At 40.6% G+C, this 122,327-nt stretch overlaps 6 protein-coding genes and 3 long non-coding RNA genes across 20 annotated transcripts; 4 read left to right on the top strand and 5 right to left on the bottom strand.

The window, feature by feature from the left end:
* Positions 1–996: 996 nt before the first annotated feature.
* Positions 997–3,433, bottom strand: LOC148676858 (uncharacterized). The gene is made up of 3 exons (XR_015928791.1): positions 3,128–3,433; positions 1,615–1,684; positions 997–1,292 (listed from the first exon to the last, which is right to left on the bottom strand). It is a non-coding gene; the product is annotated as an uncharacterized LOC148676858 (long non-coding RNA).
* Positions 3,434–4,422: 989 nt separating this feature from the next.
* On the top strand, positions 4,423–17,688 carry samd7 (sterile alpha motif domain containing 7). 6 transcript variants are annotated; one of them, XM_088614489.1, is made up of 11 exons: positions 4,423–4,730; positions 5,854–5,974; positions 7,671–7,818; positions 9,859–9,997; positions 10,792–10,918; positions 11,718–11,842; positions 12,565–12,643; positions 13,194–13,879; positions 14,167–14,288; positions 14,691–14,801; positions 16,901–17,688. In XM_088614489.1, the coding sequence occupies exons 4-11, from the start codon at positions 9,895–9,897 to the stop codon at positions 17,123–17,125; spliced, it is 1,578 nt and encodes a 525-aa protein (XP_088470615.1). In that variant the 5' UTR covers positions 4,423–4,730; positions 5,854–5,974; positions 7,671–7,818; positions 9,859–9,894; the 3' UTR covers positions 17,126–17,688. The 6 variants fall into 6 exon arrangements, with proteins under 6 accessions (XP_088470615.1, XP_088470607.1, XP_088470637.1 ...); XM_088614481.1 differs by lacking the exon at positions 5,854–5,974; XM_088614511.1 differs by lacking the exon at positions 5,854–5,974 and having other exon boundaries at positions 4,425–4,730; positions 10,795–10,918.
* Positions 10,916–12,034, bottom strand: LOC148676857 (uncharacterized). The gene is made up of 3 exons (XR_015928780.1): positions 11,782–12,034; positions 11,144–11,279; positions 10,916–10,988 (listed from the first exon to the last, which is right to left on the bottom strand). It is a non-coding gene; the product is annotated as an uncharacterized LOC148676857 (long non-coding RNA).
* Positions 17,689–19,450: 1,762 nt separating the features above from the next.
* Positions 19,451–32,431, top strand: sec62 (SEC62 homolog, preprotein translocation factor). The gene is made up of 8 exons (XM_088614436.1): positions 19,451–19,545; positions 22,474–22,582; positions 23,458–23,563; positions 24,562–24,763; positions 25,159–25,254; positions 25,997–26,057; positions 27,117–27,236; positions 28,197–32,431. The coding sequence occupies exons 1-8, from the start codon at positions 19,510–19,512 to the stop codon at positions 28,709–28,711; spliced, it is 1,245 nt and encodes a 414-aa protein (XP_088470562.1). The 5' UTR covers positions 19,451–19,509; the 3' UTR covers positions 28,712–32,431.
* Positions 32,432–32,868: 437 nt separating this feature from the next.
* Positions 32,869–46,269, bottom strand: nadkb (NAD kinase b). 2 transcript variants are annotated; one of them, XM_088614416.1, is made up of 12 exons: positions 46,128–46,269; positions 43,943–44,209; positions 42,813–42,896; positions 40,943–41,072; positions 40,279–40,387; positions 38,181–38,266; positions 37,594–37,696; positions 35,901–36,061; positions 35,339–35,438; positions 34,749–34,906; positions 34,407–34,489; positions 32,869–34,290 (listed from the first exon to the last, which is right to left on the bottom strand). In XM_088614416.1, exons 2-12 carry the CDS (start codon positions 44,206–44,208, stop codon positions 34,131–34,133), a joined length of 1,440 nt encoding a protein of 479 aa, XP_088470542.1. In that variant the 5' UTR covers position 44,209; positions 46,128–46,269; the 3' UTR covers positions 32,869–34,130. The 2 variants fall into 2 exon arrangements, with proteins under 2 accessions (XP_088470542.1, XP_088470551.1); XM_088614425.1 differs by having other exon boundaries at positions 43,943–44,255; positions 46,128–46,222.
* LOC148676854 (uncharacterized) lies at positions 39,344–41,221 on the top strand. Its single transcript, XR_015928766.1, has 2 exons — positions 39,344–39,638; positions 40,394–41,221. It is a non-coding gene; the product is annotated as an uncharacterized LOC148676854 (long non-coding RNA).
* A 113-nt stretch (positions 46,270–46,382) lies between the features above and the next one.
* On the top strand, positions 46,383–57,686 carry gpr160 (G protein-coupled receptor 160). Its single transcript, XM_088614450.1, has 3 exons — positions 46,383–46,640; positions 47,096–47,176; positions 55,326–57,686. Exon 3 carries the CDS (start codon positions 55,380–55,382, stop codon positions 56,403–56,405), a length of 1,026 nt encoding a protein of 341 aa, XP_088470576.1. The 5' UTR covers positions 46,383–46,640; positions 47,096–47,176; positions 55,326–55,379; the 3' UTR covers positions 56,406–57,686.
* A 2,030-nt stretch (positions 57,687–59,716) lies between these two features.
* On the bottom strand, positions 59,717–91,173 carry LOC148676851 (ski-like protein). 6 transcript variants are annotated; one of them, XM_088614388.1, is made up of 9 exons: positions 91,042–91,173; positions 89,651–89,778; positions 87,956–89,218; positions 72,772–72,864; positions 72,298–72,383; positions 70,655–70,881; positions 68,038–68,273; positions 67,255–67,485; positions 59,717–65,379 (listed from the first exon to the last, which is right to left on the bottom strand). In XM_088614388.1, the coding sequence occupies exons 3-9, from the start codon at positions 89,063–89,065 to the stop codon at positions 65,155–65,157; spliced, it is 2,208 nt and encodes a 735-aa protein (XP_088470514.1). In that variant the 5' UTR covers positions 89,066–89,218; positions 89,651–89,778; positions 91,042–91,173; the 3' UTR covers positions 59,717–65,154. The 6 variants fall into 6 exon arrangements, with proteins under 6 accessions (XP_088470514.1, XP_088470486.1, XP_088470529.1 ...); XM_088614360.1 differs by lacking the exon at positions 91,042–91,173 and adding an exon at positions 90,880–91,035; XM_088614403.1 differs by lacking the exon at positions 91,042–91,173 and adding an exon at positions 90,880–91,035 and having other exon boundaries at positions 72,772–72,861.
* Positions 91,174–95,595: 4,422 nt separating this feature from the next.
* prkci (protein kinase C, iota) lies at positions 95,596–120,889 on the bottom strand. The gene is made up of 18 exons (XM_088614342.1): positions 120,436–120,889; positions 112,135–112,256; positions 110,409–110,498; positions 107,948–107,998; positions 106,929–107,014; positions 106,287–106,424; positions 105,869–105,923; positions 104,827–104,885; positions 103,796–103,972; positions 103,167–103,264; positions 101,429–101,515; positions 100,946–101,081; positions 100,397–100,484; positions 99,969–100,094; positions 99,628–99,707; positions 99,447–99,536; positions 98,838–98,953; positions 95,596–98,559 (listed from the first exon to the last, which is right to left on the bottom strand). The coding sequence occupies exons 1-18, from the start codon at positions 120,516–120,518 to the stop codon at positions 98,472–98,474; spliced, it is 1,770 nt and encodes a 589-aa protein (XP_088470468.1). The 5' UTR covers positions 120,519–120,889; the 3' UTR covers positions 95,596–98,471.
* Positions 120,890–122,327: the final 1,438 nt, after the last annotated feature.

Below are 122,327 nucleotides of genomic sequence, written 5' to 3'. Positions count from 1 at the left end.
AAAAAAATTGAATTGCTTTCCTGTTTTTTAAGTAAACCGACATAGGTGTAAATCGAATTGGATTTGACACATATCTATGACAATGTCTTGTTTAGTCTAATGTAGCTTTAATTAACGTTCTCTTTCTAGTATATCCTGTAATCGATTAATAGTATATTTCCTGTTCCTTTTCTTTAGCATTTTATTTTTGCTTGTGATATATTTATATTTGTAAATGAAATCATTCACATTCTAATGAATGTATTATTAGTATTACATGACTGTTTTAAACAAATACACGGGGAATGGCAGACGTGTAGTGTCTCTTCATTCAGCTGCAGCAAGTAAAGAATGTATAGAGCTATAGAGGTTAAACCAGCTCTTATCCTTTCTGCCCCATTGTGACACTATAATTCAGAGTACACTCGGAGGACAGAAATCCTTTAGAAAAGATTACACCCTGCAGATGCTTTAATTAGAGGTTTAAATGTCTTAATGCTTTATTGTTAAGTACTATGTTTGCCACTCCGTAAGTTGCACTGAAGAGAGACATCGGCTCATGTACATGGACTCCGAATTTGTCCTTTTAAAAATAATAGCCTTTTTTATTTACTTCGAGTCAATAAAACTTTCACATGCTTGTTTCTGCATCCCCCAAGATATATTTATATAGGAAGCGCTTTTCGTCCAGCCTGACCAGCATTTTTTTGGTTTCAGACATCTAATTAACTCACCATGCAAAAAACCTACTTCGTCATCTTTTAGCCAAGAGGACTTCACCAATTCATATTGAAAACAAGCCAATACTCAGAAAAGTGTAATTACAGAAAATCACAATGTCCAGATAACCATGATCAAACTTCAACTCGATCAAGCCGGGCTTCTAAATATTCAGATGATGGCTATAGAGCCGTTAAAAACGAACTCAGGACTCGGCAAATTGTTTTTGTAACGAGATGAAGTCTGATCACCATTCCTACAACAATGCAATGAAAATATCTACATTTCGGTGTAAGATTGAAAGCTGTTAAAGATCAAAAGCTGATACGTTTAAGCCTTCAGTCCTGGCAAGATCCAATTTGCTTATTCAGCTGTCCAAAGGTTATGTGCTTGTGATTGGGACATTAGGACCCAGGAAGAATCTTTTTACATTGGCGATAGAGTTACCTTAATCCATCTCCCGTCAAAGCGGTTTTTTTTGTGTGTGTGGGCAGCTCAGTAATCAGATCAATGTCGTCGAAGGTCCCGAACTCCGAGGGCGTGACTGGAACAGAACCAGGACGAAACGAAACTGGACCTGTTGCTTCTGACATCTTGACAGAGGGGGGAAGAATTGAAAGCTTTTTCTCTTGCAGCCACACAATGTCTTCGAGCCGGCTGCAATGAAGTTTATTTTGGCGACATTTTTTTTTAAATACGTTTTTTTTTAAATGTTGTACTACTTATGAATGTAGAAATATATATCTTACAACCCAAGAACAGACAGAAGACTGCTGTTTCCTATCTGTCCTAAAATAAACTACTACATAAATATGTTGTCGTTAATTTGTATACCCATATGTTAAAATGTAATACTGCTCGTCATTCGGCCAATGACGTTTTACAATGGCGTTATACAGTAAGATGGTACAGTACCTTGTTACGCTTTGTAATAATTGTCTGGTGTGAAGACCTCCACGAAATCGAATAATAGCCAGTTGGAGCTCTTAGGAAAAAAAACAGGAACGACTTTCTGAACAGTCCATCAATACACGGATATGAATACACTTGCTCTTATTAAAGCGTTCAGAAACGTTACAGGGTTTGGCGATGTACTAACGGCTACCGTGGAAGTGGTGGTCACCAGTCTCATGCGTGGTTCTCCACGGTCCCTATACTTTTTTCAGGACCTTAAACTTGCGTTAACTTTACTCTGATGCGCTGATGAATTTATGGCGTTCAGATCACTTGAACCAACGAGCAGTGTTATACAATCAGCTAGCAATTAAGAAATGTCCCTCGATCTTCTGCATAGCCTTGGAGAGTTTGTGCGTTCTTGAGAATTCGTTTTTTTTTATTGAACTGCCATTATTACTGAACTGAAAAATACGTGATTGTGCAATTTGTCGTTTGTAGCACATCAATTGTACCTTTTTTTGATTGCAACATAATGTTTTGAATGTACTTTTACTGTTATGGTATATAGAAAATATGGTAATAGGCGTAATTACTAAAAAAATTCAAGACTGTGTTTGAAGGCTATGCCCTACGGAAGCGCATTGCAGCCATCAAGGAGAAAAAAAAAACATTTCATGTGTTATCTCGTAATTACGATATAGCATTGTACATTATCTCGTTATGACTATATAGTAAATTATCTCGGAATTGCGAGATAGTACATTATCTTATATTTTGTGTGATAATCACGCGATAGCACAATTACAACACCTACATTATCGTTAGCTTAGTTTTAGTTTTAAGCAGTCTTCCATCGCACACTCGTTCTTGTTTAAGGGTAAGCGTGAGAAGCTTCATGGTTAGAATGATTGTCTTCACATTAGGTACACATTGTAACATTTTATTCTGAATAAACCCCAGTTGAAGGCAGTTCCGTGCATATTCTTCAGCGCCGGACATTGTCCGGAGCACCATCCCCAGAGTCCCAGCTTTCCAAAGTCCCAGAGCTACAGTATCAGTAGCTTCTCGGTGGTGTCATTACACATTGTTAAAGGTTGTTCATAAACTCTAATGATCATTGGTATCTCGTACTAGAAAATTTACTATCTTGTAATTACGAAATAACATACAATGACCTAATTACAAGATAGCATGGAATATTTTTTTTTCCTTGATGGCAGTAAAGCGTTTCTGTCCTATGCAAAACACAGGTATTAATATCAGAAGGAGAAGCAGACTTGTTGAGGACTGGTGGTTCTCTGAGTGCTTCACTTCTTTTAAACTGCCTTTCGATATCACAGGGTTGAATATGTGCTTGAAGCTGAACTGAAAGATCGCCTTTTAGTAAAAGGCCTTTCGAAATCAAAACCATGATACTAGCATATTGTGTCTATGAGATGGGAGCTGCTTTGCTTGTGTATCCAGGGATGAACTGGAACAGCTCCTCAATCCTACTAAATTGTGGGGTTACAGAGGAAGTTTGAGAACTTACCAGGAAGTAGGGAATGTAGAAATGAGGCTCAGTGAGTTGCTGTGTGGTCAGGCAACATTGCTACACCGAGCACAGTGCCTCATATGTCTTTTCTGCAAAAGGAATCACAGCAAAAGGAGAGTTCATATTTCACTGAAAAGAACATCTGTTCATTTCTGAATTTTTAAAAAAAGGCAAAGCAGGTCACTGCCGTCTTCGGAAGATAGTGACACAGATAAGTAACAAAGGGAAATGAAAAAAAACCCCGTGATAGGTCCCATCCGGGCATCCAATCGAGGGGGAGAGCTGTCATCTTCCGTCTGTCCTGCCTCACACCCTCACAGGATAAGCTGCTTTCTGATGATGGTGTGGACGGGTAAATGGTGAAATGGAGACATATTTTTCAAGACAAATTCAATAGGTCCAAACAGGGATTCGTGGTCTAGTTTTATACTTTTACACGAACATTAATATTCATAATTTGATAAATATTGTGTTTGTTTTGAGCATCTTTCTTGTATTGACCTAACTGTTTGGGGGTCCAACGTTTCCACTGTTTTTTTAGTCCAGCTGTTATTTTTTGTTTATAGTGATTGATAATTGGAAAGTAAAACATAAAACTGTACTATCTTCACAAATTTAGCTATTGGTTTGGTCAGATCTCTAGAAGCACCTGTTAAATAAAGAGCCTGGCAGTTATGCTGTAAGAACATACTCATATACAGTCCATTTTTTTCAGGCGGCTGAAAAAAGCAGTTCCACACCACATGCTCAGTCTCTAAATCGGCAAGAACAGGAGCATCTCGCCAAAATCTTGTACACCTGACTATAGACTAATACTCTTTATCCTAGCAGTATTTTTAAAGAACAATTCTATATACTGCTTGGGGTGCTGTAAGTATTTAAGCACAAACTGTCAGATTAGGAAGTCTGAGAAGATGATCCCAGCAACACATTCAGCAGGATTTTTGCAAACTACCAACCGACAGTCTTAGGCCAGGTTCCTAAGCCTCAAAACACCAGAACTGCTTCTGTAAAATGTATCAACAAGAACATCAATAAGTATAAACAAAACCAAGATTGTTTAGGAATACAAAAGCAACTCTCATGGCCTGTTGTGCTGACAATTCTTTTATTATTGAAAGGAAGCGGTGTATTTAGATGTCTTATACAGTCTTAAGTGCTAACAAGAGATTATCAGGGTAAATGTTGGAAGAGGTTTAACCTTCCAGCTTAGGCAGTACTCATGTAATTACATATTCACTGCTGTGCTCACCACGCAGTTGTAGGGGAGATCACAGTGATGTCAGGAAAGGGAGGGCTTAGCTCATGGGATGAAGCATGCTAATGAAGATAAAACGAATCTGTATTTAAAGGTCTGTTTTTGCTAAGGCAGTTTTCTTGGCATGGAAGGCATAGGCGTGGTTTCTAAGCTGTCAGACCAGCACTCCTTGGGCTCCAAAGCGAAAGTGCCTCTCAGTGGTTGAAGTCCTGGTTTGGGTGTTTGTTTTTAAGTCATACGGTTCTTTTTTTTTGCCTTCTTCTCTTTTTCACATTTAGATGTTGTGGGGCAAGCTGAATTCACACCACCTTTATCTTGTTGCTGTTGGCAGGCGCTTTAAGGGTGAGTTGAAACCCTGACTTCAGGCTTGTTTGCATCTTTCCTCCTTTTGCTTTTGTGATGTGGTCTAAGCCTACTACTGCACCTCCTTCTCTAGCTGAGGAGATGTTATCTGTGTAAACGGTGTTGCTCCACAAACAGCAGCATCTCTCAGAGGAGACAATGTGTCAACCTGTCACTTCTGCCTCTTCAATACTATGAGAATGCTGTGGTTGTTTTCTACAATTTAGAGAAAAAAAGTGTGAACCCACTTATTGAAAAGATTTGGAGTGTAAATATATTTATACTTATGTCTATGCATTATATACAGTACATTATATAAAATGGTCTGGGGGCAATGTTTGTCAAAGTTTGAAAGATATGTATCTAAATATTTATTTGAAGAATCTTACGTAATATCCTAGTAATTAGCTGTATGACCCTGGAACTCTGTATGAGCTATTTTAGACTGCAAATATGTCATATGGTGTACTTACAGATAAATATCACTGACCATTTATTTTTTACAAGACGTGTGGTTTGATTGGTGGGGATTCAACATGTTGACTTTATTTGTTTCAACAAGTCTTTTTAAGATTGTTTATTCATTTTTACTATTATCTAAACAAATTGGTCTACCTAGAGATTCACATTCTGCTTAAATCTCTTCATAAACACAGCAGTGCTCCATAGTATAAAATAACCTAGTCATGTAGACTTGCTATTACCACTGTATGTACGGACGTACCCCTAACACAAGTTAGATGGCAGTCTGGCGATCCAGCTTTACAAGTTTAAGCAAGCCTTGATCTTCCTGATACGTGTCACAATGTCAGATGATAAGTAATTCAGAATTAACTGTCAAATTCTCCCTGCTGAATTCTGTTTCAGTATTTTCTGTTGTTTGTTAGAATTTGTGGTTGCTTTGGATTTTAGTGAATCAGTGTTATCTGTCTGAAAGCTTTATGTATTTGAACTACAAAACGGATCATATCACTCAAAATCTTTTATTCTGATGAAAGAATGTGATCTCCTTTAAGTCTGGATAAAGGCAAAAAGGTTTTCGGATGCTTAATAATCTAAATATGTGCCCAGGATTGCCACAATTGGCAGGATTGAAAGGAACTCTTTTAATCTGTATTTTCAGGCTCTTGAAGGTGGTTCTGAGTCAGTAAAGACAGGTCACAAGGAGAGAGACAGACTGTCAGAGACAAAGTAAGAGGAGGGTTAACAAAGAGAGGACAGACACTGCCTTCACCCCGCAACAGGCAAGAACAAAATTATCAACCTCTTATAGTTATGAGAAAAGAGGAGGAAATTAATGGATCAGTTTAGCATTCCAGAACAGCAACTGTACACTCATGGACCATTGAATAGAACACATTTGCTTGATCAGATGCTCAATTTTTTTTCTAATGCAGTTACAGTAGAAATCTTAGACAATGTGATGCACAAACATATTTTAACCACCTTCTACCTTATATATATATGAAAGACTTCCTGGTATTGTTTTCAGTTCTACAGCCAAAGTGTTGGAAAAAGTGAGAACTGCCTGTAGGCTTTTGAAAGCTCTCTGCTTTTGTAGGCATCGTGGGGGTTTTCCTAGTGAGCAGATCTTTAAGGATCTCTTTATGAGTGTTTGACAAGCTTCCCCCTCCCACACACCAAGATATAAGCATCTGTCTGAGCTCCTGCTTGCCGACGAGCAGGGTCGCACTTTTGCAGTGTCTGCTGCTAACCGTCTGTGAGACATGTTTCCATTTACAACCATCTGAAACCAAACTGAAAATCATACTTTATAATTCCTCACACAGAAAGTCTCGGACGTTTTGTCTCATTAAACTGTCTAATTTACCACTAGTGCAATAAAAAAAAATACATTGTGTGATGTGTATGCCACATTTTGACACTCCTTACTAATCTGATTACGGCACAGCTTTATCCAAAGGTGTTTTCAGGACGTCCTGGAGGCTAATGGAGGGGGATAAGATTAGCACTTGGGTGTATTGGTAGGGCTGCTTACAGCCAGGGTTTGCTGAGGGTAAAACTCTAAAGGCTGAGATTAACTCTAACACATCTCTTTAAAGTGCTGTATAGCCAGGATTTAACTAATAGGATCACAGGAGAAGTAGGAGGCTGGATGTGGGGTGAGGGGTTGGCGAGTAACAAGACTGTATATAGGGGCTGACAGATGTTACTGGCAGACTTTTGGAATAACAGGGGATTAAGGTACAGGGATTAGAAGGGTTTGACAAGGAACTATGGGACAGTTGTTAACGTGCAAGCAAGACGCCTGAGATAATTACCCTCCTGGATGAATTCTGCATAATCCACCCGTCCTAGTTCAGGAGCATGCTTGTGATCTCTTTCACCTTTTTTGTCTTAATGGTGGAAAAAAGGTCTGTTTTTATGAGGTGAAGGAGAAAACCAGTAAGGTTATCGTGTACCCAGTGGCATTGCTGGAATTGCTGTCTTTTTTTTTTTCCCGACGGTACATCTTTCAGAAAGTGATAGCAGTCCTACCTCTTGGTACCACTTACAAGACTGCAGTGCAAAGGTGTCCCTGTTTCACCAGCACAGTAAGAACAAGCTCGCTTGAACCTGTCACGTTAGCAAGCCAGCACACAGGATGTGTGCTTTTGCACTTCATACAGTCATATCCCAGACATCATCAGCTTTGAAAGAGCCGCATATACCATCACCAGTAGACCACATTATCTGGGTCCTAAAAGAGAAATTAGCATCACTGTTTATCACACCTACTTGACGTAACCTCCTGTATTCATGCTCACATTAAATTTGTATTTTTGCATGTGCATTTGCAACAAGGTACAGTATTGTTTAAGCAGTCTTTCATATTTTCCACTGAAATACATGGGTAAACCTAACCTGGGACTTTCCGTTTGTGGGCCTTCTGATGTGTGATGCTTCAAGACAGAGACCCTGTGCCTTTTATCTCTTCAGCCTCGGCAAGGAGCCACTGCTTCACCTCACGGGCTCCTCTTCACATCTCCGTCCGCCTTCGGCTGTTACTGAGACAGGAGAGAAGCAGCAGCTCTTCTCAGAGTGGAAGCTCTGGAGGAGGAACCAGATCACGGCCAGGCTCCTGCAGGTATGTGACAGACTCTTTCTGCCTCAGAAGGAGAGACCCCAATAATTATGAGAAATAATTGTTATGTACACCAGCTATCGTTCTGGATGTTGGGCGGCAGAGTGGTTCACATTGCTGCCTAGCAGAGCTGGGGACCGGGGTTCAATTCCAGGGCTGCTGCCTCTGTAACATTTGAGTGCTGTCCCTGTATTTGCATGGGTTTTCTCCCTCAGTCCGAATATATACTGGTAGGTTCATTGGCTTCTGAGAAAATTGGTCCTGGTGCGAGAGTGTGTTTGTATCAGTATGTACCCTGGGGTGGACTGGTGTCCTGTCCAGGTTGTATACTGCCTTGAGCCTGTTGCTTGTTTGGATAGGCTCCAGCTCCCCAGCAACCCTGTATTGCCTAAAGAGGTTAGTCAAATGTAAGGATGGATGATTAAGTGTTGAAGAGCAGACTGGGTGTAGGAATTCCCTTAACCTTTTCGTGTTTGCACCCGTTTCCTTATTGAAGTTAAAATTATTCCTTTGTTGAGTTAAACAGTATATTATTAGCTGCGTATCGACAGATTGGCAGATAAAACAAGTTTTGACAATGGAAGAACATCGTGGTCTTTCTTGACCCTCGACAGATAGATACAGTAAATAGATACACAACGGAGGCCGGAGTTCGGTCTCTTAATGAAAAAAACTGTGATTATGTGTAAACAAAAATGTAAATCGCCTTCTATTGAGCCTTCAATCAAATTCACATTCGGGTATGTGAGACTGAAAAATGAACCTGGGATCGGGTACTTTTTGACCGTTTGATATTTTTACTTTCACATAAAACATAAATCAGTATTCTAGCTAAGGACGAGAATAGGGTAATATCTTGAAAGTTTTAGGGAGACTTTAGCTGAGTTGAAGTTCTTGTGACGTCCATGTAGGGAGCCTTTTCCTGACTGTCATGTGCAACTTTTAGTGACTGAATCTGTAAATTGCTAAAACATTTAGCAGACAGGTAAGGACCTAGCTCAGAAAAAAAAGACAGCCCGTTAGTCTTAAAAACAAACATGTACTGATGGAGTTATTATTGAAATTGCCTAAATGGGCTTTCACAGTAGAATACATTTCTTCTATTTGATAGCGTAGTGCTCTTTCACAGAGCTGTTGGCACATGTCCAGAGCTATCGCAAACAAATGTAGAATAGGCATTTGTATAGGCAGTTAGCCAGCTATGCATTGTAAAGGGTAGTATAAGAATGACAGCAGAACTTTAGTTCAAAACCTTCCAGGAGGTGAAACTAGCAATATGAACAGGTCACACTATAAAGGAGAGGTGGAGTGGGGGGACAATATGTACTGTATAACTGTGAGCTGAAAGGAAGAGATAGATCTTCCTTAATTAGAGAGGCTGGAGATAACACAGTTTTGGGTATCTGAATTCAAGCTGATCAAATGTGGTTTCAATAAAACATTTTGTTGTATGACAGCTATTCTTTTGGGGGACACATAAACGGCAGTTGTCTAGTGGAAAGTGTAGTCTTTGACAGTTAGGTAAGAAAGCCAATAATGTCACACACTTGTAGCGGAGGAAATGGTGAGCCTCCCCCTGGTGGAATTATTGAGCTGTAATCGTCTGTTGAAGCTCCTTCAGGTGTGAAGAGGGCTCACTCGCTGAAAAATGGTGTTTCTTCTTTCTGCTTTTCATTGTGGAATCAACCTTTATGCGATCCTTTGCAGCCAACACACACTGACACATCTCCCCACTTCAGCCTGTATCTATTTAGCTGTATTTCTGTTCAGCACTCATAATTCTACAAATACAAAACCATTTGTTTCTGCTAAATCTATATATATATATGCAAACAACATTCTTTATCTTCCCAAACTACAAAACCACTCGCTTGACACAAATTACTAGAACACTCTTTACACGCCTGTCAGGCCCGCAGAAAACACCGTCGGCATATGTCCAGGCGGGCGACCTGCAACGACGAGAGCTGTGAATTTGGTCTGTGAAGTGATTCAGGTCATGCCGCAGAGCAAGCGGTCAGAGATCTTTGTGTTTGTGTGCAGAGAGACGTTTCTGCGCCCGGGAGAGCCCTGAGTGACATGACCCCCCGAGACCAGCTGAGGAAGATGTCGGCACTGGGAGAACAGGGGCCTCTGGATGAGAAGCACTGGTACCGGCTGGTCAACGGCATGTCTGCTGGGGGTACGAGCCGGCCCTTCGACATTTAATCTGCGGTCAAAGAGAAGCCGAGGCAATTTGGCCATGTACCATAAACTCATTTGTAGCTCTTGTGGACCAGACAAGATCATTATGAGAAAAACTGCCATGCGTATGATTGAGAGCACCACAGGTGCAGCAGCTCTGCCATAATCTTCGATTTGTGGTGATATGTTGTTTATGTACTATACGCATGAGCTCAGACTTTCGATCTTTTATGGAAAGAATAGCTTGGTGGAGTTTTCAGATGGTAAAAATCCCCAAATAGTTAATTTTATCTTAAATGGTGGGGGGGCGGGGGTTACTTGCAGGTTAAGTGCATTGTATCCATGTTATCACTTGGACCTCCTGGGTGTTAATGTGTTGAGTTGGTTTCCTATGTTATTTAGAGTTTCCTGTTTTTTTCATCATATAGTTTAGAATGTTGCTTATAATGGCACTCGTGTGCTTGTTATGACGCCGTGAATTTCTCCCCTCTGTAATATTAGGGGCTGTCCTGTTAAGAATAATTGGGATAGCTGTTATTTATTACCCATATACATATTTTTAACCATTCTTCATTTTAATACAAAAAACATGTCTGTGGGCATAATACACAGCTCAGGGACAGAGTTTCTCTTCACAGCAGAAGATTGGATTGTAACATATAACTTATGAAGGTTTCCTTATTCCCGGATAAAGTGTTCCTGATTTTTTGGGGGTCAGTCTGCACAGAGGAAGGGGTTCCCCATTGAAGGCTCAATCAGCTGCAGGGGCTCAGGGTGCTTCTTGTTTTCCAGCAGAGCTGCGGCAGAGACAAGAGCTGATCATAAGGAACCAGATGGCCATGAACCCCCAGCTGCTGGCCCCTGGCCAGCACAGACTTCAAGGCCTGTCCGCACCCTTTGAGCCCCGGCTCATGGAGAGGTAAACCTGACCCTGAGGCAAAAGCTTCTTTATTTTCTATGATGCAACCATTGGTGCGGTCATGGTGGCACTGAAAAACAAAGACCGACATGCAGCCACAGCTTTGTTACTCTATAAATGCTTTTTTTTTTTCAATTAAAAACAACGCATGTATTCTAGTGTACCCTGTGACCCTGAATTGGAAGAAGCAGTTAGAAAATGGATGGATGGAAAAACAATACAGACCTTCCCTAGGGTGTCAAGCCTTTTGTTCACTGTTTGTGGTTTGAGTCCCAGGCCCTGCAGAATTCGCACGCACAGTGAGCTCTTTTCAAGCCACCTCAGATTCCGTCAGTATGGGCACTCATGTTCAGCGCAAGACCTGGAGGAAATATCAGGTGCTCAGATCAAAATGAGAGCGCCTACTTTTGCACAGCAGTGACAGGAAGCTCTCATGGTGTACCACAAATGCTCTCTACGTTACCTAGAAACCTTTTTTCTAGCCCTCCAAAGCTGCCAATTCAGAATTAACAGAACTATTACCAAATTGTTATTTTCACATCGACTGCACTGTAATCAGATGCATATTTTTATACAAAACAGGAGAGTCTTTTGTTGATACGTAATTTTATTGTAAGAACAGAATCAAGAAATCAGGAAAGTTAGGCCTTTGGGTCCAGTGATGAAAGTTTCTTTATTTTCTAATGAATTGACAAAAGATTATTTTTCATTGTGTGAGAGACATTATGACACATTTAATCGGGTAAATTATTGCTAAGTATGTTTTAAAATACTCTGACAGTTTTCATATGGTCTTCAGGGAACTTGTGCCACCATCTGAAATGGTGCCATCAGAGGCCAGGCAGATACACATGAGTGCTCACCTGGGTCCTCCAATCCCTCAACACTCCAGTGTCCTTCCAGGTCGGCCTTATCCTGGGGCAGGTAAGAGGGATTAAGCAGTCGGAGATGAACGTGTGGATTAGCAAACCAAACTTGAGCAGAAGTGGAAATATCCTCTGTCTATTCCACAGCTTGGCTACATGTACAGTAAAAATATAGCAAAAAAAAACTGTAGCTTCTCCTCGACAGGGCAGCGTCTGAGAAAGAATCATCATAGTTGGAAAATAAAACATTGAACACACAGTCATGTTAGTCATTTAAACATTTACTGCAAAAGAAGTCATGTACTGTAATAATGTCAAGTCCCATGTCGGGCTTCAAGGGTTGATGTGCACTTTACACATGCAAGGGATTGCTTTAGTTAATTCTTGTGGATACAACTTTGTTTCTTTATACCACATATCACTTTTTAATGTTTATTTAATTTATTTTCAAATGTCTTTTTTAAAATAATCATTAAGGAGCAGGTTTTACCTTTTGATGCACTGTATAGCTTATGAACATAAGAAGGTTTGTTGGAGAAAATGCACAGGCAACAAGTGTTGACCAACACTTACATTGCTTTAAATGACTGAAATCAAGACCTTATTCCAAGACATTAAGCAACACCCCTGATACAATTCGATTTTTGTAGTTTAAAAATAATTCGTAGTACAATTGCAGTTTAGCTTTCCGATCAGATTTAGCAGCAGGAGATTCGGTTTATTGTGAACTGCATTACCTGCTCCGCTGCCTGTTAAGATCTCACTGTCACCTTTCCGCAGGGTATGGGTTCCTGCCCACTGAACCCATTGAATCTGTTGCTCGGCGACAGGAGATGATTCATAAACAGAACCTTGCCAGGTATGTGCTAATGCTCATGTACAATAGATACTGTATGTGCACAGCATGGAATCCATCGGTATCACCACATTGTGACAATACTCTCTTCAAGGAGCAACTAATCACTTGATTAGCCACAGCACAATAAAGAGAGGCGCAACACTCATAACCAAAAAGATTTTTTTAAACCCCCAAACACCCCACAATCACTTTCATGAAGATAATGATGAGACATTTTATGAAGTTAAGTCAGCCACATGGATTATTTTGACAATGAAGCAAAGTTGTGAGGTCAGACGGCCAATTTTATGATTATCTGCCTTTAAGAATATTATGCGTTTCTTTATGTCAAGACCTGCGGGGCACTGAAACAAACTGCCCAGTTATGTGCTGAAATTGAGACTATGCCATCGGTCCAGAGCAGAAGCAGGTGGATGACATCTCAGGATCAGTTAACTTCCAGCAATTGAACTATCAAGATGGATCAAATGGTGTCCTCTTGCTTTCTCGTGTTCTCATGTGCTTACATTTTATTCAGAATCCTTGGAACATGTCTGTATTTTTTTTCAAGGATGGAAATGAATGCCATTCTTCACCAGAAAGAGCTGGAGAGTGCCCATCAGAAGGGAATGATGGGAATGGAGGCCCCCTTGATGTATCCTGGGATTCAGGCCAACGCGATGGCATTCCGGAGCAGGCAGCGGCTCCCAGAGGGACATCTCCCCAGTGACGTGTATGTCCACCGCACCACTCTGGAGGACCTGCAGGGCAATGCCCTCCTCATGTCCAGCAGCCCCTACCCTCCCATAAGTACTCTGCACAGAGAGAGGGGGCGGAGGCCAGGAAGGAGAGCGACCAATCACAAGAGTGCAGAGGGGAATGCACTTGGTCCAAAGGGCCAATCAGAAGAGAAGGGTGTCGAACAGAGTCCTGGAGGCTCAGGGGAAGAGAAGGAAGTGGACTGTAAAGGGGAGAATGGGAATGAGAATGCGAACAAGATGGACCAAAGTAAGATGGATGTCGAGCTGTCATCTGGAAGTGGGAAAAATCACAAAGAGTATGAGCAGGTACTGCGAAAGAACTGCAGCAGTCATGACAGCTGTACAGAAAGTAGTAACTGCAACACTGCCTGCAGCACAAGTGACAAAGATCTTCCAAATCCCTGTTCTCTGGACAAATACGTGTATCCCTCAGCCAATCCGCTATCAAACTTGCCCTACGGATTTCCTGTTCCTGGAAATGGACTTTTACCTCCTGGTGAGTTCTGTGCAAATTTAAAAAATCATAATAAAATTGTAAAGATTACAGGTTCCACAAACACTTTCCCTCCTTTGAATACCCTTTATCCTTTTGAGCTGTAAATACTTGTAGGATAATCCTGACAAAAGTCTCCAGTTACCCAATTAATACTTTTGTATCAGAAAACAAAAGACAGTACAGTACCTTCTTTCAGCACATAAAGCACACTGTTCAAATGTAATCTATCCTATAAATGCCCACGTGCCATTCAAGTACTAAATCTCTGATGGGTGCCAATGTCTTAGGGTCTCATGGTGTTTTCCTCAATGGGGAAGAGATGTCCTCCATTGAAGACATAAGGAAGTGGACAGTGGAAGATGTTTACAACTTCATCAATAATATTCCAGGCTGCTCTGAATATGCTCAGGTTAGTTGTTTCTCTCTTTCTTTCGAACTTCTTTCCTGGTAGAACATGTAAGATGTGGATTCTTTATTATTTTTCATATTTAGGAAAACATTTTGTGCCATTTCCTTTTCAGTCAAACGCTATTGCTTACAATCTGGGCTGTGGAATAGATACCACCGATGGCTAAGGGGGCAATTTAACATATTGCACGTGTGCATGGAGAAATGAAATTAACATCACAAAAAGAAGGCAGTTAACAATTTGTTGCCTAAACAGGTCCACTCATTACATTCCAGATTCTGTTGGCAGCTAAAACAACAGAGTGACACCAATATGCATGGGCTACAATTAAGGAACAGAGTGAAATGGAAATTTGTGATACATGCTTTGCGTTGCTAATGACATAATGTTAACTCTCTACAGACGTTCAAAGATCACATTATTGATGGGGAGACCCTACCACTTCTCACAGAAGACCACCTGCTTGACACATTGGGACTGAAACTGGGACCAGCGCTGAAAGTCCGATCTCAGGTAGGATCTCCCTTCAGAAGAATGCCATGCCTTTTCAAAAGCACATGCAGCCCAAGTGCCCAAGCTGCACCAAGCTCCCACCAAACTTGCTATGCTGACAAACGAGTGTTGCGTACCTGGAGACTATGGGGCAGTGATCTGATTGTAAGACGATCCTACACTAGGCGCCCTATTACACACCCTTAAGTCCTTTAGCTCCCTCAGTGACTGATGGGCAACAATGCACTTGAACTGCACCACTGCAGGATATGAGCATAGACTCAAACTGCTGCCTCTGCAACACATTCCAGTACTAGGCTAGAAGACAACAAGACAAAAAAGCTTAACAGATTTGAACGTGTCTGTGTACCAAACCCCTGTAGCCTTGTTACAGTCAGACAGGTATTATATTATGGTTTTAGAGACAATGTAGAGTGATCCAGTTAACCCAAATGATTTTATGTTCACTATTTTTCCCAACCTATTACAATTTGCGGTACTGATGTTACCAAACCAACCAACAACAAACAGGACATTAAGATACTTTCAATAACCAATTTGTAGACAAGTCCACCATAAATAAGCTAAACTTCCTTAGAGCCTTCTTAGAAAATGTTCTTACATTTGTCCCCTTTTACCCTATGTTTGATCAGTCCCAGATACCTGTAATCACTGAAAAGGTTTACAAACTGATTGTTTATTATAGTGGATTGCAGGGGGGACTATATTTTTCCTAAAATCCATAATAATATTATTCTGTTTCAACAACAGTTACCTCCAAAGAGAACTGGTTGCACTTTCAAGTAATCATAGCCCTTGAGCCCATGAAGATATTGTGAGGAGCTTAAAAAGTTGACAAGGGCTTTGTCATTAGCACACTGAATATGTCTACAAGTTTGCTCTCATCATCATTTGTGTCCAAAATATATCGGAAAGGAGACAAGACACAGTGGTATAGGACAATCCAATAGACATATACATCACATTACCACTTTCCCACTTCTAAAAATCTAAAACCCCTCTTTCAACTTACCATTTTATTGGAAATTCTTAAAAGAGTTTTTGCATTAACAAGAGCTGCTGAAAGCAAAGGACAAAAAGGACAAAAGCTCACTAGAAATATCACATAGTTGATCATAGTCACACACATTATCTAGGACTGCACTCTGTCTTGTAAGGATCTTTCGAAACTGCCTGTGGGCCTCTACTGTGCCAATCTTAATAAGCTTCTCAGACTCTGGAAAGGCAAATTTACAGCAGGAATAGGAAACATTTAGGAATCATATTGGCATTATATAAACATGCAAAGGAACAAGTAATAGGTTTATTCCATGCTGAAAAAAAGAAGAAAGAGAACACAACGTTTCGGCCGTGGAGCCTTCTTCAGGTGTGAGCGGTCTCCACGGCCGAAACGTTGAGTTCTCTTTCTTCTTTTTTTCAGCATGGAATAAACCTATTACTTGTTCCTTTGCAGCCTACGCATGCTGACGCAGCTACCCACCTGAACTATTATATAAACATAGCTGTCCTGAAGTGACAGTATTCTCACACTGTGGTGCTCTTCCTGTATTTCCTGGTTAAAGACACACTGTCTTTTTTTTTGTGCTGCTTCATTTTCTTCTTTCCACTTACTGCATAGATCAAAGTTATTCTGAAGACTGCAAAAAAAGGCACACATGCACTTTTGTGAATGTTAATTATCTCTAAGGTTTTAAGCGTATTTGAACGTATTTACTGAGTAACAACACTTCACCGTTTTAGATATACTGTAGGCGCTTGACTGAAAATGGTTTGCTCATACAGTAGAAACACCCAGGGGGATGTCCGTCACACACAGATGTCGCACTCCTTAAGTGAGCAATGATAGACTGGCCGCCAGAGGGCGCCAGAGGGAAACAATCTATATAAAGGAGTGAAGTATTGAACAGGTCTTGCCTAAGAGAAAACAGGAGACAAGTCTTTTACTTTTATGGTTCAACAAATGAAATGGACAATGAAATAACACAGATATGCTTAAGGTGTTTCTAGGCCTATTATTACAAAAACAGCTGACAATAAGATTTTATATTTAACCATAATTTAAAACGATCTTGTGTGCATTTTACCCTTGTTCTCCACAGGTGTCTCGGCGTCTGGGAAGTATGTTTTACATGATGAATCTGCCTCTTGCTGCTACTGCCATGCAGTCAGTCCCAGAGAAAGGGACCGGCGATCAGTCCTCAGACATCAACTCTCCCCTTACCTGCAACACTGTGGAGCTGTTAAGCAGCCCTTGTCCGAGAGAGACTGAGAGCACAAAACCTCCAGAACAAAGTTTAGCCCAGGAAAACACCTGCAATGAATAACGCAATCTGTCCACCCTAAATCATGGTTGGTTGGTTTTTTAACTCACTGCGTTTGGTTTCATTCAAGCTAGTTGGATCTTGCTCTCAATGAAGCAAGAGAAGCTTTTATTTTAAAATGTCCTTTTAAGCAGTGGACCAACATGACACTTATTCTCCACTGCCCATTGTTGTTTTATTAACACTGCACATATCCTGTCTAGCCTTCCCATTTGCATTTTTGGAGATTACAAAATATATTCCTTTGTCAAAATGGCATGATCTTGCCTGGGATATGAGAGAGGGATATCAATAGGAATCCATTCTCCAGCCCAGCCCCGAAGACAAAGAATTATGTCATTAACAAATCTGAAGAAAAATAAGAGCAGAAATACCATGAATAAGCAGCTGCTGTCTTAATTTTAGGTTGCATAGTTTGGTACCTGTATTCTGTTAACATACTTGTTCATGTACATAGGAGCTGCTGAATGATCCAGCAAAGAGTACTTTATTTTTGTAATATGTGATTTTGTTATTCATGTTTGTCACGATAAATAAACTGTACTCATGTGGTCATTTTTTATGCATGTTTCTGTACCTTGATTTGTCATGATTGTAACCCAGAATGCATTTTACAGTATTATTTCTTTTTGAAATAGGTAGCTTTGATTTTGCCAGTGTATCATTAATGTCATTCTACAGATGCCTGGGCTTTACAATTTTCCTTTCAGAATTCTATGCATGTTTTAATAGCTATATCAAGACAAACCCTTTAGGGTAAACACAGCCACTGCAAATGTAGTGAAGAAGTGCCCTTATAGTCACTGAACGACTACAGGATACACATGTGCCACTGTGGTAAACTTGAGAGTATGCACTCACATTGCTTTTAAAAAAAAGTGCACCCTGGTTTTTCACTTTGCTAATAATAACCATGCACTGTTGCCAGATTTGAAAATTCTGCGCTTGTCATGTTAGTATCTTGACACTGGTGAGGTAATTCACCCAATCTTACGTTAGGGGCTAATTGGTTAGAGAATCTCATGCATTCATCTCCTGAAAGAAGACACAATTCAATAGCATAGCTGCGTAGCTCGTTCCATCCTTCTACAAGTCTTTGTGTAAAGAAGAGTCTCCAGTTTTCTGGTTTGTGTAATTGCACTCCCACATGGTTTCCACTTGTGTTCTCTGGTGCGGGATTCACTGCTGATTCTGTGGAAGTCTGCTGGGTTAACGTATTGAGGATTTGGGAAAAAAAAAGGATTGAAAAACACTTTTTGACCTTGAGGTTAGACTTAGAGACAAACCTTCGGGTGCAACAATTCAGGCTGCTCAACCAGGCAGTTGTCTTTGTCAACAGTTGTTTTTAAGGTTGGCTCTGGAACTCAGTAAAAAAGAACCGAAGGACCAGAAATGTGGGAGGCCCATCAGACTGTCATCAATTTGACCTTCACTACATGTCCTTAGATTCATCTACTGATGAGGGCTCCTGTCCGGATCCCAAGTTAAACATGGATTCCCAACCAGAGGGCAAGAAAGAGAAAGTGGAAAGTCTTTGAGAGTGTTTAGGTATGCATTCACCTTAACATACTGACTCAAGGCTTCTTAATTGAGCATATCCATCCATCCACTGCCTAGCCACTTCTTCCAGTTTGGGGTCATGGAGGACCCAGGTTCTACAACAGACGCAAGGCAGGGCATATCCTGGACGGGACACCAGTCCACCAGAGGCATTAGTCCACCGGAGACACACAGACACTCCCACACTCACGCCAAGGGTGAGTCCTCCCAGCAGCCAATTAATCTACCACGATGTCTTTGGACTGTGGGAGGAAACTGGAGCACCAGGAGGAAACCCACATGAACACAGGGAGAACATACAAACTCCCAGCACTGCGTCGCCGTGTCGCACTGATCTGGCATATCATCATTGCAAAACATGATTACATAATGAAATGCTGTCCCCTGGAAGAGAGAGTGGAGGAATGAGACATGGGGGCTCATGATGGTGTCGATTTCCACAAAACATCGGTCGACTTGAACTAACAAAGCAAGGTATAGTTATCTGAAGCATACCCTCTTTATAAGAACATACATATTAAATAAGCACAAATAGAAAACATCCCTCTTGAGATATGTAGATTTGATCAACACCGCTGCTAATTGCAGAATTTCACAAGCACAACTAGAGATCAACAGTTCCACCGCGTCTGCAAATGACTTCAGGCTGACTTGACACACTGCGGGGTGGGAGATGAAATGTTACGCTTTGTTAACGGGGACCTCTGGATGGGCGCCCTCGACCCTTCTTTGGGAAAACCCCGCCGAGTGAAACAGGACCCTCTCCTCTCGCCTCTCGCGGGGTTTCGTTTCCTGTCCACGTCACACCGACACAGGGCTGGAGAAACATGGCGGAGCGCAGGAGGCACAAGAAGCGAATCCAGGTATAAAATATAAAAGACAATTGCAAAAATGGGCCTTGTGTGACACGGAAGGTCCAGGTCATGCCGAAAAATCACGAGTTCCTTTTGAGATGGGGAGCTAAACGTTTCTTTTATTAAAGAGGATGAGCCTGGAGGCGGGGACAGTTAAGGGGTTGATATTTTGCAGGAAGTAGTTTAACAATTAGCTGCCGTTGACGAAAATGCTTGGTTTCTGTTTGAGCAGATGGACGGCTGTACTTTAAAATTTAACCGCCCTAGGCACGATTTCGACCATCTAAAAATATATTACACGTCTGTGCTAAGATCTTTGTTGCTTATTTCATCTGCAAAAAAGAGAAGTGGAGTGCTGGACTACCACTTTGCCGGCGACGAGCGACCAGATGTGTTGGCACTTTTTGGTTTGCAAAACAAATCATAGATGAGCTTGAAAATATTTATCCTAGGTGTCCACTTCCGTTTTGGCGTAAAAGGTGTAGTGTATAATATATCGGATTTGGATCTGAGATCTTTCCTTTTCCCCCCTCCCCTCTCCCGTTCAGTCTGAAAACAGGACAAGAAGAAAACAATTCATTAGGAGAACAGCAGTTGCAATGCAGAAACATCTGGCGGCCCGCGAGGGTTTAGTGTCTGCAGCGCATTGTAAAATGTATCTGTTACAGTAGTATCCTGAAAATGTATCTGAGGGTAAATGCAGTTTGATAACACGTATGCCGTAATAAATGCAGCATACTGTTGACAATAAGCGTGACTACCACTCCAGCTACCATGGATTGCAGTAAATTGTTAAAATGTCCAGAGGGATGAATTTCGCTAGGATTCCATTTCCTGTTTCGGCACGTTTCTTAGTATCGTTATTTGACAGCGTGCTCTTTCTTATTGTGTTCGGTGAGGTCGATCAGTCCAAGGAACTGGAAGGTTTGGGTGGTGAAAAGAGCTGAGATATCTGTGATTAAAGCGTTAGGCAGTTCGTGATGCTGCTGAATATTAGACGCCCAGTTTATGTTTGCAAGCTGTGTTTTCAGCTCAGGACTGTTACTTTAAATTGACATCTGCTGTCTTGCTCTCTTTTTTTCCCCCCTATGGGAACCCTGTTGGTGGTGGAGGTGCCCCTGTAGATGCTAAGGGGCTGGATGTGCTTTGATTAGATCAGTGGTTCCCAGTCCTGCTCCTGGGGGACCACTGGGTCTGGAGGTTTTTGTTCTGGCTGAGCCTAAATCACCAGAACTAATAGGTCTGTAATTGATCTGCTTGCTTGTTTAGACTCTTGCTTGACTTGTTTCAGCATGCTGGCCTGAGTTTCATAAATACTGTGCTTCAGGCTTGTTGTTTCCAACTGTGGCATTCAGATCTATAAGCAGCATCTCCACAGCTTACTTACCCTGCATCCTGACCAAACAGTTCTTAATAGGTGATCACTTTGTGATGAACCGATGATGCACCAAATGTATCCACAATGTGTTTGTTTTCTCTTCTGTGGAGGTCCATTTATTTGCATCTTAGGTAACACACTGGATTGAGAATAGTTCTGCAACTGAGAAATTGGCTCAGGGTTAATACTAATTCCATGTTTGGGTTTAAAAGTTTAAAACACATTTTATATATAACCAAGATTAAAAAAGTGATCATGTATGGTAATTATCTGGCCTGTTACATTGATTTTCATGCCCTGGTTAAACTATTACAGTCATTTAATGATAAACCAAGTAAGTAGTTTAAGATGGCTCTGCGCTATGGCTTTAATTCAAGGATTAAGGAGGATGTTTTGGTAAATGTGTTCTGGAGAAGTGCTGGATGTGCGGTTTTGTTTGGGCTGGTGTGAGATCCTGTACGGAGCAAAGAAGAGCTCGTGTCCTGAGAGCACTGGATGGGTCTCGTCATGCCTGAGCAATTCTGTAAAAAGCTTCTTGAAGCGGTTTGCAACACTGTTGAAAGTAAACATGGGTTGTACGTATTACAAGTATTACCTAGCACGTTTTGTATTAAGAAGTTGCTCAAGGGTGCAATCTGGGAATCTTAACTGAAGTTCTCACCAGGATGTGTTCACTTAACTTTTTTTCCCCAGTCTTTTCCTTTGACAGGGTAAGTAAGGACAGTACAGGTTTAAGGACTGTCTGTGTGATGTGTGTTACATTTCTGATGCCAGACCGTTAATGAGTTAAGTTCTGGTACTGCAGTGTTGTTTTAGTTCTTAGGCGCTATTCTGCATGTTCCTCCAGACAGCCAGTCTGAGACTAGCACACGCAGCACACGGCACACACCCCGCCTGAAGAAGGCTCAAAAGCCGTTTTTTCCTTCTTTTCGCTTCTTTTCAGTGTGGAATTGCCCTCTAGGCTTACTTGTCAGCTTTGCTGTCTGAGAACATGCACTTGCATCGCAAACTTTAAATTTCACTTCCATTAATGGAAGGTGTTCCTCTGATTTGATCTGCTGGTAATGTACGACTTGTGAGCTTCCCGTTTCGTCGCCCCTTGAGAGAGGTTCTTGCTGTGCTTGTTCTTTTCCCCCGATACACAGCAAATCATTCAGACCCTGCACGGAGGCGTCCTTCTTTGATTCCTTTCCAGGGGTATCAGCACTCTACATTAACAGCTTTACAGGACAGAACGTAGCGGAGGGAATCAATTATAACAGAAAGTGAGGATAAAAGAACTATAAAAAGAATCTTCAAATGTTTTTCGAAACACACTTTTGCTTACAGTTCTGCAACTGTAAATCCTAAGGACATTGTTTTGACCCAATTCATTTTAATTGCTCAAATTCTGATGGGTTGTAGTGTAAAAGCATGTTATTTTGCTCCTTGGACAAAGGCTCCCTCGCCAGAGTGAAAGAATGAATGGGTAGTTTTCCTCAGTGAAAGCTGAAAATCTCCACAGGTTGAGCTTTTTGGAAAAGCTTTTTGTCTGACCAAAAAGCTTGTGTCTCCTGCAGGAGGTGGGTGAGCCGACCAAGGAGGAGAAAGCGGTGGCCAAGTATCTCCGGTTCAACTGCCCCACCAAATCCACTAACATGATGGGCCACAGAGTGGAGTACTTCACCGGTATGAGTTCTGTCTCCCACTTCTTACTTCCAATCTGTGCCATAGTGTTCTGCTCCTGAAGTGATCGTTTGACTCTTCATTCAGTTGTCTAATTTTTTGGAGGTCTGTCCTTTGGCAGTGTGCATGCAGTATGCCTTCTCTGTGATTCCCTGCTCTAGTTTCTCCAAGGAGTATTTGCAGGGCTGCCCAAATCAATACCTGACAACTGCCCCTCTGCTGGAGTTTCGAGGAGCGCAAACGAGCATTGCACAAAGCGGGCTTCACCCGGTTGATTTACACCCTCGCAGTATTTTCTCCCACTCCGCTGGAATATAGCACTTCAGGAGGGTTTGAACAGACAGGGTGGCCAGAAACAGACTCACGAGAAAAGGCGACAGATTTCAGTGGATCCATGTTGGAAGATTCAGAGCTGCTAATGACATATCAAGAAAAGGCAGACTCGTTGCATTTGAACTGTAACTTTAGATGTAAAGCTGGTGATGACTTTTTAGTCATATTTAGTTGTTACAGGAAGGTAATAACATGCTAATGGAAAACTGCTGATAACAGTATTAATTATTATAATCTTTTTTTCTTTAAGGAAATTGTAATGATGTAATCAATCTAGCATTCCAGTGCAATTAAAATGTGTATGAACTTTGATTGAATGGGAATGAAAATGAGTAGCAGAATAGATAGTTATTTGGATTTCTGTACATTCGGCTGTGACAATAATGTGTAATAAATGAGAAAATCCATAAAAACCTTTTGACAGCTTAATAAAATGGCTTTTCAATCGGCTGTTTTGCTACTTTGTCTATGCACGATTAATGAATGGAGATGCGTAGACTTACAGTTTCTGTGTGTTCACCCCTTTAATTTCTGTGGAATCCCAGCTTCCAAGGCAGTGGACTGTCTGTTGGATTCCAAATGGGCAAAAGCGAAGAAAGGAGAGGAGGCTTTGTTCACTACCAGAGACTCTGTGGTTGATTACTGCAACAGGTAAAGGTGATACTAGATATTTCTTAACATGGAAAAAGCAAAGTATTTTAAAATGGCCTTGATTCAAAAATAAAATAACATGGCTTTAGGGTTGTTATTCTAGAATATATTAACTGTCCAGTACAGACTAGCAAGGGTTATCGGTTTCCCTCAGTGTTTTGTCTCTGTGTCTGGAGCTGCTTCTGTGTAGGTTTGTTTCCTGGCCTTTCCTTATACAGATGCTGCATTGTTTTAGCGAGACATAGCACTGAGCCATGAGTCTGAATCAGTGTCTGTGCTGAGAGAGTATCCGTGTGGACAGATTGTGCTGAGTTTGTGCGTGGGGAGCAGAAGGCCATCTCCTCTAGTTTTTTTTATTCGTTCTTATATTTGTTTTTGAGAATTATTAACCGCATGGACTATACAGCCGGAGTAAAGTGCTTGAAGACATCCTTCACAAATCTGCCTAACAGTGCTCCAAGAATTATGTTTTTTAAAGGAAGTCATATGAAAGCTAAGACTTTCTTCCCGGTGAAAATACACATGAGTGTAACTTTTTATGAAAAATGTCCCCAGTAGATAGTCTTACTGAGACTAAAAATCTGGTTTCCACGAATGACGTGTTGAAAATACCAGGCTTGCATTTTTATTTCTACTGGACTATGGTTCCAGCCCAGAGGATCTTATTTTAGTGGACAATATTCCAGTGAAGTACAAACTTCATTAACCATTCTAGTATCTAGTATTTTGTTATAATTCAAAAGCACTATGAGAAAAGCCCAGGACTCCAGATCAGCAGCATGTCTGGCTTTTTGTGGGCTGATTCTGTCCACAATGTCCTAAAACTTTCATGTATTTGAATTTAAGCTGTGTGCCGTTTTTGTAGATTTTAAGTATAACGGTTGTATTCATGCTTGTACTTGGGAGTCTTGTGTCTGTGCAGTGAAATTGTGTACTGGTGGGTTGATCGACCCCCAGCCTCTCAGCACAGACACCCAGCTCTGGTCCTCCTCTGTCAGGCTCCTGAAGAAGCAGTTTTTCCACCGAGCCCTGAAAGTGATGAAGAAGAAACCCGAAAAGGAGCTCAAAAAGGAAAAAGAGAAGGAAAAAGAAAAGGAAAAAACCAAGAGTGACAGTGGGAAGGAGGAGGAGAAAAAGAGCAAAAAGGAGAAAGAAAAGAAGAAAGAGACTGAGGCTGCAGACACGAAGAAGGAAAAAACCGTAAGAATTTATTTTCAAAATAAATCTTGTGGGTCAAAGGAAAATACATTTGTCACAGATTCCAAGTCACAGTATAATCACTATTTAGTGTTGTAGATTAATGATCCTTAACTCAAAACTTAAAAAGCTTAAAGTACAAAAAGGAAAAGCAGCGCTACATAGTTCTCTTCTTTGTTTGGGTGTTATCAAGAGACAATATTTCATTTGACTGTCTGCCGTTACTTATTTTTATAAAGCCTCTTTAAATTGCTCTCAGCTGTTTTTTAATCACATTATATTCTACACTTCAGCTATAGTGTACATATTATATACTGTATAATTCTATAGTACACAGTACTATGTAATGACTGTAATATTGTAGTAGACAAGAAGTCTAAACACATGAATCCCTTTAGGATGAAAGTCCAGGAACTCCAAAGAAGAAAAAAGAGACCAAGAAGAAATTCAAGCTGGAGCCACATGAGGACCAGCTGTTTCTAGACGGCAATGAGGTCTGTAGTGGGACATGATGCTATTGTTCAGGGACAAGCAGAGGTGTGTTCCACTTTTAACAGTACAAAGTGAGGGAAGGCAGAGGGCAGAGCAGGCATTGGAGGTGAAGGAGCAGTTAAGGAGAATGAAAGAGTGAGAATGGGTCTGCTGGATGACAAGAGAAGGGCTGAAGAGATTCAATCTGAACAGTGAAATCCATGGAAATGTGCTGGACTTTTAAAACATGTGATGTCACAGGACAGAATGTTCTTGTTTTATGCCTGTACCATTTCATAGTTAGGGCTACACTACATTCTACAGCATTACAGGATGAAAGCTGATTCTTTTTACACCAGGGATTTTGTGACCTTTTTGTGCCACATAATAACTGTTACTCTGTAAGTTACTCTGTCAACCACCAGTGGATGTCAAAGATAGTGCATATCAATGTGTTTGGTTAGCCTGCCGCACATAAGGAAGAGATCGCAGAGCTTTCTGAAGGTGGTTGTGACTTACATATACTTTAAATGAATAGAGTACTAACTCTTGTGAGGTTCCTCTATAATTTGAAGTATGAAACAAAGCATAAAGCACATAGCTGACCAAATAATGGTGAATGTGAATGAAAAGGGCACATTATGTTTTCTAGGTGACTACGGCTTCATGCCACAACACATTTTTATAAATTAAGTTCATGAAGTCCAAATCCTTTTTAAATCTTTTTTTTTTCAGTGGATTACTCCTGAATTTTTCTCTCTATAGGTATATGTGTGGATTTATGACCCAGTTCATTTGAAAACATTTGCCATGGGACTGATATTAGGTGGGTATTGAACTTACCAATTGAGATGCTTAGTGATTAGTGAATGATGAATCAATTTGGGTTGCTCAGGTCAATTTTAATGTTGTGTTCTATGATTAATGGGTCTGAGTTTCCCTGTGGTAAAACCGCCTACTCCATAATAAACTGTTTAAATGGGTTGTTTTCCTATAGGGAATATCAGTGCCCTTGTGTTGGAAATTAAAGGTGGAATTCTTAGTGATTCCTGTAAAATAATTAAATCTTCATTCAAGTACCTTTATCTGTTTTTTTTGGGGTATATTTGATTAGGCAATAGTGGTTTATTTTTAAGTTCTCCTTCCTGTTTAAAATGCTGAGCTGCCCGAGCCCGGCTTTATTCCCTCTTCGATCAGTGCAAAACCTTGTGCAGACGTCACCAGTATCTCCTCTGAGTAGAGCTTCAAAATGTAGAGGCGAATGAGTAATGAAGCTTTTCTTTGTTGAAAGGCAGGGCGCCCCAAAACCCATCCTTGGGATCCCTGTATCTGCAGGTATTCATTCTAGCCCTGTTGCTTAATTAAACCCGAATCATCATTTCGTTGCTTACGTGGAAACCTTCCTGCAGAGTTTCCAGGACTCATGAAATATTCTGGCCTGGCGGGGTGGTGTGAAGAGCAGCGCTGCTGCCTCACGGCTCTTGGGTCCTGGGTTCGAGTCGGAACTGTGGGGTGTTTGCTTGTTCTCTCCGTGTTCATGTGGTTTTCCTGCCATCTTCCAAAGACGTTGACTAGATGAATTGGTATTTCTAAATGTTTCCTGTGTACAAATGAGTGCGTGCCCCGCTATGCACTGATGTCCCATTCAAGACATGGTCCCACTTAATAAGAAGAAAAGTTGCTTACACTTATATAGTGCTTTTACAGGTAATGGGGACTCCCCTCCACCACCACCAATGTGCAGAACTTAGAACCGTATGCTTTCAGGACAGGCTACGGGGTGTCACACTGCAAGCCCCGAGTTCTAGAATTAAGCAGCTCTGTTCTAAGACATACGTGGAAATGGCTTCTGATGGATCTGTCTTGTTTTTGTTCTCTGTGGTAGTGATTGCAGTCATCGCAGCCACCCTGTTCCCTCTCTGGCCAGCTGAAATGCGCGTTGGTGTTTACTATCTGAGTGTTGCAGCAGGATGCTTTGTTGCCAGTATACTCTTACTTGCAGTCGGTAAGCTGTCTCACCTTTTTTCTCCCTCTGTGTAGGCTTAATCTGTACAAAGACACAGTGGTCTTGGAAGTAAGGAACTGAAACAGCAAGGAATATTTGTGAATTGCTCTTTTTGCTGCCTTGTTAACTGTTTAGAAAAGGGATGAATTGATTATCCTGATACAATATGTAAAGTGTACTGGTTTGCTCTCTACCTATAAGGTACATGGAGGAGCATACAGGAAGTGGATTAAAAAATGATAGAAATAGCTGGGGAAATGGAGAACACCAGCTCTGCAAGTGCCTCCACACCACTGTGAATTGTTAATTAAGCAAACTACATCCCAGTGTGCTAAGAATAATGTCTGGATGCATCTGGTTGACTATAATTATGATTAGCATGTCTGCAAGAGGAGACCTCTGTGACTTTGAAAGAGAGCTTATTGTTGTGGCACATTTCACAGGAGCTTATGTGAGCAGCACCTGCTGACATTTCACACAAAACGTTGCCCTAAATGATTTGTGTGTGGAACTGTGATGGAAAGACATCATCAGTAAAGGGCAACATGATGGCCCAATACCCTGATGAGAGACTTTACATTGGAGTTTCATTTCTTTCCCACTCCCTGTAGGTGGTTGCTCATCTCTGTTGCCCTTAAGTTCTCATAACTGTATAGGAGACATCCTGAATAGTAGCTTTTCTTTAAAAATAAATTCCGGAAATCGTGGGAATAGATGTTAGGCACTAAGCAGTACAGAAGGGTCTGTTTTCATCTCCTTGCAGTGCAGGAGTTTCCATCCTGTTGGAACACAACCTATTTAGCAAGTGTGGGTTAGGTGTTGTTTTCATAAACATTCAGGCTTATAACGGAATGAGGCTGCTGTTGGAAGCGAGCCAGCCTGACGTCCTCCACATTAAGAACGTCATGTACAGAGCCCTTGAACTGCGTGGTCATCCTGCTGTGCTTTCTGTCTTCGCAGCGCGGTGCATCCTGTTCCTGATCATCTGGGTGGTGACGGGCGGCCGCCACCACTTCTGGTTCTTGCCCAACCTGACGGCTGACGTCGGCTTCATCGACTCCTTCAGGCCCCTCTACACGCACGAGTACAAGGGGCCGCGCTCGGACTCCAAGAAGGCCGTAGGCGACAAAACGGAGGCGGCGGAGGCGGTGGAGGCGGCGGCGGGGGCGGGGAAGGCCCAGAAATCGGACAGCGAGGAGAAGGAAGGCGAGGCCGACGAGGGGGACGGCAAGGCGGGGGTTGTTAGCACGGCGGTGGAAGGCTCGGGGGCCGAGCGGCAGTCGGACACGGACAGCGACCGGCGGGAGGACGAGGGATCGCAGCACAGCAACGGCAACGACTTCGAGATGATCACCAGGGAGGAGCTGGAGCAGCACACGGAGGAGGAGGAGGAGGAGGAGGAAGAGGAGGGTGAGTACGAGGAAGAGGAGGAGGAGGACGACGACGAAGCCAGGCCTTTACACACAAAAACTTAAACAAAAAAAGGTGCTCTCCACTGGGACTGCGAATTCCGACTCGCAGAAGAGAGAAGCTTTCCTATGTTGGGTGATCTTCCAAATATATTGAAACACGTGGCAGTTTCGGCTGAAAATAAAAACACAAAAAAATAACGAAGATATAAAAGCCTTATTGTGATATTGAATTCCTCCCACTGTCAGACCAGTCACACTATTTGAAGTTTGTGGTTCTCCCGGGGATAATGTTATTTTTTTCCTTTAGTCCTGTTTCTCTGTTGTGCTGGTTTTGTGTTCTTTAAAAAAGTACTTGTTTTAGGAAACTCGTGAACTTATAGCTGTGATACATCAGTATTCAGTTGTCTTGGTTACTTTGTTCATTTAGCCCCCTCAGCTGGGCACATATGCAAACTTTTTCTTTGTGTTTTTCTTTGTGTAGCTGAGCAACCGTAATTGTACACTTATTTTAAAATGTGTCTTCTGTATCTAAAATTTAACCATTCCGAACACCAAAGCAATTGGTTGAATGATGCATAACGGTTGTTCGTGCATTTAGAAACCAACTAAATGCCTGTGTTTAAGTGATGTTTACATTCTGAGACCCTTTAAGAAGAAAGTGTTGTAGTTTCTCTCATCTTCTCTATTTTGAAATTAACCCCAGAAGTGTGTTAAAATCCACAAAATCTTAGTTAACAGGACAAAAGTGGGTGAACTGAGCTGAGGGGGCTGTATGTGGTGTAAGCATAACGTAGATCCACTTTTAAGCAAATTGGCAAATTGTAATTTCCGTGAGCATGCGAGACTTGTTCATTACACAAAGTGACCTGGTAAGTCTATAAGTGTTAAATAAAAAGCACGTGTAAAAATGAGACAGATTTCTGATGTGAATCCCCTGCCCTCTTACCGGTATAGACCCAACTGTGCAAACTTCAGACGCCACTGCCTCATTGAAAAGATTAGCCATCCTACAACAGCCTCATGTACTGAACAGCCAGCAGAAGGCAGAGTCAGTCATGTATGAGTGCATGCTGCATCTCTCATCTGCTGATGTAGTTTGGCTACCTTCAGGAGTTTTAACAGTGGTGCTTAAATAGACAGTGACATTCCATGCAGTTTGGTGAGGCTTATGTGAAGAAACATTTTGGCCGAAGTGAAAAATTCATGAGTGAACTGTTCAGTGTTTCTGGGTGGTCTCCTTGTACCTGTGCCTTATGGTATGGATATAAAAATGGCCCAACTCTAAAAAGCCTGACTCATAGTGACTGTAAATGCAAAAGTCTTTCAAAAATCAGATTAAAGTTATTTACAAAAAAAGTACGGAGACCTAGTTTCCATTTTATATGGCTGAAGAAGGGGCAGCAATGTCAATGTTTGTTGGTCACCAACATTGAAGATCTGAGTTTTTTGTGCATAAGTACATTTAGTTTTTCCATTGCCAATAGATAGGGAGCGTCTGACGTTGGGTATAAATCTGTCTTAGTATAGTCTGGAATTTGGAAACTGTGTTTGGAAAATGTGTGCTGTCCCATTTATACAGGTCACTCTATTGAGAAGTGTGGGTGTAGTTCTTAATCCAAAACAGTCTGGTCCCATGTGTTCAAACATCATTTACTTGAATAAAATGCCTCAATAAATCATTTGGTACTGATGAAGCCCTTTGCAAGAAAGTAGTTTTTTTTTATCTTGCCGGAGGGTAGAATGATCATATTCCAGTTCAACCAGTCAGTAAAGAGCATAGTAAGCTGTTTTAAAAAGCTGAAATGGAAAAAACTCAAGTCTTGACTTATTTACATGTTGAAAATTGGTTCTGCATGGAACAATGTTCTGAATTAAAAGGCAGGATAGTGCCAAACACCAAATGTTATTAAGAATGTGTACTGATTTTAACTAAATGTAAATCAAAATCATTTGATGTACCTTCTGATGCACATTGCTGTCCGCTAAAACAAACATGAAATTTATCATTAACTAGAATAATCTAAACCAGTCTCTGAGAGATCACATACCAGAACAGATATTTCATTGGACATCTGAAATATTTATTCTGCACATTTCCATTTCATTCTTGTTGCACATTTGGGTCTTCATGGCTTAAAAAATCCTCATGTTTTCTCTCCTGTACAGTACTTCAGAATTTGTGATTTAACAGTTTTAAATTGGTGACATTTTAAAAATATACCAGCTAACCCCAAGCAACTGTGGATAACACTTCACAATGCCAGTAGAAAGTTGCCAGTCTGGGAGGCAAAAACTCTAGGGCATCACTGAAAGTTTTATTTTGACAATATTTTGTTCAAAATATCCTTAATATCAATTGGGTGGAAAGTAAAAATGAGCCTGTTCTTGAAACTGCTGACAATTTATAATGATTTACCTGCTCATGTTGCAAATTAATACATTTTTTTAATTAAGGATACTATTTGGAATATCAAAATATACCTTAAAATTAGTAGCATATTTAATACTGGGGTATTTTTAAATGGTATAAGGATTGCCTGTCTAGAATTTTATTGTATTCATTTTTTGTAAATGGTTCTTCAAATGAGCAAAAAATAATCTAAACCAGACTAACCACAAACTATTACTGCAGACTGTAATAGTGTTTAGGTTAGTTTATAATTGAAACAGCTGGTAATTTTTGCAAATGCTGTTAATCTGTTAATGCATTGCTTCCAGAGCAGTTACCATAACTTCATCTTTTTATGACAGTTCAGTCATGGTCACATAGAACACCAAAAAATTCAGGTGTTCAGGTGGCATTTTAAGACCCGTTCCAACAATTTGAAAATATTTGAAAAGTTATATCAAGTTATATTCCTTCGTTTTCTTGTTTACATCATCCTAGTCTTTGGCAGGTTTTTTTTTATTTCCATGGTTTGGTTATTTTGCCCACTCTTAATAACTGCCCTTCTGTTCAGACATGCCAGTCAGTGAAGGTGCATGGTCTGGAACAATTCCAATACTTTTCTGTCATCACGTAACACTGCTGTGTGCCTCTGCGGTCTTCACTTGGGCAATGTGTTTATTGTGAAGAAAACGTCTCCACTAAGGATATTATCCGCCTTTATTGCAAAAAAACATGTACTTTCATGCTGAGAATGAAATGTTTGTCCATGCATCAGTACTTTTTGTGGCTGCTGCTCTAGAAGTACAAAAAAGTTGATTGATTACTTTGCCCGCAAACCGGATATTTGGATGCTTCTCGGCTAGAGGTGAAAAGTATAATGTACTGTTTCCAACATAAGCCTATTGTACTTCAGTATATAAAAAATCCCTTTTCAAGGGTGTAATTTAAAAGCGGACCATACAGTTTGTAGTTACAATAGCACAGAAAGTAGCATTAGTTTTCCATATATTGCTTCTTTTTCTCACCAGACACATGCAATTTTTGTGTTTCATTGTTTCCATTTTGTCTTTCTAAAGGAAAGATTTGCCAGTGTGCCAGTAGCTGTACTGTAGATATTGGCAGAAATACATTTCAAAATCTCAAATTGTATTTGAGTGTTGCACAGTATCAGTATGTTGTATATTGTAGTATATATGCTGCTTCACACATTTCAGAAAGAAGGACTATCCTTTTATCATTTGCGGTTTTAACTTCTTTAACCACTTAGTTGTTCATATTTGGATTGATATAATTTAAAGGATTGTCTTTGCAGTTACTGGAATATAATTTAAATAATTAATGTCTATCTGAAAGTATATCTTATCCTTTTATTGCAATAAAAATATAGAAAGCAATGCTGGTGTTTTTCTTTATAAAATAAAATAGATACAAATAATGGTCTTCACTGCACTATATAGCATTCTTGTAAACCAAAGAATTCTTGCATTTGTTTTGTGCAGGTCCTGCTCTTGCAGGTAAATAGGAAAACACTTGAACTATTTACTGCAAATATTAATTTGTGTTGAGGATGATCCCTTTAAATATGATCAAATGTACAATATAGTCCTGGGACTATGTAAAATTCATGGGAATGCTAACTAGATAACTATTTTAAATATCACCTAATAGGGTGATGTATTCATTTTTGATGTAATTTTCATGTATTCAGCACATTTTCATAGGTGAGCACCCTCTCAAATCATGACATGAGTAAAGCCTAGAAATATAATATTGAACTTGACTGGAAGCTTTAAATTCACAAGGATTAAAAAAAAAATCAGAAAGGCAAGAATAAAGCAAGCATTTTTAATGTTTGGCTGATATACAGTAAGGTAAATCCAAGAATTTATATATATATACACACAATAGTAAACATTCATTTTAGGAATAGTCATTAATAGTTAAAACAGCAATTAATAACAGGCAGCAATGTAACCACTCTCATCAGATGGTGGAAGCTGCACAAGGTTCAGCCTGGGCTGTATGAGAAATTCAATGATTCTGCCAGTGGTGCTGGTGTACTCCAGCAGATGGTGCTCTGCCCTCTGGATGAGAATTTCCAAAACAATACCCTCAATAAAATGACCAGAGGACACTGTACTGTAGACATTCTTCAGATGTGATGCAGAGCTGAGATACTATTGGTCATTATACAGCCCATGGTAGAGATGTTAACCCCAGTGTTCTGTGCTTGTATACACGGGCCATCCTAAAGTAGCCCACTCTTCGTTCAAGTGGTGAAACGATTTCTCACTTCTCTGCCTGATCTGCTGTGGGTGGACAAAGAGGGTCCCCTTTGTGCTACGGGAACCTTTGGGATAAAAAATTCCAAGTGTGAATTTAGCTAAATATAATTAATTTATGTCACTGTTGTACCGGCTTTAACACTGATAGATTTTTTTCTTGAATGGAGTAAAGATTCTTTTTAGCGTACATAGTTTAATTATATTAGGATTTAACGTGCTTCAAAAGTCCTTTAATATTGTATGTAACACATCAAGTCTAAACTCCCTCGTTGAAGTACTGAAACCATCACTTGTGTCTCCTTCGTTAGCCTGAATCTGGTTTAAGTAGATGGAATGTTTGGTCGATCACTCAAAACTCCAGCATTGTCTTGAAGCATTATAGTTATTTGTCCATTTCTGTAGCTGCTGGTTCTTGTATTTATAAATGCGTTGCTGTGAAGAGAGCCTTTTTAAAAAAATGACTTTTTGGGGGGGGCTCTTCGCAGTACAGTACGCCCCACTATGGAGAAACATGGAAAACACAACGTTGGCATCGGTGAATTCCGCATTTCTTGCGGGTTCAGGGTGTGACTGGTGCTTTCTTTCCTTTCCCACTGGAATGGATCTGTTTTGGTTTCGGTAAACACAAGGCTCTCTGAAAGCAGGAGCAGCAATAATAATACTGTGTAAATTCTGCACACTTGGCTACATCTTGCAAGCAGCATATTGGGAAACATCATGAGATGGTAAATGACTTTTGACATACAGTATAGTGACAAACACTCCGTCAATATGGGGCAGACAAAGACGCCCATATCCTCGTACTGTGTCAGTTCTCTGTGTCAGAGGAGTCGGTGACGTCTGTAAGCCTGGTCTGTTTCTTGCGGATGTTCCAGTGCAGGCACTCAGCGAGGCTCTCGAACCAGTCGTACACCAGGTCGTGGCAACAAATGCAAGGGACCGGGTAGCAGGACGTAGTTATTTTAATGCTATAAATACAAAACCAAGTTGGGAATTAAAGAGCTATTCATCCCTTTTCACGGTAAGTGAGATCTAAACTAATGGAAATAACACGTGTAATTTTGTCCTCTGAGAGATACCGTACCTGTCACCATGCTGGATCTCCTGTCTCTTTCTGCCGTCAAAAGAAACCCAGGCTGTGTTCCGGGCATCGGGGGACAGCGTTATCTGAAGAGAAGAAAACAATGACTGTGTTACGGACCAACACATTAACTGACCATGAAATTCCTCTGCTACAGCAGATGGAACAACTCTTCCAAGTAATGCTGAACCCTAGGCTGTGAAACGGATTCACCTGATGACAAGAAAGAGACACCAGGGGGGTTCGAACTGGTTTAATTTACTCGGCATGCCCGCCAGGAAGGTGGCTTCTTTTTTCGTAACGGCCGAACAGACGTTTCGATCGACGGAGCTGACCGTCGCTCACCATGAGCTCCACGCCGGCGGGCACCACGATGGGCCGGAAGGAGAGGGAGTGCGGGCAGATGGGTGTGACCATGATGGCCGGCACGTTGGGATGGATCATGGAAGCGCCGGCGGCCGCGGCGTAGGCCGTGCTACCCGTGGGGGTGGACACGATGACACCTGCACAACAGGGGCACAGAAAAGGCCGTATTGAAAGAATTCCTCATCCACTGTCAGCACAGTCTTTATCCCTGGATCCCTAGAGAGCTGTGGTGAGCACAAGACACAGGGAGCAAGACAGGACTACATTCCAGATGGGCCATTAGTCATACACACCCATACATTCATATCCACACACACACATTCACATACTGTACACACATGCATTCATACCCACATACATACTCACACACACTAATCCCATACTCTCACACAACACATTCACAATCACACACACATACAATCACAAACACATGCATCCTGCCCACACTCATTCCTAACCACATACACAAACGTTCATACTTTCACATACAGTAAAATTATCCCTTTTAAATTTCAACAAACAGCACAAGAAAATAAAATGAAAGTTCTCCACTCTCAGTAGAAACTCACCATCCCCCTGGACTGATGTGATTAACCTGCCATCCAGATATAGATCCACATTGGACAGGTATGAAGAAGGGCCTCTGTCTACAACCACCTCATTCAGCACCTTAGCAAAGCAGAGACACTGTTATAAATGGTACAGCAACACGGTAGTAAGATTCTGTAGAACACTACAGAATACAGGTCACAGCATAATTAAATCTGAACATGTAATGAAGGTCAAAATGGTGTGTCTGCATTTATAATGGACCAGAGGGAAAACTATTTGAATCTTGGGCATTTCCCTGTTTTATGTGGGAACTCCTTATGACATTTACTGTGGTTTCTGAGCTGGGCTAATGTTTTAGGAAATGAAAGCAGAAAAAAGATCATGTGATCAGGTGAACTGCTGAGTCAGAAGAACACTAAAGCAGAGCTCTTGATGTTGGAGAATTATTAAAGATACAAAATTTAAAAAATAACTTTTTTTTTTTTACAAAAGAAGATCCTTTATGGAGAAGAATCCTACGCACTGTAGGTCCTCTGCCTAAGCCCAGCTGGGTGGGACCTCTGCCAAGTGCTTATTCACCTGTAACTGTAGAGTGATTTTCCCAGCCTCACTGTCCATGTGGCTCTGAGGAACCAGCCCGTTCTCCTCCACTCTGTAACACGGCCCCGTCTGCTGCACGCGAGCTATATCTTTCACCACCTTGACCTTTAATCGGCTGCGCAGGATTATAGCTGCATTTCCTACAGAATCGTCACCACAAAGAGATCTACATGACTGTTTTTATCTTGGCTGTCAGGAAGAATGTGTCGCCTGAATGCATGTTGAAATAAATAGGTATATATGAATGACATATGAAATATGAAGGTATATATGAAAAACTGCACACAGCCATGAAAATCATCAGGGATTTCGAGCTCGTGGAGGTCATAGGGGTCAACAAGGTAATATGGGTTTCTATAACTGAGTACTGAGTTAATTTGTCGTTTTTAAGTCTAAGTAAGCTTCCAGCTAGTATTCATAAAACCTGCTGGACTTACAGATATTTTTTAAACTAAGGAATGGGTGAAGACAAAAATCTAGGGTATGGTAAAGCCCTCAAACATCAGTCATTCAGTCACCTATCAACTTATAAAACAAGGGTCCTCACCAGCTGAGTCCCAAGGTTATACAGAACTCCAACAATAAAAACGACAAGTTTAAAATTTTCACTAGGAGAGGAAGAATAAAGATATGTATGATAGTCTAAAAACACTGAGCTGTAAAATGAGTTATGATTCCTGTCATTGCACCTGTAGTAAATGGAATTTCAAAACTGTTCCAGGTGCTTTCTCTGTCATTCCTGAAACTGTCCAGCAGGTGGGAGTATGGAACGCACAACCACACGTAACAGCTAACAATGCTGATTACACAAAGGACGTGTGTAATGTTGTGATGCCTTTCATTTAAAAAACATTGTGAACCATCACTTCAAATCAACTCAAAATCAAATCAAAGTGTATTCATCAAATGCACAACAATACAGCGTGCAGCTGTATTTATATTATACCTGTATTTGTATTTCAATTGTACTTTACAGTAAAAGTATAATTAGAAAGAATGACAAAAACAATTTGAGCTCATAAAAATGAGTAATCTAATCTAGACAATCAGAGAAAGGAAAAACTAAAAAGATGTGTTTTATGATGGCTTGTATGGCTTGTAATAATGGTCAAAGCCTAATTGCACAGGAATGGTCTGATGTAATCAAACAGACCGCGGCTCTGTGGCTAAGGATCTGCGCCTGTGGCCAGAAGGTTGCCGATTCAGCCGGCAGAGGAATCCTACTCTGTTGGGCCCCTGAGCAAGGCCCTTAACCCCAACTGCTCCAAGGGCGCCGTACAATGGCTGACCCTGTGCTTTGGCCCCAAGCTTCTCTCTCTGTCTGTGTGTCTGTGTCTCATGGAGAGCAAGCTGGGGTATGCGAAAAGACGAATTCCCAATGCAAGAAATTCTATAGGGCTAATAAAGTGATGTGTTATGTTATTTAGGGACACTGAATAATCCATGATCACTAGAACTCGTGGTGTGTTATATTATGCCTGCGTGTAATATTACTACTCACACAGACAATGGTAGGAAGCAGGATATTTCAGAATGCAGTTCTTTTACTTTCGTTATGAGCGCACTGACTGAAAACCTGTAATTCCTGCCCAGACCAGTTCAATTTGAATACTTATATCCAAAGATAAGAACTCCTGCTTCACATCACAGACCACAATGCCCCCCGCTGTACCTTCAAAAACCTTGGTGACTTCCGTTTTGTAAGACTCGAATTTGAAGGGTGTGAGGAAGCCGAGAGATCCGAGATGGAAGGCCATGACTGGAGGAACACTGCCCTGTAGAGAGAGCCAGTGTGCGATTTCAACGGTTCTACCGGACAATTCTTAGTTTTGACCACAGAAATGTGTATTGCATCAGTTTGTAGTCATGAGCTGACATTCTGTGCCATTATTTAAAGCTGTTCCCTATTGTCTGTGGGAAGTGAAATTTGCCTCATGCAAACTGCGGAGGTGTTTCGATTTTGAAAAGAGCTAACCTGACATTATGATTAATTACGAAGACAGCATGCTAAACATGTTCCAACATGGTTATTTACTTTAGCAGCCTGGATATAGAAATAACCATACAATACAAATGTTTTCTGTATACCACAGTTTTCATTAGTATGGGTGAAGAATTATTTCCTTTCTTTAACTAAGATGTTCGCTTGTACTGAAAGACTGAGAATGTTTACAGTCATCCTTTTGAATAAACACACCTTTAAAAAGCCAGGTGTGCATACTTATTACCTCTAATGAGATAACGAGGTGGCTGTTGTACCTGAAATAAAGAGGAGGCATACAGCAATGTTCCATCTCCACCAAGACAGATGATCAAGTCTATACAATCTGAAATGTCATCATAGCCTTTAAAAAAACAGAAAAAAATGATATCAAACAGAACTCCATTAAATGCAAAAACGCTCATTAAATGCATTAAAACATTTTTATATCACCACCAGTTTTGAGGACTGTTCCCCATTCCTATATCCGGCCTATTCCCCGAGTGGCAATGCTCTGATTGGATAAGCTTCGATTGATTTGCTTTAATTGTGTATGGCACCTTCGCAAAATCATTATCAACATTAGCATTGTGATGTGTTAGAAGATGAGCCCCCAACAATAATCCTACTGCATAATGTGTTGTCTAAATTAGGTATGAGTGTTTTATTGATTGATCTACAGTCGAATTTTCTATTTGCGATATCGGTATTTTCTTCATTTTTTTTGCGTTACTGGTATTTATGTTTTCCGACCACGTACGCCATTTTTTTCCCCCAGTTCCAAACAAAACATTGCCTCCTCAGGTGTCCGCCGTCCTCCACTACAGTTTCATTGTGCTGTACACGGCTGTTTTTGTGTGCGTTGTGTGTGTTTTTTTAATCGAATATTTTTTAAAAGCCTAACATGGAGAGGAAGAAAGAAAGGAAGACCATTTCCCTCAAGGAAAAAGTATCTGTATTATGTGAGGTGGATCCTCACGTGGGAACGAGGGTTGAATTAGCGATTTCTACATTAAACACTATTGTGAAGAATCGGGCGAGTATAATGAATAACGTGGCGAAGTGTGGACCAATGGCTAAGAAGAGAGAGTATGTGAAGTCAGCGAAGAAGAGAAGCAAAAGTTGGAACCTACATTTTTTTCAGACATTAAGCGCTGTGGAAACGGTAAAAAAAATATTTGTTGCACAATAGTGGTGAAGACAATTGTATTTTCTTTCATTTATAAATGAAGCTTTTATTTTATATTACTTCTCAACTCTCTTACACAAAAGATGTGTAATGTTTAATGTTTTGTGATTGAATATTTGTCTATAATATTACCTTTTCCCGCAATTTGCACTTTTTTGAGAACTTTGAAAAGTGTAAATAAGGGGTGCGACTGTAATTCTCTCACTATAATACAGATATTTACACACCTACGCCCCTTCAGTTAAAAGTAACAAAACTGTACTTAACATAAAATAATTAAGGACCTGAGATGAGCCAATGAGATCAAACTTCTGAAAGCAGAATATTACTCCCAGGTATTTATGAGACCACATTTGCCTATTCTTCACAGCCCAAAGCTGGTATTTCCGCATGGATAATTTACTGCCCTAGTGACCAATGCATCGCACAAACTCTGCTACACACAGAAGGCTTCTTTATGTGGCTCTGGCTGCTGCGCTGAGAGAAGAGAGCTTTGGGACTGGTGTGCAACGTTGCAGAGCTGAAGGCCTCCATGATACATCACTGAGTAAGGAGTTCATTGTACAAGGATCTAATGTGTTTTGCACCAGATTTCCAATAATTCAAATTCGAAGTGGAAAATAGGGCAGCTGCTCTTTATAGGAAGGGAAAGGAGGATAAGGTTCTAATGCAGAATTTCTTTGTCTAAATCGATTCTAAAATTGTCATAAACACTGTTATTACATCGTGATATACACAGTATATACAGAATATGGCATTTCTAAAGGTAGTGAGCTCTACGTACTGCATGAAAACTAACCATGGGACCAGGAGAACACATTTCCCCAGAGTAAAATCATGGTTTGCCAGATTTTACACACTTGAATCAGACCAGGTGTCCTCTGGAGGAAGCTGGCAGCGTTAGTGCCCAATGGTGCGCACTGTCATCGCCCATGCCATGTGTATCACATTCACTGCTCCAGTACAGTTCTTTGAACAGGCCAGGTAATTTTACATGCACTCTGTATTAACAAAAATATAAACACATCCAAAACCTGTAACTGCTTCATGTAAGCAGTATTTTCAAGAAGTGGCTGATTGAAATATATAGCACGTTTTTTTCTTAGCTAGTATTAATTGCTGATGACAGACCTTGATATTAAAAAGGTTCAACAGTGTGGACCATGGTACAGCACTGGTTCTGTTACCTTCTCTGAAAGTGCACAGCTGGTTTTGGATAGTGCCGAAAGCCTCGTCCTTAGACAGAGCAGAGTCCTCTGTCACTTTCTTCTCCACATAAACCACCAGCTGCTTTTCCTACAGGAGAAAGAGAGACGTGCACGAGGGACTGAGGTGCTAACACTGGAAGAGAAAAGCCGGGAGAGCAAATCCCATGAGGAATGACTGGCAAGGCCGTGAACTGATTGAATCAGTACGGCTAGGCTTCGCAGGGCTCATTTTCTATGCGAACTCTCTATCCAGCCATCCATTTTCTAACCACTTCTTCCAATTCAGGATGGCAGGGGAGCCATAGTCTACCTTGACAAGCAACAGGTACAATGTCGGATGCACCCTGGATGGGGGACACACGTCCAGAATTGAACCCAGGGCTCCAGCTCTGCGAGGCAGCAATGCTAACCAGTGTGCGACCGTGCTGTCCCAGACACGCCCTGTACAAGTCTAAATAGGATGTACTATGATTATTATCTCTAAAACATTGCATGTATCTAATCCAAAATATAAATCAAGTATAAATGATCTATAATTTGATTATAAATTAAGCTATGCTGTGGAAATTGTCTCCCAAGTAAATATGCCAGGAACACTGTGCAAGTTTCCTTTTAGTGCTCTAACCAGAGTGAGTGCCAGTACCTCGATCAGGAACCTGCAGAGCTGTTTAAAGGGCTCTCGCAAGCTGTCATCCCGGATCTTTTTCATGACAAGGATGTTGACGGGGGGCTTGTTCCAAGTCAGGCGCTGGCTTGCCGGATCCTGGATGTGCCTGGGATGGCAAAGATTGTCTGCAGGTCAGTATCCTCAACACCAGGTTAAAATGAAAATTTGCCCATATTCATAGTCCTTTCAGGTGTTCGGGGAGTGTATGTTTGCCTCCCCCCCCCCATTGAATTAAAAACTCGTTCTGAAATTTAATGCCAGCTCTTCTAATTTATCTCTTATGCACGAGAGAGAACACTTGGTTGATTTCTTTCCAACCTACAGCAGATAAAGCTTTGCATTCAGGGGGAAAGTGGGTCCCCCTAACAAGTCTTCAGCATTTCACTCGTTTTTACTCGCCATCGGGCAAAAAATGCAACAAGAAAATCAAGCTTCTTTTATTGTTTTTTTTGGCTAACATGAATAAAATTCACTTTCGATTTCGGTTGCACTTCTGTCTTTCTATCCTTCTCCAGATTGGTGTGTCCTGCCATTGACAAGCTATTGAACACCAGGTTGCAGGTGACGGGTTCACAGCTGTAATAGCACTGCCGAACGTATTTGTTTTCTGATCGGGAGAATTCTTTTTTACTGTAAGAAACATCTGCAACAGATTTGATCATGAGGCCAGAGGCCACTAGAAGAAAACTGAGCAAGCAAACTCAGCAGTTCCAGGGTCCAAATTCCAGTAAATTCAAACAAATTGGTTAGATACCACAGCATGCTGTAAGCCTGCATGTATATCCATTTAAAATCGACATCCCTTCAATTGGAAAACTACAGAATATAAAATACATTACCCTTGTCCCATATCCTGTTGGATAGTTGGCATTGCTTAGTCGCAGGACAGCTACAGTAAGCTGACACCTCTGGGGATTTGGGGCCGATATGAAGTTCTTTGGAGACATACACATGGCAGAACCTTTGGAATTCTCAGTACCTCATCCCAAAGCCCTTCAATGAGCCAATCAGATTCTCTGTGTTGTAACTTTTCTCTTATCTTTGATAACAAAGTACTGTACTGTATATAATCAAGGTCAGGGCCCACGTTTCTTGTCACAGGAATACACATGTATATATTTGCTTTTATTTGGTCTATAAAATGTTGTTACATATTATTTTAAAATACACTACTTACATATATATACACTTTCACATATTACTTTTAAAACACAAAAAAAAACCCAAAAGGCTAGTATTAATTATCACACTCTTTCTTTCACTCCAGTCAGACATTGACACTTATTCATGTACAGGTACAGTATATATTTGAGAAAATTATTTTTGTGTAGTTTTCTTGTGAAATAATTGCTTAAGATTTTAAGGAACTCTTCAGTTTATCTTGAAACAATGTTTAAAATTCCATTACGCAATCTTAAAATTTGAGCATATAAAAGAAAAAAACTAGATGCAGCAATTCTAGAACTAACACAAGCTCCCTTCCTAAATTTAAAAATTAAAACTGTTTATTTCTGCAAGCTGTGGTAACTCAACAAAAACTAACGTCTCTGTGGTGTTTTGAAAGAGTCCCATTGTGAAACAGCTGTCAAACCTAGAGACAAAGAAGGATGTTCTGCACACAATCATTCTTCATTCATATGGTTGCTGGTATAAAATGGTTGCATGGCTGCCACCCAGCACTTCAGAGATAGATGAAGTGGTGATACGGGTCCCTTCCTGTGTGTGAAGTACTTCAGGATCAATTTGAATGAAAAGTGCTATATAAAAGTGATGATTAAATGAAATTGTTTCAAATATTTTCATTCCGGAATCTGTGGTGTACGTTCTGAGTAGCAAATTGCCTTACATGACTGATGTGGGGTTGGGCAGGATACAGGCTTTGGGTCCGAAGTGAGTAGCTGGATATGGTCCATGAAGAAAGTGGCCTCTCCTGGAAGGAACAGGACAGAAAGAAATGTAAATGTAAATCAATTTGCTTGAAACTCAAGATACACCACTAGTAAAAAAAGAGAAAAAAATACATATATATGCAAATATATAATATAAATGTGTCCTTGCACAGGCCGTTCCATATAATGAACAAGCACAGGTCAAGTTTAGTTTCCTCACAGTTTCCGCAGGAGGAAAAACATGCAGCTCTTTAACAGTTCATCATGTGCAGATTACTCGCTAGTCACATTACCAACTGACTCCTGTGTAGGTATGGTGTGAAACATACAGTACAGTTCCGCAGAAACAAAAACTGGAAACCAGCACTGAACACGTTTTGGACTACTGTTGAATGTTGGTAAAAATGGGACTATTATCCCTCCCTGCTGTCCTACGGTACTTATCTTTACTGCAGTACACTCAGAAAGGACTTCCAATTTTCCAAGGGGAGTGAATATGACAAGTATGCAAAACTATATACACTTCACATGATGCCGTCATCTTATAGAAATAAAAAGAAGTCACACAGAATGAGCACTATGCTCAGATACTAAATCAACAGGGGAAACCAAGTGATCAGAATGGGCCACAAAGCCTTCTCTCATTGTAATCTTTCATATGTTCTTATGTTTAGGTTATACATGAATTTATTTTTCCCTCTGAGGGACTGGCTTCCAGTCCAGGGTGTACCCTGCCTTACGCCTACTGCTTGCTGGGAGAGGCTCTGGTTCCCACACAGCCCTGAACTGGTTGAAGCGGTTAGAAAATGGATGGATGGACAAATGTATTTAGTATCTGAAGACTTGTATATATATTCTGTGATTCGTATACAAAAGACATCCATGACAATATTATACAGTATGTTTTACAAAAAAAAGTCATGACTGTGTTTTCTATCCTTAAAGTCCTCATCTGTTGCCGTAAACTAGAACTGACTTTTTCCTTCTGAAAAAAACAAAACTGCTCAGGTCGCAGAGATTCTCCGCAGGCTGTAAGACAGGACGGCGGCGCCGTTTCGAGCGCCAAAACGAGAATGAAGTACAGTACCTGCACCGCTCCCATCTCTTTGGAGACGAGCCAGCGGCCTCCTCCTTGGCAGGCAGGGGCTCTGGGTTCTCCGGTTGCCCCGGCAACGGCTGCCTCTCCCTCCTCCTGGGCGGCCTCTTCGGGTCCCGCCGTCTCCTGGGGGACTTGCCCTGCCTCTCCCTCCGGCGGCGGGGTCCGCCGGGCTCGTCTCGGGCCGGGCCGGCCTCCTCTCTCCCGGGGCTGGGGCGGGCAGCCGGCTGGTGCTCCCTCTCCTCGGGCGCTTCCATTCTGCAGGAGGGTCAGGAACGCGGGGAGTGAGCTTTCACGTACGGCGCTGAAATAACGACCAGCAAATAATCCAGCAACACCACCAATTACGTAATAAGCAAAAATGGAGAAATGGAGACAAGGGGTTAGGCAATAACTAACTTTATACACAGCTAGCTCTCTTACAGTGGGGTGTTTCGCCTACAGACAAGTCTTTCCTACCATTAATCAGCTAGATCCTTTTTCGGTCCCAACTAGGACTCTCATGCTTAGATGAAGAGTCAGGCCAAGAAACAGGCCAAGCGGGTTTCTCACAGGCACCGTTCAAGAGACGTTTGAATGTCGTTCTGATGGGCTGCAACATTTTATGGGCAGAACTGCCATCTGTGATACCAAGATTTTAGGGGCAGTGCATGTGATGAGTGAAGTCGGGCCTCTGGTTGCATAGTTGGGGTTGCTGGCTCCAGTCAGACGTTTTCCACCCAAGGGGATATTGTATTAGTACTGTTTCGGCAATGTTTCCCATACATTATGTATTGTAGCAAAAGTGTTTATAGAAAACAAGGGTTATGATATAAAGGTCGGAAAGTTCATGCATCTACTTTGCAAAACAGCAACAACAGCGTGGTAATATGCATCATGCTCTTCTCCCTGTACTGGAGCTTGTTTTTATTATAAGTAAACAACCTTTACCAAGAATGTTACTTTAGCATCAGCAAAAGTGTTCACAACACAAAAACTGTAATGAGTACATTTGGGACCAAAGAGATCTGCGGTCTTAATGAAGCTTTGTTGTCGGCGTTCTGTACTTTGAACGTCTTCTTTGTGCTATGCCGGCAGTCCTTCACAGTTAAATTAGTTTCCTTTATTTTTCAACAGTCTTGTTTTGTTTATTTCATGTGTCAACATTTTCCTTTCCGATTTACAATTATATCAATTTACAGCGACCATCTTGTCGGCGAAGGAACACGGTAAGAGAGCAAAATCTACCCGGGCACAGGAGAACCAATTACTAGTTCAGTAGCATCTGCTTAGTATTTACTCCTTATCCGAATGCCCGAGGGGCTATTTAACTATCCTACATTTTAAGAAGGTGTCCCCTTAATATGTTATCTATGTTGATTTCCCAAAACGTGCCGTTTCTGTCTGAACAGTGCTTCCAGCTCAATTCTACAGTACTGTAATATATTAATAAAATCAAATTATTTGCTAAATAATTTATTAGGAACGTTTTACAGAGCGTTCAGATAAATACATTTTAAAGTCCGGTATGATATGAAAGTGCCGGCTAGTTCTTATATCGTTTTGCACAAAGGTGTTCTGCAAGCTGAGACTCTCGTGAGGAAATCGTCATTGCAGGAGTCAGCTTGTGGTCATACCCCTGAAATATCCAACAGTCGTTTAAGCAGTCCAGCGGAAGACATTACAGTATGTGTAGGAAGGGCAATGAAAGAACTGCAATATGAGTGAAAATGAGAAAACGTTGTTGCCATCGATAAATCCCCAATCATGGTGTTTTCCTATACATCAGTATGTTACCCTTTTGCAACGTATTTCTAGTATAGAGCAGAAGCCCAGGCGGCTGAAATGGCTTAGCTCGTAAACTCAAAGGTAAACCTACCAATGTCTTGAAATACTAAGTACTATGATAAGCAGATTAAACGCCCTCGTTCTAACGTCAACGACAGAGCGACATCTAATTTCAGAACCGAAATTTAACCAAGGAAAAATACAAGAAACTGCCATTCACTTCCACCCAGGAACACCAGCATGGGCTGCTTAATATTACAGATACACATCGGATGACCCAGGGGAAGCTTAAAAACCGTCGTAATACGGCTGGGAGACGCGCTCCTGAAACGTCTGTCATGTTTAATACCGCATTATCAAAATTACCACAAAGAAAACGAAACGGCAGCGCCGCTACGCCGCCAAGTACCTTTAAAAATGACACACGCTGTTGTTTCCTTTTACCACCCCAGCGCGAAGAGCCATAGGGCCTCTCGGCAGGAACAGCCAGACGGGAGGCAGGGTGGGCGGGGATCACAACGGCTGCTGCTGATTGGCTGTCGGAATGAACAGCCGAGTCGCCATTGGCTCAAACGCTTGACTGCAACAGACCAGCCTGGAATTCCAATGGGCGGTTATGGGGGGAGGGTAGGAGATGGTCGGTTGGGTACGACGAGTGAATGGCTTTCAAGCCCATAACATCGTTCCCCAAACCGGTTGGATAGTGGGGCCATCACACCGTGCGTCTTTCAACTCAGAGGAAACCTCACTTAACGATTGTAAAAATAAACTCAGTACAACTGGCTGCAAAAAACACAGCCCCATTACTCGAATCGTTCCTTCTTCCACCTGAAATTTTGTAACCCTCACAACAACAACAACCCTTCTTTTACTTTTCAATTTTCCGGGAGGTGAAACGCCCAGCATCTAACCCGGAAAAAAGGTTGGTTCGTAAGTGAAGCAGGTGTCAAAAACTCCTCTAGTCGTAGTTTTCGCTGACAAGTATGGTCTTCTGTGCAGGTGTTTGAAGTGGGGATATTTGCATTGGCGTGCTTTCCCACTGTACAAATAAAGGCTAAGAACCAGCAGGTTTTGTATTATCGGCTCTGGGATTTTAATGTTTTGTTAAACATATGTTAGTCTAAACAAACTGTCAACAACTCTCCCCACAACACAAACACACAACCTGTTTTTGAATGCCCTGCTGGCTGAACAAGACAAAAAGCCGAGCTCTTCACAGAGATGAAAAAGGACCGACCGTGCTTTCATTCCGCCGTCAAGACTCTTAAATTGCCGTCTTTTGTATTTTCGTCCAACCTCCTCCTCCTTGCACACGAAGACTCCTCCCTTGGATGTTTTATATAGATATAAACGCGAGTAAATCTGTCTATGCGATAGGATGCCGGGGCTGTTCGGTAGATGGATTTTGAAAAAGCAGAAGCGACGCTATCACGTTTATGCCGATGTTTAATGTCCAAGGTAAAAAAGTGTATCTTTATTTTACAGTTGCACTGTTTTGGCGATTTTGTCTTGTGTTTTCTTTTCCTCTGGTCTTTTTTTGTGGTTGTTAGTACGTGTTACTACAGGGTCGTGTGACGATGACCCATACAAGGATAGCGAAACCGTCTGTTTGTAATTTAGTGATTTTGTTTACCTTACCTGAGTGGAGGTGGACGGCTTGGAGGCTTTCTCAGTTTCTGACAGGAGGTTGCGCGTTGTTGTTATCGGTGCTGTTTTTGTTGAAATGTAGTTTACCTTGCAGTCAGAAATGTGTTTTTGTATTTGGGTTTAATATGTATTGGAAATGATCTAATCAGACTAGATATGATCTTATTAAACTGGTCGTTTTAAGGACCAAAGAGTGTAAATAAACTGTATGTTTGCAAGTGGTTTACGGCTTTGTGGTCTACTCATAAAGCGCATTAGGAGATTCTCCCAATTCAAAAAGCGTTGTTAACTTCTAAAAATGTCTATTGAGCGTATTTAAATGTCATTAGTTTAGAATAAAGATCGCTTACAAAATGCAAAACTCGTTTGTTCCTGTGTTTACGATATTCGATAATACTTGACCTTAAACACATTTGTCCGCTCGTGTTAAGCCATTTATAACTTTTAAATAAAGACCTATTTTTTTCAGGGAAATGAAAGAATGAAAATGGGTTTATGATTCAGCAGTGGGTGGGAGAACTTTTTGATTATAATCATTACAACATAACAAACCTTTTAAATGGGGGTTACAGGGAACATCTATTGTTTTTAAATGTATTCTTTGAAATTATTAAACCATACAATTGGATGAACAAACTTGCTCTGAATTAAGAAAAAAAACATGATTCATCTGAGTAGGTGACGGGTTTTATTATAATAAAAGTATGAGAAGTGATTTGCAAAAATAGATGATTACGAGGGTTTTGGTCTTTTTAATTCTGGAAATTGTGCATTTTTTATTTTTTGTTATTATTACATTTATAAGGCATGCAATTTCCTAAATGGCAACTCATTTTTTCTCCTTAATTTCAGACAGTTGATTAAATGAACATAATATGGCAACTGTGTAAATAGACCCACAGCTGTCAGCTGATGGTAGAAGCTCCAGATAAGTTTGTTTTAAAATCTGAAAAGATTTTCCTCCTCTGCAGTCGACATTCACTTACCTGTTGAAACGCCAGAGATAGTTTACTCCTTAACATGTGGGAGTGTGATGAGTTAGTCAAGAGAGTGTTTTTTTTCTTCAAGTATTTGTGGAAGATGCACAACGCAGAGGGTTTTTTTTTTGTAATAAAGGTGGTAGGCCTATTGTTTGGGAGAATCTCAAAGCAACCTGATATTGAATGCAATACAATGCCAACATTCCATAACTTTGGTGATTTTTATTTTCTTTGTGCATCTTTTTTACTTATTCAGCCCCCCTCACATTCGTTTTTAAATACTGGGGGAAGAAAGCCTTAGTTTTCAGCTGAGAGTTTCCACCCTTGTCGTCAAGATTGTCAGATAGTTCAAGTAATCAAGAGAGTAAGAGTTTGAGAATGAAGACAAAACCTAAATGACATTTCCTGAAGTCTGGATTGAAATATGGCTGATTGAAATTCTGGACTTTGGGTGCTATCTGCGTGGAGTTTGCATATTCTCTCGCATTCACTTGGGTTTACTCCAGTTGCTCTGGATTCCTCTCACAGTCCAAAGACTTGTAGGTTAATTGGCTTTCGGGAAAAACATTGCCCTGGTGTGAGTGTGTGTCTGGAGTCCTGTCCAGGGTGGATCCTGTCTTGCTCCCATTACTTAGCAGGAGAGGCTTCGACGGCCTCACCTCCCAGTATGGAATAAACCAGTTAGGAGATGGATGGACTGAAAAAGCTATTGATTCTTGATATGATGTGGATCCAACAGCACTTCATCTTCATACGGTCAGACGGAAAAATTCTGTTTGCATAAATTACATAGATAATTATTGGTGATGATTCACAAACTACTAAGCTTTTTTTTTTAAATGATTTATTTTTATGCCATTACAGTGCATAATGATGTTACAGTTTTACCTTTTCAGAGAAATCCTACAGTATCAGTAGGCCTAAATTACGTTTCTGTTTGAATAGGTATACTCCCCAGTTTCAGGAAAATGACTTTTATAGCAGGTGCACTGACATGCATTTTTTATTAAATAGGTAAATGACATGGTAAATGTATTAAAGAGATTAGCATTTATCATCCGCAGGGGTCTGCCATGTAAGAGTGTGTGGCCACTGCTGGAAGCAATAGAAACTGTGCGTCTGTGACACAAGCTTTGCACCCGTTTGCACATGTTTCTAATGACAAGATAAAGCACGTTTTGTTGCATTCCTCTCTTGGAGCTTGGACAAGCATGTGCCTGTTTATTAGTCTCTGAGTCCTAAATGACTGAAAATAGGACTCTAGTCTGGTAAGTAGGATTTCTACAGTATAATTGTCACATTCTCACAAGGAAGTGGGTTACACAAGTACCATGAGTATGTCAACCTGCTGGACTGCAGTCTTGTCAGGATGTGGCCACAGGAAACGCAGAAAGTCCCAGGTTCAATGTAGCACCATGCAGTCAGGTTGCCATCAATCATTACAAGTGGGGTTCTGTAGCTGCTGCACACCCCTGGCCAGCCAGTGGCAATTTAACTTCCCATCTGGTGTTTTGGAGGTGTAGTGACTCTTGGTTTTCCAGATTGAGGCTTATCATTGACAGACTCTGCTCAACTATAACTTCTTGCCAGGTTACAATTTGCTGGCTGTGAACAACTTAGATGGCGAGGAGCAGTGTGTGGCTTAGCCGAGCTTCCACCTAATGGCACAAAGGTGTTCTCTTGATAAGGGGGCATATTGATTCCTTTCTGTGGTTTCCTTTCTTGTTTTTCACCTTGCTTAACATGCAGTAGGTAAAGTCACCTCTTCATCTGTGCCCACTCAACATTCTCACTAATGAGATAACTTAGTGCTTATTGCAGAAGTCAAAGTCATTGGAATGTATAATTTGACTGAATGTATGCGGTGAATGTATCATGACCAGACATGAATAATCAATTAACCATCAATCCAGAGGAGGCCTACAGAAATATTCCATCCACACCTAGACAGATGATGAATTCTATACAGTCCGCAATCTCATCAAAGCCTTTCAAAGAAACCAGAATAACACTATATATTAAACAGAACTCATTAAATGCAAAACAACATTTTTATACCACCACCACTGATCCACCCATTTTCCAATCACCTCATCCAGTCTGGGTTGTAGGGAAGCCAGAGCCTATCTAGTAGGTACAAGGCAGGGTACACCCTGGACAGGATACCAGTTTTTATAATCGTGATCAGAAAATCTGCCTGAATTTAAAGTAACTTAATAAAGGATTTCCAATTTCAGGTTTTGTTTATTGTTAAAATAGCAGAACTGACAGCTTTAAGAGCTTTAGTATAATCAGGGGTAAACTTATTTGTATTTGGTTCAGTTAAAAGTCTCATAAGAGCTCCTGTTAGTAGTAAATAAACTTTAGATTTTAAGTAGAGGTTCTTCTGTGGGCAAAATTTGATTTGTGGCAACATGCACACTTATTAGAAATCCAGCTCCCCACTACTTGAGTTTCTTTAACGTGAGTTTCTAAGCTACAGTGGGGTGGGGGTTTACAAATCTAACTGTTCACAATCAAGTGCTAGATCTCAGTTTCTATGTTTGCTGTGTGTGCCAAGTCTTGTGTTTTAAATCTGAGAATTACAGCATGAAACATTTGTTTAGTAATAGTCAGTAAATAAGTAACCTTCACAGAGAAGTGAAAAAGATTTGACCTGGTGCAATACAGTTAATTATGAGGTTTTGAGAGCTGCTAGAAAAGGGATGGGAGAATCTGTCAATTGTCTGTTAATTGTTTTATGGCATCATTAACATGAGCAGAAATAACCCTTGTCCTGTACTGCAAGTTTTTTTTTTCTCCTGCTTTAGTTTGCAGGAGATACTGATAGCGGTTGTAGATGTGCACCTCCGAACATGCTGAGCTGCAGTAGCTGTAGACAGAGGTGCAGCAGAAGCAATCCAAGCATGCATTGTGCTTGTTATGCCCTCATTTTGCCATGTTTTTGAAACAAATTCAATTTTTCAAAATGCAACAGTCAAGCACAGCAAACGCACGCACGCACACATGCACAAAAGATTGGGAGCCTGCAGACAAAGAGAAGGAAAAGTTCAGCAAGCTTTCATGGTGGAACAGGCAACTGCGTGATGTAGACATTTTTGCATGAGCACACTGGAATCAGGCTTTACTTCATTCCAGAAGAGAAACTTCTGTGTATAAATACAACAGGGAATGTTTGATTTACATTGTAAATTGCACTCGATAACATCTACTATGCAAATAACTACAGCGTGGTAGGCAACCCTCATCCTCCAAAGCTACATAGTGTTACTGGTTTTTGTCCTGTGTTGAATCTTAATGTCTTAAATAAAAACCAAGTAAGTGAATATGAATTTTTAAATCACATCCGTTTCCCAATTCTTAATCTGGTGCTCACTAAAAGGTGCTCCTACAACCTGTAGGAACCTGGACTGGGGTACTACAGTTGTCAGTCCCTAAACCAGACAAATACAAGCAGTTTTAGAGGTTGCCAAGCAGCTGCCTAGTAGTTAAGTGTAATAATAATAATTAATAATAATTCCTTACACTTTTATAGGACTTTTCTGGACACTGCATTCAAACCACTTTACAGGTAATGTGGTCTCCCCCCTCCACCACCAATGTGCAGCCCCATCTGAATGATGATGATAATAATAATAATAATAATAAACTTTATTTTATATAGCGCCTTTAAAGGTGGCTTCTCAAAGCGCTTTACAGGATGACAATAACAATAAATAAGAAGACTACAATAATAAATAAGAAGAATTCACAAGATAAGACACAATTACAATTACAACGGTACAACAATAACAATAGAGGAGACCGTGGAAGGTGGTACTAAGAAGAGCAGAGGGGTTTTGAGTCTGGATTTGAAGGAGTTTAGAGAAGGTGACTCTCTGATATCCTTGGGCAAAGAGTTCCAGAGCTTGGGGGCATAGCAGGAGAAGGCCCTGTCGCCCATACAATGTAGACGGGCTTGGGGGACAGTAAGGAGGGCAGAATTTGAAGAGCGGAGGTTGCGAGGTGGGGAGTAGGGCGATAATAGTTCAGACAGGTATTGAGGTGCCAAGCCATGTAGAGCCTTATAGGTGAGCATGAGGATTTTAAAGTCTACGCGGAATTTGACCGGACGTCTGTGCAAGGACTCCAGGATAGGAGTAATGTGAACACTTGCACTAGACCTGGTCAGGATTCTGGCTGCTGAATTTTGGACATACTGCAGTTTGTTCAGAGTAGATTTAGATACCCCAGCGATTAGAGCATTGCAGTAGTCAATTCGAGAGAATACAAATATGTTGATCAGCTTTTCAGCCACAGTTAATGATAGCACAGGGCGTAGTCTTGCAATATTTCTAAGGTGAAAAAAAGATGTTTTGACAGTATGCTGTACATGTGGGTCGAATGTTAAGCCAGAATCGAATATAACCCCAAGGTTTTTCAATTTTGATTGAAGCTCAAGTATAGAACCATCTACAGATAGGGTTACAGGACTGGCTTTATGAAGTTGATGGGGGGTGCCAATAAGCATGACTTCAGTCTTGTCGCAGTTAAGATGAAGGAAGTTTTGAGTCATCCAAATTTTTATGTCAGAGATGCAATTAGATAGAATAGAGACAGCCACATCAGTGTCAGGTTTGGTATGGATGTATATTTGAGTATCGTCAGCGTAAAAATGAAAGCTGAGGCCATGTGATCTTAAAAGCTGACCAAGTGGGAACATGTAAATGCTGAAGAGCAAGGGGCCCAGTATTGAGCCCTGGGGGACACCAGACTTGACAAGACCAATTTCAGACCTGTACCCATTGAAAGAGACAAAGTGACAGCGATCAGTGAGGTAAGATTTAAACCATTTGAGGGCAGTGTCAGAAACTCCAAACACAGTCTCGAGATGAGAAAGTAAGATGTTATGGTCAACAGTGTCAAAGGTAGCACTGAGATCAAGAAGGATGAGTATGGAAACAGAACCAGAATCAGAAGCTATTAGGAGATCGTTGGTGACTTTGACCAGGGCGGTTTCTGTGCTGTGAAGTTGACGGAAGCCAGATTGGAGGGGTTCGAAAAGGTTGTTTGTCATGAGGTGGTTATGTAACTGAAGTGTGACAGCACGTTCTAGAATTTTAGAGAGAAAGGGTAAGTTGGAGATGGGGCGAAAGTTGTTAAGATTGTCGAGAGCCATGTTAGGCTTCTTTGGCACGGGGGTAATGGCAGCAGTTTTGAGGACCGTTGGTACAACGCCAGTGCTCAAGGATTCATGTATAATATTGAGGACAATGGGACAGAGAGAAGAGAAACAGGACTGGAATAAAGTGGTGGGAATGGGATCTAAAATAGATGTGGTGGGTTTCATGCGCGTAACTAGTTTGTTTAGGGATGCTGAGTCAAGAATAGAGAAGCAGGAGAGACGGGAACCAGAGAAGTTGGATGAGGAGGGAGGAGGTATGGAAATGATATCCGTAGTGGAGAGAATGTGATGCCGGATGTTGTCAATCTTTGAACTAAAGAAATCTAAGAATGTGTTGCAAAGTTGTGATGAGGCAGGTAATGTGGTAGGGCAGTTTGGCTTGAGCAGTCTGTTGATTATGGAGAAAAGATGCCTGGGGTTGTTTTGGTGATTTTCAATGATGTGAGAGAAGTAGGTGGATCTAGCAGACTCTATAGTTACCTTATAATCAGATAAGTAATCTCTCCAGGCCTGATAATGTACATTTAGGCTGGAAAGACGCCACCTACGCTCAAGTTTGCGAGAGGCTGCCTTCATGGATCGCAGATGGTCATTGTACCAGGGGGCAGGGCGAGAGAAGGAGATGGTTCGAGTTTTTAGAGGAGCAAGGGTGTCGAGGGTAGATAAAAGAGCATTGTCAAGTAACTGTATTTTGTCCTCTAGAGGGTCAGAGGAAGAGAAAGAGGATAAGGAGGACAGAACAGAATTTGCAAATCATAGGAGGCCATGATTGGTGAAGGCCAATTGGAAATTTGACCAGGACTGGGGTAATACCCCTACTCTTTTTGAGAAAAACCCTGGGATTTTTAATGACCACAGAAAGTCAGGACCTTGGTTTGTGTCTCATCTGAAGGACGGCACCTTTTTCCGGTATAGTGTTCCCATCATTATAATGGGTCATTAGGACCCACACAGACTGCAGGGTGAGCGCCCCCTGCTGGCCTCACTTACACTTCTAGCAGCAACTTTAGCTTTCCCAGGAGGTCTCCCCTCCAGGTCCTGACCAGGCTCACACCTGCTGAGCCTCAGTGGGCTGCCAGTTGTGAGCTGCAGGGCGATATAGCTGTTGGCAGTTTATAGTAACCTAAGGAGACTATAGAATGAGAATGATGCCTACGATGAAGACTGTATGGGACAAGTTTCCCCAAGCTTGTAAGGAAACACTGCGGGTGTAAGAAGTGTTGCTGTACACATGAGGTATGAGTCTGAAACAAGTTTTTTGCGTGAAGGTATCATGCCTCAAGTCAGTCATTGTAATGGTTTCTATTACTGGGGCAGTTGAATTTTTCAGTGTTAAATGGTGGTCAGGTTGCCAGACTGGTTTAAGCATGAACCCTAAGCATGAATCTATTGATTGTCTGGCCTTACACAGGAAACACATTTTCACATAATAACCATAATTATTTCTTTGTGGTTTAGAGATCATTCAAATCACTTTTGAGCACTTTGCATTATGGGCCACGTCTCAAAATGTTATTGATAGTCTGCCAAGTTTAAGTTCAGTTGTTTCAGATCCTCATAAGAAGGTTTTTAAAGGGTTTTCAAATCTATGGGTCCATTTTGATTGACATGGGATCCCAGTGTAATCACAGATTTAATAAAACCTGAAGATAGATGTTAATCAGGGAGACTTGACGAAGAAGGAAACGTCATAGTAGGCACATTTCCAGAAACAGCCTAATGCAGGATCCTCCCAGAACATATGGGCAGGAACGCCACTATTTCCAATGACCTCTTTAAAAAGGGAATCCAGGACTGATTTTGTTTCTCTTTGCAGCTGTGTCCTGGCATGTTTCCCGTGACCTTTGACCTGTGATCTCCGGACTTCTTCATGGCTGTCCTGCCGTGTCAGAACTGCTCAGGGGAGCCGCAGTGGCAGCAGGAGCACACCGACACGATGGTGAACCCCATTTCGTCTTTGCTGCTGGTCCTGGGGGGGAAAAGTCTTCTGAACTGGGCTATTGTGGGGCTGCAGAAACAGCACATGAGCAGAAGCTTCCTGGGTTTCTTCTGCGTTTCCCTGACCGTGATCGACACCCTGCTCTTTCTCTTGTTCTCTCTCATTTACTGCTTGGAGGACTTCTGCTTCCTGGGATTCCGTTTAACCAAGTATCACATTTGTCTCCTGGTGCAAATCGCCTGCTACACCTATGGCATCCTGCACTGGCCCGTCTTCATCCTCGCAGGACTGGACTACTACTGGACTCTGCCCCGCCCCGGTCAGACACACTGGGCCTGGAAACTAGCATACGGAGTGGCCGTCTTCGTTGTTTGGATTTTGGCCCTACTGTACGTCTTTTGTGCTTCAGTCTTCTATCCTGAGGTTGATGACAGTTTCCACCTTCTGCTGTACGAGTGCTTCATCTCCACCAGCACGCAGTGCTTCTCTCTCTCTTTGGGCCTCCTTGTGCTTCTATGCTGCATCCTGGTTTATTGTCTGCCTGAATTTGTCATCTCCTACAAGACTGTAAAAGATGTGATCTGGACAGGACAACCCGTCTCAGATTTACCTGAAACCATGGCCCGTGGAGTTAGACAGTCTAAGAAGCATGTTCTGGGCAAGGTGACTGTGTGTTTCCTTAGTACCTGGACCCCATTTGTGTGCTTACAGGTTGTCATTGTTTTGCTAGGTGCCGAGATCCCTGCATACTTGGACATGAATGTACCTTGGTTGTGCTTTTTGAACAGTTTCCTCATCGGTGGGGTCTATTGGTCCCAGTACCAGGTGTTTAAAGATCAGAAGAGCCTGTCATTTGCTGATGGATTCTGCAGCTGGAATTCCAGCCCATTTCCAAGAGACAGTGAGATTGCTCCAGATGCTGAACTGAGCACCTCTTTAAAAGCTGAGACTCCTTAAGGCATCCTGTCTCCTCCTGACCTCTGTCTGATAAGGCATGCTCAGACAGAAAAAAAACTTTTTTTTTAAATGATAAAAAGAATTATTACTAAGTTGGATTCTGGTCATTGATTGAAACCAGAAAGAAGAAAATAATGTCAGAGACTGTTTTCACATCCTGCAAATAATTTAAAAGGTTATGCTACTTATACAGGGCGGGTTATTGTTTGTAAGTCCAGCAACAGTCGGAAATTGGGTTTCTGTAACTAAAGCATGCTCTATTAGAACACAACAAGGCAGGAAATTGGGAGTGGTTATTTGGAGTAGCAGAGTATTCGGCAAGAGTGGGATAAAACCACTTAGATTACATAACATTGGCATTTAATACCAAAGCATCCAAACATATTAATCACTAGCTTTAGTGCAATTACAGACCAGTTGCTCAGAGAATGTGGGGAGAAAATTTGCTATCCTGCGGGCTGTTGTATTCTGTTCTCTGCACCTTTTTGGCAGAAAGTGCACAGCAATCTCTCAGGCCTTGCAGCAGCCTTTGTCAGAATCATTACTCCTTCCTAATGTGAATTTGTGCCTTCAGTTTGTAACGCATAAAACCATAAAATTGCTATTTATTGCTAGAAATTTCTAATTCAAGTGGTATTTCAATACATTTGTGAGGTTGTGTCCTTCCAATGAGCAGTTAAGTCCTGAGTATTTAAATCCCCAAGCACTTTTTCATAAGAGCTGAGGTGCTCTTGTGTGTCACCCAGATGGGTGATACTCTTCACCTGCACTTGACTTGCTTATATTGGGATTTTTGGGGGATGAGAAGTATGATTTAGAAAGAGTGTTTTTCAAGGCACTGTTCTTTGCTTTATATCTGCATTCCATTCTTTCAGTGGGTGTGTAGATTTATGGAAGCAGTCGTAGTCTTTTTTTTCCATTTCCCATATTTCTTTAGTGCTTTATTTCTGTGAGGCCAACGAAAATATGCTTTGCCCCGTGATCTTTAACTGCCTTTTAGTCGCTTATCAGTTTGTGCAAGGTTAAATTAGCCCCGTCTTAGAAGTTCTCTTTTGCTCAGAAATGTCTTAATTTAATACAATAACTGTAATCTGTTAACGATTCACTTTTTTATTACAATGTATTATACAGTATGCTTTACTTGTTTTTAATGTTACTGAAGAAGTTTTGAATTAACTTACTGGTATTATCTGCTTGGGAAAAGGGAGAAGGGACTGCAAATAATTTTGTCTATCGTTCTTGATGATGAAACTTAATATTAAAATGTTTGTTGTGTTAAAATCTAAGTCTCTTTGTGTTACATTTTAGCTTGATTATAGACATTTGAAAATACTCACCTCATAGAAGATCGGTCTTTCCAACGTCCTTATTCATTTTCGCCAATCCTCATTGAAAGCTAAACTTACCAAATCTATTGCTGTCAAAATGCATTGAAATAAGTGAAATTGAATTTTTTTATTATGGATGAATGTCTTTGTACTACTCTGAACTACACTGAAACCATAGGAAGGGCCTCTTCATATTGCAATTCGCGCAAAGTGAACTCTCACTCACTCACCTGTGGTGAGACCAGGGGTTTGCACCACCATGGTGACAGTCCAGTACTTTCACACAGTTCACAATTTTGTGTTTCATTCCAAATTCGTAAACTTTTGTGATACTCTCAATTAATTTAATAACCAGTCTGAGAAATTGGGACTGCAGTTCCCATTTAAAACCAGTTCCCTTTTATTCATAGTGAAACCAGTGTGTCTTATTTTTGCCTGTAAAAATATCAGCTACATGAAAAACTGATGGAACTGTTGCTATGCCTACAATGTTGTGGCTACAGCTGGCATGTACAGTACATTAATTAATTCTGGTGTATTTAGGAATAAATGCTTCAATGATGAAATTATACCTTATTATAATATACTGTGGTAGACTATAATAGTTTTTTTTATTCCAGAGATCATTAACCCAAAACTGGAAAACTGTAAGTACAAACACTGCCATTTAAACATTCTACTGTGATTGTAAGTCTTATGTCAGTGGAGTGCAAACACAGACCATGATCTGCTGTTCCATATCTCCAGTATGTTTTACAGAGCACGGGTCTCTCGGTAGCCAATGTTTGCTTTAATCCTGTACCCTAGATTGAGTAGTGAGCAGATCTAGCTTTTAAAGGGGAACTGCAAAGCTTTTTTTCTATATTGGAGTTAAAAAGAATTGGCATTGATGAGTACATTTCAAACCACAATTAAAGTACAATGTCGCCGGTAATGTGTAAAACCAATTTACATCACAAAATAGGTTTAAACTTCCAGGTATGCACAGCGCCATATTCTGAGATTCAGCACGAGGCAACAAAACGTCCTGTGAGGTTGAAGTGGCCCTTTTACATTGTAAGCAAGCAGGCTTGTGAATACATCTCTTTTAATTCAATAGAATTGGATTAAATTGAATATTGCTCTCAACTTTGAGATTATTTTGCTAATAAATGGAATTTACTTGTTAACTCTGCAGCTAAGTCTGCAACATGCAGCTCACATTGGAACATTTCTGTGGTGAAATGCCTGTTGCACAACCTGTACTTATTTGCTAGTACACCGTATTACATTAGTCATTACAGTGACTAGTGAGAGGGAAGGGCAATTCACACGTACTTTTGCTCTTGTCTGTGGTGCGACCAGGCATTTGCAACACCATGGTGACTATCCAGTACTTTCACAAAGTTCACAATTTTGTGCTTAATTCCAAATGTGTAAAATGTTGTGATACTGTCAATTAATTTCATAACCAATCTGAGAAATTGGGACTGCTGTTCCCATTTCAAATAACTTTCCTTTTGTTCATAGTGAAAGTGAAAGTGTTTTCACTCGCGGGGGGGGGAGGCATTTTGTTTGTATCTTAGTGTAACCCTTATCTAGTGTTCAAAATGACTTGAGAACATTATGATCTACCTTAATAAAATTGTGTATAGTCTGAATTTGACTTTGTATTAACACAAATCACATCAGTGGTGTCTATATGGACTACAAATCTGCAGGCTGAGAAAACTTTAAAAATTAACATTAATTTGATAGGTTACTCTTTTTCTTTACTTCTGTATAGGCACTGTAGACTAGTACTCCAAGCCTTTGCAGAATTTATTTACAGGTTCTGACAGTTTTATTTGGTAAATGTTTCACTGAGGATTACTGGCTACAAATCTGACAGACCTTTTTACTTCTTTATGATGTTGTAAAATGTGTGATGAATAAACAACTGTAGCTTATTTAGTGATGGAGGCAAGGCAAAGGAGGAGATAAAAGCAAGCTGCAACAATGCCATGATTTGACACTACAGAACTTTACTTGAATTTGATCCAAGTTCATTGTCTATACAGGGTATTTACAAGATCTGGAGTTGGAAAACACACACAAAACACAAAATACAACTGAGGTATTAGCTAAAAGCATATATGTACTTCTAGTAAATATCGATCATGAAGAACGGTAAAGAGAGATGCAGTGTCATTTGTTTAAAAAAATTGTTTTATCACAACATGAGGTAGGAGGACAGTGTCTTGTTTCATGCAATGCAAGAACAATTGTTTCATCACACTGTATAATATTGGCAACACAGTAACATCATATGCAATGATTGTATAGACACTGTTTTGCTTTGTGTTTTGACAGCAATTAAAAAAATATTGTAAAGGTTTACAAAGCCATAATGAGTTAACATTTTTTACCTTTAGATTTTACTTTTTAGGTTTTGTTGTAGTTAATAAAGCCATCCAGCCTGATATTCATAAGCAGAGTTTTATCGATCCAAACCATAAAACTTCAAATCCTTGGAGATAATCTATAACTGATTCAATAGTTTGGTGACCTTTATAGAAATAAACTATTTCATTTTAAAAGCTTAACCAATAGAAAAATATTCAAATGGGAAAAGTTTCTTGCTCATATAGGAGACATTTGTATAGCCAGAAACATTATTAGCTGCTTGAAAAACAACCCGAGATAAATTGAATGCAAACATTTTAAAAACATTTCAGAGATCCACTTAATAGTTAATGGGCACCTTAAGGAGAGAAGTAAATTTAATCAGCACCATTGTGATAGTTAAATTGTAGTTTTACTTATGTGACTTTTAAATATTAATTCAATGTTTGTGAATCGACTGCAATAATTAAAGAACACTTTTTTTTCCTCCGAGTTAAAACTCTGCTTATTGATAAAGGCCTAATCTGGAGCAACTGTAGCAATATAGACGTATCACACACTTGCAGATATACAACATCACATCTATATTTTCTTAACACTGCTGCTGAAGGACCTGTGCTTTACTTGTTAGGCAGCAGTTATTCCAAAGCAATAGAGCTCTCTCTAGTCTCCAGTTCTGCTTTATTAAAAACTGCGCGTCAAAAGACCAACGACCGTCACAAAGTTTGTAGGTAAGCCTGGGGCGCCCCCTTGTGTACAAAAGGCGATTTGCACGATTCACCCAAAGTACTTGAACAATGCGTGAAAGCCAAAGCGGACACGGGGAAAACAACGAGTCGACAAAGTGAAAAGAAAAAAAAAACAAAATATATTGTCAGCTTCTGCAGAGGTAATTGTGACTAGATTTTAACATAATACTGATTCTACCTATGGTGCTGTAAACATCAACAGGAATAGAAGTCATTTATTATAATTTTGTTATCTGGAGATGTCTCTCAAGGGTGATTTACACCATTTACACTTACCAGAGTTTTTCATTTTGGGCTAACTAAACGTGAAAGGATTAGTGGCCTGTCTTCTTAGACAATGATTCAAGTTACTTGACAAAACAAACCCAGCAGACAGTCAACAAATCAATTCACAAGAGCACAAAACCTATCTGAGAATGCCTCTTGTTGTATGCCATGTTTCCAGCTTGTGCAATCCACCAGAATAAACAGAGTCCAAATGAACGTGTGAGATTTCAAGCCACTAAATGTCAACTGGACACCCAGGAAGTGCTTTGAGGAAAGGAAAGCATGATTTGTTGTAGGATTGACCCCTCCAGCACACTCTAACGAGAGTAAAGGAGTGGCAGACCAGTGCTGTTATAGTATACACTGATAAAGGCACTGTCCATCCACGCAAAAAAGTAGGCTATTTATTGTTTAAATTCCACATGGGAGGATTAATTCGGAAATGCTTTAGTAAAATTGCCAATGGACGTGAAGGCTTTTTAAAAACCAGTAATTGTGAGTTCATGTCAAAATTTACAAAAAACACTCACAAACTTCACCTGCTCATTTCGACTAAGTGAGCAAAGCAACCCATTAAGACTGGACTGTTTCACGCCGATTCGAATCATACTGCCAGAAGACGTCAGGAACTTGGCTTAAGCTTCAAGAGACATTTCTGAAAATGTTTGTGCCTTGTATTTTTTAAATGTTATTCTTCATTGTTTATCCATTCTGTATTTCCCCAAATACACAATGTGCGTTACCCAGCTTTTGTTAGAAAGCTGGATAGCACACTGGAACACAAGTTATTTTCTCACCATTTGAAGGTAAACAGAAACACAAGTAAACAAAATTATATTCCTGTGGGATGCATTAAAAAAAAATTGTATCTGAAGTATTTCAAGACAGAATTTCACATGCACCTTGCATTTCACATCTGAACAATTTGAAATATTTAGGGGACCCTCAACAATACATAATAAATTTGTTGTTAAGAAGTAGCAAAACACAATTCATTTTCTATCAGCTTTGTATCATAAGCTTAGCTCTGAGAAGAACATCATCCACTCTCCCTACACAAAACAAGCCTTTACATGTTTTTAAAAAATCTTATATAAAACCATTTTTGTTTTATGAAAACTTGTAATCTGTGGGCATTCTTTTCCCACATCTTTGCTGGTTCTATCTATATAACCTTCTGAAGATTATTTGCACTAATAGAGCTAATATATTAATAACTACTGTATGTACAAAGTTAATATAAATCTTTATTAGTTAATACATTAAATATGTCATGATATAATTAAAAACATTTTATATATGCAGCTATAGCACAGCATGCACTGCAAATTAACTATTGGATCTACAGAACATTTTAATTTGTGAAATTGTAATGGAGTTAATGTCTCCTAGTAAAAATAAACAACTGGTGTCTAGTGTTTGAGACAGATAATTTAATATACTGTGAAAAGAAAATATATATATATTTGTAACATCAAGATTTTCTATAAAGTTTTCTAAATTTAATCAACTGAAGAATAAGGGAATGTATGCTGTTCTATCATTTATTGCAGATGCATATCCAAGGTCATTTTGAAATGAGGCAGATATTTCAACAGCTGAATGAGAATGTGATATAAAAATATGTATACGCTTCAATTAGATCTTCCCTTCATTTGAAGTTAGAAAATCACTAGTCCGGTGAAGCAAAGGAAAGGCTGTGCAAATCCTTCGGCTAAAACCGTCTCACGACCCTCTCCAAAGTTATGCATATCAGCTCATGGAAAACAAAATTCTGCTTGTGAAAGAAGATGGGTGAGTAGCACTGGGATCTTAAACTCAATCCCCTGAGCAGACAGACTGTGGAAAAAAGTATCCCCAGCATTCTGCTGCCACAAAGGAACTCGGGGCTCCCCTCAATCAGAGCAAGGCACCAGTTCTGGCTTTTCTAACTGTGTGCTGCTTGTTTACTGAAGCAGAATAACTCTAAGTGAAGACAGAACCCATTTCACTTGTGACCTAAATTTTAAGACAAAACGAAAAATAAAAGGTGTTAAATAGACTTAAATTTTCAAATAGCAGCTAAAAGTCCAATAAATCATTCTATCAATTTGGCTTAGAAAGTGCCCTGCTCCCTGTATACATAATTAACCCACAACTGAGTGATTTGCTAGACTTTATTCAAACTATATGCAGTAGCATAATGGATCTTTAAAAACCAGCTAGCAAACTTTCACATAAAGATGATACCAGTTAACTGACAGTACCTTAAAGTTTACTGATCACCCTTTAAATGTGAAAATTAACGTTCTTATCCAAAGTTAAGCAGAGTAAAACTGATGGCCAGTAACTGATCATTTGGGAGTCTCAATTGCAAATGTACTCTCATTGTCCCAGTACACTGACCAGCAGCGCTTATTTTGAAACTTATTTTGATGTCCTATTTCTTATGAAATCAGCCCACCAACACACCCCCTGCCTAACCCAATCTCATGAGCACACCTGTCCACCAGAACTGTGTGAAAAGCAATTTCATGCTTTGCAAACTTTAGAAAATTCAAACAGCCTATACCCCTCTGTAAAAACCCTCAGATTTCACCGTACTCTCAATACATGCACAGCGATAATTCGTTTTCAACAGATAAGAGAGGGCTGGTGTTTGGGGAAAAAAAGGAGGAGGAAATGACATGCTAAGCCTACTTTGTTATTTAATTTAGTTTTGTACAGAATCAATTCATGCTTCTCAGCTTCTGTAACACTACTGTATCCAAATCCTCTGCTCTGCATTACTAAGATAACACCACCGCAATGGAACTCCACAATTTACACATGCTCCAGTAAATGGTTTGCTTTCACATGTTGTGAAATTGTATTTATTTTAATAATTATTCTTCTGCATTTTACACAAGAGTAATGCTGTGATGAACCAACTCACTTTTTTGTGTACATTAGCGTCCGGATGAGATAGGCAAGAGATTATACCTTCTTTGGCACACAGCCCTACAGTGCTTTAATATTATATTATGGGTCTCAAACTATGTTGTTGTGTCTATTTTTAAAGCAAATGCATGAATAGATTTATTAGCCTTGATCCAAGACAGAAATGCTAGCAGCTGTAACATGCTAAGAGTTTGAGTTCCTGGTAACTGAGAGGCAAAAAAATATGTATATACCAGATTTCTTATTTGGATTGAACTTTGTAGGTATGAAAAAAATCAGAGGTGTTTAATGCAAAGAAGTCAGTGAGCCTGAAAGGAATCGGCGTTGCAGCCTTTTGTGTATCTCTGTTACTAGAGGTCAATAGAAATGCTCTCTGCACAAGAATGTCTTTATGTTTTATGATATATACATACATAATTTGTTTTACATCTATAGTAAAAAAAACCTGTCCATGCTTCACAGTTTCTGATGAGGTTCAGCAATGTCTTGATGGTACGTTTCAGGAGATATCTGCAACCCTGCACCACTGCTTATTCTATGGCTCAGTATGGCAGGTAGTATAAATTGGACAACTGGTAAAATGCATCTGTAACTTTTCAATCAGTCCATTTAGTTAACCATGTAGAAGATGAAGTGACAATGTCGCCGGGGGTAGTTGGTCTTTTTCATGTGCCATACACACATTCACAGTTTCATATACAGATTCTCAGTTCACCGTTTCAAAAACAGGCAGGGCAGGTCAAGCAGCCACTTGTAGGTACAGTAAGCACCCAGAGACCGTTCGTCTGAGGAAGGAAACCCAGTTTGTGCTGTTTTAGGAGCCTCAAGCAGCCTTGGAGTAAAAACTTTTTAAATTAAAAACATTTTTTTTAGAAAAAAAAAGTTTAAATACTGTCAAGATATTTAAAAAAAAAATCATCCCTCACTCTGCTTGAAAAATATGAACGCTGGTAACAATATATATTAAATAACAACAAGCAAAACAAATCTAAAAAAAAACAACCTTTTAAGCTTCTCAGAGCAGTTCCGCATTCACATTTAAAAAAAAAATTAAAAGGTTCCTTTTTTCGTCCAAATTTGTGTTTTTGAAGTCGGTTTCCTGTCTCTCCCAGCGGGCCGTGTCTAGTTGTCAGCGGGGGTTACCTCGCTCCCGTCTGGGTGAGCCTCAGTGTCCTTGGAGACAGAGGAAGGGGGGCTCCCCGCAGCGCCAGACTCGGATATCTGCTGCTTCAGCTCCGAGATCATGCGCTCCAGCTTCTCCCGAGCCTCCCTCTCTCTTTGCAGCTCTTCCTGCAGCTCCTGCCGGTCGGCTTCCGCCTGATCCAGCCTCTGCCGCAGCTCTGACAGCTACCCAGACAAAGTGGGGGAGGGGGACGGAGGGTGTTTGTTAGTCACAGGCACTCAGACAAAATGCATTGCCAGACAGTCTGAGCCAGCGGCCAAAAACCCAATCAGGAGACAGCGATTCACTGTAACTTTTATACTGCAGAACAGGGACCATGGAAATTTCCAAGGCCAGAAGTCTCATAAAGTAGTGTGTGCCCATCTGTATAGACGCACACAAATGGTTGTTTTAGTGCCTGAACCTTGTGTACAGCATACATTTATTTTCTTACAGTCACACTAGCCAGTGATTTTCAGAGCAGAAACCCTGTTGATCAACCTGGTTGATGACAAATACTGAACAGCACGATGAATGTGTCTGTTATATCTGTCCAATAAAATGTCAGTCCACCTTCTCCAAAAACTTCTTTTGTGAATATGTTGCAATTATAAATGACCAATTTCTTTTGAGGCTTAACAGCATTATGCTTGTGTGAACTAGGAACTGATGTCTTCTAATAAACGTGGATGTGTTTGTTTCATCAGCAGTGTGACAGAGCATCTCGTCAGATCTCAGAAGCTAAGCAAAGCTGGCCCTGACCACTTCTGGGATTGGAGACATCTGAGGGACACCAGGTGTCTGATGGAGCAGTAGGTGACAGTCTTGCTTCTGTACAGAGGTCTCAAACCAATGCCACAACTATAGTGACTTGGGACACTGTGCTATCTTTTGGATGAGAGGTTAAATCAAATACTAAGGCATTAGAGATCCAATGGCACTTTTAAAAAACGTAGGAGTGTTATCTCTGGTGTTCTGGCTAAAGTCCATGCTGGGCTTTTAAGATCTGGCCACCCGAGAGCTCTCCCTTATTTCAATTTCTCTCTTTTCTACTTGGCCAGCTGTATGTGGGGCAGACACTTGTCACCTGGTTGAGGCTGCACTTCAGATTGTATGTAAGGTGCTCTGATAGCTTAAAAAAAAAATCACTATATTAATGCAAGGAATTATAATTACTGCTTTTAAAATGTAAATACATACACCATATAAAGTACACCTAATATATGATGATAAACCCATATTTTGTATACAAAAAGCCACAGGCAAATCAGGTTTTTTATTTGTGAAGGTATTGTAATACATCTGCATTTGCTGTAGAAAAGGAACAATATGCACCACTATTTTCAAATATACTTGGATAAAACTGAAACCATGTATACCCATTTTCAGAGATGAAATTCGAAATGTGACTGAGGAAAGTATTCACAGTAATGATTCAAATCTTTCACTCTACGACTGACTGCACAACTATTCTTTTTCTCTTTGAAGGAACTTGCAAATTCTGCAGTTGAATGGACCCTGTTTTAGGCTCTGCAGAAAGGGTGGTTACTCTGCATTTAAAGCATTCAGATCCACCTAAACAGGCCTACTAATCAGGCAGCTTTTCAATTCAGCTGAAAGAGAGGACTTTATTCCATGTTTTCATTAATCCACATGGATGTGATACTGTAATAAAGGAGCTACGTTTGACAAATGTAACAGAATGTGCTAAGGAATGTTACAAGAAAAAGTGATTCCAATATTTAACGGTTGTGTAAACTAACAGATGCATAATAAGCTAATTTTGCCATATTTCATAGGAATTAAACACCCTCCACTGGTATAAGGGCAGAAATCGAACGGCTCACTTTAGTCTTCAAGCAACAAGCCTATCACATCTACCTCAAATCATGAGATCAAAAAACTTTCAGTTTTATTTTTTTGCAGTTACACCACGTGCAGCTCTCAAGTCAGCGGATCTATTTCGATCCCCTGGCCTTAGCGCTTGTTATTGCTTCATTCCCGCACGCGGGGGTGTCCCGACAGTCTGGATAGACCAGTCCCCCCAGCCCCTCCCGTACCTGGGTTGTGTAACAGGCCTCCTGCTCCCCCTCGCCGCTGGGCCCACAGCTGCAGCTCTGCTGCCTCAGCTGCTCCAGCCTCTGCTCCAGCTCCCTCTGCTCCTGCCTCACCTCGCCCAGCCTCTGGGCGTGCTCGCTGTGCACCGCCTCCAGCTCGCTCTGCAGCTCGCAGCGCTCTGCGGACAGCTCCCGGAGCCTGGCCGCCTCGCCTCCCTGCAGGGCCCGCAGCTCCTGCCAAAAGCATGGAGGATCAGTTCCCTCCCCTGGGCACCCGCCTTCACACGCAGCTGCCAAGAACCGGGGGGGGTGGGCACTGCCGCTCGCCTCCTCAGGCGGCTCAGCGTTTCTGCACCGCACAAATTCGGACGGGAAAGAGCCATCTCTCAGCCTGCGCTGGAGGGATCTAGTCTGTGGGCGTTGGTAAAGATCAGCAAAAAAGGCATGATATCCGAACACTGGCACTGTCACTTGGTCTTCTTGAGTGAGTGACATCTGTTATCTGTACTTTTTTTATCATACGCATCCTTACTTTCACATTTCTGAACAGGCTTCAAAACTGTATATAGAAGTATTACTTGATTTCTACTCTTTCAGTGCCATTACGGATATTTTTGCTTTTTGAAGGGGGAGTTTAAGTTCAATTTGACACAAGAATGTTACTTTGAGACCAAAGAAACTAACATAACTACTCTTCTCAAGGAACACTGAAATGACTTTGGAAAACTGTGAGTCAATGTACCTTCCCTTAAGCCTAAAAAGGGTAAATCAACAAAGCTTAGTTACCATTTGTAGCTGCGTTTGCTTCTGCAATGTGGCATTGAGCTTCTCTTGCTGTTTAGTGTACATTTGCACAATTTCCACCACAATTTTGTCCTTGTCATCCTCCAAGCTCATGTCCTTAATGAAAGGCATGTAGGCGTTCTCGCGCCGGTCTGTTTCCATGGCAACAGCCAAGGGGCCATGCTCACTGACATGCTTGGATTTCACTTCATCTGCAGAACAGCTTGTAGTGCGAAGCTCTTTGTTGGGGAAAGAAGACAGAGAGAGAGAAGAAAAAGAAAAAAAAAGATAAATACGGGAACATGCAATGGTCTATGACTAATACTGATGGCACCGTGGGTGTCTTTCATACTGGAAATGCTTTCTGAACTAACATAAAATCTCACGCTCCTCTTAAAGGTCTTCCAGTCCCCGGGCTTGATCTGTTATGAGACATCACACCAAAGCAAATGAGAGTTTGTCAAGGGGTGTTTTTATCTCTGAGTCTTCTAATGAACCTGATATTTAAGATAGGTAAAAATGGGTTTTAAACCAACTTGATAGTGACTGATATAACTACACAAACACAAATAACAAAAAAAAAATGAAAGAAAATGATTCAATCTAAGAAAGGCAGCTGATAGAGGAAACTCAGTCTTCATGCAGTAAAAGTTAAACACCTAAACATTCAAAGCTAAAGAGATACATTTCATAAAAATATGAAAGATCAATGAAAATGTAATAAAATTACTAAAAAATAAAAGCTCTAGATGTGCATTATTTAACATGCTTCCTACTTTCAAGACATTTTTCTCAGTGAAAAGTACTTAGACTAGAAAGGCAAGTATTAATGAACAATATTCTGTCTTTGGGTGTTTGGCCCAGCAGACCACTTTCCAATCAACAGTGAAACATGACCCACCAGAGACAAGTGGAAGCTAAAGGGAAGTATATTAAAACAGAGAAGTGGAGGCACTTCCTTACACAAAGTGTGGCAGGAGTCTGGAAGAAGCTCCACATCCTTGATGTTGAGACCATTATGCCAGCTGGCGTCTTTCAGGAAATGGCCAGGTGAGATCCTTGGATCAGTTAGCTACTAGCAGCCTAATAAGCCACAGGGGCCGAACGGCCTCCTCTCGTTTGTAACCTTTCATTAGATTTCTGACTCAGGCTCGCTGGCTGTTTTGGTGAAAATGACAGAAGTGAGTCACCTCCCTTTTTTGCTGAGAGAGACCGTGACAAAGCCGATCACGCTGTGAAAAACCCGCGGAGGAGTAGCAGACGCGCTGAGAGCTGCAGTCTGGCTGCTCCGAGCCGCCCCCGCCGGAGAGACCGGACGTGTACAGGCACAGCTCCGTCAGCACAAGAGTGTTCCCAGACAACACTCCTCGACTTGTCGTTTTCCCAAAGTCACATTTCGATTAATTGTCCTCCACAACCAGCCACCCCAAAAGCTCATGTCCCTCTACCCCCCCCCGCCACCAAACCAATCCTTTAATGCTCTCTTTTAAGAAATACATTCCTTACTCTTGGAACAAACCCCTGGCAAACATGTAGTCTCTGTTGGAGGTGAAGATGTGCAAATGAGAAAAGGAGTCATTTCCTGGGGCCAGCGGGGACTCAGTGTTACAGCAGGGAATATGGATTTCGTAACACGCGCATGTATGCACAAGTGCACAGAACTCTTTTTCAGACATTTCCGGAAGAGAAACTGATTCACTGATCTACCTTCATTTATTAGGCTTCCAGCTGAGTAGTGGAAGTCTAGAGGGATTTTAATTATTTTTTCTTTTCACTTTTGAGCTTCTGTGTTCAAGAACTGGCTGCCAAGCAGCTTTATGCAAGACAGGTGTAACTGAATAGAGCAATCGTTTGAAAAGTGAAACACAAGCCAGAGGACACAAACAGAAACTTCAAGGAAATGATTTAGAACCGAGAACTGGTGGCACTTCTTTATCTAAAGGGTTGTGGGAGTATGGAACAAGCTACCCAGTGATGTTGTGGAAACCCACATCCTGGCGTCTTTCACGTTCCTGAGTAAACCATGAAGACTCCCGGGATGCCATTTTTCAAATTTCAGACTACCACTGTCTTATGAAACACTTCATCCAAGGCAGTAGGTTTCATCACACTAACACCTGCTTCAGGATGAACCTGATGTGTTAAGAGTGACACTTTGTACACCCCCAATGGGTCATCACCTGCTTGGTGAAACACCCTATACTGCTAAATGCTCTTCTTCAGAATCCATGAACTTCAAGCCTGGTAGGTATCTTTCTAGTTCCCACTTGGCGTACTTGAAGATTACCGTTCTGACTGCCACGTAAGCAGATAGAAACCTGCCTGGAAGGTTTAAAAAGGCATAGCAGGGTTCTAGTGACTGAATTATTGCTACCTGTATAAATTAAAGCAGACATACCAGACTAACTAGGTTTGCCACCTGTCACAAATCCAGTTATCCGCTTCTGTGTTCGCATGGAAGCAATTAACAAGCTGCAGTGCACAGTGATCTGGGGGCATTGTGTTCAGTCTGGGTTGCCTTACAAACATATCTGGGTTTCTTCCATGGAAAAAGGTGCCACAGCTTTATGACCTATGACCCTATGGTACACAAAAGTGCGATCAGCAGTCCTCCACTGACCTGTAGCTGCATGTGATCTGCTAGCTGTCCCCAGTGGCATTTCTTCTTCCGATAAGTGGGTCCTCCTTTGCGTCTCGGTGTAATGATGGCTCAGCAGGGTCGCTGGCGCGTCATGACTCTCCTCCTGATCTTTCCCAAATGCCTTGCCAGACTCCCGGCCATGCGTCAGCGAGTGAGGGAGGGAGACATTGGGGGCCACTACTTTATCGTACATATACAGGTAGTAGCTGGGATGTAAAAAGAGAATTGGAAAGATGAGGTTGTCTTATAATTCAGTGATTTCTGTTCTGCATCTGTATTTTGATCTGATATGATTAAATACAAAATAAAAACATGTTTACAAAACAAACAATCCTGGAGGATAACAAACAAGATCCGAGGTATTCTTTTTTGCTGTTGGGTTTGTTGTGATATCTAGAACTCAAAACACTTCTTTGAATATGAATCTGAAGTTTTATGATCAGCAAATGCAGATAATGAGAAAGAAACAGAAAAAAATACATAGACACTGAGTCTTTTACAACTTGTAAGAGATTCTATTTTTTAAAAATACTGACGCAATTAGCATATTACACAGCTAAAAGACAGAAAAGAAAAGGTCACAAAGTGCTACAATTTCTAGGACTTTATCCTTCAAGTAGGCAGCCTCTTTACTGAGAAGACTGGAAGAGCACTAAAACTAGAAAAACAGGTCAAACCTGCCATTGCGAGGTAGGTGTGATTTCAGAAATGCAAGTAGTCAAAAGATACAAATGAAATGAAATTGAGAAAACGATAAGTGAACGAAGGAACAGAGCTTTTCCCAATCTGTGCCGTCTGCAGTAAGTACATTTCATGGTCAGACAAGTATTAATTAATCCTGCCAAATCCAGCAGTCTAGCCGTGTTAGCTTGTCATTAAGTGATGACTGCCCTTACTTTTCAACTGCATTATCAATATAATCCTGCTAATTCTATCCTAATCTGTATTTGTTAAGATTACCTTCCACACACGAGCACACGCTTGCATTCAGGGAAATCAAATAAATGCTTATTCTTGGTTTAAAAATGAGGGGTGTATTATTTTCAAAATTGTCAATATAATATCATATTAACAAGAGTTAAATGAAGCAGTTGGTTACCTTTTATTGTTGGAAAAGAATTCAAAATAAGGGTACACTGAGCGGATTGGTCGGCGCAGTGGTTAGCACTGCTGCCTCGCAGAGCTGGGGCCCTGGGTTCAAGGGTGCTACAGTGTCTGCGTGGAGTTTGTAAGTTTGCGTGTGTTTCTGCCAGATACTCCAGTGTCCCTCCACGGTCCAAAGACATACTGGTGGGAACACTGGATTCTCTGAAAACTGGCTCTGGTGTGAGTGTGTCTGTGTCAGTGTCTACCTTGCAATAGACAGGCGCCCTGTCCAGGGTGTGCCCTGTCATGAGCCTGCTGCTTGCTGGGATAGACTCTGGCTCACCCAAGACCCTGAATTGGATGAAGTGGTTGGAAAATGGATGGATGGATACATTATGCTTACAAATGTCATGAAAATTGTAACTCAGTGTTACATGTAGCCAAGACCTTTATTTAAAAAGAGGCTGCCAAACTTCATAAGCCCTAAAGTGACGAATAGACCACTGAATTGTGGACAACAGCACTGAAAATGGTACCTTGGGTGAATGACAGCTGCATTGTCAGGGTCTTCTTTGATGTCTGGATACAGGTGATTAAAGACAATGGCTGGATGGGATTTCGCCTGTGAAAAAAGAACAGTTTATTCAAGTTTATTGCTTCCATTTAAGAAAGAGCAACTACAGTGTATGATGACCCAGTAAACGTAGTGATAAAATCTTAATGCTGCTGTCATTATTATTGTTACTAAATCGTTGCAGATTTCAGTTTAGTTACTCAATTACAACAGCGACAGCTAATTAATGAGAAAATAAAACCTGTTGGTCCGCGGAGTTGGTCCTCGCTGAAAAACACTGATTTAAAATAAGCAGGCTTGACATCCTGTGTGTTGCACTCTCTGCTATGACATGTGAAGTGGTGTGCTAGACGAACTGAAGGGGGAGTTATGCCTATCAGTGTCGTGTGGGGGGTGGACTGACTCATCAGGAGAGCTGTGGGGGTTGGAGGGTTACCTTTCTGACAGGGCTACTCTCAGACAATTTGCCCTGCAGGGTGCAGTGATCTGAGCCCGGCCTCTTCACTGGAAGATCTACAGATGGGTCCTTCTGAGGGAAAAAAAAGACAGAAAAGGTTTGAAATGCTTTAAGAAAATTAAAAGTTCTGTTTATTTGTCTTGGCCAGCCCAATGGGTTGTTAAACTCAAAAGAAAATATTCACCTGACCATCACAGGACAGACACACACACTCCCACCAGGGCTAATTTCCCCTGAAGCCAATTAACCTACAAGCATGTCTTTGGACTGTGGAAGGCAACCCACACAAACACAGGGAGAACATACATACTCCACACAGATAGCACCCCAGGTCCAGAAGTGAACCCAGGGCCACAGTGTTAGATACAGCAATGCTAACCACTGGGCCACAGTGTTACCGTGGTATTACTGGTATTCTTGGTATTACTGAAAACAACACTACTTTTCTCATTTTCCATGTTTATTTAAACATGAACATAAAGAAACCTATCATTGGCTTACTTAACTATAAAATCAAGCTTCAAGATGTTTACATGAAGTTATGAGAATATCTGGAACAGTAAAATCAGGAGCAATGCACAAGGACACATGGCTTAGATGTTGCTATATACATATATAAGAGAACATAAATAACAGCTCAAAATGTCTAATGCGGCTTGTATGAGGCTGCTTAGTCGCAATACTCTTGAAGGGCTGCCACAGTTCAAGTATCATCTGACCAAAATCTTGTTGTCTGATAGATAAAAAAACAACCACAGCACATGCTGCATAATTTCCTCTCATGTTTAGGCCTATATCACTACCTTCTAAATAACATTTCAAATGAGACAAAATCATTGTAACATTGTATCAACTTAAAACATCTGATGAATAACATTACAGAGATGTGATTATAACTACCTTTTTGTTATACATTATTATTTTAAAGTATTTCACAATTATGTTGTGTACAAAGCTTGTGTGTGAACTGAACAGCATTTCTGTGCATCCAAACTCTGACCCCTGCACCTCCTACTTGACAGTTACTCATCTTGCTCTTGACTTCTTGGCATTCTGTACCCTCCATGTACTGTTTGACCGCAGGATGACCACCCCACACAAATGCCACCATTTGATGCCAGATAACGCCAACAATTTAACCAAAGACTTCCTTTCCTATACAGTTAATTACTGCTTGTCTAGACCATTCCTTTCCTTTAACTGACTGAATATAACACGATACCTCAGTACTGAAACACACAAGTTGTCAACCTGCTGCGTATTCATGACATTCTAATCATGGTGTGTTCGCCTTTCAAAACACTTGCTCTTAATTGGTATCTGTATTGCTGTGACTTGGATTGTAAAACAAGGCAACATTTCCCACAGAAACGTTTGCTAATAAATTGCAGAAGCCTTTCCAAGGTCGCGCTGAAAACAATGATACACTGCATTAAAAAAAAGAGTTAACAAATAAAGCACATTCCTACAATTACAGGTCTCATGTAGGGGTTCCCACAGTTCCATGTGTCATGCTCTTTTTTCATCTGAACTTGCAGAATGTGATTCTGACACGATACGGCAGCAGAAATGGAGATAAACCTAGCTAGGACTATTCCAGACAAGACAAGATAGGGTTCCAACTATCTCCTGAACCACTGCACAGTACTATTTAAAACACAGGCTTGGAAACGTAGAGCAGGGTTAATGTACAGCTACTGCACATTAACGGTGACAAAGATCAAGACAACGTAAAAGGACAGGTGAAATTTATCCTCACTCCAGATGTAGAATGCAAGAATGTTTCGTCTTTTAAATGCATCAATATCTACCATATAATTTTCTCTGTAATGAGAAAAACAATGTTCTTTCCTCATTAACATTTAAGTCACTCTCAATTCTCAAACAAACTGGTTGAGCCCCTTATTGGATAAGGCCTGCCTATATCTATGTTAATCTGAGACTCCTCTAGGGGACTGATTATTATCTCCCACAGACGGCCCTTCTGTCATTGTAAACTGCAGAATGTAATCCTGGAGGTCTGAGCTCTGCTGGGGCATTTGAATACACACCTTCATCTGAGCGCTGCTCATAGTTCAACTCACATTACAGGCTTCCACACAACCTCACCATATAATTTGTGCTGATGGGTTCACATCTGCCTAATTTAAAGCTGGAATTTTCCAGAACAAAGTAAGCCCATGTTTTGTAAACTAATGTTGGTTAAACAGGTAACACAGGAAGTGAAGTATCTTGAATATCTCAGACCACTGAACAAGATTTTCCAGCCACGCAAAAGACAACCTCCTCTACTGGAAGAATTCAAGAACTGTAGTCTTTATATCTCGACAATAATATGTATTATATATATATATAATTATATTGGCAAAGGGCATTATACACAAAAGTGTTCTTCTAAACTTGGAAAAAAACATAGCAATAGATAATATATTTTAAATTGAATATGAGAGGACAACCATAGTGGAAATAATATTGTTTCTTTATCTCTTCTGAAAAAAACAAGACATAAACTGCGCACTAGGATAACACATCAAACTCACTAGAGAACACAAATAATGAAATACCTAATAAAAGGCAACATTAGAATAAACAATGTTCTTTAGATTGTGAGAAATGATAAGTCATTTATCCAGATGCCATAATAACATCAGAGCTACCGAGATTTAAAAAAAATGTTCAAACACCACTATACCAAAGAAAATAAGTCATGACTGAAACTCTGCTGCAGCTGTGGAGCACTGACTATTAAGTTAGGAGGGAATGAATTCCCATTAAGCTTTCATGTCCAATTCAAAACTCAGCAGGTATGATTGTAAGATTAAAGTTGATTTTTTAAGAATTTCCTCAGAATGTGTTTGTGAAACCTCTGCAGGCAAAAAAAACACCTAATTGTACATTGTTTTACATCACCTTCCAGGTCACTATGAAAGGAAAACATCACATTTTGATTCTAAGTTTGATCAAATCTGTGTGGCAAAAGTTCTTTTGTGCAGTGTAAGTTCTAAGTGATGATTTTGTTTTTTTTTCTCACGAGTTTCTATTTTTTTTCCCCTGTGCCTCTAAGATTTCTTTTGTGTGTGCGTGTGCGTGTTAACCAGGGCTGCTTGTTTCGTTCGGCAACATCCTGACAAGATCTTGCGGGGCCTCTTGCCAGTGCTCCTGTGAACCGAGCTTGTTCACGGTTTCTTGACAATGATTCATAATCCTGCTACAGCAAGTGCTCTCGCTCTCTCTCACACACGTGCTTCAGAAAACCCCTCTGACGAAGTTCCCGTCTTGGGCTTGATTTTCAGATTTTCAGCGGCTGGGGATCCTTCAACCAAACTTCAGACACCTGCCATCTCCACAGATCGCCGTCTCGGACCCTTCGTCCAGGGGCAGGAGACACATCTGCTCCAACCGTCAGCACAGTTTGTTTCATTCATTTATTTTCAAGTCAGGTAATTCTGCGTTGAAAGCAAATGCCTATCAAACATTTCAGTTAAAATGGGCCTCTATTAAATGAAGTTGACTTATTTTTCTGCATTGAAAAGCTTCTCCTAGAATCATTTTCAATTCCTGTGTTTTACACCAGGGGAGCCAGCATGCAATGGACTTTGTAAAACAGCACTGGCACATTTTAAAGGGGTGAACTACTGCACACCCCGTAGTACAAAGAGAATGTTGTCCACATTCAGCTCATGCACCTCACAGAAGAAATGCGGTACAAGGAATGCACGAACTATCCACGTTCCCTTCCAAACAGTAATATTGTCCAGCCTGCCTGAGTTTTGAGACACCACTCTGTTTTGAGTGCGGGTCAACAGCTTTGGCGGTAGAGAGGCTGAATCTCGACAACAGTGTCCCAACATTTTCCGAATAAATCACACCACAGTGTTTCTGCCACTCCACAAGCCATGATAAAAAAAAGTACATACGGGCAAAACACGCATTCGCCCAAATCTTAAACTTATGACAATGTGGATTAGCATTCCAGGCACTCAGTCAGCCTTGGCAGAGTTTGAACTCTAGCCCCCGACAGCACTGTTCTTAATCCATTGGCAGTCTAGTCCATACCCCCACCCCCCCTATTTACAAGGACTACATGAGGTCAATTGTATTCATGGCCTGTATCCACATTGCTGTGATGAAATGCCTACAGCTTAGAAGAACTGTGCAGCCTGCAGCAGGGGAACCAAATTCATTAGACATGATTTTTTTATCATTGTAATTAGTCAGGGGCCAGTGCAAGCAAAGGAAGTTGTGAATTTGTGAGAGGCATAAATCAAGGCCACATGTCTTTGATATAATGGTCAAGTCTGAATCTTGGACAGCGTTAGGTTGCTATACAGTTATATACAATGATGGATGCAGGTTACAGAGCTGCTCGATATCAGCCATGATTTAAAAATGCATCGAAGACAAGAAGGGCACAAAGATTCACTGTGCTTTACACTGAAACCATTGGCATTCCAGCCCCCTAACTGAGGGGTACCCATCTTTGTACTGCCGACGGAAGGAATGCCACAATCGCTTTGAGAAGAGAAGAGCTGGAGAGGACATTTTTCCAAGATGTAATCTGTTATAGACAGAAAATACTTAGATCTATCTCAATTATTATCCATTAATTAAGCAATTAGTTTGGCTTTGGCTTTGACCCTTTAAAGCATTATCAGAAAAAAATGTCTTTGTATCATCATAGGAAAAAAAATGTTAGTACAGAACGAGATGTTTTTCTAAAGAAAGCCTTATTGATAGTGTTGCGCTTGAATATTCTGATGCTTTCAATCTCACTGTAGAATAGCTTAATTCAGTTTGGAGTCTGGAGACTTCTTGTAACTGTGGGATGTTTGTCTAGCATTGATATAGCTGTTACCATGGAAAACAAAGGACAGGATTTCCTTTTCAAAAGATGAGTGGAAAATGAGCTTGATCATAATCGCCATCAACAGCAGTCCCAAGTGCAGTGAGGAGTGATGAAAAACAGTAACTTCTTTCACCACTGCCACCTACTGAGAGTGTATGTAGATATTGGGGATCCCAACAGTGTAGCTGGATATCACTGCGGTCACTTGCCCACTGGCTCAAACCCATATGCGAAAGCAGTTCTGGAGAGTGTAACATGAGCCTATTTTTGTAATTTTATCTCTCAGATGCAGACCTGACACTGACAGCTACCTCTTTTTGCATAGTCCTATCATAGACCTTTAGATTTGAAACAAAGGACAATCACCCCATTTCCCTCAACTTGCAATTTACTGTTCAGGTGCTTCTCTGTGATACATGGTCAAACCATCCAGGAAGAAACGACTGGAAGTTAAATTCTGATGAGACCACTGCAAAAGAGGTCAATACTGTGTTACTGGAGGCCTATTTTGATTATTTGTGCACAGCAAAAAACAAACATTATTTTCTGACATTAGAAAATATTGCGAACAATGTTTAGAATATATCATTATGATTCTCCCTGTGAGAAAGCTGGGCAGTCAGCACATCTAGCATTTAGACAGCTACCGTATGGAGTTGGACCTTTGCTACTTTAATCAGTAGAATGTTAATGTATATGCTTACAGGGATCTTTTGTACTTACAGTACAGTTTATTGAATACAGCCATTGATCCCAGGAACACAGCTTGTCATTCTGGGATAAATACCCATTCAAAGTATTTTCCAAAAATCAATATTTGCAGCATGATTGCTTCTACCTATCAGCCAGGGAAAACCCACAGAACTGTCCCATCTGTGACCAAATTTGGCTGTAAACCAGACTTTCTGGAATGCATGGGTATTCAGTCTAGACATCTGTCGTAAGCAGCACATGAACTGCAGCTTTCTGGCGCCGTCTCCACCACTGAGCCAGACAACTGACATCTAAAGTGCACTCCTTTTTCCTTTTTTTTTTTACCAATCCAGACGTCACCCAGTCAGCAGGAGTGGATATCAATATGTACGTTTCTATCTACGTCACTGTGGGCTGCTTGAAACTCCAGACATTGGGACCTTATCAGTAGCCGCTGCTGCAGCGTGCAAGTCACTGCCGAGAGCCGGAAAATGGAGAACGCAGAGCACACAATTTCAGATTTCAAGACGGCTGAGTCTGTTGAAATGCGATCACAAGAAACGGCCAACGGGTCAGTTCAGGGAGCAGCCTACCAGCTTCACTGTGCATGGCACAGACCTGCCGCAATGTTTCTGCCCTTACATTGAATTTAACCACATTTCAGGTAACTTCACTGTCACTCTGCTGCACCTGATTATTCTAAGGCTGGAATGAAAGTGGCGAATAGGTTCAGTCTTTTTCTAAACTCCAGTTATTTTATAAACTCCCATGCCAACTGTTTGGCTAAATTAATGAATCACCTGGCTAAACTGAGTCGGAGTCACAATCAGCATTGCATATTCACATGAGTGTGAGGGCTATCTGCACAGCTGTCGCATACTACTGTAAAATAAACAGCACCGTCAAACTACAGGCACTGAGCAACAATCTGAGTACTGAGGCTTTTTTTTCGCACTATGCCTGCTACAAGCAGATCCAGCAGTGAATCTAAACTACCAAAAAAGGGAACAGTTTCATCAGTTCTTTTCATTAAGGTTGTAGACTAAAAGCACCTTCGGCATTCCAAAAAGCAATATTTCGAGATGCATACTGAAACAGTGGCCGACTTCTTTGATACCTCACAATGTACTTTATGCAGCAAAGCTCGTCACAGTAATGAGCAACAGGGAAAGAAGGCATCCTAATATAGAAAAGCCATCTCTGACATTACTGTGACATCGGTGAGAAAAACATGATGATTCTGAAGCAACACGCTACAGGATTTTATAAGAAGAAACAGCTGAAGACAGTCAGCCACCACCACAGGTTTCTGTGGTGATAAGTGGACCTGGAGACATCACCACCCACCAACTCTGTGCTCTTGTTCGGGCTGAGACCTGGTGTTTCAGGGCTGCTTTACCTGCAGCACTTCTTACCTGCTCTGTTGCAGTATTTTGATATAACCCGCTCCTTAATTGTTAGATTGATCCTGGTAATTGTTGCTTAAATAATTAAGGTGCTGGTTGTGACACAACAGCATAATGTTGTGTGCTGAATGGCCACAGGCTGTGTAGCTCGACTTTAGACACATACATCTTGTACATCTTTGTACGTTAAATGTTTTTGGGGACCTAATACGACACTGTTTTAAGGAAATGGTGATAAGAAAAAGCTTACCACATCAAGGCCTCACATATCAGAAACAAACTTTTTAATTACTTAATATGTATGCATCCGAAGTGGTATTTAGGCCTATTGTGTATATCTATGACTATAAGAAAGATCAGTGAATACAAAATAATCTGTTTTATTGCATTTCACATATTTCACAAATGAAGACAATAAATGCTCTTTAGCGCCCAAAAACTAAGCCAAGTCTATTCTTCAACCTAAGGTGTTACAACAAATAAAATTGTTGACTTGAAAAATGGGCAAATAAATTCAACAGTACAAATAACACAACAAATTTCTGCCTTGCATACATTTATGAAAAGACAGATCAATGAAACAAAGTAACTAGTTCACAAGATGATTCAAACAAATGTATCAGGCAAATCTATAATGTACTGTTATCAAAAGGGGTTAGTAATAGCAGGATGGAAACAGAACACATTTCAGATCTTCTCCAGGAATTTGTTAATAAATGAAAAACCTTCCTGTGTAAAAACCTGATACTGGGAAGCATCTCATTTCTACCTTCTGCTTATTAGTTCACTGAAAAGTAAATGAAACAAAGCTGGCAATAGTATACTGGTATATAGGTTCATATGTTGTGTTTTCAATTAACAGTATTTGAGAGTCACCAAGAGGTCCCTAATCATATGACTCAGTTCACAGTAAATTCCTTAAATGAAAGAAGCCAGTGTATCATTACAAACTACACAAGTTGGTTCTAATATTTCTAAAGACATTTCATTGTTATTAAATATATGTTATAGTACATTGTAGCTATTGATTTTTTAACAGTAACTCTTTTCTTCTTTTAACTTCAATCAAGTGTCATCAGGCTGTGTAGGCCTCGATGACAAAACCTAAAATCACACACGATGCTACATACTGTATTGTTTTTCAAATGACTGTGCTTTGTGTTCATTCAACAGCAAAAAACATGACCCCGTCCAAAATAAATCTCCTGTATGCTCCCTAAACCAGTTTTATTTATTTTATCATGTTACACACCAGACTCTTATTAGATACTGCCCTCACAGCACTAGTCAGTCACTCTTCCATTACAGAACCTTCTAGAGTACTAGAGTTAGACAACAGGCCACAGTACTTAAAAAGCACTTTTAATCCATGCACTACAGATGAACTGTGCAAACACACACACACACCACAGGGACTGTTGCAGCCACACTTTGTCTCGTCCCATAAACAAAACATGAACAAAAGCAAAAAAAAAACACAATTCCAAACACGTAGACAATGAAACCACAATAGAACAGCAAAAGGAGAAGTAGGACAGTTCACTGTGTTTGAAAAATGATAAATAATGGCAAAGATGCCTCCTATGTGTCATGAAGTGATGGCAGAAAGTTCGAAGCACAGGAAGCAAGACACCATATCCTAAAACTGTAATTTTCTTTCATCTCCATAGAGCTTTTAGAAGTTTGAGCCTCTTTAGTACAGTGTTAACATCTCACTGTGAAGCCCTACCAAGCAAATGAACTGCAGCCACAACCAGGCTTCCAGTGGACCACTGGTAGAGGACACAACAGCTCACACAGTTCCCTGTGGGCACGCTACTGCAGATATAATCTTGCCCAGGTGGCCTTAAGACAGCTTTATATTTAAAAATATCATCAGATAAATTAATTATTTTCTCCAAAGCCTATAACTTTAAATTCATGGATTTATGAGCACAGACAAGGTTTCCTACTGCTCCGCAAATATCTTCAATATTCCTCACCGGGCTAGAAGGGATATCTTAAACCACACATACACACACAAACACGTACACAATCAATGCTGCAGTCACGAATAAAAAGCTAAAATATATAATCTGGACTCGGTGCCCAAAGGTAACTCTGGATCACAGAACATAGTTAAATACTGTGTGAAACAGTATTTTGTTCCTCTGCAGCTAGTGACAGCTGCAGGATTGATCTTGCACAGAACAGAATACAGTGTGCTACAAGGCTCCTAACATTGATTAAGGAGAATTAAAGGGAGAAAAGAATGAAGTGGCCTGGAAACATGACATTGCTTTGATGTTTAATGGCATTCCCACAGTTCTGGGCTTGCTGAAAGCCCCAGCTTTCTTGATTTATTTCAACATTCATCACATGACCACAGGGGAACTGGAAAGAGGAGGCTATCATATACTCAACCAGACACATGTCGCCAGAGTGTTTTCTACTATATTCTCCACTCAAACAAGTCAACCCAATTATCAAGAATCAGTTCATTCATGAGTAATCTTTCTTTCCATATTTATTGCTTGAGATGTTTAAATTACTAACTGCAAAAAAAAAAAAAACCATTATGAATGGACTCACCTCATATGCCTCGCCTAATATTTTATTCTGGATAAAATAATGAGTTGAGTTAATGACACCTTTAACAGATGTTTCTCTCGCACCCCTTCTACACCCTCGCAGCAGCTCCCTGGCTCAATCGTCACAATAGTAGTGGGGGGGCTCAGGCAACCCCATCCTCACGGCTAGGCTGCCATTCCCTCAGCTCGGTGAGTCACGCCAGATACCCTCCACATGTGCCATCCCTCCACTGCATTTATTAGGATCTAATTGAACTACTGAAATAAAAACGACAATCTCCATTTCTAGTGTCATGGTTCTTAAACAATGAATTGTTGAGAAAACAAACAACATGCACACTGCCCAGGATAATACTCTTGCACATTATCTACAGTATATATACATATTTGCTCATGGAGTTTCCATATCACTGGGTCCATAGGACATTCAATTTAAATCATCTGTGCTTTGCTACGGTACTGCGGCACATTAATTCTGCTTTTTATAGCTAAGGTCTCAATTTAGGAAGCTATTTAACATTTGTGAAAACTGAAGCTTGAGGAACATTTTTTTCAATGCTTATTGGAAGCAAGAGTAAGGGAGGAGCACATCAGTGCTGCACAAGCTCACATTTTACCGGTGGAGTTACAATATTTGCAACTAAAAGCTCTTGCACCTCCCCCAGTCTCTCCCTCTCTGACAGTTTTGAGGGGCTCTTAAGAAACCAGTTTCACTGGATGAGTTTACAGAGGGAGTTAACCTGACAATTTTAAGCACAAGAAACAAGAGAATAACCCAGGACACTCGCAGTAACAAGGACCTGCATGGACGACACAGCTCTGTTGAACAAGCGGCAACTGAAAGGTTTGGGAATGTAATTGACCCAGACAGAAACAAGACACAAGAAGCAAGCTGGACAGAATATTATTTACAGCTCTGTTAAGGGTGAAGGTAATGGTACAACACACCAAATGGTTTGAAGAAGTTCAAGTAGGTAGCTGCGTCAGCATGTGTAGGCTGTAAAGGAACAGGTACCCATGCTGAAAAGAAAAAAAACAAAGTTTTGGCTGTGGAGCCTTCTTTTCCTGAACACAAGAAATTCGCAACACACCAAATTCTTTACTGTTATCCTAACTATCCAACCTACTGCCACTCATTTAGTCTCACATTTCATTCAGACCCTAGGTGGATGTGCAGTCACCTAAACAGTTAACGGACAGGAGGCAACTTTACTATTTCCAAGTAAAAGGAGGCTTGGCTTATATATGTTATTAAAAAGCACTTTGCTTACTTGGAGTACCATATAATAAACCAAGCGCAGAGACAACTGTCGTGAGACACTGTGGAAGCTGCTGTATCAGCAAGCAGTGAGGGATGTCTGGGCCTCCATCTTTCGGAGATGCCTTTTGAGGTTAGACTGCATCCCTTGACCAGGAGAAATACAGACGAACCTGGTCTAATCAAGTGTTTTCTATTTATTTTCCCTGGTTGCTTGCGTGCCGTCTGCAACATCGCCGTGCCAACTGACCCGGACTGAGTCCCCGGACTATCAGAACAGCAGCTGCCTTCCACAGATGGCAGCCGATTTCATGGGCTGAATTTTTATGTAATGTCAGGGATACGGCAAAAAGCAGGCAACACCTGGGCCAGCGAATGCTTTATTTCACATCCTACAATCCCATGCAATGGTCAAACAATCTATATCACGGCGACCCCTGCAATTTATCACAGACCCAGACAATCAATATTTAAGTCCCTTTCCTTCCCCTCTCTTTTAAAGGTATGTACAATTGACCTTTGTTACTGTAATTGTCAGTTTATCTGGTCATTTGCCTGCTATTTGTTACTGACAGTTAATTGGAGCCAAGGGTATTGATCATTAAAGCGCGTACAGTAAGGCCTCTTTGGGGCTTCTACATATGACTGGAATTTGTGTGGGGGTAAGGAAAGAGAATCGTTTTGGGGTGCCCACCTTTAAAACACCACCTTTAAGAATGTGGGCAATATGAAGGCAAAAGACTCCTGCCAGCAGTGGCTCAGGAAATCAAACTTAGTGCTTCCTCAACACACACAGAGAAAACAAAGACATATCAATTGTTTTTTGGGTCATTCGGTTTTTTAGAGCAACGGATGGAACGGAAGGAATCCTCTGTAATGTGAATCTGCTCTGACCTCCATCATGCCGGAGTATAGTGGAATTGCCAGTGATGTCAGATGAGCAGCAGGGAGTGGGAGGATGAGGAGAAGGAGGCTTGTGGTAATGAAGTCACTGGTTTCCAAATAGGAACACAATTATGCGGCTGTCTGTGTCTGTACCGCAGCCTCTCAGACAGCGAGCATGTTTTCTTTGCCTTTTTTTTTTTTTAAAGGAAAACCAAAATCTGTAAAATGCCGAACCAACAACCACAGAGGCACAAAGACAAACTGCCTGGGCAATTTTTATATTTTTCTAGCCCACAGACAGTGTAGAGGACACTTTGCTATTAACAGAAAACGGAGAGTAATTTTACAAAAACAACTCAAGAGCCACGAATGCTTTCTAACCTCCCCCTACCTGGGTCTCCAAAGACTCTGTTCTTCTAATGCCTAGTGAGTCTTTCAGACTATTCAAGTCATCAGATGCATTTTAGTAAACGTGGTTCTCTTGTATTTGTGCATTTCTGCTCACTTCTTTATTTTTGGGTGTCTGGCGGCCTGTGAAGCTATTATTGGGGTAACACATGCAGTCAAGGCTTAGTAAGGACTAACCATAACCACTGCAAATAACCTTAAGTCAGTTTTCTTAAGGATATGTGCTATATCACTTTTCCACAGGGCTGAAAAAAACACACAGACACATGCATGCATCCAGTCTCACTCACTAAATCAGTCATGTATGTCTTTGTATGTACATGCACATTCTTCACATAAACACAACGCAATCTCACTGAAAGCATGCATTTTAACAACATCCATACATCCCATCTGAAAACAGGACTGGAAACTGTGACTCAGAGCTTCTTACCATGAGTCAGGGCTAGTCAAAAAGATAATTTCACATGATGAAGAGTGCTTACGTAGATGGCTCCCCTTGTCCTGTCTGGCACAGTTCAACACTAAGCATTTTTTAAACAAAATTCCCTGTAAACCTATCTGTATCTTCAAAGAGAATAGATTTAAGGAATGAAGACGCAACACTACGAAATAACTGCAAAACTACAATATGTATACTGCTCTCATCTTCTGCATCCCTTGACTTTTCAAATCACAAAGAAATGCAAAGACGCTTGCGACTACACTACCTGATTTTAACACTGAACCAGAGAACACAACTGGACGTTAAGGCGGAGTGAATTTAAAGAAGCACTTCTTTTAAGACACAGTTGTGGGACTCTGGAAACAGTTTTCCGGGGCCACACCGTTGAAGCTGATACTTGAATTCCTTCAAGAAATGCCTGAAGGAAATCATTGGATGAATCATCTACTAGCAACCAAATGAGCTATAAAAAGACTAAAAATGCCCCTGCTTTTTAGAAACCTTTCTATGTTATATATTCCTATGTTCTAACTAAATTATGATGCATTTGTTTACTCAAGAGTCTCACTGTTTATTTACCACTTGGCTCTCACAAATACCAACATTTAGACTGCACGTACTCCTGCATAAGCTTATATGTTGATGATTACTGCAAACCCCCATTTGCTGGAATTTGTAACATTTTCAACATTTGGTACCTAAAAGGGGCAGCACTCAGTGGAGCCTTTTGTTTCAAACGAAGGTGTCCAAGAAAGGACATCAGGAGGGACAGGGTGGAGAATTAAGTAAAAGGAAAACAAACGCTTCCAGCGCTCTGCTGCAAAACCATGTCAGGTTCTGAAACGCAATAATCAGAAGGGTCTTCCCAAGGTGTGAGACACCGCCAGACACAAATGTGTCACAATCCAGCTGTTAAGTGCTCATTATGCAGTGAGAGAGTAATTGCTTCAGAGACCAGCATGGTTCACATTTAAACTGAGGCCCAGCCTGGGGGGTAGAGGCAGGAACACTCTGCACTGAATGAGAGCAGAAACTGCAGATAATATTGGCTTGTGTCAGTCTACGGCAGACAGACTGTTTCACAAAAGGACCTGCATGTCTGAGCAAGGCTGTGAAGGCTGTGATGATCAAGGTACAGCAACAGGAATGTGGTTTGAGAGCTAGACGAGGCACCAGACGGTATTTCCGGAACACGTTTAAAACTAAAGTACAGAAGCTTCCCTGCTCAGCCAGATTGTGGACGAGAGATTACAGCGTCGTGCACCTGCATATCTAGACATAATAACAGCACTTGCAAGTCGCTCTTGCAACATGAAAATAAACGTCTACAATAGCTGTTTAGAGAAGAAAACTATTATTTTTTGCCTTAAAAATTCCAGCTTTGCGTGGTGTAACAGCAAAAAAAAAACAGTGCTTCATTGAAAGTATTTTTGACACATACGCTGTCTTCCTGAACACCCAAGACAGTGAAAGTGACAGTCACCTTGCTACACTGTATTTACTATAATCAGATGGATCTTTTTTACTGCACTTCTCATCATACTAGTCATGTGAGGGGCTGTCAAACGAAACTCACAGCGTAGGCAGTTCACAGTGACACAATTCTGTTTCTATCCTTTCATTTGGAGCTGGTCTTCCCCCTAGCTCTTAGTAACTTTTCAGTTTTCAGTTATGACATACAAAAGGCTACAAAATCTCCCCCTTTTCACTTTTTTAGGGCTAACCATAACCCATGATACTGCATACTACAGTCAGGAGAAACATTTATAGTAAATCAGTCTTTTGAACAGGAACATATAAAAAATCATTCCAAAATGTAGGCCTGTTTTGCCCAGATCTTGTATCCATTTTATTATTTCAACATATTGAAATAGATTTTGTCCAGACTTTGAGTGTTCACCTCTTGTAAGCCAGGTCCACAATTTCATTAGACAACACCTCATATGGAGGTAGCAAGGACTGTTTTAAAACCTCCTTCTGTACTGAATGTCTATTTCTGGACTAAAAACATAAAAATTAGATATATGGGTACCTGTAAGTCAATTAAGGTTTTATGGAATGTCAGACATTTCACAGTAATGCAACAGGTTACGTCTTTTGTTGAAGATATTCCTATGCTACAAGGGTTCTTAACAGAAAACTGCTCACATAAGCTTAACATACAGACATTATGGCATAACCAGTCTGCTGTGGCAATGTGCTTTACCTTACTGAGAAAGGGATCTGTTGTATTCTCCCTACACTGTAGTCTGTTGCAAATAAATGCTAAAACAAGATGTAGTAGGATTACCTCAATGCAATTTCACAGCAGGGAAACGGGCTGGCTCATAATGACATGTATGTGTTGTATGTCTGAGGTGACAAGACAAAAGCTGGCCCTGGCCTAGCAACCTCTACGGCACAAAAGCAACGCCTGACCCCCTATACCACGCACAGCAGACTCATAAACCATTGACATCCCTGTAAACCGTGGCATCCCCCAGCAGGTGAACAGCTGCCAGGAGTGTCCCTTCAGTGAGACCCCTCCATGGAACTACAGAACACAATCTGTCAGATGAAACACCGCCCGCCTGTACAGCCAGCCCAGGCGAAACATGCGAAGAGCCGGCCGTCACAAGAACGTCAGGTACAGGAGTGCTAACCCCAGCCTACCTTCTCCAAAGCTTTTTTCGGCTGGCCGTGGAACTTCTCCTTCATCTCCTCCAGCAGCTGCTTGAGCTGGCCCTCCTTGGGCGTCTCGCAGTACCTCCTCCCGAGCTGGAGGTAGCAGGGCCACTTGGCGGCGTCAAAGCCCCAGTGGCAGGTCCTCTTGTCGGGGGACTTGTGGGAATGCATCACAAACTTCTGCGGCGAGAACATCAGCTGGCACTCGGCGCACTGGATGCACGGCGCGTCAGGCTGAGTGTAGAACCGCGGCACAAACAGGCCCCGGCACTTCCCCAGGCACTCGTGCTCCACCGCGAAGCTGCCCTCGCCCTCCTCCGGCAGGGCCTTGCCCCCCAGCTTGCAGGAGCCCTGCAGGGGCGCGCCGGGGCGCAACAGGGCGTTGCACAGTCTCTGGGCGTCCGTCAGCGTGATCAGGCCGCAGGAGGGCGCGTTGAAAGGCAGGATGCCCAGCACCTTCAGGATGTGCAGCTGGTCGGCGTTGCAGCGGGAGCAGTAGATGTACAGCTCGTCGCAGACCAGGTTGATCTGCTGGAGGGAGAAGTCCCGCAGGACGGAATTGAGCACCTGCGGGAGACACAGCCTCTTCTCGCCGCCCACCACGAAGCAAGAGATGGACTCGCCCTCCAGCAGAGAGTGAGTGAGCTCGGTGGAACTGTCACAGGGGATCAGGAGCGGGCCGGGCAACGCTGGCGGAGAAGGAAGGGGGACAAAGACACTGGGCGACTCCTGGGGGTTGCGTGCGGAAAACGCAGCTGGCCCACCCAGGGAGCTCTGGCTGCTGAGGTGGAACTGGGCCAGCGTGTGCTTGAGGCCCGGACTGAGGTCCAGGGCCTTTGATGGTGGAACGGGCAGCTGCCTGCCCTGTCTCTCCCTCTCGCAGACAGCTGCTTCCCCGGGGTCCTCCATGTGTTCCTGCTTGACTTTTGGCATTCTGGGGACTCCTTCCAGAGTCCGGCGTTTCAGATGTATTTCTGCCACCACCCTCTTTTTAATAGGGGCGTCTTCCAGTCTCTCTCTGCACAGCCGCTTCATGCTTCCTTTGAGTAAGGCCACGTCTTTTAAAGTGTGTTTCAAAGTGGTCGGCGTGCCAGCCATGCCTTTCCTTTGATTTTTTGTTGTTGTTGTTGGCGTGTGTCTTTATTTTTTGGTCCTGAAAGGATGTGCTCCTTAACATTCACGGCGATCATAGATTATCATCTTTCCTTTTACATACATGTTTGTGATGGACTGCACACTTGTATACTAATCCTAAAAAAAAAACAACCAAGAAGAACAGTCATCTTAATCCTTTTAGGCATAATACAAAATGTTACACCAGACATTCTTTTCAGCCTGTGTCTTACATGTTGGTATAAATCTTATTTCAAGCTCTTCGCCATATTAAAAGAACAACCAGGTATATTTGCACTTATTAGGAAAAATGCAGTCTTTTACAGACTGGTGCGTACAGAACCACAGTTTCTAATGAGACGTGACAGGGTCCAATATGTATGGAATTACAAAACATACAATAATAAAATAAGTTTCTTAAATTAGACAGTGGCGTTTAAATGCTCAAAGTAACAGAAGGGGGAGTGTTATACAGATCATATGATACAGATAAAGAAAAAATAAATAGATACAAATTATGACCCAACTAAAAATTATCTCAAAGGTAAAGGATGAAGATGTCTAACTTACACAAGCCTTGAATTCCAGTATCGTCTCAGTTCCGCTTAGATCCAGTCAGGTTCAACTGAAGCACCGCCGACAGCATTGACCTTCTCCGATATGCACCAGATGGCTCGGATGTAGAGCAAAGTATAAAGCTGCAATCGAGGTAAAAAAAAACAAACATATATCCACTGTAGCGCAATAGCAACGACAGTCCGTGCGGCAGAGTGAATCCCCAATCCTCAGTCGACCAGAAGCAGGCTACCCCTCGAGTCCCGGCCGATGTTTCAGCGTGAGCTAGTCGCGGTGATGCCGCGTCCACAAGGGCTGGCTGATGACTAAACGGCACAGTACGCTGGTTCACCCGATATCTTAACGGTTCGTCCCAAATTCGCCCAAACGCCGCTTTCTCCTCCTAGCGGATAGTCACCGCTCCGCCCGGTCCCCCTGTCCGCTCTGCAGTGTGCTCGGACACCGACGGTTTTCAAGCGCAGCGCTCAGCGTTGTTGTGGCGGCTGCTGTATCTTGACATTTCGTTACTCTGCTCCGGGTGCACTCCCCCCCCCCCCCCCCCTCCTCCTTTCCTTTCCTTTCCTAGCAAGGACAGCGTACACACGACTCTCACTCACTCGCTTTTCTCCCCACCTACCTCTCTTTTCTTTATTTCCTCCACTATGTTGTGCCACCGGCTCGCCTGTGTAGTGTTCATGACATTCACTGTATCGTACACCTTTCACGGGACTCTCTGCCTGCCTCTCACCCCCACCCCCCACACACACGCTACCGCACAGCCAAACCCTTGGTGCCCCCGTCCTAAACCGAGTATATCCCCGAACTGAGGAAGGGCAATCCTTGAATAATCGGAATTGCACTCGTCGACCAGAAAACGCGTTTTAGAAATAATACTTAGCTAACAGATACCCCGATACAGAGGGGAAATACCTTACTGTGCTTCAGTTGCTACTCTTATTTCGTGTTTTTTTAAACGCAATCTTTTTTTTTTGTGTGTGTGTGTGGCTAAGAACAGCAACCCAAAACAAATTAACAGCGTCAGCGAAGCGACCTCCCTTGATAGCATGCGTGCAATAAAACTGTATCGCCCCAGTGCAAACTGGTCAATTCACTCGCTAGCTACACACCTTCAGCTCCCATACCTTGCCATCAGTACAGTACAGCATGCTGTTTACAGGGTAAACGTGCGATTTTCTTTTCGTGGAGGGGAGTGGTATAGAGGCCCGGTGACAGTGACTAATTACCGTGTGTAAATCCTGGTCGCCCGCGTGTAACCTTCTTTTTTGTGTGTGAAAAAAATCCACCTCTCTCGCCTCTCCTCCCTCCTCTTCTCCGTGTCCCCTCGCTCCGTGCCCGACCGTCAACAAAATGCAAGCAGCCAGACACATCACTACACACAGACTCACCACGTCACTCCACAACCCAACAGGCTACGTCACCCGGCTGCTCGGAGCACACGGGCTTGTCACGGAAAAACGAGACGTGGGTGTCTGTCTCGCAGTCTGGGCTTGTGTTTGTTTCTGCAGTCGGGCACACGGCCCAGCCTGCGATGTCACCACCAGCCGCCTGTAACTCCGTTGACGCCTGAGGCGATGGAGCCGTTTCGGTTGCTACGACAAACGCGTTACTTGAAACGGAAAGAAGAAAATGTTCTCGACAGAAAAGTCTCAGGAAACGCTAACTCCCCTTCTCACACACACAAATCTCCATTGAAGTCCCGTTTCTTTTATTTTTTCTTTCTTTTTCATATTTTATTTCCTTTGTCTCAATTATATGAATATCTGCATTTAATTGTCTTTCAAACCGTACCGATTGTCTCAGTGTAAACTGTGTAATGATTAACTATATATATATATCTTTATGCATAATTTGACTGTAATCGTCCTTCCATACACGGTCAGTTTACCATTGTAGAGTACGGCGATTAAAATCACTGTAGAAATACGTATTAAATTATTGTCAAGGAGACATTTAAATCTCAAGGTTTATAATGTATATTACGTGATAGTTCTATTGTAATAATCAACAATTTCAGTTTATCGGCATATTGATCTAAAATTGTAAACGACAAAGAGTTCTGTTTTTCTGTCGTGAAAAAAAAATTCTCGGAACAAAACTAAAAGCCTTACTTCTTAAATCTAAATCTGGTCAAATGTGTGTTTAACTGCAGCCTACTCTGTTCCCACGGAAACTCCAGACACGGAACAGTTCACTGTGGTGACAGATATGTAGTATTCGTGTAACTTTCTGCTTTAGATGTCAAGAGATTGCCTGTTTCCAGGAAATAAAACGGTAAAAAACACTACTCCTCTTGCCATTTCAGGCAAAATATAACGCTTCCAGCTAAAGAGCTGGACACAGCGCATTACATTACGAGAGATGTCTGAAGTGTCTGAAGGATAAAACATGTACAACATATTTCATTACATCAGGTGATAGTTTTATTTTCACTGCTTCTGATGACATCCTTCTTAGAACGGACTTAATACACACTAAGTTACTTTCAATATATATACATATTTACGATATGAACTCCTAGCAGGAAGCATTAGTGCATATTTGCAACGATTTATTATTCATGGACTGTGTCAGATCTCATCTGGTGCCTAGACAATTAAGGGATATTACATTTCCCTCTGTCAAGGTCAGTGCTCAGTGAATTGGGTGTTGTTAGAATATTAACATTATATTATTTACTTTGGCAGATGAAATGGCAAGGCGTTTTTGGTGTGTGCATCGGTGAAGAGTTTAACCGAGAAAAGACCAAAACCAGAGGTTCGTGAATGTTAATATGAATTTACATATTCCTAGTAATTAGAAAAAAAAATAAACAAAAAAGTCAATTCAACGCTGATAATACACCCGTGTCTCATCCACACAATTCTTTTTCAGAATGTGAGCAGGGTTAAATCTAAGGGTGTACTGTATCCACCAACCAGATGTAAAAAATAAATTCCCAGTAGGTGATGGCAATTTTTTGCTTGAGAAAGCTTCTTGTCTTCACCAATGAAAAAACGCAAATGTATAATTTTAATTTATGTCCGACTTCTGTTCTCACGGAACCTTGATACAAATAAGGCTTTGACTGTTCAAGAAAAGGCAGGCAGAAACAGCGTTTGAAAGGAAAATGGGAAACTGTGAAGAAGTGTTCAGAACACTACATAGATATGTAAAAATGTCTAATGAAACATACGTGTTGTGCATTAGCTAAACATAAAAAAAACAGTTGTGTTTGAGAGCTTACTTCATATCCACTATAAAATCAAAGTTTATTGACAGGATAAAACCACTTGAGTTGCACCATGTCCTTTTCAAGGGGGCCCTGTTAGAATATACTGTACACTGTACATAAAATAGTGGGAGCAACAGTATTATGGACTCGTTACAATTCAGAGATACTGGAAAATGTCTGTTTTACTCACCAGAAATCAACACAAATCTTTTTTTTTATTCGAATGAATTGTCTTTTCGAATAGCTAGTACTTACCGTAATTGATCAAGCACGGTTGCAGAATAAATCATTCCACAAGGTTCACGACTGGGTATACAGCGTAATACATTTGTGGTGCGAAAATAAAATAATTGTTTATGAAATATTAGATTTTTGCCTCAAAGGCCTGGGAACATGCGCACGAAAATTTGTCGCTGTTGTCTGACAAATATTTTATCGTCTGCAAGCGACGATATTGTTTACCATTAACTATTCCTAAGAAAAATGATTCATAATACTTAGCTATTCGCTTCTATGTGACCCTGGCCTCTCCTCTATACAGATCTAGATTTTCAAATTACTCAGTCTGAAAAACTTTAAATCTTTGTGACTCACAACCTTGCTATGGGCAGTGTTACTATGTGCTGTGTGAAGGACAAAATTAAGGAATGTTGAGTTTGCTTCCAGCAATAGTGATTCACGGTTTGGTGGCTTGGGCAGGAGTTTTAAATATAAAACTGACTTAAACAGCATGAAGGTTCTGGTTTAAATATTTAAAAACCGTGTCATACAGCGATTTACTTATCAAGACCAACTTACGCGTATGCGACTCCAAAAATTAATTCTGTCAAGTGTAAAAACCGCGTCATGGATTTCGTTATACTCAACGGATTTTGGGAATCCCCGTTTTAAATCCTGGCGCCGAAGAACTTCCTGTCTTTTATTAAAAAGGAAATTGTTAATTGACAATGTACTATCCCGAAAAGTTTGTGTTAAAGGGAAGAAAAAAATACAAGCAGTTTTCTCTATCAAAATAAATCAGTTCAGGCTGGTCACTGCAAATTATTAGTCGGTGATTTTAATTTTATTGCCATTAGCTCCTCCGAGACTCTAATTGCACCCTCAAAAAGAGACTTTTATCAAGTGTCCTATATACATGTTATGGGATAGCAAACATAAATTGTGTATATTTGAAAAGATGGTAATGAAAATTGGTAATGGCAAAGTGGGCTTAAAATAAAAAACTGGCCTTTTATTTTATTTTTAAATATTTTGTATTCAAATCGTGTTTCTTTCTTACAAAAACAGTTTTCAAGGTAGTAACCTACTGTACTGTCACTTGAAGATGAAGTAGTACGTGTCCATGTAGGAACGTTACAAATAAATTATGAATAATACTGTTGCCAAATCGACCTTTTGTGCAATATAAATGGAAGCAAATAATGGTAACATTTTTAAAAATGACAAAGCTTTAATCACAGATTGAGAATACATAATAAAAAATGTTGGAAACCTTACTGAACTGTAATTAATATGCATAGTAAATCAATGTTTTACCCCATCCATACTCCTTGGCATGCAATGGATTTTCACCAGGAAGACGCGAGTTTGTTTGAATGCTTAATTAATCCTCTAAGGGTACCACCTCCAGATAGACTTCTGCAATTAAAGAGTGAGTGTGTTCAGATCTTCTGCCCTTCAGATCATTAACACAGACCCTCAAGGTTATACAGGTTTTGTGGCTGGTGATTGTTTTGTGAACGTGTCAGAGACATTTGCTAGATGGGTCACAGGAAAGGTCGGTTTTCCATCTGCCCCTCATCACCCAAATGTTCAATGTCTGAATTATACTTTATCCAACCAGTGTTAATTGCTGTGGCTCATGAAGGAGCTCTGCCCATCCAGCCTCTGAGCACCTTTGTCATGAGACTGCTGATAAGCATGAAGTGCAGAATTGTGGAAGTAAGGGTATTTGTTAATTTGTTATCTGGGGGTAATCTGACATTTTACCTGTGCTGTTCTGGCTCTGTGGCTGGAATGGCCTATGTTACAGGTCCTGAGAATCCATCACCATCTAACTTCATATCTACCGCTACTTTGAATAACAGTAGAAACCCCCAATTTGTCAATTATCTGCCACAGCTTTCCAGGGTATGAGATAGCTCCCTTGAAATTCTACATTCAGAACTGCTTTTTTTTTAAATACAGAATATTGTAGTGGTTCAATTTTTTCTTAACATAGTGATATACAGTATATCACACTTATTTCACAAGAACATTGCTATTAGAAATGCAAAGGTATAATGAAAAAAGGCACTGGAAATCACTGTGAGATATACTCATGGGGAAAAAATCAGAACTTGTTATCATGCAGGGAAGGTGACTTGAAAGGTATTTTGTTTCCTCACCTTAATGATTAAGAATTCAGGGCATGTCAATGAGAATAAAAGAGGTATAGTGGTAAAAGATAAAGCCTTGGTACTTAGTCTTATACAGCAGCAACATGAATGTGCAAACTAGACTTTCTTCATTCTTTAACACTATTTTGAATAGATCAAACAGCAAAGATGCCTCCTGCGTTGAATACTAACAATTCACCCCTTAACAAGTGTTTTCAATTTAAAATGGCACAGAGGCCAAAAAAACAAAACAAACTGATGCTTTTAAGGAAGCAAAAAAATGTATTTGGCATTGATGATATTGTACAGCACCATTTCCACAGCCTAATTTACAGACATACAAAAACATATTATTGATGCATTAATTTATTACTCAGATCATCATAAGCCATGGCCATTGCGGTTTTGGTTTCTACAGAGATGCCCACTCTCCCCATTTTTGACCTGTCTTTCTACCAGTTTCCTGGAGGACATACAAATATCTGTTATTCATTTTCACTTTGATAAAAAAAAACAGATACATTGCTTTTATATAATGTACTTTTTCATTTAATTAATATTGTTTAATTACAGCATATCATTGCGGTATTTCACCTTACTCTCCAACTTTGGGTTTCCACATGCTGAAGACTATATTGCTTCAAGTACTCTTTTTTTTCCTTTTCTTTATGGTGATCATTAGCTTCTTTTTCACCTCTCTTTCCAAACTACTGAGCGACTGCTGCCTCCTTCCACAAAGACAGGAGACATGCAGCTGCTGGGCCTCAGATTCGGTTTCCTCAGTTCAGAGGAACAGTTCCAGACTGTCGCTTTCCAGCTACGTCTGTATCACTTGCTAAAACAGGACCACGTCCTATAATTTTACTGGTATCAGAAAACAAAGACAGCTGCCAAAAAAAATCCCATAGTTTTTGTGAAGGCTACAGTACAGCAAACGGTAAAAGATCTGTGTGAACGTAAAAAACTGAAAAAATAAAATCATCTTAAGCAGTACAGTCTTTAAAACCGTAAACGAACACAGTATTTTATTTGGGCACTCTTTAACCTCCCATCTTCATTTCTTCAGCGTTAAAGTGGTCTCCACATGTCACGATTAATACAGATCTGTCACTTGATATTACCAATTCCACTCTATTTTCTCTGCAAAAAGTTTATCAAACTCTTCAACCCATACAAAATATTAAATAAAGTCATTTAAACAATGTAGTGTTATAGAATATGTAACAGCTTGTAAACAATAACAAAAAAAACTCAATAGAAAAAGTGTAGAAAAAATACCTTACGTTTTATTTCTCCTGCCACTGTGTCCCTAACGTTTGATCATGTAAAAGGAGAAATAAAGATTACAAAAAATGTTCAATAACAGTTCCCTGGAAAGACACACAAAAGAGAAACAGCCTTCCTATAGCCTATTGTTTTTTTATAAACATCACTTTAAATTATTAATAAGAATTCACTGGCTAATGCTTTTCACACTATACGAGTGGTCCTTGCAGTCCAGTGGTCTCGAGCAATCATACACACTTCCTCTTTTCCTTGATAGGTCCTATTCATCATACACAAGACAACAGTGGTGAGAACAACAGCACTTGAGTGTTTAAAGATGTGTGGTAGTTTGGGCTTTTAAATACTTTAAAGGTTCCTGCAGAAGGGACCTGCTTCTGTGGCTGAAGTACCTTTATCACAGAAATGGAACCAAAAGGACACAAAAAGATAGAGATGAAGACCTTTTTCTGTAACAGTTATGTAACCATGTAATTTTGACATTAAGCTTCTAAACAGTAATACACTGATATAGTTCCAGTTTGATTTTACATTGTGTCCGAGGATGTACATCTGATAAGAAAAAAAATAAACGCAGGTTCACCTTTCTTTTGTTTATTTATGTATACTGAACCAATTGTTTCAGACATGTTGCTCTGAAACTCATAGGGAAAGACAGGTTCTCCTGCAGTCAAAGGAAGACTGGAGGCTGTTTGTTTAAACTTGCTCCCTACAAACTCCTACTAATAAGATGTATGTGATATTCTTGTCATCTAGCAGGATTTGGGAACCCTCTTAAGTTGATTCCGATAACTTATCTTACTAGTCAGATGAAAGGCTGGTTCTTCAGAACCAGAGGAAAGAGACAAAAAACAAATTCCACCTTCAGCTTACAGAAAAAAAGAAAAAATATTAGCCCCTTCCTTACAGTAATTGTCTTATTGCCAAGTAATAATAGAAAAATAATACATATAGTGAAAAAGTCTATTGGCATCCGAAAGGTAATAATTACTTTAAAAATGCGATAAAAACGAGGCTTTGAAAGTGAAGTCTTTCCCTTGGGACTGTACAATTTTCTACTTGACAAAGCAGCCAGACTAGTGCGAAGTAACGAGTAATTTAATTTTGTAATGTCAAAAAATATTTTTGGTCCCATATGGATGCAGATGTTCTGTAAATCTGCAATATCATTCTAATCCAGAGTCAGCTGTCACTCGCAGCTTTCACAGTTTGCCGACACGTATGTGAATAGTTACATGACTAGAAGGTCCCTTCATTCAATGTGGCGGATTTTGTTACCCCCCCTGTCTCCACAACACAGTCCATCTTAACTAAAACGACGGATTCTACCACAAAAAAAAGGCATGCCATTTGGGCTCACTGTAGTGTTTTTGCTTTTAGTCAAAATTTTGTATGGGTTAGAGCTGGGTGCCAATGAAAACTGGTGTGTCTAAACATTACAACTAGCTACCATTAACTTGCATGTTTCCAGTTCCTTCCTTATGTCTGATATACATTTCAAGTGAAAATTCAGTAAGAGTCCATTCCTCTGAACTACCAAACTTCTACAACTGTTTTTGTGACATACAATTTGGGCAGAGTGAACCCTGTATTAAAAACAGACATTATAGAAGAGACATCTCCTAGTTCATTAAATTTTCCTTAATTCTATAGCTTGGACATATAGATACAAATTCTCATTGGTTGCCGAGATGTTTGTTATAAGATGCTTTGTCTATATTAATGAGTCAGGGTGTCAGTGCATATAGGTTACATGAAACAAAATAATACACTTAAGGTGTAGTGGTTATAAATGGCTGAGTATGAGATCAGCTTGCCAGTAGCAGCTTGTGACAACCTTTAAGACGCATTTAAAAGAATGACAGCTTCCAAACGGTACGATGTTTAACCATGCAGAGTTTTAAAAGGCAACAGCAATGACTTAAGGAATACTGTCTTCCATTCAGACACACTCCTCGGCTGACATCAAAAGAGGGTTGATGTACTCAAAGCCCTCAAATTCTGACTGGTCGATCTTTTTCACAGCATCGCTGAGAAAAAAAACAAACAGAAAATTTCGATTACAACAGTGAGCAGTAATGTATTCTGAACTGCACATTAAATATAGAAACAAAATCATTTAATTGTCATTTACATTTTCTAAACAGAAAAATTACAAGGTAAATTCCTGTCAGGAAGAGCAGATTTATTTAAAACCAAAGTTAATGTAGTGCTTAAAGCATTAAAAACTTGAACGCTTCAACATTATTTGTGGATCAGATGCTTCCATTTCAAAGAGATGCCGTGAAAAGTCATCACAGATACTTACTCGTCATCAGGCGTGAGTTGAATAGGCTCATTGGTAAACTGCGCATCAAAGTTATCCAGTCCATACTCCCCAGAAATGTTGGGTTTGAAGGGTGGGACCACTTGTTTCTGCTCCATCTGGAACAGAATTATCAAGGACAAATCATAATCAGCAAAACTGACCATTTAGAAATGTGCAGATCAGGAGGGGAAAACTATTTCTCAATTGTGCCCTTCATTACAATTCATTTCAAAATTTAAACTGTCGTCTACACCTTTGCTTGGATACTTATGAAAAACCAAACCAAAGCAGTGTTTCATAGAAGCTTTGGAAAAAAAAGCCGCAGTTGCATCAGCTCAGCAGTGAGTGCAGACATCTGGCAAGCAGAGCTCCATCTATAGGCACGTTGATGAATTTCGAAAGGAAAGTGAGAAAACAGAAAAGAGTCAAGGTTCTTCTCTATGGTACAAACAACGTCTTCACTCAGATGTCACCTAACAAGGCAACAATGTGTTGCAAAGGGTAAGCAGAGGTAAATTCCACACCACAAAGTAGAAAGAAAAAATGCTCCAGCTGTTGGGCCTTCTCAGAAGACAAAAATATTTGACAGAAAAGTCAAAAACTACTCACAAGATCCCAGTCCACGTTTCGGAAGAAAGGATGACCCATGATATCAGCAAAGCCCGTCTGAGGGTGGCAGCCCAGGCGTTCTTTAGGGTCCTACAGAATTGACGACAGAGGGCGTCTGTGTTAACACCAGTATCAGATCAAAGTCTGAAAACTCCTATATTCCCATGGATTGAATTCATACCTTGTTTAGGAATCCCTTCAGGACGCTAGCGGCTTTGACAGACAGGGATCTTGGGATTCTTATTTGTTTTTCCAATATTACTAAAAAAAAACAGATCAAATCAAACGGATTGATTAAAACAGGCTTCTCAACAACTCGTGTTGCTTATTTGTTTTGCACTGAAGCAGCAAAAAATAAAAGTGTCTGAATTTAACAATTATTCCCTGGAAAAATGGAATTGTTGAACTCTACTGATGTATCAATGATTACTGTTTTTTAAAAGAATACTTCATTCTTACAGTGGTGGGCATATAACATTTAACTGCGAAAGTTTAAATCCCATCACCACTATGCCCATATACCTTGGAAGAGGTAGTCCTCTGTGTTCTGATCGGGATTGTCTGAGCTGCCAACGATGTCGAATGGTGATCTTCCTGCCATCATCTCAAACATGAGGACCCCCAAGGCCCACCAGTCCACACTGAACCCTACACCACAGGATAAAAACCATTACAGGCAAGTATGAAACCAAAGCGATACATACACACGCATTGTATGCAATGAATACAATGCTGTTCTGTTTTTTTCTGTGGATTTACACCTAGATAAAACTCACAAATACAAAATGCCATCCTTTAACAAATTTACATGGTTTTCTTTTTTCAAAAGTCACAACTGAACGAAGTGTCAAAATGCAAACTATGTCAAGCACTCTACATCGGCCGGTACACATTAAGGAGCAAGATGTTTGTTTCGGTCTTTTTGTTGGTGGTTGACATAAAGTGGTTACCATAATCCTCTCCTCGCAGGATCTCGGGGGCGATATAATTAGGAGTGCCGCAGAATGTGCTAGTTGTGTCTCCAGGACGCAACCCTTCCTGTGGCAAAAAAAGTCTCAATCAGCACAGCTCTCCACAGTCCACACTTAGCAATTTAAGTATATACCCAGAACACTGAGCCTTATCAGGCTCACACTACTCCTGTAATTTATTTTTTTAACTGCAGGTTAAAACGCACTTAAAAGTATGAATTTAGTCAAATTTGTTCTTCACACAGACCCTGAGAAGTCTATACTGAGGTTTTCACAGACCTTTCATTTCTTACAGATCACTTCAATTCTTCCTGCGCCACCACAATAGTGGGTTCATAACAGAGGAAACCAAAATAAAGATACAGCTACTGTATATACAGTCCCATACCTTAATTGAGAGGTCTAGCTAGTTCAGACAAGGCAAATATTGCGATAATATGAGGATCAACACTTGAAGGTAACGCACTTAACAAGGCTGATAGAAAGAAAGGAAAGACAGGATTGTTGTCCTACATATTGCTCACACACCTTACACATGCCATAATCTGTCAGTTTAATGTGTCCTTCTGATTCCAGTAACACATTGTCCAGTTTGAGGTCCCTGTATATGATGCCTCGCTCATGAAGGTAGTTTAAAGCCAAGCTGATTTCTGCAGAGTAAAACCTAAGAAGGTAAAATAAAACAGCACAGTTCCATTAGTTGCTCAAATATCACAGTTATGTATTCCTAATGGGTGGGGGAGGCAAAACTTCACAATAAATCAAGAGAAACTGACCTCATTCCAACCCAGTATAATAAAGTATACAAACAGCAGACTAACATTAAAAATTGCTTCCAAACCAAATATGATGAGCCTGTTTAAGAGCAGATTTCCTGAAAATTATATTTTTATGTTCCATCTGTACTGGGTTGGTTAATTTGTTTTCCCCAGATATAAGATTTCAGGCAGTTACAGGTACTAAACACTGTGAAAGAATGAAGAATGTCTAACACTGAAGTTACAGTTTTACCTGGCGTGCTCTTCAGGAAGTTTTCTCTGTCGCTGCATGTGAAACATGAGGTCTCCTCCATTCACATACTCAATCACAAAGAAGAGCCTAGGTGAGAAAAAATCATTTTGTAAAGAAACGTAAATCAGACACACAACATGATCCAAAACAAAAAGCTTACAAGATCCCAAATTTGTCCATTTTGGAGCACAGGAACATTTGAAAGAAATGCTTAGAACTTGTAAATTCTTTTTTCCATCCATTCATTTCCTCACTGCCTTATCTAATCTCAGGTTGCAGGGGAGCTGGAGCCTATCCCAGCAAACACAAGGCAGGATACACCCTAGACGGCACGTCAGTCCATCGCAGGGCACACAGACACAAAACACACACTCACACCAGGCCAATTTTCCCTGAAGTCAATTAACCTACCATTATATCTTTGACCTGTGGGAGGAACCTGTACATATTAGCACCTGCACTTTAAGGTACTGCACTGTTTGACTTCTCTTGGCTGTATTATAACGTACGTCTATTGCTAAATTTATTGTCCATGTCTGTTTGTCATTTGTGCCTATTTTTGTGTCTCTCTAATGTTACTGGGTACAGCCGAACAAGTAAGCATTACAATACACTTGTTCTAAATGGCAAATAAATAAATCTAGAATCCTGAATCTTGGAAACACGGAGGAAACCCGTGTAAACACAGGGAGAACATACAAACTTCACACAGATAGCACCCCAGGTCTAAAACTGAACCCAGGGCCCCAGCACTGTGAGGCAGAAATGCTAACCACTGCATTTTGTACTGCAGCACTGCCATCCTCTGTATTTCTTAAGTTAATTATTTTTTCTTGGCTGTCATTTTTTTATTTGACCGACACCTGATAAAGGAGCAGACATTTTAAGGCTGTGATAAAGAGGAATGCAACCCTAAACATCAATTTAGAATTGCACTGACCCCCGGCTGAGGATGAGAAACATCAAGAGATGTGCTAAATTACTGGCTTTGTCATTACATTTTTGCTATGATATTTGCCTTGTCACAGCACTTACCTCAGTAGGATGTAGTTACAGTACATTTCACAGAGAAGTGAAACCACACATTCATCACATTACTAGTGAAAAGCTTATTAGCATCATTTAAGGGTTCACAAGTTCAAACTGTAACAAAAGTTGAGAAGAAAATACAGCCCAATGTTTGATCGTATATCTGAAATGAGTGGCTTGAGAATGTACAGCATTTCAAAATGGTAATGGCTTATTAAGTATCAAAATCACTAATATATATATTAATTATTTAAAGAAAAAATTAATGAAGGTGCACTAGTAAAGGAACGTTTAATCATTATTAAAAACAGAAAGAGTCCTGTATGCTGTGCCACATTTTTTAAACACTGGCATATACTGTCAATTATAAAAAGCTTTGCAATAACTTTGTAAATACTCTAAAACATGGAATCATATACTAATTATGATATTACATACAATTTATTCTGCAGTCTCAATACTAATTTGCTTCCGTGTCTAAGAGCTATAATTAACATCTCCTGATGAATTCCATTTTGTATTTTTGAACAGCATTCCTATAGTTGTAAGGCTGCTCTCTTTTTCAAAACCCTTTTGAGTGCAGCACACTGCTCCTGACAAACACAGGAGCAGGGCAAAGATCAGTAGTCCTGAAAAGTGATTAATATGTATGAGAAGAGGTAAAAAGCTGTCAGTTGTACGGAATGAAACAGCTCCTGTAACAGCTTACCTGCTCTCTGTTTGGAAACATGAGTGCAGCCCCACAAGAAAGGGGTGGTTTGACGCTTGCTCAAACACGTGTTTCTCTGTCTGAACCCAGTCAATATCCTGAAAGCCAAGAGCAAATAACATGAATCACACAGAAAAAAACCTGCTTTGAAAAACAAGTACTGCAAAGTGAAAGGCGACAGTTCAGAAGGATAACCTGTGTATCACCACAAATGAATTAATAAAAAGACAGGTGCAGTGGATTTTACCAGAAACAGGACACGAGAGATCCCTGTACCAGTGGATTCAACTAAAAAATTCCCTGACAAGATGATCAGCCTTGTTCTTGGCATACAATGTTCAAGTCTCAGGTGGTGGTAAAAATCATAGTCGTGAGAGAAGCTCGAGAGTTTGAAGGACATGAAGATTGGCCTGTTCTTTAAGCCTGCGAGAGGGCAACCACCGCAGCACACTGACAGCGAATGAAGGGAGAGTTCCCTATTCAGTAACAGTAGCGCGTGCCACAAACTGGTTGAGGAATACAGGATTTAAGAAAAAAACAAATACAAAAATGAGGTAAATTTGGAGATTTCATTTTGGAAAGGACGACACCCATGTGGACAATTCCGACGGACAGGGACGACTTTTCACCTCGTCGTCGTTCACAAGCTCCTTTTTCACCACTTTCATTGCATAGATACGCTCCGTCTTCTTCAGCCGAACCAGCAGCACCTTGGCGTAGCTACCTCGCCCAATGACACGGATCAAATCGAAGTCCGCCAGCCCTAAACTGGTAGGAGCCTTTCCACTCTCTCTGCTGTTCATGGCCTGTGAAGGGGATGAACCAGAAATCAGGCACAAGACAGTAGAAATAACATATCTCTTCATACCCATCCCCCCCACCCCCAAACTGCATCAAGGATGCAACTAAGCTCTAGCTTAATCCACGCTGCATCTAGCTACAGGGCGCCGTCCTTCTGTGGATCCATGATGCATCATGCCATGGATGTTCAGACTAGCCAGTTAATCGCTCAGTGGTGTTAAGAGTGATGCAAATGTTATGTTATTAGCTTCTTTAACGGAAATCAATAGCACAAGGCATATCTTTTCATTTTTTACCCCTGAAGCTTTCAAAGTGCAAGGACTGTCTCCAGCATTATTAGAGGAAAGCTTGACCTACTGTTTTAATTTCCCTGACATTTCCCTGGCTTTTGTTACGAGATTGTCGAGGATTTAGGTTTGAAAGCAGGTTTTCAACTGACAAGCAGAATGGCAAAGGACCTCATTTAGGCTCCAGAAAAGACAACAAGACATTTCTCATCTATTTTAATGTATCACTGAGCATTAAGCTTGCTCTTTCTGACAATTTATCTCTTCATGGTATTCACTGACAAACTGTCAGAAATGTGGTAAAAGACATTGGGATTGCAGTAACATATTTCTATACCCTCAGAGTTTTAATTTTAATTATTAATTTTCACACTGTCCTAATAATATGATAAAACCTGTGAAACCTGTAAGAAAAAAATCATAAAAATAAATTTGTTTAATATTAACACTGTGTTAAGCAGCTGTCTATTACAAAAGCTATCTTGGCCTGCTTCATACAGCACTGTCTCAGCACAGACAGCTGAGGTCTCTCTGACAATTAACTATATAAACACCGCAAAAGGACAACTTACCTCTTTTTCCTCCCCAACATGATTCAGATTTTCATGACTTGATGCTTTGTATGGAATAACTGTGAATTCACAAGAATCAAATTCAATAGAATACAGGCCGATAATGCACTTTGTGAGTCATGATGCTTTATGCTGTTGCAGTTTACCGAATAATTCACAAATGACACATTTACACAGACAGCATCTTCCATGTTATTTGCTACAGACAACCTGTGTGGAGGGGTCTTAACCCCTGTGTCACGGCCACCTTCAATGCAGACCAATAAACTTTGCACTACTCGAGCTGCCTTAACACCTCCCACAAAAACAAAATCCTTAGCAGGTCCCATTAAATGTTCAGCTTTATTGTCCTGGGTTCACACCTTGTTGTGGTTCAGTTTAGCTGAATACATGTTGTGTTCCTTTCTAGAGAGATATGATCCTTGACTCAGCTGTGGCATTTCTGCACACTGCAGGATCTGTGAATAAAATCCTATGAAGTGGCCTTGGCTGTTAGAAGCGACCAGATAACAGTCAATGACCACTGAGGAACCGGATGTGTACTATTAAATTATCTATAGGCAATTATTAAGGAAGAACTTAGCATGTTTATTAGGTCAACTAAACACTAACTTTCTATCAGACCTAGGTGCTAGAAATTTGGGTCTTAGAGGCTGCCATAGCTAAATATCCTTCTTATGCCAAAAAGACCTAAGTCAAAATGCAGGATGCATTTCCTTTTCAACTCTTTGACCTGAATGATCCCATTTTAAGGTGCCAGAAAAAAATCTCTAAATATTCTCATCCCATGGACTAGACATGAACCCACAGACCCCATGGAGATAGTATATCTGTAGTAACTCTAGGACAAACGTTCTGAAGGGAACAAATCAACTAGTTAAGAGCTGCCTTTTCTGGTGGGATGTAGTTATTGAGTAGAGAATGCCATTCATTTGCAAGCAAAGTGTAATAAAATTAATAAACTATATTAAAAAATACTTTATAAATGATAGTTAAACTGTTGAAACTAAGTTAAATCAATTGCAGTTTAAGTGGTTTCTACCTGGCTCCAAACGATCCAGTGTTGTAGATGCTGGACCAATAGGCACCACAGGCTCCTAGAAAAAGAACATTTGAGAGTCAGTGCTTCAGAAACAGAACAGGCTACTTGAGTTAACATTGGCAATTTCTTGTATATATACATCAGTGACTGAATTGATCTACTGGGAAGTGTAGATTTATTGGTGGTATTTTAATAATGTGAGTTCTCAGTCCCTTTTTCTATTTGTGATATGGTTGTTAAAAAAGCTTCAAGAAATATAGGGCATTTATTTACAAACAAACAACAGGGGAACGATCCTCTTTTGGACACTCCTCAGAATCCTCAGAGCCTTCTGAAGTCACCCCCTCCCCCTGCCCCTGAAAGCAACTTTGAATTCCCCGTGCACTGAAAGGACACTTGGAAAGGCTTCCCTCCTCACCTGTATCACCTGTCTCCCACACTCTACAGTGACCAGCTTGTGACACTTCTTGTGGACTAGCAGCTTGCAGTTCAGGCACTTGCACCCCTGCCGACCCAGTCCCCAGATCCGATCGGTACAAATAGCACAATTTGCTCGCTAAACACCAGGCAAGAAGAAAAATCACTAACACAGCCCCAGTGATTAGGACAAAAGCAGTAAAGAAAAAAATGAATCGGGTAACGTTATACATACAGTATATAATAACAATATGAAATAAATAATTAAAATAATGATTTGTAGTATGTTTACCAAAGCACCAGGTATAAAAATTAGAACCTAGATTCTAAGTAGGAGTAATATACCAAATGGATGCTGTTTGGCTGTTTACTTACAAAACCGCAAACTTTCTGTACTTTGCATCTTACAGAAAATACTTTACTGTATCATGTCTAACCGACAGCACTATGCTGGTAAAAAAAACACAAGGAAGAAACAACTGAAATGTCCCTACTATATGCCGCATTGCATGGTAAATGACAACTGAGAAAAAACAACAGCAGTGTGACAATATAGTAAGGAAGAAACAAAACAAGTTTGTGAAAGAAAATTCTCCTTTGCAAACAACTTTAAGAGGACAGATAGCACCTAAAACGTAATCACCCTGTTGAATCTCTTGGCTTGGAAGGTGTGTCCATTCGCACAGTACAGTTTCCTCCAGCGCCGCGCTCCCCTGCGGTATATGGATTCTGTCAGGAGAAAATAGTTGGTTACATTCTGGCCAACTCAATTTCCTCATGTACTACCTGCTCTGCCTCATTAAACCCTCTCTGCACAGAAAAACTGCTTGTGGGGCCTATTATGTTATTGTCTTAAAAAAGGAAAAAGGTTGCCCAATTTACCTCCAGCCAAAGCCAAACCATTAATGTGGAACACAGACTAAGCTAAGAGGCTAAATACTGTGCGTGGACTGTAAAAACTTCATTTTGTTTTGATCTCCACCAAATCGAAGATGGATGCGCTCGAAAGCACTTGCTAAGACAGAATGAAACAAAAAACACTTTTCGAGGTATTCCTTCTACGAGACAGCCTCCAAAAAGCCAATGCAGATGAGTCTCCTATACCTATTAGTGCAGCACACACATTGGCGTGCTAGGTAGATGCACTGAACGTTACATTTTTAATAGACAGTCAAGGCTCAAGAGTTTGGTAGTGTGCTCTTGGAGAACCAGTTCCAGATACACTAGCAGTGCTGTGTCAGACATAAATACTCACCTTAGTAACAACTCCCGCTTTTTGTGTTGTTGCAGTGAAAACCTAACAAAGGTTCTCAGCAAAGATCTGACACATTTTAATTTCTCAACCGACTCATTATACTCCCTACATCATCAATAAGCAAATTCATTTTCATGGTTAATCCTAAACCAACACAAATTAATGTGTACTTTCAAGCAAAAGCCACAGTAATATACATAAAAATGAGTGAATAAAAGAGAAAATAAACTATTTGAAGCATAACATTTTGGCACAAATTATTTCAAATTAGTTTGCATTGTGAATATGGGTTATTAACAGTTCGTATTTAACCTGAAACTGTCGAATGCAGTCACAAGCATGAAGGTTTCAACTGGACGTGGGCAGTCGAGACAAATAAAAACAAGAGACACAAGAGATGTACTCACTGTCTTCTCCTGCACAGGGCATACCAGGCTTTTCAGGAACAGATGGAAACACTAAAAAGGAAGAAAAAAATAAAGTGAAGTAAGAGTTAAGGGGGTATATTTCAGGTAGACATGACCACTGCCTCTCACAATTTCACTTCTTTTAAATTAAGACTTCAATTATACACATTGTTAGTAAAACATGCACAAAATGCCTTTTCGAAAAAAGACACCTGTAGATTCTCGAGATACACACACATAGATCTAATGGTTTTACAAATATATTGTGTAAAACCTCTTTAGTCATTCGCAAACTAAGCTACGTTTTTAAAATACCTTATTACTTTCTTCTCGATACCGATTTTTTTTTCTTACTCCCGTTAAAGCTCGGCTTTTAAAATGTCAGATTCCTTTCCTGACCAAGCACCTTTTTTTCTGAGGTCACAGAGGTCAAACAGCTTACACAGATCCTTCTCGTGTGGGTGACATCCATGACTGGGATTGCCTGCCTCCTTCTAATTAATGCTCTGGCATGGGTCTCTTTTTGTACATGTCTCTCTTCTCTTCTTCTCCACCCTGCTCCCTTTTATCAGCAGTCCCATCACAAAGATGATACTGCTTTACTGTACAAACAAACCTCCATGGCATTTTGCGACTGTAAATAAAGGCAACATGGGCAGCAAAGATACCTGTAATATTTATACCAGGGACAGTCAGTGCTCCATCAGACATGCTGCAAGAGCAGAATTAAGATCTTCCCTGTGTGAAAGTATTTTTGTAACTGGACTCAGTAATAGTGCTTGACAATTTTACCTAGCTTGGAAAATCTACAAATGTGCCTTTATTTTTGCGCAACTGTATCAAAGGACACTGCGGCCGAAAACTGGTTTCCAAAGAACTTTGTGTAAACCAATAAACAGTACACTGGAAGTCAGCCAGTTTAACTAAATCAGCATAGAGCACATTGGAAACCAGCCATTTTATATCTGAACAGATCTTGGTCTAGGCAATCTCCAGCTCAAGCCTAGACAGGAAATAATGGAAATCAGTTTCCGATACAATCTTTAATTGATCCTATCAATCTGGAGAACTACAGTGTCAAACACGCTAATCTATTGCAGGGCAATACTTGTTTCAGGCATCTTTAGAGTAGCTATTACTTCACTCTGACTGCTGGCTGGGAGAGGGAGCGGGTGCACTTCACAGTTAAGGTCGGTTCATGATAAAAGAATGATTTTTGTGATCATAGTGTTCTTGTACATCACATTCTCGTTTGATGGAGTCAATACGTTGAAGGTAATAAAAGAGCCAGCCAGAGAAGGACAACCACACCGACTTTACCTTAGGGTCAAATCAGACAATCAAAGGAATAAAATATTAATGAAGGCTACAGCTAGGGCTGTAGAACACCTTCCTCCTCATTTTCTGTCCGCCAGACCACACATCCTACCAGAGGCTGATAATGTTAATAATTTCTAGTATAACATCGCCCTCTGCATGCCTCTGATGATCAGTGACTCATCCAAAACTATCATCCATTTTTTTCATCTTTCGACCTTTCGTTACCTTCATTCTGTGATTACAAATAAAATAACTGAAGAATTTTTCTATCAGTTTTTTATATAATCAGGTAGGCACAAAACATCTGTGCCTAAAGGATTTGCTTTTTGCACAGCTGTTAGCGTTCATCTTCAGCTTGGGAACATTTTCTCATTTCGTGAATATAAGGAAAGCTTCTGCAATGAATTCAGTGACAGCTTAGTTGTAAAGATTACTGGGCTCTCGGTAGAATCCTAAACTAATTATAAAACAGAGTGTTCCAGAGGACCTTAGGTGATTTTAAAGAACGAGATCCACAGACACTCATGAAACACTCACTTAAAGCTACGCTGCATAAATAATGTAAAGAATTCACAGTTGTACTTCTGAATTACAGAATCCCAGAAGGAGGGAGGTTAAAGGAGAGCAGCAGGAGATGAAGACTAAATGTGCAAGAAAAACACAGCAATTAGGAATAAATTGGGCGGAGCGGTGGCTCTGTGGCCAAGGATCTGCGCCTGTGACCGGAAGGTTGCCGGTTCAAATCCGGCGGCCGGCAGAGGAATCCTACTCCGTTGGGCCCCTGAGCAAGGCCCTTAACCCCAACTGCTCCAGGGGCGCCGTGCAATGGCAGACCCTGCGCTCTGACCCCAAGCTTCTCTCCTTGTCTCTGTGTCTGTGTCTCCCTGGAGAAAAAAGCTGGGGTATGTGAAAAGACACATTCCTAATGCAAGAAATTGTATAGGGCTAATAAAGAAACATTAACATTAACATTAAAGCTGAGTTTCACCAGTGATGGGCCAGACTGAAAGATCAGAGCAAGAGAACATTAAGCCAGTCTAGGTTACAGTCATGTATATTGTGTAAGAATACATATCCACACAAATATTATGAAAAAGAAGAATTTTTGTGCAAGCAGCAATCATCTGTAGCAATGATTTACCATGAATGATCAACTCAGAGTCCTTGTTTAATTCATAAAGACGTAAAGCTTCTTCCAACTCCAGCTGAGATGACACTGTGCAGGGGTCACCTGGAAAGACAAAACAGTTCCCATTGTGTTTTAGTCTAAATATAGCATTTCCGTACAATGCAGTGAAAAAGTACTGCAGATTTTCACGTTCTTATTATGGAATGCAGTGTTTTGCCAGACATAACAGCACCCACGCAGCCCTTGAAAAGCTCCACTTTCGACACATCTGTCATGTCTGGGGGGCTCATTCATCCAGAATGAACATTCATCCAGATGTCTGGGGGGTCACCCAGGTTCTTTCTGGCAAGGCAATGGTTAGAGGGTTGCTAAGAGAGTAATGATTTCCGCCTTGCAACTCTCCCACAAATCCTATTTTTTATCCAGTGCTTTCCCAGTGCTGTCCCCTAAACCTCTGTCAGGTCTCCTGCTGTTTTTCCCCGACTGAGCCTTTAGTGCGAACAGCAAAAGCTAAGGCATCAGGCAGGTGGAGGACGGAGGTAACTTTGGACTGATAACACTTTCCAGCTCACATGGTCTCCCAGCAACTGTCTAGCAATTATAGTCAGCCCTAGTTCAAATCAAACGGCACCAGAATCTGGCAGCTATTGGCCAAATGTGAGCCACTGCTCTGGGGATCAAGTTCACAACTGGTTGATGACACGGGCACATTCAAAGAAGCAAACTTTCGACCAGCACTGTGTTTTTTAAAGACGCCTCTGCTAAACTGAGCCACCGAGGAGCTCTTGAGTAGAACTTTGCCTCCTGTCTTAAAGTCATTAATCAGTGACGAGGTTCTGAAATCGCCACCTACTACTGAAAATTTGCCCCGGGATAAAGAGGAACTATATTCCACCTATTTCAGTGCCTACAGCTGTTATTGCTAAAGTGTCTCATTTTGATATAAGACACAATGATTTGCCTGTAAATAATAAAAGGGAATGGGGACTTTAATCTGTATGAAACAATAAATATTGCCTAAAATTAAGCAAAAGCCTCCATGTATTTTAAATGAATGTACTGGAGATACGTTCCCAGAATACCTGACAAGCAATTCATTCTCATTGATTATTACAGCTTCAAATTCTTTTTTAAATCTTTGTATGTTTTCCGCAAAACAGGTCACTGCAGAGACAATAACTGATAATCAAAGACATTTCTCCTACAATTTCTTGATTACCATTTAAACTGAGCTGTATTTTTCGCACATTGGGTGTAACTGAGCTAAGCAGTTGTTAACTGTTTAAAGCTCTGAGAAAAAAAAAACTTCTGTAAAGACAGCGTGGTTCCTGCGCTTTATAATTCATAACTGCTCTGGATAAAGGTGAGTTTGTTATTTGTCTAGCATGCTCCTTTTTGAAATTAAATCACAGAATGCATTGTGCAATTCCCTTACAAATGTGCTAACCTTATCTTGAAAATAATTAAAAGATGTGGGTACACTGAAATACAATGAATGTAAAACAATCACTTTAAATGTGTTTAAATTGAGTTTTCAAAAAGGCGTACAAGTCTACAGTCCGGTATATGTTAAACATTAAAATCAAGCAAAACGCACTCAAAGAAACAGACATACTGTATATCATGTTGTTCTCGATGCTGCAATAACATATGGACAGTACAATTTAAACCGTAAATAGGACACTGGAATTTCAATAAAATAGCCATTTGTATGTAGCAACAGCTGCTAATTAAATACCTTCTTCATCAATCCATTTCATGGTGAAGAGCTGATCATTGTCAAAGCTGCACATGTCCCTGACTTCACTGTACAGCCCTTCAAAAGAGATGGATGGCTCAAAATGAGTGATCATGATGTCTCTGGAAAGAAAAGGAGCACATGGAGTCAGTAAGCCAGGACCATAATCATCAGTTTACAAAAAACAGATCATCAACACCACTGACCCCCATTTTCAACTCAAAAACGTCCTCATAGCACAAAAAGTCCCTGTAGTGTTTACAGATTAATTATATATTTTATATTAAAAAAGTGATCTCAGCCTACAGTGTAGACAAAGTAACATTTTGGATTCAATACCTACATGCCAGCAGCTATATCACCCTGCACCTCACAACTGGCAGCCCACTGAAGCTCAGCAGCTGTGAGCCTGGCTGAGCACCTAGATGGGTGACCTCCTGAGGTTTTGTGGGAAAAAGTGTTAGTGTGGCCAATAGGGGGCGCTCCTCCCACAGTCAGTGTGGGTCCTAATGACCCAGTACAGGGACACGGACACTACACTGTAAAAAAGATGTCTTGTCCGAAGGGCGGCACAAGACCAAGGTCCTTACTCTCCACGGTCATAAAAAATCCTAGGGTGTTTCTTGAAAAGACTATTGGTGTCACCCTGGTGTCCTGGCCAAATTTCCCCCTGGCCTTTACCAATCATGGCCTCCTAATAATTCTCATCTATGAACTGGCTTCATCACTCTGCTCTCCTCCCCAATGAGAGCTGGTGTGTGGTGTCCGTACTGGTGCACTATGGCTGCTGTCGCATCATCCAGGTGTGGGTGAAGGGGAGTCCCCATTGCCTGTAAAATGCTTTAAGTGCAGTGTCTGGAAAAGCACAATGTAAGTGTAAGGATTATTATTTATTATTTAATGCAACATGTTTTGACACATGTCGGCCTAGGGCATTGTGACAGCAGCTGAGAAAGAAATTGAGTAAAAGCCAACAGTACATCTACACGTTCACTCATTTCTGCAACACTATCCACGCATGCCATAGTGCATGTCAGGCCATAAACTTATCAAGCTCATCTAGTATGACGTTTACAACATTACCAGGCAGAGGGTGATTGTTTTCAGTGAACACACATGACAAAAACACCCATAACCCTTATAAGAGTATTAGGGATGTTTCTAAAACGTAAGTTTCTCAAAAGGTATAGTAACCCATTTAAAGAATAGAATGAATACTTTTAACCAATTATTTACTCAAGTCTTTGATAAGAGACACAAATCTCTAAGGTTTTTTTTTCCCAAAAAAACTATTTTCCATTAATAGTGACAAACGGGGAAGGGCTGGGAGACCAGGGTGCATCGTGTACTGTATATTGTGTGGACTGAGAGAAGAGGGTTTGCAGTAAGATGATGATGATTTTAGACTATTGGTACTATAGATTTGTTAACATGCTTCTATAGAATTGAGGGACAGAAAGTCAGAAAAATGTGAGTTTATGAAAACACGAGATAATAGTCCTGTAATTTGATGAAAATGGGATATATAGAGTACATATCATGCACATCCTGGATTGTCTGTGTTATACACTGTACCCATTTGTTCCCGAAACCCGAACAGCAAGAAACCCCTTGAATGACTCACTGACCAAACCTTTGGCCATGCCTACAGTCCCTTATTCACCTTTGTGACTCATGAAGGCAGAGAAAACATTAAGCTACACTTCCTGCATAGGCAAAACAGTAAGACCACAGACTGAGACAAGAAAGTGGCTTCTATATCAAAGTGTCAATAGCATGTGTGAAATTTTTATAAGATCATATCAATAAAAAAAAATCCAATTTCCATTCGCAGTATATGGTAAAGGCTTTTTAAACTGCAAAAAAAACACACAGAAAGAAGTTAATCAGTCAACGAAAAAGTAAACACTCAAATGGAACAGGAGGAAAGTAAATATAGTAGGTCATAACACAAAGGCAATTATCTATGGGCAGATCCCACATGCTTTTTATTGCTTTCATTAGAGAACCATGAGTTTCAGAGAGAAGCAGACTTAATTAAAGGAAGAACAATCCATTATAGTACACTACGAAGTGAACAGAGCCAATTTTGCTTGCACACAGGAAAACAAAGAAACACTAATTGTACTTGAACAGCACTACACCACTCTGTTGCTTCACTGGGAACGTGCCTCTATACAGCGATAGATGATAAGCAAGGCCATTTGAAAGAAAAAGGCATTTTTGTGATTGTCATACTATTGGTATACCGCAAAATGCAGTCTAGCAAGTTATAGTGGCACCGATTTGATAATGCATTCAATCTTTTTCAGAAGCACACGCGGACTAGCGAAAAAGAAACAGATAAGCACAGTGTGCACTCCATTATATGTGGCACCTTTGCAGCTATGTACATCTACTGCAAATGAGGAAATGGGTAGAGGTAATAGTGCCTAGACAAGCAAATCTACTCTACTCCTATCTTTCACAGGAACTATTACATATACCTATTAATTCAAATAAAATCTGGTGAATAAAGCACCAATCTGACATTTTTGTTGAAATGCATCAGAGGAAAAACTCAATGCATCATTAAAAGACAAAGGTCAATCTAATATATTACCTGTGACATCAGGCTCCTGAGACCTGATGTCAACTCAGCCAGTTTATTAACTAACATTTCTAAATTGCCTCTTATCTCTTACTGGCATCACTGGTTTTGTTTTCTTTGCAAGCACACACTCCCAAGGACTAACTGATAAGCACCCTGGTGTTCAAGAGCCAAACTGAGGCATTCAGAAAAAGAAACTTAGTCTTAAGGGAAAGTAGTTAAAATGTTAAGGAGAGAGTTACAGTATGCAAACATTATGTGAATAAGCTTGCACTGCAACCTACTAAATGCAAGAATAATATTCTCACCTGGGGTATTATGACAAATCTGAATTTTAGAAACAACGCAGTATCAGAACACACAGCACAAACTGCATATTAATGCTTGAGCTGTATTTTGGCCTTCAGAAACAAACAAATAGAGCAGGACAGTCTAGTAAAAAGCCAGTATAACCTAAGAACTAATATAGACAAGGTCAGCAATGAACAGAACTGTGTCCAAACAATTTTTATCTCTTCCTATTCAATTCAGTCTAAAACACCTCTCATTTCACATAAGTAAATGAGTAAATGTTTTGGATTTACGGGTCCTCTGACTAGTACTGGTGAATGAGAACATTAAAATGTTCTTACTCAGACCCTTCAGTGCCGTGTTTGTCAGACCAATTAGGTCTAACAATCACTGTTAATGTGAATACAAGGTCAATGTTAACTGAAACAATTTGGAACCAGTCACCTGTATTTATTTCTTGTCTTTTAAGGCAGGACAAAGATCCATGTTTTCCTTTTAAACTCTTGCCTGACTGGCACCCACACCCTCTGCACTGTGAGAGCTCCGTCTCTACACTATCTGCGATGAGCACGATACTACTGGCATATTTAATATAGTGGGACCTTCTGAGCAGGCTAGATAAGCTTGCTAAATAAATTAAAAAGCCAGATATCACACCTCAAGTACCTAAATCGCCCTCCGAAGCACCATCAGCCCATCTGCCAGGCAGAGAGCAACCTATCATTTCAAACTGTGCTCCCTAGTGCCGACACCAGAATTAAATGAGAAAAGATCACTATCGGGGAGGACGCACTGAGAGCCAGTTAGGTCTTACATACACTTCAAAACTCGGACCTGTCCGTTACAGCAACCAGCTCTTCGATTATGCAATCAGAAGGCTCCTGGACTCTTTGGATTAGGAATGTCCTGTGTAGATGCAGAGCGAAACAGCTGTAATGCTGGCTCTCTTTAACAGAGGCATGTGTCAATTTCTGATGGCGTTATGTAGGAGGGGAAGTTACACAGATGTGTATTTCCCTTTGAAACTGACAGAACATTCGGAGTTGGCCATGCCAACGTTAAAAGAAGTGTTGAGCAAAAAGGAAAGAAACCTCCTCCTCACATTGATTTTTGTTTTCCAACGGGGGGAAAAATATCAAAGACGTAGATTTTCTGGATTTTGTTTCAACATATGCGATTGCAGCAGGGCTAGGTTGTGGTAACACAGTGGTAACTCATTAGAGCCCAATGCAGATACCCATCTTGCATTCCTGAGCAAAGCAGTTAAGCCCAGATACCCCAGCCAGTGCACCTCTACAGCACTGTTCAGAGGGTCGCTCGGCAATGGGCTGCTAGTCTCATGTGCAGGAAGAGTTTTCCATTCTCAATTTGCTAGTACTACAACATCCAGAACAACCTCTGACCCTAGGTCTGCAAAGTCCTTTTTAACTGCTGTTGTCAAAACAATTCTCTTACTGAAAACACATCGACCAAATATTGTTTACAGTGTCTGTGAAAGCACAGATGACCTCATGAACTCTCTCAAGCCCAGTGGTGCTCAAAGGAATATCTGGTGAAGGCACCCACCATCAGCCATCTACACTTAAACTATTAAGGGTCACGTTTTTATAGCAATACACTGAAAGTCAGTTTCAAACTATCTTCAGGAAATATAGATTTATAGATACCAGGACTGAATATGATCAATCAAAGGAGGAATTGAAATAAGGAGATTGAAAAGGTTTACTAAAATGAATAAAACTTCATTTGCTTACTAGTTCCTAATGTCATGAAATAAAAAGTAATAATTCTGTAGACAGATTTCACACACATTACTGTAGTCTTACTATAGTCTACTAAAGTTAATCAAGGAGAAACACCTCCATCTCTGCAATTGCACTTCATGTCCCAGGTCAGGTCCTGCGTTTCTGTAGCTCAAAGGCCTGACTAAAAGCTAACTCTTCCATGCTTAACATTAAACAGATCTTTTGTCCATTCTTGTGTAAAGTTGCCATAATGCCAAATACTACAGATCTTATTGGCAAAGACAACAAGAACAAAAGACACCGGTTCAATGAATTCACTGTTAATCTGCCAATACTGGGGTAGATGAAACATGCAGATTTTCATAATGCTTTATTCAATTTTTTTTAATTAAGTGCTGTTTCATGTTCAACTGTATAATTTTTATAGTGCAGGAAAATCGCAGGAAAACCTTAGGGTCTCCTTGTTGTGGCAGCTGTTTTTCATAGGGAATAAACAACTGCTATATTTTGTTTCTCTCTTAAACTGCATTGAAAACATCTTCAGTGCTGGTTTTGGGGCTGATGCAACAGAGCTACAAATTGTTCAACTAAACAAATGTTTTTTTTTTACCATACCTCCCACTCGACAGCATAAGAGTGGGACATTATGTGTACTGCATGGTGTGTTTCATCTTAGCTGGAGAAAGTGGTTTTCCTATTACAGATATTATAGATCGAGATGAATTTAGTATTTTCTTTGTAATTTTACATGCCTTCAAATATTTTGTGACTAAGTATTTCGATCTACTGCTAAAGGATGTGTTAGGTGTGGTCACTACTGCATAACGAGCTCAATGGGTCACACCTTTCCCTCAGTGAAGCTTGCGACAAAGTGAGTCTTGCCATTGTCCCACTCCTCAGGGTATTTTAGATTTCTCCTGCTGGATGTATGGATGGAAATGCAGGCTTTATTCTTAAAAATGAACATGTGTCCTGCATTCACCCACATTACAGAAGGCTATTCATCTAAAAACATCTATTCTGACGCTTCAGTCCAGCTCTGATGCCTTCAGAAGCCTTTGCCTCCATGCTTCTCTTAGAGTATAGTTGAGAGTTATTCTATAACCCAACTAAATAAGTTTTTTAAAAGAAATCAACTTCATCTAAGCTGCAGCAGTCATGGGGTCAAAACAGTGCCACCGCTGAGGTCTGAAAGATCGGAATGTCAGAGGCAATAAAATCCTTTTCGTAAACGCGGTTTACATGTTTGTGAATCACCGTAAATCATGGCCATGCAGTAATGTTGTGCGATATTATCCAATAATAATCAAATAAAAATAATAACATTTTTTATTTGGTATAGCTCCTATAAATGCATCTTCTCAAAGTGCTTTACAGTAAGAAAAAAAGGGGAGAAGATAACAGAATTAAGACAAGTAAAAATGAGCTTTGGGCCATTGCAAGAGAAAGCCCTGTTACCCCCTGTACGCAGACCAGTATGAGGACAGACAGCAGAGTGGGGTCAGACGAACGAGAACTGCGAGGTGGGGAGTAGGAAGATAATAAGTCAGTATATGACTACGCAACACCTACAGTACAATACGATGTTTTATTAAAAAGAATACTTGAATCAAGTGTCAGTCAGCTACTGTGAGTCTACTCCTTTCAGAAATGCACAATTGGAAGCTTCACTTCAGTGCGGTTTGTTATGTGCTGTTTATCTTGGCAGGCATGTGCTTTTTCTCCACTCCCTATCTGGACAATATCAAGGTCAGCGACTGAGATAAAACCCAAAGGCCCGAGGCAGACGTTCATGACCTCAGGTGAATACAGAGCTGTCCTACAGTGTGCTTTCACCAACCATTGGTTTATTTCAAAATGTTCTGTTAATGCACAAGAACAAGAACAAGACATTTTTTGGCAATTTTTATGAATTCAGAAACGGTGCAGACATGTATACAAAGGGGCTTCTTTTTTTACTGTTAGCATTTCATAAGCAGATATGGTCCTGTAAATATTTCAGAAATACTCTGCATTCTTTATTTGAAAAGAAACACTTCTGAAATGTCAGAAATGTACAACAGCACACATGCAGTGACAGTGATTGGGATTGCGAAAGGTCAGAAGAAACTCATCTGACAGGTTTTTCATGATTCAGCACACCATTGTTAGCGCCTTCCAAAATGTAAGGTAAAGTACAACTTCCACATAAAGCTTTCCATCTTACAACTCAACTGACTTACGCAAACCTCAAATTAGCAAACCGTTTAGAAGCACAGATAGATCTTAACAGGTTACAGTATCTCATTAGATGAGCCAAAGACAGAAATCTAAACAAAAAATCAAAAATGGCAAAGAGCAATTATTCAGACTGTGTTTTCTGTGAGAGTAACAGAATACCTGTGACTCAGGAGGATGACACCTGAAACGGAACAAACCTCTTCATACGGTATGACATCAACAAAATTCTTCACATTCTATAACTACATGCTCAAACTCTATTTTTCGGTCCTAATCGCTTGAAAATAATCAGACGTCATTGCACTTCAATGATGGAAGTGTATTCTCTGCTATCTATAAAGTGCTCTGGGCACCTCTGGGGTGAAAAGCAATATATACAAATGCAATTAATCCTTTCTCTTACTGCCTTCATTAGAATAACCTCAGTTTACAAACAGGAATTGCTACAGGACTCCACTGTGCCAGGGCTGCCACTTCTCCGCACAAATCTCACTAAACAAAAAGTAAAAACAGACAACTCCATCCACACGTCTTTACTACGGCGCTAGACATCCCCGGCTCTCACTTGAGACACAGTTCACCGAGCTTGTGTGCAAAGATCTCCCTTAATACTTAAGATGTTGTTTTTTTTAAGCTGCAAGAGAAACAAGGTGTGCCAAGGCGTAAAAAGTTACTGCTACTACCGCAGCCGCACAACCTGTCCGTGCGGGTCTCGGGCTCCGCATAGCTTCACCCTACGGCAGCTCCGTCAGTGGTCATCAACATGCGACACCAACACCTACATTACGCATTATTGAGTAGGTGGTATTCTGTTAGCCTTAAAACACGAGTCCCGTCCAAAGCCAGTGGCTAAGATGAAAAATCGTGTCCTGAAAATGCCCTGATTTCAATTGTTTTCCTTACACGAAACGGCTTCAAATTCTGAATGAAAAGAACAGCGCATCGGTACCATTGTGACCATTCCCCGATGTGTACTCATCGGTTAATCACACAGCATAATTTAGAACATCGTAGGTGTAAAAACGAGGCTTGTTGCGACTTGACTTTAATATTATTAATGGCGAATGATGGATACCATACCCTACGTACTTAAATAATAACGCTCTGAAAAGAGTTCACGATCGTAGCCCTGGGATCGCATTCCATAAACCAGAACTCTACCAAGTTTGGTCTGTGGAAGAGAAAACTAAAAAAAGGTTTCTGATCTGCCATATCTTTAAAACATGAATGCCCTCCCTATCAAGTTAGGTCTCCGGTGACGTCCGTCACCTCCAAACATAGGTTACGAACAAGAATGGTAGTTATCCGATCCAAGAAGATTTCACCTGCTAGGTCGCACACCGTGAGGCTAAAATCATTCCTCAAGTAAAACACTCCTCGTTTATTTTCAGTACAAATTTCAAAACAGCCACCCTAATCCGGACCGATCCAGCCAATATACTGATTTCCACTCACCCCTTATAATAGGCTTTCACCCGCACTTGGTTAGGATTCTCTCCTGGGTGGGACATAGTACTGTCCCGCAACGTAGGCATCATAAGCTCCGGTACCTGGACCCCCGCTTTCACTGAACAAACCACGTCTCGAAATCGATTTCAATGCCTCTCCTCGGTCTTCGCGTGCAAAGTTGTAGTAAAATGACATCAAACTTAAAACATTTCCCCGTTAACGAGTATCAACTTTCGTGGTCTTCCTCTAAAAACACTCCCTACTGCAGAGGCCTCGCAACCGACCGTGCCAACCTCGGCATGTAGGGGGGGGGGAGGGGGGACACCCTTCACGCGAATGAAGGGATAAAATGAACACAAAAATGATCAACTACAAACGAAAATATTTCATAGTTGCAGGCATCTCCTATTTCAGGAGTACACAGATGCAAATATATAGTTACGCTTTTTACGGTTCACCCCTACTAAGAAAAATGGACGTGCTAGCCGGCATTCCGATTATACCATGCCAAACGTAGGTGGAGCTTAGTTGATCAAACAATAACAAAAGAAATAAAAACTGAACACTCCGCGGCTATATAAAAATCGGTTTATTTTATACTGCATTAGAATGGTTTAACTAACTTATTTTTTCGTGCTGCAACAAATTACACAACAGACAGTTTTATTGCTTGATCATTTTCAAGGATGAAAGACCCAGAACCAAAACATTTCCCTGCCATGTCGCAGAGACAAATACCAGCCGTCGCTCATGGGAAATGTAGTTTTTTACATAAGGAAGCTCATTTGTTTTTTCAGGGATCACATTTTTATGGATCATAACAGGTCGAACATTTTCACCGCAACCGCTTTCTGTCGGGGTCCTCATTTATATGTATGGCTATTTGTTGCTCGTGTATTATGGATGGCACCGCCATTCTCTTGTCAATAACATCCCGATCTGTTTGCAGAAACGTTCGGTAAATGTCATAACTACAAACCAGAGAAAATAACCACTGTGATTTTTAAATACCCCCCATTTTCGTTTAAGCTTCAGTTTCAGCAGCATTTTTATTTTGTATATCTGATTTTCAGAAATGTATCCCATCCGGTACAACTTGTTTAACCACAATCCACGGTTTATTATCCATCGCGGGACAAAAAAAAAAATATTTAATTAGCATTAAATGACAATAACGTGTTCAACTAAATGGTTTTCGCATGTGGTGGCTACAGCACCAGAGCTGCGGTTTCACACAATTCTTAAAAACACGAGTAACTTCAAACATACAGTAGGTACAGTAATATGTTTAAAGAAGTGATAATATTTTTTATTAACCGATAAAGTTCAGCAAACTGGAATTACGGAAGAAAAAATGGAAACATGTACACCGTGAACCAATTTTAAAGATGATGAATGTTTATATGTGTTAATATATGTAATGTATGTGTTAATACAAACATCAATATACGGTGTATTCAAGATAATCCCCAGGTTAGCAATGGTTATACAGTATATTAATAAAACAGTGTTTCTTAACCTTGATTTTCATTCATCACTACATTTACTCGTGGTAACTAATACGTTTTCTCCTATGCCTCAATATAACAGTGAAAAACCGATCGTTTCTGGGTGATCCCCCTAATTTGCAATGATACCGAATCAAAGATTATGCCAAGACAGTGCACGATGTATTTTCTCATTTCTAGCCTCAGGTCTCAGATGGTGAAGCTTTTTGCATGTTTTCATCTGCTCCTCCTGTTTTCTTCTTACTTCTTCCAATGTTAAAGTTCCCCCTGCAAAATATTTACACAATAAGGAAATAATTATATTTCTTCATTAGAAAAATTAGAATCAAAGCAAAGCAAAGCACGACTACTGTGCCATAAAACTTTCTTTAGGGCCACTGAGGACCCTTA

This window comes from Lepisosteus platostomus, chromosome 2 (genome assembly GCF_059453375.1).
Source record: "Lepisosteus platostomus isolate fLepPlt1 chromosome 2, fLepPlt1.hap1, whole genome shotgun sequence".
Taxonomy (NCBI): Eukaryota; Metazoa; Chordata; class Actinopteri; order Semionotiformes; family Lepisosteidae; genus Lepisosteus; species Lepisosteus platostomus.
Note: the sequence above shows the minus strand (reverse complement) of the source record. Positions and strands in the feature narration are given on the sequence as shown.

Bases quoted from the DNA above. Each gene is read 5' to 3' on its own strand.
- samd7 (XM_088614472.1), top strand. From the start codon at position 7,624: ATGTGTGATGCTTCAAGACAGAGACCCTGTGCCTTTTATCTCTTCAGC. The intron at 11,843-12,564 runs GTAAGAGGGATT...ACCTTTCCGCAG, and splicing joins TCGGCCTTATCCTGGGGCAG to GGTATGGGTTCCTGCCCACT. The intron at 14,289-14,690 runs GTTAGTTGTTTC...AACTCTCTACAG, and splicing joins GCTGCTCTGAATATGCTCAG to ACGTTCAAAGATCACATTAT.
- sec62 (XM_088614436.1), top strand. From the start codon at position 19,510: ATGGCGGAGCGCAGGAGGCACAAGAAGCGAATCCAG. The intron at 19,546-22,473 runs GTATAAAATATA...TGTCTCCTGCAG, and splicing joins GGCACAAGAAGCGAATCCAG to GAGGTGGGTGAGCCGACCAA. The intron at 26,058-27,116 runs GTGGGTATTGAA...TCTCTGTGGTAG, and splicing joins TGCCATGGGACTGATATTAG to TGATTGCAGTCATCGCAGCC.
- nadkb (XM_088614416.1), bottom strand. From the start codon at position 44,208: ATGGAAGCGCCCGAGGAGAGGGAGCACCAGCCGGCTGCCCGCCCCAGC. The intron at 37,697-38,180 runs GTACAACAGCCA...CTCTCTCTACAG, and splicing joins ATGCCTCCTCTTTATTTCAG to GGCAGTGTTCCTCCAGTCAT. The intron at 34,490-34,748 runs GTGAGCGACGGT...TCTTCTCTTCAG, and splicing joins CCGCCGGCGTGGAGCTCATG to ATAACGCTGTCCCCCGATGC.
- gpr160 (XM_088614450.1), top strand. From the start codon at position 55,380: ATGGCTGTCCTGCCGTGTCAGAACTGCTCAGGGGAGCCGCAGTGGCAG.
- LOC148676851 (XM_088614388.1), bottom strand. From the start codon at position 89,065: ATGGCTGGCACGCCGACCACTTTGAAACACACTTTAAAAGACGTGGCC. The intron at 72,865-87,955 runs GTAGGCTGGGGT...TTTTTCCCTCAG, and splicing joins CGAAAAAAGCTTTGGAGAAG to AAGGACCCATCTGTAGATCT. The intron at 70,882-72,297 runs GTACCATTTTCA...TTTACATCCCAG, and splicing joins GCAGCTGTCATTCACCCAAG to CTACTACCTGTATATGTACG.
- prkci (XM_088614342.1), bottom strand. From the start codon at position 120,518: ATGATGCCTACGTTGCGGGACAGTACTATGTCCCACCCAGGAGAGAAT. The intron at 107,999-110,408 runs GTAAATCATTGC...CTTCCTTTTTAG, and splicing joins CTCTGAGTTGATCATTCATG to TGTTTCCATCTGTTCCTGAA. The intron at 98,954-99,446 runs GTGAGTAGTTTT...ATTCTGTTCCAG, and splicing joins GAAACGTGGACTGGGATCTT to ATGGAGCAGAAACAAGTGGT.